This window comes from Notamacropus eugenii, chromosome 2 (genome assembly GCF_028372415.1).
Source record: "Notamacropus eugenii isolate mMacEug1 chromosome 2, mMacEug1.pri_v2, whole genome shotgun sequence".
Taxonomy (NCBI): Eukaryota; Metazoa; Chordata; class Mammalia; order Diprotodontia; family Macropodidae; genus Notamacropus; species Notamacropus eugenii.
The window spans coordinates 507,076,097-507,220,275 of NC_092873.1; the positions used below are offsets into that span (position 1 = coordinate 507,076,097).

General features: G+C 45.0%; 2 protein-coding genes across 3 annotated transcripts; one reads left to right on the forward strand and one right to left on the reverse strand.

Annotated features, from left to right (window-relative positions):
* Positions 1 to 16,463: 16,463 nt before the first annotated feature.
* Positions 16,464 to 73,205, reverse strand: PIK3R3 (phosphoinositide-3-kinase regulatory subunit 3). Of its 2 annotated transcripts, none has more exons than XM_072649296.1 (10): positions 72,920 to 73,205; positions 32,549 to 32,660; positions 31,050 to 31,148; positions 27,056 to 27,236; positions 26,398 to 26,523; positions 21,901 to 22,043; positions 19,689 to 19,865; positions 19,286 to 19,360; positions 18,762 to 18,932; positions 16,464 to 17,461 (listed from the first exon to the last, which is right to left on the reverse strand). In XM_072649296.1, exons 1-10 carry the CDS (start codon positions 73,065 to 73,067, stop codon positions 17,263 to 17,265), a joined length of 1,431 nt encoding a protein of 476 aa, XP_072505397.1. In that variant the 5' UTR covers positions 73,068 to 73,205; the 3' UTR covers positions 16,464 to 17,262. The 2 variants fall into 2 exon arrangements, with proteins under 2 accessions (XP_072505397.1, XP_072505398.1); XM_072649297.1 differs by lacking the exon at positions 72,920 to 73,205 and adding an exon at positions 72,805 to 72,869.
* A 68,565-nt stretch (positions 73,206 to 141,770) lies between these two features.
* LOC140524215 (small ribosomal subunit protein uS2-like) lies at positions 141,771 to 142,590 on the forward strand. The gene has a single exon (XM_072638615.1). The coding sequence runs from the start codon at positions 141,786 to 141,788 to the stop codon at positions 142,368 to 142,370; it is 585 nt and encodes a 194-aa protein (XP_072494716.1). The 5' UTR covers positions 141,771 to 141,785; the 3' UTR covers positions 142,371 to 142,590.
* Positions 142,591 to 144,179: the final 1,589 nt, after the last annotated feature.

Below are 144,179 nucleotides of genomic sequence, written 5' to 3' on the forward strand. Positions count from 1 at the left end.
GACAGTCCTCAATTCTGCCTGATGTAATGGTGCTCAAGGATGCCATTAATACCTATGTACAATCCCTTCTTGGTTAAAGCTTATGGCCAGACCATCAGAAAGAGTCAGGGCTTGAATTCCTGTATCAATCACATTCACAGATCCAAAAGGTTCTGGACAATCTGCGGGGGCTCAGGCCACAGCCCGGGAATCCCAGGGAGGCTCCCTAGTGAAGGGATCAGTTGCTTGCTGACGGGCTCCAGACACTGGTCCGCTCCCCTCCAGTCTTTAGTGTCCCTCCAGTCGCGGGGCAGGCGCCTGCAGATGTTTTTAAACGCCACGCTTTCAAGTGGATGCGCAAATTCTGCCCTCGGTACGGTCAGCTTCACCCAGACCCGACGACGCGGGTGCACCGTCCGGGGGCCAGGGACTCCAGGACTGCACCCCCCTCATCTTCCTCCTTGGCCATCGCTGACAGGCCCCCGAGACCCTCCTCCGGGTCCCTCTGCTGCCGCAGATCTGCACCACTGTCTGGTCATAGACAGAGGCCAGGAGGCGCGCGGTGTTGGCCATGGCTGCTCCCGCTTTTCTCTGCCCTTTTCTTCACGCCAGGTCGGGAATGAGAAGGTGAGGGAGTGATTAAGGTCAACAGGGCTATATCTTCCTCTTTCTTTCCCTCCCCTCACCAAATGTGTTCCTCTTCCCCCAATGTGGGACAAGCCCAGCTCCTCTGGACCTGTAATCCATACACACTGTATGTACCTTACACACGATGTATATTATACACAATGCGGACATTCACACACATACACATACGTGTAAATGTACACACGGGTATATTCAATGTGTACACAGGGCAATGCCATGTGCAAACACAAGGTCTATGTGCATTGTGTATGTGTGTACATACGTATTCAATATGTACATATATTAATGTATGTCTATATACACCCCCACCCCTACCCATAAAATAATGCTAGGTAAGTTATTTTTGGTAGTAAACCTATATGTTTTGCCTTCTGGAATTTGGAATATCAAGCTCTCTACTCCTTTATCGTGTCGGTGGCTATATCATGTGATCCTGACTCTGGCTCCTTGGTCGCTGAATTCTTTCTTTCTGGCTGTTGGCGGTAATTTTTCTTTGACCTGGAAGTTCTGGATTGTGTCTATAAATGTTTCTGGGAATTTTCATTTTGGAGCTTTCTTTCATGAGATGACTGGTTGCTTCTGTTTATATTGTGTTCATTGGTTTGAAGAGATCTTGGCAGTTTCTTTTAAGGTTTCCCGAATTATGGTGTTTAGGTTTCCCTTCCCCCCCACCATGGTCATGGTTTTTAGGTAGCCCAATGATTCTTAAAAATCTGCTTTTCGGGTCAGCTGTTTTTGCTATGAGGTAGCTTACGTGTTCTAGTTTTTCAGCCTTTTAAAAATATATTTCTTTGATATTTCTTATTTCATGGAGTCATTGGTCTCATCCATTTTTCGTCCAATAAAAATATTATGTTGGGGAATTTGTTGCTTGATCAAGGATTTTAAACCTCTTATACCAAATGGTTAATTCTCTTTTCAATTCTTTCTTCCATAACTCTAATTTCTTTTCTATTTTTTCCTCTAGAGTTTTCATTTCATTTATTAAAAAAAGGGAAACTTAAAAAAAACTCTTTAAAAAAACCCAACAAAAATCCTCTTCCTCTACTAGGAATTCTAGTTGAATTTATGCCCAAGAAGTGTTTTTCTTTGAGACTTTGCTTGCAGATGTTTTAGAATCACTCTCTTCCACGGGTTTGTGTCATCAGCATCCCTGTAGGTAATATCTTTCATGGTGGCATTCTTTTTTTGTTTGTTTGATCATTCTTCCAGTCTACTTCCTGACTTCAGAATTGAGGTTAGGGCTGGGCTCTATGTACTTCTGGAGGAAAGGCTTAATTGATACTTTTTTGGAGTCTTAAATATTGTGCTAGTCCAGGATCTCAGAGAAAGCTCAGTCTGAAGACCTACAAACTTTCAGGGCTCCCACAGTAATTTAATCCAGGGTAAAACCTAATCTCTGCCCCTTTGCTTTGAGCTATATAAGTTCCTTACCTGGGTTTGGATCTGAGCAACAGTAGACTGTGGCTGGATTGGTTCCCCTTTGGTCTGGGAGTCCTGTCCCTGGTTATTCCTCTGCAAGTCTTCAGACTAGGCTAGAAGCTGGAAGTGAGAATCCTCTCTGTCCCTGGGATCCAAGCCACACAGCTGCAGCTTGTTTGTGAGTTTGTTCTTCTCTTGGTAAAGAGAGAAGGGTCCTCTATGACTCATCGTCCTGGACTGCCTCCTCTACCCCAGGTACTAACTCTGCATCTGTGACTCAGAATTGGGGAGTGAACACCGAATCTCCCATTGGCACCTGTTCCCATATCCCACACAAGGTCGATGTGCTATAGTATGGGTCCGGAATCTCCTGTCCTATTGCACATATTCTCCATGTGCTGGCTTCTGACCGTACCCCATTCCCTGTGTCCATAGACTTTTGTGTCTCCCTATGCTGACTTAGACTGGTAAAAGATCTTGTGGTTTTCCCTTGGATTTCCTCATTATTATTCAGTCCGGTGGGTTTTCTAGATCAGTTTGGAGATGTTTGAGAGGGGAGAGAGCTCAGCTATAGTCTTTTCTACCTCAGCCATTTTGGCCACTGCCCCCACCCTGAAGTTTACATGAATAGAGAAGATAGCAAAGACGTATATAAAATATGCAGAACAAATATAAAGTGAATAAATAAAAACTAGACATAAGGTGGACAAAGGGCTAGATTTGGTCTTCAGTTATGCCTCAGACATTTACAAGCTGTGTGACCCTGGGCAAGTCACTTAACCTCTGCCTGCCTCAGTTTCCTCATCCATAAAATGGGGATAGTAATAGCACCTACCTCCCAGAATTATCATGAAGATGAAATGAGATATTTGTAGTGTTTTTTAAACCTTTCAAGTGTTAAAGACAGGCTAGCTGTTGTTATTTCAAGGTAGAAAGATCACTAGCATCTGCTGAAAAACTTCATGTAGAAAATGGTTTTTTAGATGCAACTTGAAAAGGGAAGTGCATTCTGTGAGGCAGAGGTGAGGATAAAATGCATGTAAAGTGTGGGGGAGAGCCAGAGCAAAGGTGTGGAGAGAAGAGATGGCATAGCTAGTTTTTTACCATATTTATTATCAGTGGGATTGTTGAGTCCAAGATGGAAGTAACATCCATGAAGGCATTCATGATGCCCAGTGCTTTCTGACGTTCTTGTTAAGAATGCCTTCGTGAGATAGATTTGTGAAGACCTGATGCAATCCTCAAGCTTTGGGTCTTTCATTTCTTAGTCTAGAACCTTATGGTTATAAGAACCTGGAATAACCATGTCAAAAATCATGTGAGGAATGCTCATGCTCCAAATGTCTGGCAAGGAGGAGCTAAGAGCAGCAAAGAAGGAGGATAAGGAGACCTGAGACAGGATTGGGCCTTTGCTCGAGGTGGATGCGATGATGAATGACTGTCAGCAGATTTAGAAGACAGAGCAGCTCAAGTCTTACTTGTTTCTGATTTCTTGGCCAAGAAGAATGAACTCTGCACTGGAAGTGACTAAAAATGGCTAAGAGGGCGTTGATAATTAAGATAAGAAAGGAAAGAGTAAGGCAGCTCCTAGCTGCCTTGGATGGATGAATGCAAAGTCTCCTGGCCCAGGTGAATGACATCCGGGGGTCCTGGATAACCTGAAAGAAGTGATGGTTAAGCCTCTGTCAATGATAGGTGGGTGGTTGTGGAAAGTAGGAAAGAGGAATCTCATGACTAAAGAAATGTAAATGTCCTGATTAAAGAAAAAAAAAGGAAGAAGACAGAGTTTATAAACTACAAGCCAGTGAGCTTAACTTTGATTCCAGTGGGAAACTCTACAGCAGGACATTAAAGAGATGGTTGGTGAACCTCCAGAAAGGGAAGCAGCAATCACAAAAGGCCAACTTGGCTTCCTCAAGGACAGGTCTGGCCAGGCTCAGCTCATTTCCTTTTTTGACAAGATCTATATACTAAGGGATGAAGAGGATGTTGTAGCTACAGTTTACCTGGATTTTAGCAAAGCTCTCATGCTGTTCTTGTGGGAAAAGATAGAGAAATATAGATTAGAGGATAATATAATCCAATGGATTCAGATCTGTTTGCATGACCAGACGTAAGAGAGTAATTGTCAATGGTTCGATGTCAACATGGTAGGAAGTCTTTAGTGGGGTGTCCCAGGGATCTGTGCTTGGCCTTGTGATGGTTAACATTTCTGTGAAAGAATCTGATTTTTATCTTGCCACTGGACTCCAATGACTCTGGAGGACAGAGTGAGGCTGATCACTTCACGCAGCCCTGCCTCACTTAAACTCAGTTCACTCGCAAGTCAAGACATTGCCCTCATGACATCATTGGTCCTCTTCCAGAAAGATGAACAACATTTTCATGACTCGTATAGAGACACATTGTGCTCATCAAATTTATGTAAGATACCAAGTTAGAAGAGATAGCTAACAGTATACGGCAGTAACAAGGTCCAAAAGGGTCTTAACAGTCTAGAGAATTAGGTTCACTCTTATTAATTGGAATTCAGTAAGGCTGACTGTAAAGTCTGGCCAAAAATCCCCACTATTATAAGATGGGGGAAACGTGGATAAACAGATGTTCTGAAAAAGATCTGGAAAAAGTCTTAGTGGACCACTAGCTCACTATGAGTCAACAAGGTACCAACAAAAGCTCATGGGGTATTGGAATTCTTTAAGAGAAATAGGGATGGTCCCTCTGTTCCTTGCCATTCTCAGGAATATTGTGTTTGCTTCTGGACACCACAATTTAGGAAGGACATTGATAAATTGGTGGTCATCGGGAGGAGACAATCTGCATGGTGAAGAGGTTTATGTTCATGTCATATTTGGATCATCTGAAGGAGCTGGACATGGCTGCCCTGGAGAAAAGCAGTCCAAAGGGGACTTGAAAATTGTCTACAAGTATATGAAGGGCTGGATTAGACTTACTCTGTTTGGTTCCAGAAGGAAGAACCAAGAATAATGGGGGGAAGTCGCAAAGAAACCAATTTAGGTTTGATGTCAGGAAAACTTTATAATGCATGAAGTGATTTGGCCAAAGGGTCTGAAGGCAGATTTGAACCTACTGACTACTTCATGACTTAGCTTCCAGTCAGATGAAGGTGGGGGAAAGTAATATAGCAAATACAAAGAAAAGCCTTCATCAACACTGGGAGGACTTATCCCAAGTCCCACCCCTAGTTCTATCTCCCCTCGAGGAGCTGGGGCAAGCCTAAAGGGTGAGGTTGGGTTTTTTTTTTTTCCCCTTAATGCTACCAGTTCAATTTCTCATTCTGGTGTGTTCCTTCCAATGTCCATCACCAACTAAGGCCAGTTAATATCTTCTCTATATTATTGATCAACCCAGTGATTAGCTTCCCAGAATCAATTCAGCCAGTTAATATCAATTAGCTCTTGCAAAGAGATATTTACTGAGCTGTTAACAGCAAGAACAGAAGCACTAATATAGCCCTCAAAAAGGGGCATTCTCTCTCCTCTACCACCCCAGTCCCTGGGGAGAGTGAGCTCCAACTTAAAGTGATTGATACAAAGCATCCACCGTGCCAATTCACTCCTGAGTGCAGCATAGCCTCTTCTTGTAGGTTATGGTGTCTCAACTCCTAGGGTGATCATCTCTGCCCACCTAGAGGCTTACACTATTTCCTCCTCCTCACTTGGACAGAACCAGAAAAAAGCTTGTTTTGGCCAGTTAGTGTCTTTGGAATGCACTCTCGGTCCCAGCTTGGAAGCCAGTCCAAGAGACTTGTCTTGCTCCATTCAGTAAGTGGGCAGCAAACAGTCCCTGAATCTCTGCACACACTCAGAAAGGGAGAGCCAGACTCTTTCATTACATCATCATGCCCTCCCAGAACGTGAGTCCTCCACAAAATATCTAGGACCATGCCCTCATTAGCCAAACTGCCATTGTTCAGTCATTTTCAGTCACGTCTGACTCTTCGTGACCCCATTTGGGGTTTTCTTGGCAAAGACACTGGAGAGGTTTGCCATTTTCTTCTCCAGTTCATTTTACAGATGAGGAAACTGAGGCCAACAGGGTTAAATGATTTGCCCAGGGTTGCAAAGTTAGTGTCTGAAGATGGACTTGAACTCAGGTTGTCCTGACTTCAGACTGGGGCTCTACCCAATGTGCTATCCAACTGCCCCATGACCATGATGACATACAGATAATTTGGGTGGGATGGGGAGAACATTGACAACCATGGTAGGAAGATGTGTGGGAGCTGAATCTTGAAAAGCTCTCCAGATTCCAAGAGACAGAAGTGAGGAGGAAAAGCCTGCTAGGCATGAGGGCCATCCTGGGGGATGGGATGTCCCATACACAGAATGTGTAGGTCAGTTTGACTGGAACATGGAGTCTATGAGGGGAATAATGGGAAATGTCTGCAAAGATACATTGGAGTCCAATTTTAAAGTTTGAAATGCCAGGAGTTTGTCTATCAGTGGCATCAGGGCACTGCTGGATCTTGAGCAGAGCATTGATATGGTCAGACTTGAACTTTGGCAGCTGAGTGGACAATGGATTCCAGTGGGAAGAACCTGGATTTGGGGAGACCAGACAGAAGGTGATTATTGCAACAGTCCAGGCCTGAGGTGACAAGGGTCTGAACCAAGATGCTGGTTGTGTGAGTGAAGAGGAAGGGACATGGAAGACAGATCTTGTGCAGGCAGAAAGGAAAAAGATTTGGCAATAGATGTGCGAAGTGGTGGGAGTATGAATGAACAGAACCAGCCCAAGTGTCCCAAGATTGGGAGCCTGGATATTTGGAACGATGATGGAAGTTTGGAAGGGGGGACAGTTTGTGGGGGGGAAGATGTCTATGTGACATCCAGTCTGAGATGCCCAACAAGGAGATAAAATCAGTCAACAAACATTACTGTAGACCAAGTGGGGAGGTTGGAGCCAGGCTCCAAAGAGCCTTGAATGGCAGAGTCAGGAGATAGCCTTACAGGAAGTCTCATGGGGACAGAGTACTCTCTCAGTGGTAGGTGACAGCTCCCCCTCCGCCCCCCACTTCAGATGAAGAAGAACTTGTGACTACAGCCCAGAGATAAGTGGCTGCACCCTCTCACTCACCTTTAATCCCTGGATCTGAAGACATCTAGAAGGGCAGGTGGGTCCTGTAGCCTTTAGGGCCTTCCCCCCATCCTTCCTGCCACCCCAGGCAGTCTGCCAGGATTAGACATGGTTTCAGGAAAAGAGGCCAAGAGAGAAGCAGGAATTAAACACCCAGGAGCCAGAAATAACCTGGAGGGTCTGACATCATTGACTCCCACAGTTCCTCCAACCTGTGTAGTTGAGAGAGACCACCCTAGAGCCAGGGATGCAGCGGGAGGGGGTCCCAGGTCTCCCAGTCTCAGTCCCAAATATACATGTGAGACATTGTCAGAGGATCCAGGCCCTCCGTAACCTCAACCGTGTGTGTGTGCGTGTGTGTGTGTGTGTGTGTGTGTGTGAGAGAGACAGAGAGAGACAGAGAGAGACATACAGAGAGACACAGAGAGAGAGAGAGGACAGAAGAGACAGAAAGAAGAGAGAGAGAGAGAGACAAAGAAAAAGAGAGAGAGAGGAGACACGGAGAGTGAGAAAGAGACAGAGACAAGACAGAGAAGAGACAAAGACAGAGAAACAGAGAGATAGAAGCAGACACAGGTAGAATCAGAAGATCCAGGCTGCCCGGGTTTCAGCTCCTAGTGTGTGCATGACAGAGAGACAGAGAGGTAGGATCAGCCAGTCAGTAAATAGTAAGCACTTCCTAGGCCTGTGCTAAGCTCATGGGGATTCAAAGAAAGGTAAAAGGTAGCTCCTGCCCTAGAGGTGCTCATAATCTAATAGGGGAGATAACCTGAAAAATACTCTGTACAAACGAGATTTAGACAGGATAAATTGAAGATAATTAATAGAAAGAAGGTACCAGAATTAAGTAAGATTGGTAAAGTCCTCCCATAAAAGGTAGGATTTTAGCTTGGACTTCAAGGAAGCCTGGGAAGCCAGGAGGAGGGAGAGCATTCCAGGTATGGGGAACAATCAGAGAAATGCAGAGGATAGCAGGAAGGCCAGTGTTCTTAGATCTCAGAGTGTATGTGTGAGTGTTGGTGTGAGTGTGTGTATGTGTGTGTATGCGTCTGTGTGTGTGTGTGTGTGTGTGTGTGTGTGTGTGTGTGTGTGTGTGTGTAAAAGAAGACAGGAGAGGTAGAAGGGGGCCAGGTCATGAAGGCCTTTAACATACCAAACAGAAGATTTTATATTTGATCCTGGTGGTAATAGGAAGCCACTGGAGTTCACTAAGTTGGGAGTGAGGGGAAGGACCATGGTCAGACCTGTGCTTTGGTCATGTTGGCAGCTGAGTACAGAACGGATTAGAAAGGAGAGGCTTCAGGTAGAGAGCCCAATTAGGGGACTATTGCAGTCATGCAGGTGCAGGGTAACAAAGTCCTGGCAAGTGATTAGCAAGAAGGGGATGTGTGGGAGAGATTCTGTTGATAATGAAAGGACAAGGTTTGGAGACTTCGATGGGTTATGTGGATTAAGTAAGTGAGAGGAACTGGAGATGACAGAGAGGTGGTGAACAGGTGCCCTCAACAGTGAGAGTAATGGGAAAGGCGGGAAAGAAGGGGGAAAGGTTTGGAGAACGGGTTCAGTTTGGGACATAGTGAGTTAAAGTTGCCTATGCAACATCCAGTTTCAGAGTGGCAGAGGGAAGTTTGTGATTCAAAACTGGAGCTCAGGAAAGACATAGATTTAGGAATCATCTTTATGGAGGTGATGATTGAATCTAGAGAAGCTGATAAGATCATTAACAAGACAGTATGGAGGAAGAGGAGAGGGCCTAGGTCAGAGCCCTGTGACTCACCTACACTTAATGGGCATGATCTGGATGAAGATCGGCAAAGGAGACTGAGGAGGAGTGATCAGATAGGTAGGAGGAGAATCAAGAGAGAGGAGTTGTCCCAAAGATCTCGAGAGAAGAGACCACCCAGGAGGAAAGAGTTGTCAACAGTGTCAGAGGCTGTTTTGAGGTCAAGAAGGATGAGGGTTGAGAAAAGGCCATTGGATTTGGCAACTCAGAGATCATTAGTAATTTTGGAGAGAATGATGTCAGATGAAATTTCAAAGCTGGACTATAGTGGGTTTAGAAGAATGTGAGAGGAGAGAAAGTAGAGACACCATTCTCAAGGAGTGAAGCTAGTCAATAGACAGGGAGAGGCTAAAAATTAGAAAATCACACAGCTAGGAAGTATCTAAAGCTGGATTGGAACTTAGGTCATCCTAACTCCAAGCCCAATGCTCTATCTACTATGCCATTGGAATTCACTAGGCTTGAGTTTCTAGCTTCCAGAACTTTTAGATGCATGGTCTTATCTTGTATTTGAATCTTTGCGGGTCCCTGGGTTCCAGGCAGGATGGGGTTCATGTCCTGTCTCTGTGCACAGGCTATCCTTCATAACTGGAATGCATTCCCTCCTTACCTCCATCTTGTAGAATCCCTAGTTTCCTCCAAAGATCAGCTCAAATGCCACTCTTATAGGAGACTCTCCCTGATATCTCCCAGGTACCAGTCTTTCCCCTTGACCTTTACCCTCCTTCAAATTACCTTTTAGTTATTTTATGGGCAAATTATTTTTCCTAATGGAATGTAAGCTCTCTGGGAACAAGTAACATTTTACTTCTGTCTTTGCATATGCCCAGTGGCTAGGTCAGAGTCTGGGGCACTTAATAAATGCATATTGATGGGTGGATAGATTGACTCCTAAAGCAGCCCAAGACTGCATTAACTTTCAAAGCTGCTGTTATTGCGTGGTTGATGCATGGAGAGCATCTTACCACCCCAAACCCTCCCCTCTTCCTAATTTTCCTTATTGCTAAGGGTACCACCATCTTCTCCGTCCGTTGGGCTCCCTCTCTCAGTCCCATATCCATGCTGTTGCTAAGGCCTTTTGATTCCACCAGTGTATCATTTCTTGTAGATTTCACCTCTCCAGCATCTCTTGTTGATTTCATCTCTGCAGTATCTATTATTGATTTCACCTCTCCGGCATCTCTTGTCGATTTCACCTCTACAGCATCTCTTGTCACTTCTGTAGCGTCTCTTGTCAATTTCACCAGCATCTAGCTTTGATTTCACCTCTGTAACATCTTTCCAGTACCTCACCTCCTTCTCTCCTCTGACACAGCCACCCCCCTAGAACAGGACCTCATCACCTCATGCCTGGACTATTGCAACAATCCTCTAATTGGTGTTTCTGCCTCAAGTCTCTTTTCATCCTAATCCATCCTCTACTTAGCTGCTTCAAGTATAGATCTGACCATGTCACCTACCTCCTCAGTAAACTCCAGTGGCTTCCTATTACACCCAGGATTAAATACAAAATCTTCTGTTTGGCATTTAAATTCCTATAACAACCAAACCCTCTCCTACCTTTCCAGTCTTCTTATACTTTATTCCCCCTAGTGACACTGGCTTCTTTACTGTTCCTTGAACAAGACACTCATCTCCTGACTAGATATTTTCTCTGACTGTTGCTTATCCCTGGAATGCTCTCCCTTCTCATCTCTGTCTCTTGGCTTCCTTCAAGTCCCAGCTAAAATCTCACCTTCCACAGGAAGCCTTTCCCAAATCCCCTTAAATCCAATGCTTTCCCTCTATTGGTTACCTCCAATTCATCTAATCTATAGCTTGTTTGTACACAGTTGTTTGCTTGTTGTCTCCCCAATTAGACTGGGAGCTCTTTGAGGGCAGGGATTGTTTTACTGTCTAACCTTTCTTTGTATTCCCACCACTTAGCACAGTACCTGGCACATAGCAGGCACTTAATTAATATTTTTTGGCTTGATTTGACTTAAAACTCCTCATGTATTTTTCAGGTGAACTGTTGTCAGGACAAGTGCACCCTCTGCATCTTGTGCTTTTGAAATCACCTCTTTTTGAGCTCAGGTGTGAGTCATTGATCCTGGTTGAGTTTCATCTCTTTTGAGTTCAGAGCCAAGTGCTCTGACCTATTGAACAACAGTATTTTTGGATCCTAGTCCTTTCACCTCACCTGTGTCCTCTTCCTCACAGCTTGGTATCTTGTGGGCTTGAGACTGGGACCAGACAAGATATTGTGTGTGGGTGGACACATGTGAGCTATGTATTCCTTGTGCATGCATGTAGATGTGCGGTGGCTTTCCATGGGTGTGTAGGCGCCTTGGAGCTCCCAAATTAGCAAGGCCCCAGATGGGAACAGGAGTTCAGGAGAAGGGGGATTGTCTAGAATTGGGGCCTCTTGGTCCTGAGCTGCTTGGACAGAGTCCAGGGTAGATGCCAAAGGAAAGGTGCCAAGCCATGGCCCCTAACCTTAGAGAACTCCTAGTCTAAAGGGGGGAACCATGGGTAGTTAGATCTCCTTGAAGGTGGCATGATGCAGCTGTATACAAGAAGGAATGGGAAGGGGAGACAAAGCTTGTGTAGGTCTGACTGTTGGTGCCTGATTTTGAGGAGGTCTCTATTTGGACCTTTTGTTGTTCAGTCATTTCAGTTGTGTCTGAATCTTTCACTCCATTTTGGATTTTCTTGGCACAGATACTGGAGTGGTTTGCCATTTCTTTCTCCAGCTCATTTTTACAGATGAGGAAAGTGAAGCAAACAGGGTTAAATGACTTGCCCAGGGTCACATAGCTAGTAAGTGTCTGAGGTAAGATTTGAACGTATATTTTCCGGACTCCAGAGCCAATGCTATATCCACTGAGTCACCTAGCTATTTGGGCCAGGTGGCTGCTAATTGTGTCCTAAAACTCAGCCTCTGGGACTGACTTGTGTTGTTCCTCCATAACTCTCCCAAAGATCCCTCAAGCCTCTCCTATCATTCATTGTTGAGGAGAAAGGATGATGCCTGGCTACGGTCAAAGCCCTTCCCCTCTATGGGTCGGAGTTTCCTCTTCTAGGATAATTATAGAATATTAGTCATAAGTTGCATAATATTAGAATTATAAGGGAAATCTTGCCATATTCTGAAGGTTCCTTCTAGCTCAGACATTCTGGAATCAGAGGTCACTCAATCAAACCCGTAACATTGACAGAAATCTCCCTTATCTCTTCTCCGTACTGAGGTTGGGTTATCCAGGCTCAGTTTGAGAACTTTTAGAAAATGAGAGCTCACTACTTCCTAAAGAATTTGGGATAGCTCTAATTATCAGGAAGTTTTCCCTGAGATCCAGCCTCAATCTGTCTGACAGCTCCCCCCATTGCCTTTGGCCTCCTTTCCTGTTGTGCCCCTTCTCACCCGCTCATCACAAGAATCGACGAAAGATAGCTGAAAGTCTCCGATTGAAGGGGGTGGGGAGTGTGCAGGCAGTTTTCCCCAAAGCCAAGGGTTTTGTCCCCTCCCCCACTCCAAGCCCCATGTCTTATTTTAAGGATTTGGGGCAAATAGTTGTCCCCACTCATGGCCAAACCTCTGCTTTCTCTTGTGGTCAGTAATTGTCCTTGGCTGAGAATCAGTGGACACCTGTGCCTCCCCCTCCACACAGCACCCCACCTCCCACCTGCCCCTGCGATGCCCTAGTTCTTTTCTCCTTTGCTATTGGCCTGACCTATCTGTCCTATCATTTTCCATAGGTAAGAACTGTCTCCTTCTCCACCTCAGCCTCTGAGGAATGGCAGTGCTCTCTACCCCATTCTGGGGCACCCACCATTCAGTCTCAAAGAGTACCTTCACCCACTCCAGAAAGGCTAAAGTCTGAGTCCTGACTCTGTCTTCCTGTTCCCTGAAACAGTCTATGGGAAGGGTTCAAGAGGGGTGGCGGGGGGGTCCTCATCTGAGCCTGCATCCCAGATGCTGTCCCTGTCTGATTGGTGAAGATGCAGGAGGGGAGGCAGCTGTCTGATGTCTCTTCCTAAGGTCCCCCTCATCCTCCCTGGAAAGCCTGAACCACAGCTCCCCTCCAGCCAGATCCCAGTACCTCAGCCCAGCCAACTGTGGGGCAGGAGCTCCCATAAAGAGCCCTTTGCTTTCTCTAGAGACCTCGGTGTCAATGGGGTGGGGTGAGGGGGTAGAAAGGGCAGAGATGGAGCGTTCCACTTTGTCCTTCACCTGAGGGTCCCAGAGGGGAACCTGTCTACACCAACGGGCCCACCACACAACATCACACAGTGAATGTGCTTTATCGCAACTGTTTATTGCATTTTAACCTGGAGCAAATTGGCCCAAAGGCCGAAGGGCACCTCCCCTGGCCATTGCAACACGCACACGTGGGACAAGTACAACTGTAACGACCAGTCTAGCAGCTACGTACGCACAGCAGGAGTTGTCCACGCACACTAACATATGACTGACTGGTTTCCTTGTGAAGCAGTTGGGCTTTTTCCTTTTCACATTTAACTACATGAATTTCTCTTGACTACATCAAAGAAGACAGAAGAGGTTTTACACAAGTAACAACAGGGAGACAGGGCACTGGAGTCACATGCTGGAATTCACCCAGGCAAACGACAGTTCTAGGGGGATCGAGGGAGGGAGGGAGGGAGAGAGGGAGAGGGGAAGGGAGAGAGGGAAAGAGGAAGAGAAGGAAGCCCCTCCCCCTCCTCCCCTCCCTCCTGGGGGCCAGGAGGGCTGGGGCAGGGCAGCCCAGTTCCATCCGTGCACAGCCTACCTGTGGAAACCCCTACCTGGGGTAGGGTCTTTGAGTGGGGAAAGGAGCCAGTGCTGTGGTAGAGAGACTGAGTCTAGCAGTGGGCCAGTCCTGGGCTAACCACCAAGGGCCAAGGGGAGAGAAACAGGATATACTGCTGCCCTGACCCTGACTGGGCTCATCACCAGGGCTGCTGTGGCCCAGTCGAAGCTGCCTTTGCTTGGCTGGCACTGATCTGGGTATATCTGTGTGCCTTCAGCTCTTGGGCCATTGCCACTGTTGGCTGGCCCACCGTGGTCACCAGAAGTTAGAGGTCCATTCGGCTGTATCTAGGCCATCCTCAGCGGCTTGGAGAGCTCGAACCAGGCACCCAGAAGGGCTTCCTACAGCCTGGCCTTCCCACTGATGTCCCAAGGACCTCTCTCCTTCCCTCCCAAGCACTGGGCCCAATACACCCTGGCTCCACAGGGTTAGCAGCAAGGAGCCAAGCTCCCAAACCACCCTATGCCCAGATGAGAACAGCAGCAAGGTCAAAGTAGCTTCCTTTCTGGCCAAGTCCTGTTGAAATGCTTCAATCATGCCAGAGGCAAAGCACTTTCGGGGGCTGATGCGTTATCTGCAGTTGAGCAGAGCCAGGCTGAGCCCCCCTGACTGACCCTGGTCAGCCCAAAGATGGACTTAACCACCGACTTGCTACTGTTTAAGTGACTCCCTGTTTTTATCTCCTCCCTCTGGCTGCCCAGAGTCCTCAGCGGCACAAGACAATGGGCGTCCGCCAACGGTCACTGGTAAAGCTGTGCCTCCAATCTTCCTCCACCCCTGCTGCTGAGGAGTCCTTCCAGATGTTCTCCAGGAGCCAGGGCACAGGGAGATGCTGAGAATCCCCAACCCCATTATCTTAGAGAGGAGTTGGATCGCAGACCTGGCGGGCATAGGCTTGGTGCTTACACTGGGGCCAGTTTCCCCATCTCTCACTTGCTCCCTGAAGGCACAGATGCAGGATGCCAGGCAGGCAGGCTGGTGAGGGCCCTGTGACAAAGAGTCTTCTGGTAGCCCCTTCACCGTCTTGCTGATTGAATGTGGACCTGGAAGCTCAGTGGGCAGCCAGGAGGAGGATGTGTCTCCTGTGAGATCCCCTAGAGAGGGTCCTAACAACATATCTTCGAACATTTCGAAGCTGTGCTCCCTTTGTTCCTGGTCCTTTCTCCTCTCAGTCCCACTGACACAGCAAACTATCATCTATACCTTTTAAAAGCTTCCTTGTCCATAACATGGGCCACTGGTCTTGGCTGAGTTAAGTACAGTCATGAGAAAAGCACAGATAAAACACACAGAAGATTGAAGATTCCTTCCTGCTCCCCCAAAACAGTGTTCTTCTGTGGCACCCATTCACCCCACCCCCATCAGTGTCTGCTGCAGTGTTCACACCCCTGGAGCCACGAACTAGCTTTGGCTAACGGTCCCTCACTTGGCCAGGACATCAAACCACTACTGTCTATGGCTTCTGGGCTGGTCCTAAAGGCAGCAAGTGGTCTATGCTCCTTCCGCTGCCAAACCTGGGAAAACGGGGAGGAATGACAGTGGAGTAACCTCTTTTGCCTCCAGCCTATGAGCTGAAATCTTATGTAAAAGAGGGCTGTGAGAAACCAAATTTACTTGTTTTTTAGGTTTTGGGTTTTTTTTTGCATGTGGTCCCAACCAAAGAAATGAGAAATGAGATTAAAAATTGTACTTCTAAATGCTTTCCAGCTCATCAAATGTTTCCTTCAAAGGAAACAAAGCCAAGGCCTCCCTCCAAACTCCTCAGAAGAGGACACTTCAGGGCCTGCTGAGCAGGTGGGGAATCTAGTGTGTTCTGCTGCCAGGCCTGGGGAAGGTCCCTCCCCAGGACCTCTGCCCTGCTTGGATGCACCAAGGGATAAGGGTCAGAGGATCCCACAACAAAGTAAACTGAGTATGGTAAGGGGATTGGAGGAAGGGAGGTGGCTGGAGGCAAGCAGGGGCTTAGCTGGGCCCAGGAAGGGGGCAAGCACATCGGGACTCCCTGCTGTGCTCAGTAACCAATGTGGGGCTGGCCTGGAAAAAAAAAATCCCTAATGTTCCAGATAGTTTTTGGGCTGAGGACCAAGCCAAAGACAGAGGCTCCCTCCAAAACTGGGCCAGGCCCATGAGATGATAGGCAGGGAAAGGAGGCGATGAGCAAACCAAACAGATCCTCTTTCCCAGTGGCCGTGTCTTCCAAGGAGAGAGACTCTGCCAAGCAGACTGGTCTGGGGGTGTGGACTTAAGTGGGTCTGTTCTGAGGCCTAAGATCTCCATTTGGAAGGGCCAGGTTTTCACTGGGAGTTGCTGCTTCTGCCGAGGTGGCATTTTGGAGGTTCTGGGGAGATGCCATATGGTCAGCCCAGTTGGGCGGCTCTGCAGGTATTTGGTCTTTTTCAGCCACCAGGAAGCAAAACATTGCACTGTCTTTAGACATATAAGAGTTACAGGAATTTCATATGGGGAATTCTTCACGTGCCAAGTCTCCAGGAGATGCTTAGGGGTCCCCAGGGAAGCCTGAAGCTCCCTGGGACCTTGGCAGGTCCAGAAGCTTGATGCCAAAGACCAGGGGTGTCAAATACCCACATACACTTTCCCAATTCCTTTTTTTTCTTTCAAGTTCTGGTGTGGAAAAGAACACTTGCCCAGGCAGGTGCCCTTGGGCCTCTGAATGGGCTCCATTTTGTCCTAGTGATGCAGTCTCCTGGAGGGAGGGTCCATCTGTGGTGCCATGGTCACTGGGGCTTGCTTTACCCTGGGTACAGAAGAATGCCACCATGCTTGGAGGATTCCTTTGTAGGGTTTCTGCTATTTGAAAAAGGAATGAAAGGTTCCCCATTTTCCTTTGGTCAGCTCACTCTCCCAATTCCTTCTGCCAGCAGCAGCAGCAGCAGCAGCGCTTTGTCTGAATAACCAGAGGTGTCTGGCCAAGAGCCCCCACCAGTGGTGGAAGCATCAGCCCTGCCTCTTTCTGGGTTCTGAGGTGGAAGGAGAAGACAGAACTCTCTCTCCTCTCTGGGTAGAGGCTTTGTGCTGGTCAGCCCCCAGCCCATCCCAAACTGAGCACAGTTCTTCGAAGGTGCCTGGCTGAAAGTAAAAAACCAAGGAGACATGGACACGCACACATACCCACACACACCCACATACCCACAAACCCCTACTTCTCCATCCAGTGGTATCTGTCTGCCTCCAGTTTCTTGAGCTCAGTTTATTCCCCGTAGGGAAAGCGCTCATCAGTGTTAACACAAAAACAGCCAGCCAGCCACCCGCCTGGAGCTTTGATCGCATACACAAGCGGATGTTGGTGTCCTGGCGGGAGGTGGCCCTGACCCCCCGGCGGGCCGGCCCCCAGGCCCCTCTGCTTCACATTCACAGAATCACTTCTTGTGCAAAACAAGCAGTCTAAGTAGAAAGAATGCCCTCGCCGCCTCCTCCTCCTCCTCGCTGTCATCGCTGTCATCGTCGTCCACTGATAAAAACCGTAGAAAAGCCCCTGGCTTCCTCGGCTGCGGCCTGGCCGCGATCCCCGGCCCGCGTCTATCTGCAGTGGGAGGGCAGCTGTGCGTAGACCGGGTGGGCCAGCCGGACGTTGAGCGAGTCGTTGTGCTGGACCAGGGACGTGTGCTGGTAGTGCAGGACGAGCTCCTTCAGGCTGCTGTACAGGTTGTAGGGCTCCGCAAAGCCATAGCCGCGGGCTGTGCTGTAGATCACACAGTGCTTCACGTCCCCATCCGCCCTGTGACCCAGACAGGAGAGAGGCAGCCATGAGGGGTGGGGAGAGGAGCAGGACACCTCTCCATCCCAAAGAGCTCCCGGTTAAAGGGTCCCCTCCAAAGGTCACTGGCAGAGAAATGGAACCCCTGAAGGCAAGGAAGGGGTCAGAAGCTCCATTTTATGGATGAGGAAACTGAGGCTCCTAAGACCTTTAACTAAAACTGTATGACCAGGATGCAGAGGCCTGGCAGCTGGGTGGTCTGACTACTGGCTGGCTGCTCAGCTCACTGCATCGCACTGCTAAAAGAGAGGCCATTTCACCACACTGATCATGCTCATTAAAGAGTTTTAATCCACCTGACTGAGGCTCACTGGGAAATAAACTGCAGCAGGAGAGAGGTTTTGGGGAGCCAGTGTGAATGGCCCCTGGAAGCAGCAGCTGTAGAGGGGCCGGGACCACTCAAGGCTAGACTTAAGGGAAGGAAAGGAACCTCTGGATGCTCCCTGCCTGCTGCCCTCCAGGCAGTCTGTGGCAGGAGGACAGAGGCTCCACAGGAGTGGTGAGGACAGCGTGGACCAGCTGTCCATACCGCGCCCCCCCCAACCCTGGCTCACGGCCCCAGTGTCTGGGACAAAGGACACCTCTGGCCTGAACTTCCTAGACAGTTACCAAAATGAGCTACCCCTGGGCCAGGGGTGGCCAGAGGTTGGGCCTCCAAAAGCTTCGCTGACTCTTCCTTAGCACCATCCCTTCCACTATCTCCAGAGATGGGCAAGTGTAGCAAGTGAATGTAATCTAAGTCATGTCCCTGGTGCTGAGTTGGGGGTGGAAGCTGCCCAAGGTTTCTGCATTCTGTGGGAAGGACAACCAAGTCTGACCAGCTCCTGGCCCCTAGACTGGCAAAGGGAGTGGTTTCCCGACCACAGCACAAGAACTTATTTACTGGGTAAGCCCTGGAATTTTCCTCATGGTAGGAACAATTCCATCTACACTAACTAGTCTAAACTTCCCTCTCTGAGCCTCAGTTTCTCCATTTGCAAAATGAGGACTTGGATGAAGTAAGGGGTCTGTAAGGGCCTGTGATCTCTGCTCTTATCTCTCCCACATCTAGAAAGGCAGAGCCGAAGCTCAGCTGGGGCCGTACAAGAATCAAAGGCTCCTGCTCATTCCTGACTGTGACTCCCTAGTCAATGCTGGGGAGGCCAGGGCCCTGGAGGGGAGTGGTTGGAGCAGAGACCCTAAGAGGCCCCCTGCCCCAGTGCCCAGGCTCAGAGCCCTTAGCAGGCTGCCAGCTCAGACAGTGACAGACTAAGAGACTCACACCACAGAGCAGGCGTAGCATCCTTTCTTGCTACTCTCGCGAATTAAAAAGGCTCCATCTGGCTTCCCGTGCAGCAGGTCCTCTGCTTGGAGTCGATTGAGATCCCCAACAAACCATGTTTTCTCATCGTAATGTGGCAGATTTTCATCTTCCTCATTCATAAAATAGGTCCTACAAAGCAGATGTGAGAACATGACCCCATTAAGCAGACAGGGGTCCCCAATGGCTCAGAGGGGAACCCTGCCCAGGCAGCCCTGCTGAGAGGGTGTTGCCCAGGTGGCCCTGCCAAGATGGACGTGCTAGCGGGTCCTACTGAGGGGGCACTGCCCAAGTGGCTCCACTGAGAGGGCACTGCCAAGAGGGCACTGCCAGGGAGCCCCGCTGAGAGGGCACTGCCCAGATGACCCTGCCCAGCCTCCATAGGCACAGCGCAGCGCAGGCAGGGCCACAATCTCCCTTCCCAGGTGGGGCCCCCAGCATCAAGTGCTAGCCTCCCTTCCAGTGAGACCCTGAGAGGCCCTTACTCATCAATGTGGTCGTTTTTGATTCCCAGCCAGTCATTGAGTCGTTTCTGTCTCACTCCTTTGTGACTGAGCCATCTGTAGAAGGGAGAAGAGACAGTGTTTAAATATGGGCTCTGACTTCTGTTTAAACGGTCTCACAGTCCATTTCAGGCCCCTGGGCCCATGCTGTCCACCCTGGACCCTGCCAGGATGGAGTAACCATATGGGCTGGAGAGTGTGGCCGACTAGCCCCACCTTTCCTGACCTTGTGGCTGTCGGTGCCTGCTGCCCAGCATCCCTTTCTTCTGCTTCCAGGATCCACAGAAGCAGCTGAGCCTTGTTTTTCAGCTCCAGTCACACTACTCTGATGTCTAACGAGAGCCCAGGATTGGCTCTCCTACCCAGGGAGGGCCCACCTACTTACACTAGGTACTGGTCGCGAATCTTGCGCAGCTGAATCAGGTCGGGCTTGATACTGTTCATTTTTTTGTCGGTTTCCCGGTTGTCCAAAGCTTGCTTTTTCAAATCCTGCTCCAAGCGCATTTTGCTATCATGGATTTCTCCCAGACGTGATTTCAGTTTCTCGTAATTCATCATTATCCTGAGAAAACAGGACAGGGGAGTGGGTAGGAGAGGTGAGAGAGCCTACTGGGTGGGACCAGGATGTGGGAGGATGTATGAGGGCTGTGTCTTCTACCCGCTGGCCGTGAGCAGCCCATGGGCAACCTGTTAGAGCCTCTGCCCCGATGGTAACCAAGGGAAAGGTTGTAGGGGCCCTGGGAGCTGCCCCTGGTGACCACTCAGAAAGAAGACTCGTCCCACCGCGAGCCCCCATGAGGCCCAGAATGGTACCAAGCCCTCTAGTCTTATCTATTCCAACAAACCCTTATTAAGCACCTGCTGTGTGCAGGCTAGTAGGTGTGAGTATACAAAGAGAGGCACCAACACGGTCCCTGATCCAGTCTTTTGCCCTCTCTCCCCACTGTCACCTTCTCTCCTGCCCCACCTCTCATTGTCTCTGTGTCTCTGGTGCTGGACAAACAGTGGGGCACAAACTGCCTGCCTCCCTTTTCTTACCGAAGGTCTGCAGGTGCCCCTGATGCCCCCTCAAGCTGTCATCACCCCCCCAAGTTTTACTGCTGCCTTTTCACCTTTCATGGTGACAAATTAATTTTAGCACAGCCAGCAGTGACTGATGGCGTGTATGGATGCAGGAGGAGGGGGGAGGGAGGTGAGAGGGAAGGGGAGAGAGGGAACAGGGATTCACAAAGACTTCCAAGCCCAGCTTCTGAGAGCTTCTTGAGCTCTTGATCAGTTCAGACAAGACTTCCCACCATGCTCCACTCAGGGGCCACAAGCCAGGAAGCCACAGCCCTGTGACAGCTTGGCGCCAGCTGTGTACAGTGGATGTGATTTCAAGAGAGCTGTGAGTTGGAATCTGGCCTCTGACACTGACTGAGCTGGGTCCCCTGTAGTCACATCCCTCTCTGAGACTCAGTTTTCTCATCTGTAGAAAGGAGAGGACCATGCAGGACTGTACTCCCAGGCTTCTTGTGAAGCTCCCAGGAGATGATGTCTGAAATGTGCTTTACAGAGCCCTAGAAAGGTCCGTCATCATCATAATTTCTTGGTCTTGCCACCACAGAAAGTGTCAGTGGCCATAAATATTTTGGTGCACACACTAGGTCCTTTCCCTCTGCTCCTGACCTCTGACAGCATCTCTGGCTGATGAAGGGGCCTCTCGCTCAATTCCAGCTGTTTTCCAGAAAGCTCCCACCTCCCCTGTCTCCTTCCTTTCCTGACACATTTCTGGTGGTAGTCCATGCTTATTTTCTATAGCTCAAAGACCCCCACCCCCCACCCCCACCCCCACCCTCTCCTGGCCTCTGATCCAGTGATTCTCCCAAGGTCCTCAGGAATGGCCACAGTCCCCTCCTTTGCTAGGCCTTCCCAGCCTCCTCCAGATTCCTGACCCTCCCTGGCTGACCCCTCTGTCCCTCTCCAACCCTGGCCTCCAGTTTAATTCAAACTTTCTACATGTTGGGTGCTGAAGCCCCTGCTCTCAAGAAGCCAACAGCCTGCTCTGGCCCGAGTTCTAGGCCACTTACTAGACCTCAGAGGACCTACGCCAAGGCCCCAAGCCTGCCCAGCCAAGTTGCATCCCTGCCTCATCTGCTTCCCTGTCTCAGTCACCGACATCACTGTCTAGCCTGGGAGTTATCCCTGACTCGCTGCTCTCTCCCTCCAGTCTGGCAATCATACTGAGGTTTGTTAATACCCTTCTCTCCCTTCCTGGGTCACCTCCAGGTGCCTGGGCCCCCTGGACCTCGGTGACTGTGTGCACTGCTGCCAAGCTCACCTCCTCTGGCATCCGAGCCTCCTGTCTCCTTTGCCCACACACACCCTCTACAGTCCCATCCCACCTTGGTTGGCCGAGCTCTTGCTCCCTCTCCTGAGCCTTCCCTGACTGAGCTCCTCAGACCCATCATGTGCAGCCTCCCTGAGGGAAGCAGCCTCCGGGCAGACCCTGCTAATGCCCCCAGTGGGGAGTTCTTGTTCCATTTGGATGGAGCCAAGGGTGGCACTGGCCGCAGGCCTGAGGACACTTGCTGGGCTTTGGGCCTGGGGGCACTCACCGCTCAATCTCCTTTTCATTCCCTTCTCTCCGAAACCGCTCCATGTAGTCTTTGCTCTGGCGCTCCTGGGTCTGGCACTGCTCCTCAAAGATCTTAATTGTTTCGTTAAAAGCTTCAATTGCTGTCCTCTTCATCTGAATTTCCTGTAAGGGGAAAAGGAAGAAGACGGAACATGTTTGATGGGTAAGACCAGGGACCGGCCTTGCCTTGTGCTAGGGGCTCCTTACACACTAATGCCAAAGGAGAGGGGTGTAAAGGAGGCTGGAGAGAAGTGACTTCAGATAATAACAACCACAAAAAATGCATTTCTATATCTTTTAAAGGTTTACAGATTGCTTTACTTATACGATCTCTTTTGATATTCACAAAAACTGGGAGAGAAGTGCTCTTATTATCCCCATTATACAGATGAGAAAACTGAGGCTCAGAGAGGTCAAAGGTCCCACAGCTATTAAGTGTCTGAGGCTCAATTCAAACCTAGATCCATGTGACTGCCTAAGAGACAATCTGAACTGCGTCTATAGACCGAGCCTGCTCTGTGGTTGGTTGGGATTGTTTATGGTTTTGGAGGGGAAGGATGGAGAACTAATGAAGAGCAAGGGGAAGAAGGTGATGGGGGTTCCCCCAAGGGCCATCGAAACCAGGCCTTAAACACAGGGTTAAGGATAGGGTTCGGCCTGGAGCGTGTATGTGTGTGTGTGTGTGTGTGTGTGTGTGTGTGTGTGTGTGTGTGTGTGTGTGTATGTGTGTGTGTGTGTGTGTGTGTGTGTGTGTGTATTTTATTCCAAACTTAAAACAGCCAATAAAATAGGCACTCCCATATATTGAGCAGAACAGAAAAAGAAGGTGCAGATAAAACCACAAATCTCCATTACAGACAGTTTGCTTTTCCTTCTAAGTACAGGAGAAATTCCACAGAGAGCTTTCAGAGCTGTCCTGTTGGTCTGTGCTCCTCTCTGGCCTTCCTTTTCCCAGTATTTAAGAAGATAGCTCTCGAGAGATTTGGCTCCCGGCTCCCAGTCCCCTCTCCATCCCCACCCCTGCCCTCACAGCCCCTCAGACATGGCCTCTAGACTCCTGGCACCTGCCCTTCACCTCCATGATGGCCCCACATGGGGCTGGGCACACCCCTGCACTCTGGAAGTCACCCACACCTGTTCCGCCTCCCCTGTCTTCCTTTCATCACAAGCTCCAGTCTTCCCACCCCATCCTGCTTCTCAGGCTGAGCTGCTGTGCTCTGGCAGCTTGGTCTTCTCTCTACTCATCCCTCTCTTCATCCTAACACTGGCACTCTCCATGTTTGCTCATCTGATACCAATCAGCATTAGAGGAAATCACAAAACCAAGCCAACAGGTTCACAAACCACTTTACCAGACTATCTCTTTTGATGATCACAACAGCTCTGGGAGGGAAATGCTCTCATTATTCCCATTTTACAGATGAGGTAACTGAGTCCCTTCACCCTTCTCCTCTCAGCAGAGGACCTTTCCTCATATTCTACTGGGGAAAAAATGGAGACTTTCAGTCATGGGCTCCCTGTCTTCCCTAACTTCATGTTTCAACACCACCCCCTAACCCTGTTAAGGACCAAACCCCATTGTTTCCTCCTTTGTCCCAGCCTCAGAGATGAAATGGATCTCTCTCTTCTCACAGGGGCTCTTTCCCTTGCAAATGATGACATCTCCCTGCTCTAACTTTCACCCTCTCCCATCCACTGACCCCTTCCCTGCTTCCTTCAGATTCATTCCAACATCCCCCATCCTTGAAAACCTTTACAGCTCCCTCCAAGTCAGTGTCTGGGTCACTGTCTACACTTGCTTCTGCCCACAGCCTTGCAGCCCAGCTTCCATCCCCATCACTGGTCTGTGACTGGTCTGTGACTGCTCTCCTGAAGGACCCAATCATCCCCTCATTGATGGCTCCAATGGCCTTTTCTCAGTCCCCATGTTTTTGAATTCTCTGCAGTTTTGGACACTGTGAACACCCCTCCCACCTCACTGGGTTTTCAGGACATTGCTTTCTCCTGCTTCTTTTCCTCTAAAGGACTCCATTGGACTCCTGTGGTTGTACCCCATGGTACACTCTTTCCTCTTTGTGATCACATTAACTGCTGTAGGCCTGACCATCACCTCTATGCAGCTGACTCCTGGATGGATGGAGCCAGCTCTCCAGAGGCCCTGCCCCACAACTCTTGCTGGCCTATTATCCTCTTTACCTGGACATCCCCAAGTATTTCCCCCTCTCCTGCAAACAGAGAGGAATGGACCACCACCCTTCTAGTCACCTAGACTGCTGTCCTAAATCCGACCCTCTTCCTCACCCTCCATATCCAGTGAATGGCCATTTCTTGTTTAATTCTTCCTCCTTCACATGGCCCTATCCACTCTACAACCACCCTGCCCTCCACCGGCAGGACCTCCATGCCAGACTACTATAGTCCCCTCCTGACTGGTCCCCTGCCTCCAGCTCCTTCTCTCCAATCCATTTACCTCCCAGCCCCTCCCTTGCTCAAGAAGCTCTGGGGGATCTGTCACCTCTCCCTGGGGCAGATGTCCCAGGTACCCCTTGCTCTTGCCAGGTGATCAGCATCCCCTTCTTTGTCACTGGAGCTCTCATCCCTTCATTGAGGGCACTTGCTCTCATCCATTCTGCACCTGCTGTCTGGCATCCTCATCGTGAGTTCTTGGGCAGCGATATCCCAGCAAGTGTTAGGAATGAAAAGCTAGTTTTACTTTTATGGGAAGCTCATGGTTCCTGATGCTAAAGCCATGCCCGGCCTTTAAGCTCTGGGCTCGGTTCACTGCTCTTTCACACCATCTGTCCCAGAGGAGCTCCACAGGTGTCTGTCGCTCCAGAAGGACGTTGAAATCTGAGCAACACTTTTTTTATCTGCTTGGTCTTTTCTATGTGGATGGACATGCCAAATTCCTGTTGCTCACATGCCTAAATATGGTCTTCCCAGGCCAGAGTCTTCCCAGGATAGACCTCTATCCCAGGGGTCCCAGGCAGACCCCATTGGATAAATGGGATCACATCCATTTTGTGGTTACCCCAAGTATCAGCTTTAATGCTCAGCACCCTAACAGCACCCCCTCACTGCTGCTGAATGTCACACAGACACTGCTGCCTCGGTCCCCAGAAAGGAAGGGCTGGGTGGATGCCTGAAACCTGGTCTAAAGTTTGGGCTCAGATGAAGGGTGTCTGAATACATGACCCACTCATTTTCTGAAGGTTGGCCCCTATAGCAAGGTATGGGGGGGGTGGCAGAAGGGGAGATTGGGGGAGGCAGGGTTTTAAAAAGAATCCTTTTTCCTGGAAATTTAAGGCACAGCCCACTGGAGGGTCCCCCATAGGTGACCCAGGTTGTGGTATAATGAATATCAGTGGCTTATATGTGAGCGTCAGTCACTATCCAAACAAATAAGAAATACATCCAGGGAGTACATTTGAAAGCATTTTCTTGGATCGGTTCTCACCCAGAAGTTTATAAAGCCTGCAAACAGTCCCAGACGTCATAAAAATTCCTAGCATCTTCCACATACCAGACTTCAACATGGGTCAAATGAAACCAGGTTGGCCCTAACTAGGAAAAAATGAAAAGGAACGAGAAAGCAAGAGGGGGAAAGGGCCAGGCCAAAACATTAGCCCTCTCTGCAACAGAGCAACCTGTCACCAAAGACAAACGTATACATTGACAGCTTGGATTCAAATCACCAAATGTTAATTTAGAGGACACGGGGGAGGGTTGAATGTCATTGCCAAGGGCCCATCGGGTAGCTGAAGGCTTTGGCCAGAGCTCTGGGACCTGAGGATTCTCATGATGGCGGGAGTCAGTCTGCTTATCTGTAGAATGGGGAGGACAAGGCCTGTGCTGTCTGTCTCCCATGAATGCTGTACCACATGAGTACATTATTATTGTGTTACTTCCTGAGCCCCTGCCATGAGCCAGGACCTGCACACATCCTTCTCTGAGGCTCTCAGGGACTTGAGCCAGAAAAAGGGTGTGCTTATCTCCGCAGGTTTGTCAAAGGAGGGGGCTGGACTCCCTGCCTCTGAGGTCTCTGCCAGCTTCTGAGCTGGGATCCTCTACTGTGCAACAAGTGGATGTCCAGCCTGCTCAAAGACCTCCTCTCCCCTGCTCTGACAGACTCAAGGGCTACCTCTGCCCATCGTGGCTGTACCCCAGTCCTCCCATCTGCCATGCTGTGATGCTTCACAAATGGAAGGCAGGGACTGCACCACCCCATGTCTCCTTCTCAGGCTTCTACCAACCTCTCTATGACCTAGACTCCAGGTCCTTCTTCCCGGATCTGCTGCCTGTTTGGGGACGTTCTCTGGCTTGTGAATGTCCTTTTAAAAGGATGGCACCCAGAGTCGGGGCTGAGCTTAAAAGGGACTGACAACCCAGGCAGACCCTTAACAAGTGAATCATGTGGGCCTCACAATATGAACCTCTGAGGAGGCCCTGCTGAGGGCTTGGCAGGCTGGTGACCCACCTGCGAGGTCCTGGTGTACTCCTCATACAGCCGGTCGTACTCTTTGCTTTTCTCTTGGTACTGGGAATGATATTCCTGCAGCTTGGTGCCTACGGCATCGATGTTGTCTTCTTTCACCAGCTGATCCTGTGCAGAGGAAGGAGGCGATGCTGATGGCATGACTCGGCATTTCTCCCTGGACCCACGTTGGCACCACTCCCCAATGACTCCCCATTCCCAGCCCTGAATCCTTGCCCTTAATGGGTCCATGTCATAAACCAAACCCATCTGCCAACAGGCCACATGGAAAAGTGTGCGCCCATCCTGCGCTGCCCTGCCCATGCTGGTCCGTACCCTCCCACCCATGCCTATCCTGTGTCCCTTCTGCCCATGCCAGTCCTGCACCCTCCTGCCCATGCCCATCCTGCTTCTCTGAATTCACCCATGATTTGCCTGAGCACTGCAGCTCCCTCATGAGGCTCTGCTTATTTTATGTGGTCATCTCCGGGATCATTTCTCTATATACACAGGTAACCTTCACTTTAATTCCATCTTTACTCAACAAAGATGCTGAGAACTTGCACTTAGCCCTCAGTGCCATCTGTGTGGCCATGCAGGGCTCAGGAATGCCCTTTGTGATGACTCAGAAGTGACTCCAGTCCTGCCTATACAGCCTTACCTGCTGGTACCTGGAGATGGGGTACATCAGCTTCACATCGAGCTTGGGGTTGTACTGGGCCAGAGACTCATGGCGGTAGTGATTGATCAACTCTACCACTGAGCTGAACGTCAGTGGGTCAGAGAAGCCGTATTTGCCATCCCGATGGTAAATCTTAATCAATTTATTATTGCCTCCCTTCCTGTAAAACACAAAGATGCCCCCTTGCATGAGTGGCCACACATGGAGAGTGCTTGGCCTCACACACTGAGTCACTCGGTCAGTTGGCCCCCGGGTGGAGATAGTAGGGATATAGTAGGGATAGTAGAGATAGAGATCAGGAAGGCTAAGCCTCTGATTCCACCCCAGGGAGGTTTGAACAATTGAATATGGAAAGTGGTCCATGGATCTCAGCTCCTGTGGGGTGGTCATGCCGCTTTCCCACTCATCCAGTGGGTCTGTGAAGGTTACAATCCGCCATGCCTTCCCACCTATCCTGTTCTCCCAAGAATTTGCCACAGGACACCCAGCCCCTGTGCTGCTGGCTTCTCCTATTCTCCAGTAGTCAGTCAGGCCACAAGAGTTTATCAGACTCTTACAATGTGCTGGGAACTGTTCTAAGAACTGGAAATGCAAACGTAAGCAAAAAAGACAGTCCCTGCTCTCCAGGAGCTTCTGTTCTGATGGGGGAAGATGAGACAGAAAAGGGATCTGAGGGGAGGGTGCTGGAAGCTGGAACAGAGCCAGGAGAGAGCTGAGCATGGAAGACCCAGGCACAGGAGGTGCGGGAACATTTTGTGTGTCATCCCCAAGGCCTGGCATGTGGTTGGATGAGAATCAACAGGTGAAATGTGCGCTGAAAGGCCCACAGAGGGAAGCTTCTGGGCATGAAGAGCTTTTGGTCATTTCCCCAAAGCAATCTAACTCCTTTTCTTCCTCTATTTTAATTCTAGGGCAGCTGCCTATTTGCAGTATTTGTCCAAGACAGAAGTACCCATGTATGAGCATGAAACGTGGTCCATCCAATAGTACATCACAATCTGGACAATTAGCACTTATCATCCACTTGGTTTTTCCCTTGTGGATGGTCAGGTCAAACTTTGGAGTGATCTGGAAGTTCAGCTAGGAATCCTGCAATCAGCAAAGTATCACTGCAGAGTCCTCCCCCCTCGCCGGGAATCCCTCATCCCTTTGGTCTCTGCCCTGGACAATCTGATGTCAGTAGCAAAGTTCCTGGGTGAGCATTCATTCCTCTCCCTGTTTTGTGCCATAATTGCTATTAATAATCGGAGACTTGTGTTTGGAATCATCTCTCTCATGTTTCATCCTTCAAAGAGTCCTGGGGCAGGGTGGGGACAAGACAAGAAGGGTCCATAGGGTCCTCCAGTGCAGGGGCCACCAGAGAGGACTCAGAATGACCCAAGTTGCCCTTACCAGATGACTGAGGGAAGGAGTGTGGCTTGGGATCTGTTTGTTAATTAAGCTCACAGAATGATGGAGACCAGGGTAATGAATTCTGCTCACTGTCACATTATCTTGTCATTATCAGAGGTGCTGAGTCCCCAGAAATGACCATTTCAGCCACTAACACACAGCAATTCTCCTGTCATTCAACTCTTTCCCCAATTATGGCTTTTGAAGTTTCCTGTACACTTGACTGGCATTAGATCACCTTTATTTAGGAGTCAGATTTAAATTTATGGGATAATGTCTAGCCACAGCTAAATGTGATAATCAGAGACCTGTGAGTTGCTGCTACAGTAGCCTCTACAGTGTCTAAAGACTCAGCCATCTCCACTGGGCTTCATTTTTAATTTTAATTTTTGAAGAAGCAGAGGAAGGATGTCCCAACACAGCTTTTTGAGGGCATGCCCCAATGAATTGAGAGCAGCTGTATGTGCCACTTGTTAACTATGTGACCAAGGACTTTATCCTAAAGGCAGTGGGGAGCCACTGAATCTTCATGAGGGAGTGGTAGTGTAGTCAGACCTGTTCTATTCTGTGACTTGTGTCTGGGTTTTGTTTCCCTCCACAATGGCTGCTGGAGCTCCAGGAGGGCAGGCCTTGGGAAGGAACTTGGGCCACATCAAGAGACTGTCAGATGAGGACAGGATGGACATTAACCAGTTTGAGGCCCTCTTGCATGAGGAAGAGCTGAAGGACCTCAAGAAGATAAGCCTGGCTTGGGTCACAAGAATCGGTGATGCTGTGAGAGTACAGTGAACCCACAGAGAACAGAGCTAAGAACAATGGGCGAGAGTCACAGACAGGCAGGGGAGAAGGCTGCTTCCAGGGCTGGGGAATTACTGCATGGAGGCTGGATGGTGTAGAAAGGCTTCCCATTCAGGGATGGGCCACCTAGGGCCCTTTCACCTCTGAGATTCTGGGAATGTCAGAGATTTCCGCTTTCTCCCCAGCCCCTAGTATAGTACTCTGCACACAGCTAGTGTTTAATAAGTGCTTATGGAACTGAACTAGTTCTTTGAGTCACAACTAGAAAACAGCCTTTTGCCTCTACACAGGTTCCCAGTCCCCAGTCCCCAGTCCCCAAGGTATGGTGAGGGGAACTCCCTGCTCCTACCCCCACTAAAGGCAGACCATCACCACAGGAGGCACCTTCGAGGCAGAGGTGAAGACCACCAGCATACCTTCTGGTGGCCTCATCAGAGAAACCTGCAGTTGACCCAGTTTACTGTCAGGAAAGAGAAAGGTCTATCACAAAGCACCCTCCCCACCTCCCCCCAGCTTCCTTTTGTGCTTCTTAAAGAGCCTAATCCCAAAGCCAGAGGAAGCCCTGCCATTGTCTGGCCCACACAGGGAGAGCACAGGAAGAAGCTAAGGCAGGACCAAGGGAAGGCCACAGTGCTCCTGAGGAACTGGTGGTGTCACACCCACCACTGGCTGGCTTCGGTCCCTGCAGAAGGGCCTGAGGGGGGCTGCAGCCAGAGGCAGACCTTCTGCAGGATGTTTCAGTCCCTAGGCCCCTAACAGATGTCTGTGAGTTGCTTAGTAATTAGAGTGGCCATTTCACTGCTGGGCTGGCCATGCTCTCCCCAGCACCGGTGCTGATCCCAGCTCTGCCTGGGACTGCTTCCCACAGACACAGTGAATCACAGTCTTCAGGCTGGAAGGGGCTTTGGAAGGAGGGCACTCCTCCTCTCTGAAACCTCGGGGATTTCTGTTTCTCATAGCAAGGGGCTGTATGGGGGTGAGCTGCTGGCTCTGTGCTAAGAAGGAGTGATCTAAGCTGTACCTGGAGCTCCAAGATCATCACAATAGTGACCCAGGCAGGCAGTGTGGCCTAGTGAATAGAGAGCTGGCCTCACCTGGGCTCCAGGCCTGCTGCTCAGCCCCTCTGCAGAGGGCTGACCCTACCCAAGAGCCGTTGGGCCTCGCCTGCTGTCCCACAGAGATCACAAACAGTCAGATGGAGCTTCCTGAGAACAGGTAAAGGTTCCACTTTTAATCTGGTTGCAGGTACTTAGCCCAGCGTTTGGCATGTGGTTGGTGCTTAATAAATGCCTTTCCATCCCATCCCATCCTGGCTGGGAGAACCTGACCAAGTCACCTCCCCTTTCCAGTGCCCAGGCAAGTCTTACAGACAGAGCAGTTGCCAGCTTGCACCAGTAGAGGGAGTTTTTCCACGTGGGAGTTCATGAGACTTATCCACACCGTACAAAAGCTCCAGCTAATATTTCCCTGCACACCTTGGTCCTGGGTAAGAGGCACCATGGACACCAACCTCAGCCACATTTTACAGGAGATAAGAGGCATGGAGAAAGAGGCACTCTGGCAGGCTGGGTAAAGGCTGCAGAGACACTCACGGGAAGATGAGGGCAAGGCTTGACTGTGGAGGGGACCAATTAGCACCTATGATCCCACCAGCACAAAGCTCCCACGAATAGCTGGAGGCTGTATGAGGAAACATTGGTGGCCCTGATCTCCTCACCAGAAAGGCAACCATGTAGCCCCCTTCCCACCCAGAGGCAAAGAAACCAGAGTCCCCTCAACTCACCGTAGAGTCAGAGTGTAGTCTCCCTGTACCTTGGTGGATGCATCTCGTACCAGGAAAGTTCCATCGGGCATGTCCCGTAGTTTGTCATTGACCTCTTCCCTGGAGAAAAAGGGCAGCAGAGACAGAGGGAACAGGACAGTCAACCCCAGCCGGTGAGAGGCAGCAGGGGTGGCCAAAGGTGAGAAAACCAGGGCTTGAGGAAGGCACTCTTGGCTTGGTGGCTCCTCATCTCATGGGTATCCTCACTGGCACTCCCTGTTCCTCCCCATCCCCCCATTATCTCTATTTCTTTTTGCTTCATTAATACAATCCAAGGGCAGGCTATATGCCCTTTAAACTGGCTCAGATTTCAGATGCCTGGGAGGTGGGGGGGACTATTGTTTCTTTGCAGCCTTTGGGGCAGGTCCGAACTTGTACAGCCTCCCAAGACCCAGCAGCCACTGGGGAAAGAAGGCTCTATGCAAGCAACAGGAGCAGCTGGGCTGGCAGCATCTTGGAAGCCAAGGAAGACCCAGGGTCCAGAATGGTGGGCAGCCTGGCGCTGAGTGTTGGGTTTGCCTTTTGGATCAGGGGCTTAAAGAGCAGCCTCCTTGCCCCAGACACTGGGCAGGGTAGGACAGGGAGGTATCAGAGTCCCAGCAGAATAATCAGCTGATCTTAGGGAAGCCACCATGTTTGTAACCAAGACCCACCTGTCTTACATGGAGGGCAACACAAGGAAAAGTTCCTTTCATCAGGCTAGGACAATGGACCCAGTTTGAGAAGACGAAGATCAACAGTGAGAAATATAAAGTTTTACTCTTAGGTTTAAAAAAATCAGCCTTCCAAGGACAAGGTGGGAGAGGCACGCTTAGACAGCAGCTTGTCTGAGAAAGGTCTGAAGGTTCGACAGTATGTTTCCTCCCTGGGGGCCTGAAAGCACAGTATGCGCTGGGCTGGATGGCCACATCTGAGATGCTCTGACTCAGTCATGTCTTTCTACAGATGTGAGCATTGTCAAAAGCAAACCAAACCAAAGTCAACCTTACTCCCATCCTGAGATGTACAAGCAAAGCCTTGGAAAGATTTGAGTGTTGGAATTTTGTGTCTGCCACCCCCTGGAAGCATGCAGTCCTCCTTTGATGTGGAAGACATGACAGCAAACAACAAATGACTCTGGGTCACATCACCCCACTCCCCTGACCCCTTCCACTCCACTCGGCTCAAAGACAAGGTCTGGTGGGAGAAGCTGCTGCTAGCTAAGGTGGCCTTGGAGATTTCCTGGTCACTACAGAGAAGCTTCCAGGCCTTCTGAGATGTGAGAAACTCTTATAAGGACAGCTTTGGTCAATGGGAAGAACCCTAAATTCTGAACACGAACACATGGAAGCCTCCATGCCACCTGGTCACTGCCACCACCTGGAGAAGCCAAGAGCACCCTGGGACACCTTGGGATCCAATGCCTGCCTTCCAAAGGGAGAAAAGGTAATATGACTACGGCACCAGGCACTTCTGCTCACCTGGAGATGTCTCCCCAGTACCACTCTGCATCAGGAAGGGAAAAACCCGAACTGTCCTTCATCCCATTGGCACCAGCTTGGGTCAAGGATTTGGGCGGCTTTGGCGGAAGAGCTAGGACAGAAGAAACAGAAAGGATTTAAGGGCCACAAATTCTTTACTGCTGACTCTTGATTTCACTCACCTTGGGTGAGCCCATTAACCAATACACATGAAAAACCAAGTGCTCAACATAGAATCGACAGACGTGAGCATTGCAAAGGCCCAGGGACCCTCTGAGGCCTTCACATCTAAGCAGGGGCTCCCCCCAAGCCCCATGAGAAGGCTTCAGCTCACAGGGACCTCTCTCCCTCCAGGGGAGGCTCACTCTCTTTTTGGACAGTTGTAGTCTTTAGACAGGACCCCTGATATTGAAATGAAATCTGTATCTCTGCACATTCAAATATCATAACCCTTCCCACCTGGACTTTGCCTTCTGGGGCAGAGTAAAATAAGTCTGTCTGTCTTCTACTGTGCACATCAGCCCTTCTCCAAACCCCTGCAGATGGCCACCCCATGGGCCCCTCTTCTTGTGACTGGTAGTCACATGCCATGGCTTTCTACCCACTGTCTGTTCCACAGAACTGGTCACACTCCCTCATCTAGACCACACGTGGCATGGCCTGGCCCATCCTGATCAAAATGACATTGGCATTTAGAGCTGTTTTGTCATGCTGCTGACTTGTGCTGAACTTCCAGGCCGTTAGGATCTCCAGGTCTTTTTCACACAAAGTATTATTCTAAGGACCTTTCCCCCCTTTCTGGACCTGGGGGTATTTTATGCTAAATGGCAAAAAAGAAGCCTCCTAGAATTCTGCTGGGGGATTAGGAGTAATCTGGGAATAATGAATTTTCTTCTCCCTAAAAACAATCTCATTTTAGCTTGACCAGAGCAGAGGTCTTTCAAATGATATTGACCAGCATCCCCCTGAAGCCACAGGTCCCTAAAATGGGCAAGATGGCAAATGTCTCACAGCAACTCAGATGTTCCCACAAACAAAATGCACACTGCCATTGGCAAGACATTTTAAAAAGCAGCAACTTCCTAAAACCTGAATTTTTCAATCTATTCCTGTAAGGGCCTGAGTGCTTTTTTTTCCATCTGAGGTGATAACCAGAGAATTCTTTCAGCCTTTGAGCTGGAAGGGTCCTGTCAAGGACTCACTTGGGCCTACAGAGTCTCTACCTCTGCAGCACACCTGATGAGTGGCCTGAGCTTCTGCCTGCCACCTTCCAGGGCAACCTGTTCCACCGTCAGGGTGAGGAAGAGCTTCCTCTTTCCAAGCTGAATGGTGTCCCTCTGTAGCTTGCACCCATCTCTCCTTGGTCTTCCCTTGGGAGCCAACCACAACACTCAAGGTCTCTCCTGTTCTGATAGACCTACAATACACTGGCCTCTCTTCCAGGCTGAGCTTGCAGATGCCTCCTATGGGAGGGAGGTCTCCTGACTGACTGATCCATTGCCAGGTCTGCCAGCTGTCTCCCCTGGTTAGCTAGCACCTGAGTCCTGCTTTGTTTCTTTGACACCAGGAGGCTGATCAACTGGTGAGAAACATATTTTAGTCATGGAAATCAATGAGAAGAAGACAAAATGGCTCTCATTTCTGTGCATCCATCCCTTTTTGCTTCTGAAAAGGGCAGAGGAGGTTAAAAACAATGCAGCTTTTAGACCATCCACAAACTTAACTCTTGATGAGCTTTCCCAAGCACCAATGAGAGGACCTGAATCCCATCAGTTATGACACTTTTGTTGTAAATAAATCTAGAAAGAGCTCAAGGGAAGGATGCCTCTTAGGTGGATCTTGGAGAGGCAAAGCAAGGAGGTGGAGGTACGAGTCACAAGAAATACTATTTTATGGGCAATTTATGTGTTGTAGTACTAATAGTAAGTATTTGCAAAAAGTCCACCACAAAAAATAACATAACTTATAACCAACGAGGGCAAAATAGTCCATAAATTCTGTGGGAACTTGATGATTTCATGCACATGTGGTAAAAGGTGAAGGATGGGGAGAAACATGGGAAAGTGTCTCAGGAGAAAGAAATGAAGAGAGGCCCCGAACTGGCAGATTCAAAGACTTAATAGGGCCTGGACACTGTAAGCACCAAACACAATGACATGGACTACTTTGTAAAAGACAGGAAAAAATTTACTATGAACATTAATAACATTTCTGTGTTATTAGGAATAACATTAGAGTTGTGTGGACAGTCAGGCTGCTGATTCATCAGAGCTAAGATAAAAAACTTTAAATAAACAAGAATAGTCATGAGAAAAGATAAGAGTGTTCATTTAAGAAGCCTTATTCCTGAATTACCTGAACAAGTGACTGAAAATACAAACTGGGAAATGGACAACAGAGATGACACTGACACCAAGTGTCACGATTTCATCCAGAGCTAAACCCGTGTAAATGAATGACAAGGAAGACAAAAGATCTCAGGAAGTGCCATCTACAGCAAACATACACCTCACTTGCCAAATGGAGAGATGTCTGCCCAAGGCGATGTCAGGTTAGAACAAATCTGTCCGGACGATTATGAGCAGTACTAGTGCATAAAGTAGAGAGGAGAAGTGGAGGGGGTTTAAAGAAGATGGACCTAGAGATGAGCATTTCATCTGAAGAATGAGCATCTCACAGCAGGCAAAGGGGTGTGCATGGGGAGTAGAAGCTGGCTGAAACCCAGAGCCTGGAGGAACTCTGGGAGAAAAGGAGGAGAGGAACAGAAGATGGGCTGGTCGTGGGCAAGAACGAGGGAGGACCTGTGGAAGCAGGACAGCGTGGTACCTACCCTCAGGAAGAGGTTTTGGGAAGACATGGATAAATGCCCAACGGGCACAAACGGACTGAACTGCGCTGTTCAAGGGAATGCACGAGATCACAAACCCACTGGAGTATTTCCAACCAACAGAAACCGACTTTGTTTCTTTGCTAGAACAAACAAGTGTTGCTGTGAATATTTCGGATTTTTTTTCTTTTTAAATTTTGAACTTCACACCAGATAAAACGAGCATTACCATCTACAGAACGGAGAAGAAAGAGACTGTACGTGAAACCACAAATCTCTATTGTGTAAAGCCTACTTTTCCTTTTAAGTATCTAATAAATTTAACACAACTCTTTCAAAGCTGTCCTGCATGTTTCCTCTAGCACTCCTTGTTTTCTAATGTGCATTTAAAATGCTTCAATGAGCATCTTGTCTTGTTTTTATTAGGGGGGAACAACCTTATTGGGAAGTCTCTTCTTTTCCTCAAGCCCCTCCCATTAAAAAAAAAAAGCAGGAGCGGGGAGAGCCCTAGTAGCAAATATGCATCAGAAAGCAAAAACAAATCACTATGTTGGTCATGTTAAAAAAAAAGTCTGCCTTATTCTGCTGCGGGAGTCTTCTGTGAAAGGATATAGATAGTGTCCCTTTATCATCAGGGCTCTGGAGTACTCTGGATATCTTTTTTAAAAATTATATTGCCTAAATTTCTCTTATTTCTCCCCCCCACCAAAGAGCCATTTCTTACAGCAAAGATTGTTTAAGAAGGGGGCGGGGTAGAAGCAGTAAAACCAGTGAGCACGTTAAAAAAAAATCTGATGTTTTATGCCGTGTTCCATATCCATGGAGTCCCATATCTGTAAAGAGGCAGGGTTGGTGTTTTCTTCCATCTCCTCTTTGGGGCCAAATTTATGATAACTGATAATTTCACAACAGTAGCTTTCGGTTATTTTGTATTTTCTGTTCTTCTGTTTGAATTACTGTAGTCATTAAGGATTCTGTTGTCCTGGCTTTGCTCATTGCATCTTGCATCTGTTCCTGTAAATCTCTTCATGCTTTTCTGCATTCCTCATCATATTTGTAATTTCTTACCACACTACAATGTTCAACTTAACTTCATGTGCCACCATCTGTTTCAACACTCCTCAGGTGATGGGCATTCACTTTGTTTCCAGATCGCTGCTATTACGTTAAGTGCTGATGAGAATATTTGAGAGTCTGTGAGATCTTCCTGTCTGTCTCTGACCCCTTGGGACACATGCTTAGTGGAGTCTCTGGGTCAAAGGGGATGGACAGCATATTCATTTTATTTTCATAATTACAAGCTGCTTTTCAGGATGATTGGACCAATTCACAGCTCCACCAAAAATGCATTAGTGTGACTATCTCTCTAGAATTCCCCCACCATTAACTATTTACATCTTTGGTAATTTTTACCAGATTTTACCAATTTGCAGTGTTGTTTGGATTTGCATTTTTCTTGTCATTATTGATTAAGAGCACTCTCTCATGTGCTTGTGTTTGTGAATACTTTGCAATTCTTCCTTTGAGAACTGTTTGTATAATCACTCTCAGTTGGGGAATAGCTTTTACAAGATTGTTGTAATCTCCTCATTCTACATCAGTTCATGCAAATCTTCCCAGGTGTCTGTGAACCTGTCCCTTTTGTCATTTTTTTATGGCACCATAATATTTCATTACATTCATACCCAGTAACTTGGCCAGTCCCTCTAATTGATACACATTCTTTACTTTTTAGTTCTTAGCTTCCACAAATATTTTGGTTCCTATGAGTCTTTGATCTCTTGGGAGTATGGCTCCTCTCAGTTCGGCTTCTGTCTTTCCAGAATTCGTCACTTGCCTCAGTTGCCTCCTGTCCTGGAACATGCCCTGTGTGAGGATCTCCTTTCCATCTTCTGTGTGTTGTCTTCCCTCATTAGGGCATTTTGTTCACATTTATTCGTATCCTCAGCTCTTTGCACAGTTCCTGGCACATATTAAGGGCTTAATACATGCTTGTTGCCTGCCTGCCTGCCTCTAAGCCCAGGTGGAGGCAGCTCTTCGTTTACTGGGGGACACGGTTCCAAATTGCTCCCTGAATGGCTGGTCCAATACACAGCTCCATCAAGAGTGCTGTCTTTACCAGCTGTTTGTAACATTATTTTCCTGACTTTTATTATTTTTGCCAATTTGATAAGAACAAAGTAAAACCTCAGAGTTATTTTAGCTTCTATTTCTTTCGTTATTAGGGATTTGGGGCATTTTTCTTATGGTTGTTGATCGTTTGCATTTATCCTTCTGAAAATTCTGTGTCTCCATGTTGGTCATTTAGCTCCTGAGTAATGGTGCTTAGTCTGTAAGGCCCCAGTCAGATGGAGCAAGGGTAAATACTGTGAACTCCTACCAAGCATCTTGGGAAATGTACTTTCCCCCCTTCGCCTACCTTCCCTTCGCTTGGGTGATGGAAGAATTAATTTCAAGTGGGCACTGACTCTTGAAGCTTTTTTGCCTTACTTTGTACCCATTTCAGTAAAATGTTAAGTCTCTTGAATGTTTTCTGTTTTTGTATTGTCCCCACTCCACCACATGCATCAAGAGGCATTTAACATTTGCTGGGTGAATTGTGCTGAATCTAGGGCTTTCAGAGATATCTGATCTAAGTTTTTCAACTCATTTGGCATTGATACAGTTTCTGCAAAAAATCTTAATTGCATATAATTGAAGTTGCCTATTTTATCTTTCAAAATCACCTCTATCTTTTCTTTGGATAAAACATTTTCTTCCCATAGTTAAGATGTGCTTATTTCCATTCTCTTCTAACTTTAAAAAAAATGATGATATATTCTTTTGTTTGATTTAAGCCCCAGGATACATTCATTTTTTTTTTTTTGCAAAAGATTCTATGAAATGCTGAAAAATATATATTCCTTAATATTGTCATTAAGAAATCACCAACGGTGTTTGCAAAAATAATTTTTCCATTATTTTGTTCATCTCTAGATAGTTTCCTTCTACTTAATTTTCCTAATAGATTGACCCAGTTCCGGGAGAGGAATATCAGTGGTTTTCTGCAATTGTTCTAGAGGCTGCTGGATGGGGACAGAGAGCTGGCTGAAGTTAGGAAGTCCTGAGTCCAAATCCTACCTCAGACGTTGATCAGATATGGAATGCTTCTCTGTAAAGATGGGGATAACGATAGCAACTGGTTCACAGGCTTGCTGTGTTGCTCAAACACGACAATGGGTTTTGCAAACCTGTGAGTGAGTGCTGCATGGACGTTAGCTGTCACTGCTCAGCATCTCTCTTTTGGCAGTTCCCCTTGCTTCTGAAAACAAATCTGGAAGCTGAGTGCACTGATGACTGTGGACTCAGCAGTGGCAGCGCCTCGTTCTCCTAGGGCACCTATAAACAGGATGCCACAATGGCCTTCTCTATTGACATCATCCTCTTGTGCTGTTGCTTGCTTTGCACTCATCGGTGAATACCAACCTCACTTTTTGGATACAGCAGACTTGGGTTCTATCCCCTCACTTTTATTCTGTCTGTTTTAAATATGTTTCTTAGATGCAACTAAGTGATAACTGGTTTTTTTTTTTAATTCATTCTTCCCTTTTTTTTTAAATTGGGGATTGAATGCATCCATATTTAGGTCTATGATATAATGTTTGGTTCCCCCCATTAAATTAGCCCTCTCCACACTCTAAAACCATCTTTGTGGTAGGTTTTCCTCATACTAGTTTGATCTCCATCTTCATGAACACCCATAAGCTCCCCGCTTCTCCCTTCCACCCCACATTCTCATCCCTACTGTCATGAGTTTACTCTCACTGCCCTGAAGAATGGCTCCTCTTTTCTTAGAACCGAGTGAGACTACTTGATCTTCTCCTTTCTCGGGGTTTCTGGGACATTGTGCTCCCTTGCCTCCCTTGCAGCCTCTTCATCAAGGCTGTACTGGCTCACAGCAGGGATCTCCCAAACCTCTGTCCTGGGCCCTCTTCTCTTTGTTCTCTGTACCATTTCAGCTGGTGATCTCATCAGCCCCATGAATTCAATTATCTTTATATAGATAAGTCACAGATCTATGTACCAGACCCTAACCTCTTTGCAGAACTGCAGAATCTTCCATCTTTAACCACCATTGTGTGTATCCATTGAAGTGGATGGAGATCTCTTAAAATTCAACTTGGTCAAAACTAGGCTCATTATCTTTCCGCTTGAACCCTTCTCTCTTCCTAACTTTCCCATTACTCTCAAAGACCACCATCCTTCCAGTCACTCAAGTACCTAGTCACAACCTAGATGTCATCCTCAACTCTTCACTCACTCTACTCCTCTATCCAAACTGATGCCAAGTCCTGTTAATTTTACCCTCCGACATCTCTCCTATATTCCCCCCTTTTTTGCTCTGAGAGTGCCACCTCCTGGACTAGCAGTAGCTGCTAGGGGGCGGCAGTCTGCCTGCCTCCAGTCTCTCCCCACTCCAGGCTACCTTCTACTCAGCTGTCAAATGATCGTCCTAAAAAGCAGATCTGACCATGCCTCCCCATTTAATCTACTCCAGTAGCTTCCTCTTGTCTCTAGGATCCAATAGAAACTCCTGTTTGATGTCAAAGCCCTCCATAACCTGGTCCCTTCTGGCACCTTACTCCCCCACATTTATTCTGAAATCTAGGGACACTGCTAGTGAAAGCTACTTATGGATTTTTCCTGACTTAGGTTGGACCAGATGCCTCTGACGTCCTTAAGAGTCTGTGATTTGGTCACTGATCAAGGATATGTTCAGTTCCTGACCCACAGTAGGAGCTTAGTAAGTGCCTCTGTTGGTCTGTCAGGTTGATGGAAGTGGCAGTCCCCTCCCTCCACCCCAGAACAGGTCCTATGACAAGATCCTCGCTGCATCTCTACTTCTGTGGAAATGTACAGCTCTGGTCTCTGAGCTTGTCCTATCCTTGAATGGGATCCAGTCCCACATCTGTGTCAGGACCTTTCCTTCTCTCTTCCCTTCCTCTCACATTTCCCAAGACTGGACTCAAGACTGCCAAAACCTTATCCTGGCCCCTTCACCCCAAGCCTGGCACTAGTGAGACCAGGAAGAGTTTTCCTCTACAGGATCACACCTTCTAAAATACTGATCTTCTATTGTGGGGACATCAACTCTTTCACAAATCAGATGAAATGTTTTTTATACACAAAAAAATGAACCGTATCTAGTTATAGTTACATACGAGGTTTGGTTTTATTGCTTGGGATTTTCTTGTGAACTTTAATGACATTATGTTTCTATAGTTTAGCTTTGGTTTCTTCTTAAGGAATGGTTTTCATGCTTCTCCATTTAGCTGAAACCCTTCTGACTTTGCTGATAATTGAGCTCACGTCTCCATTATGTGTCATTTTAGGTCACAAATTAATTTTGCTTTTTAGGAAATCATGTCATTTCTTCCTTTAACTTCATGTAATGTAGCAATTCTCTACAATTCAGAGGTCTATTTTTGGTACAAGAAGTATTTCCTTCTGGCAACTGTATTATTTGTTACTGAACAGTATAGTCCTACATTTTGGCCACAACATTTCCTGGTGAGTGAAGCTTTGGGCTTCTTTCTGTGGGTTTTATATCCTTTGCTCTGGGCAATTTCTCTGACTGATATCTTGAAGTATGGTTTTCATACTTTCCCTATCACTAAACTTCTTTGCTAGGTCCTCTCTTCTAATGCAGTTCTCTAGACACCTAGGATGCCCTTCTTTATCTTGCTTTCTGATTGCTCCCCGGGGCAGAGCTTGGGCCCTCAGGTAATTACCAGTCTCTCCAGCTAGGCAGGCTCCACCCAAGAGATGGCCTCCAAGATCTTCAGTTACCTACGGAAGAATAACTGCGAGTCTGATAAAGAAGAGCAACGTGGCTAATGATGCAGCTGTGGGCCTCCACACAGACACAGTGGAGCTTCATGACTACTGTCTCCATGCTAGTGGTCTGCTAAATTCTATGGTATCATTCTAGATGAAAAGTGACCAACTTTTCATGTAAATATCCTGAAAGGATCCAGTTCTCCAACATGCCTGTGATCTGGTTACTGGACTACGCTATAGCCCACCTGGGCAGAGAGAAATCGATGAAGACTTTGGGAAGCTGCTCAGAAGCTGGACATAGGCAGTTAGAACAGGGATGGGAGACTTCAGTTATCCAGATATCTGCAGGCACTCTCCCTGTAAAAGGCAGAAGAGCTAAATACTTTACAACCTGACAATGATAAATTTATCCTTTAAAAGGTAAAACAACCAGCAGGGGAAATCCCATTCTGAATCTGAATCTTACTAGCAAGACCCGTCTGCTGGGGTAGAAATGATAAGAACCTTATGGAGAAAGTGAACCCCTCTACCCCTGAGTGTGTGATAGGAGAGGTAATCTGGGCATAGTTTGACAGGTAACCCAGATCAAGGAGAAGCTGATTTCAAAGAATTTGTGGGAAAGATGGGCAAGATCCCATGGACTAAAGTTCTATAGGGGAAACGAGGGATGGGAGGCACTCAGGCATGAAATTCTAAAGACACAAAGATAAATAATCCCAGTAATATCTGTTGCAAGAAACTGATGTGAATGCACAGCCCGAACCCACTGGAATTTTGACAAGAAATAGATAGAAGACGGAAGTCAGGCCAGATCACAGAGGAGGAATACAACGGTGTGGCACAGTCCTGTAAAAGGAGCTAATAAAAAGGAGGATGGAGGACAGTGACACTTGACAACAAAGAGGAAACAGAGTTGCCCAATTGTAACCTTGCCTCTATTTCCCCTGACAAGGAGAAGGTCCTTTTTTCTGGGCCAGAGCCAAAGTTATTTACTGGGAGTTTATAATAAAATATAAGCCAAAATATAACAAAATATAAAATAAAAATATAATAAAATCTAAGTCAATAAAAATAAAATATAATAAAATATAAGATGGTGCTACTTGCCTTGGATGAACTCAAGGCTCCTGGTTCAAGTGAACCACAGTCTGAAAGGCCTGGCAATTGTGCCTATGAGCTGAGCAAGGAGGCTGCAAACCAGAGGCCAGGGAGCTTGACTGGCTTCTGGGAGAATCCTAGACTAGGTCATGAAAGAGGCAGTAAGGCAGGGACTACTTCAAGCCAAACTGGCTTCATGGAGGACAAATCAGGCTAGACTAATCTCATTTCCTTTCCTTGATGGAGTATGAAACTGGCAGATGAAAGGAATAGGTTGTAGTTGTAATTAACTTAGGCTTTAGGAGAGCATTTAATGAAGTGTCTCAGTCTTCTTGTGGAAAGGATGAAGAGGTGGCTCATTACACAATGAGATGGATTCAGAACTGGCCGAATGGATGTGGCCCTTCATGATTCAATGTCAGTGTGGTGGCTGATCTCCAGGAGAGTGCCTCAAGCATCCATTTTTGGCTCTGGGCTGTTTAATTATTTTTATCAATGACTTTGATAGAGTCATTGACAAATGACTTTGCACATGATAAAATTGACAAGAATAGCTAACCCATGAATGACAGTCAAGATCCAAAAGTTCTTGACCAACTAGAACACTGGCTTAAATCTAAGAAGATGGGGGAGGGCTGGTTAGACAGTGGGTTTGTCCTTCATTGCCAAAGAAGACCATGCCATCAGAGAAATAATGACATGACTTGCACTTGACTTTGTTTTGAGTGCGAGAGGGCTGCGCAGGTCACCAGCCTCACTTCTCCTCCAGAGCCATCTGAATCCAGTGACCAGATATCCTTCAGGAGGGCTGGAGATGACCTAGGATGAGGCAATTGGGGTTAAATGACTTGCCCAAGGTCACACAGCTAAAGAGTGTCAAGTGTCTGAGGTGAGATTTGAACTCAGGTCTTTCTGACTCCTGCACTGGTGCTTTATCCACTGCACCACCTAGTTGCCCTGGTTAGACAGTAGCTCATCTGAAAATGATCTAGAGATTTTAGTGGCGTGCAAGCCCATTGAAGTCACAGTGTAATATGGCCTCCAGAAAAGGGAACAGATGTTGAGGTGTAATAAGAGTCACAAGATGGTAAGTAGCACAGCTCCCAAATTCTTGATGGCACCTGTCCTGCTGTGTCAATGTTCTTATCCAGCTCAAACATTTTCTGTCAGTCTTGCAAGAACTTCAACATTTAGGCCGGCCCATCCAACCTCTTCCCTTCGTCATTATCTCTTAGATGCCACTGACCTTCAAGATCAGTCCATACTGACCTTCAATTAGGATGACCCAGTCTGGGCCTTTATTACACAGCACTGCTCTTCTCTAACCACTACCTCCCTGAAGGAGCCAGAAGACCCAAGTTTGAATCCACTTCTGCCATTCACTAGCTATATGACACTGGACAAGTCTTGGGGGTCCTCATTTGTATAAGTTGGGATAATACTACCTGACTACCCTAATTCTCAGGGTAAGAGCAAGACCCTCCTGCTCCACTCCTAATAACTCTAAAAATAGGGAATGAAGCTAGTCTGGAAGGCCAAGGCCAGTCACTGCTTCCATTTCTAACACATCTGGCCAACACAGGGCAGTTCACTGGTCTGCAGTTTAATGACTACATTCCCTTCACTTTCTTTTTTTGCAATCAGGGCATCTGCCTTTCTCCAATCCTAGGACACCTAAGGGCTTAGCAACCACAACAGCCAGCTCTTTCATTACCCCTGAATATAGTTCACCTGGGCCTGGTCATTTGAGTTCATTAAGTATAGCCAAGTACTGTCTTGATAACTAAGATGTGGAGGAAGGTAGTAACATCCTTCTGGCCATTTTTGCTCTGTACTTTTCCCTGCAAAGGTCATTCTCTATGGTGGAGAAAAGAAAAGACAAACAAAATGAGATTTGAGTAGTTCAATCTTCTCCCTATCTTAGCCACCTACAACAGTAGTACATCCCTCCTCCACCCCCAGTATAGCTTAAAAAATCCTTTTTCCTGTCCTAAGGGACATTCCCAGAGTTCCACAGACAGTATGTATAAGAATCAGGGCTTGAATCTGGTCTCCTTGGCTTCTAGTCACACCACACTGCTTACAACACCTAAAAGACTAAAAAAAAACCTGCAGAAGTGATCCCTCTCTCCTCAAATGCTCAGGCAACATTCCACAACATCTCCAAGACACCTATTTATATCTATAGGTAGGACCCAGAGATCCTCAAGGACATAGTGGCATCTCTGGACCCCTGCAATGTGAGCCAAGAAAGAAGAGAGCCTTGGCCCTGGAAGATACTTAAAGAAACCCTTAAGAAATCTGTCCAGTTACTGAATTTTGAAGGATGGGGCCTTGGGGCAGCCTGCCCACAGAAAAGACAGCCAGGAGGGGAAAGCTCAATGCCTCTGGCTAGCTGAGACAGAGATGCCTGAGCTACACTTATCACCTGCCTGGTACTTAGTGGGCACTTCAGTGTTTGAGGAACTCAGCCATTTGCAAAGGTAAAGAGAGTATGTGACAGTGATGCCAACCCAGGAGGCCAGGAAGGAGTTGGACAAAGCCAGTCAGGTCCATCTGCTTGCCTGCCAGACGGTGTCCACACCACACACTGGCCTCTCTTCACCCCTTCTGTCCCTTTAGCTTTGTCTGCACCCCTCCAAATAACTGTCCCAAAGCAATTTAAAAAGGAAAACGAGAAAAAAACGCCCTCCCCATTAACTGATCATCTGACCTACGGCAATGAGACCTAGGCAGAGGTGGTTTTCATGTTTCATCTTTAGAACACTGGAGCCCAGCTGATCACAAAGCAGGCGTGTAATAGATACTGCTCACTGAATCTGGCATCAGACTCAGCTCTTTACTCTATGAAAGGACAGATGTGACATGGTCAGCCCTGGCTCTTCCTCACAGGGGATCTTTGCTATCCATCTCTTTGTTCCCAAATGAATTGTCTATAATGAAATGTGCTGGACTTGACTCACTCTTTCCTCTCTCATAGCCATGACCCTTTGTCACCTCTCCTGGACTCCTCTTGTATGAGGGGAGTGGTAGGAAATAAGCCTGTCAGAGGACAAACAGGGTTTATGGGTCATAACAGAGGCAATAGGGACCGCTGAAGATTGTTAAGCCATGAAGGGCCATGTGCTCTAAGAAAATCAATTTGGCAGCTGCTGCATGGAGAAGGGAGGGGACCAAAAGCATTGAAGGCCACCATGAGGGTCCACGTGAGGCAATGCAAGGACTTGACCTAGGATGGTTCCAGTGTTAGCAGATAAGATGGATGCAAGAGATGTGGTATATAGATAATTAATTGAATGACTCAACAAGCATTTATTAAACACTTACTGTATGCCAGGTGCTTAGGGGTATATATAGGAAAAAACAGCAGCAGTCCCTCCTCTCTGGAGGAGACAACAAATCCATATGTTGGTATTTACTGAGCAAACATAGCAAGACTTAGACAGTGGTAGGACTTGGGGTGGGGGAAGAAACAATGATATCTCCAAAGCTGAAAACCAGAGGATAGTGATGTACTCAACAGAAATAGGGAAACTGAGGCAAGGAGAATTCTGGGGGAAAGAATATGAGGTGTTTTGGAAATGTTGAATTAGCCATATTACTCCTGGGAAGATAAGCAGCAGACAAATGGTAATACAGCCCTAGATGTCAAGAATGAAAATGGGGCTGGATATGGAGGTTATGGGGTAGCGTGCACAGAGCTGCTCCGGGGACTCATGGGAGCCAATGCATGCTTCACTGCTCCTCTCTCCCTGAAGATTTGTCAGTGAGAAGGGTACACAAGCTATCATCTAAAACAAGAGGCATGCATGGAAGTTATGGCGGCCAAGGCCAGGACAACAAGAGTGAGCTTGCGTTCTTTTCTTCTTTTACAAGTGAGCATCGGCATTCACTGCCTGCTTGAAAAACAAATGTGGTCTTTGTGTTCTAGCTACATTGGGACAAAGAGACTGCCCCATTTGGACAGTGATGGCCTTAGGACGGGGTCTATCAGCCCACAGGGACAAGAGCTCAGTCATGGCATTGACTGTTTGTCTTGTAGGGATTCAAAGGGACTTTCAAAAGCAGTGACAAGTCACAAACCTCAAATCTGGCTACGATGTCTATATGCTAGAATCTCCAAGGTTTCATTCACCAGGGAAGGAATAATACAGTTAAGTAATACTATTTGGACTTCTGGCTTTCTGAGTCTAAAACTTAGCAGCCTGGCAGTGGGGGAAAGGGAGAGGAAGAAGAAGAAAGAGGTTGGACTTTTAAATTTTGTTCAGACCTTGTTAGGCACCCACATGGCAACTCAAAGCTTTAATTAACCTCTTCCTAAAAAGCAAAAAGTGGAAACCATGACGGAATTTGTCAGTGTTTCCTCTGCATCTCTGAAGGGAAGCATTGGAGCCAGGCTCTGTGGCTTAGCTGGGGGTGCATCACTTATTTACAGGAGCGAGAGTCATTTGAGAAAGCCAGCCCAAGGCCTGCAACTTGCTCATTAGTAACTTCAGTTCCTTCCTCAGCCCCAGCAGCCAATCTGCTTTTGGAGCTAAATCCCAACCCCAAATCAAATGTGGTCAGCCTTGCCGGCAAGGCTAGTCTGTGAATGGAAACAGCCAAGCTGGGGGCTCGCAGGCTTCTTCCTGGGACGCTGGATGTAGTGGAGCCGTTTCCAGGGGGTCACTTCAGACGAGCTTTTTGGCTCAGCAAAGCCAAGTCCGAGTTCACTTCCAGAACCTTGGCCACGATGTTTTTTCAGAGTTATCAGGCCAATTCTTTATATCTTTTTTTACTTAGTTGCTCCTCAAAAAGAAAATATCTAAGTCTTAGTGAAAGAAAATGAGGCCTGTGCCTAATAAGCCTAAGGCAGGGATTAATCATAAAGCAAAACCCAGCTTTCATGATTTAAAATACAAATCTGGCGTTAGACTTCACAGGCCAGTTTGCTAATAGTCCCAAATACCTTGAAATCATCGAAGGAAACAATGATCAGACTTCAAAAATGTAGACTGCTAAGTCCAAAAATTGTAATTTAGACAACAGCACAGTCTTATGGCAAGCAGAACCAAAGGGAACCAAGTCCCCTGACCTGGTGGCCATGATGGGGACACCCCACCTCCTCATTTTCTAGGCAGTAAACTCGAAACCTGACTAAATAAAGTGACTTGCCCAAGGCCACACAGGATCATAGATTAGAGATGGAGGGGCCAAGTCCAATCCCATCTTACAGATGAGGAAACTGAAGCCCAGAGAGCAGAACTTTTCCTAGGATGGCTCAGAGGGTAACTGTGTGAGGAAGATTTGAACTCAGGTCTTCCCAACTTGTTGTACTCACTAGCCTCTGGACTCAGACCCAGAGCTTCTGATGCTAAACCCCTGTCTTATCCAAGAAGTAAAGGAGAAAACAGGGATGGAGAAGGGCTCAGAGCTCAGGGAAACCAGCCTCTCTCCTCAGTTGGAGAATGTGAGGCCCTCTGCTCATTGGGAAGAGGAAGAAGTACTGAAGGAGTCCAGAGAAGAGTAAACACCATGCAGAGTATGGGGCCAGGCAGCAGGGAGGGAGGGAAGGCCCAGCCCTGACCACGGGGATGCATGTCCAGTGGACTGAGTGCTCACAGCTGTGCTTTTCCCCAAGAGTGGAGGCAAGAATGGCCAGAGGATGAGGAAGCCAGGAAGCTATGAGTGGAGGCGGTGCCTGAGGCCTAGCAGGACTCAGGGAAGCAAGCAAGGCTGCTGCAGGGGGCAGTGTCCTGGAGGAAGGGGTGCTGAGGTCAGCTGACAGTCACTGTAGGCATGTCATCAAGGGCACTCTTGCTCAGCATGACTGCTGAGTACGTCCCTTATAGTTCTCCCACCAAGAGCCCCAAACTGGAGATGGAGCCATTGTCAAAGGGAGTGAACCTCCCTACACCGAGGTTGGCAAAGACAGAAGTGGGCAGTGCCTACTCCTGTGGGCCCTGCTGGGCTCAGGGAAGAAGAGAGGGGCTCAGAAAGGGAGGGCGCCACTAAGTTATCAAAGGGAGTCGGGGTCCTCAGAAGGCACAATGGAGAGAAGCCAGAAGGGGATTTTAGCCTCCTCAGATAGGGATGCTGAGACTGAGGTGAAGGAGCCTGCCTTCCTCAGGCTGGGAAGGGTCTGTTCGTTAGTGCTGGCCTCGACCCCCCAGACTTCCATGCTGACAGGCAGTTTACAGAGCTGAGCACGGGCTCTGGAAGACCTGACATCACATCTGGCTTCTCCTCCTGGATAAAACTATGGGTAAGACATTTCCCCCGAGGGGCCCATTTCCTCACCCATCAAAGGGAGATAAAACCCATTGTGCCCATCTCACCAGGCTGTTGGGAACATCAAAGAAGAATAACTTCCAAACCCTGAAGCCCTCTATAAAATGTTATTATCACTGACAACATCCCCCTGCACAAATGGGTCAGGTACCAGCTTCCATGGACAGTCACTCCAATAAGAGCGGAGACCAGGCACTGGAGCTCTGCTAGAGCACCTGGGGCTTCAGATAATTAAGTGACTGTAACAATGGACCTTGGCCCCCTCCTTGTGGCAGGTAGAAGGGGGGCCACAGGGCCACGTGTGCTGTCAAATACAGTCACCAGAGCTGTTGGTTCCAGGGGGATGTACAGCGAGGCCCCGTGACTGTGAATACGGAGTCCCCTAAAGTGATCACATTATCAGAGCACTGCATGTTTCCGATCGGCTGGAACTCATGACCACATTTTAATATAATTATAACCTACAAGAGTGTAAATCTGAATACATGCAGCCACTTCCAGGGATTCATTATTGCATTAATTTGGACCTAGCTGTATACAAACAACTATCTTTGACACACATAAATAGGCACCAATAGAACATAATTAAAAAAACAAAACAAAACAAAGTTTTTGTCTTAACCAGGCCAAACTCAAACTCATAATGAACTGTGTGGTTCATCTTGTTCCAAGATGGTGGGAGACAAGGCTTTCCATCTCCAAGTTCCTTGTAATAAGGCCCTTGTAATCTGGTTCCCTGAAGCTTGGGGTCCTGGTGGTTGAGCCCATTGGTGGCAGCTGTTTTTGGCTGGTTCTGGATAGGTCAATGAGCCCCAGGTTCTCCTGAAAATTCCAATTTATTGGAGGGGTTTCTTGTCACTAGCTCAGCCTCCCAGCAACCCTCTGGTCTGGATCTCCTGGCTCAAGAGCTGACCTGTTGTTGGTCCCAGCTCTGATTCTAGGGACGTGGGTTGGGAGTGCCTTAGGATCTGGCACACGCCAGAGAGCTACATAAGCTGTGAGCAAAAAAAGGGTACAGGGTACACTGGCCTTTGCCAGAGAATCCTGGAATGTTGTGGGACTGACCCTCTGTGCCCCTTCCCCTCCCCCTGCACTCAAACATGCTCTCTATTTAAGAAGTCTGGAGAAAGAACAAGTCTGATGTCATTTCAGGCCAAGAATAAGCATGGTAATAGAAGAAGAAAGGTGAGCTGGTCAGGCCTTGAGCCAAATCCTAGGAGCTGACATCTGATTAAAGGCAACCAAAGGTCAGGACAGAATTTTGAGGAAATGACAATTTAAAGTCAGGACTCAAGAAGGATTCTTTGGACAGAAGCACTTCCAGTCTGATGGAGGAGAAAAGAATGGGGAGCAGGGGGACAGTGTAAGGAGCTGAGAGGGATTGGGCTGGTCCAAATGCAGAAAAATGACCAAAGAGGTAAAACAGAGAGGTGTACCCAATGGGTACAAAGGGAAAGGCAGGAGGTCCTGGGCCCCATCTGGTCCAGACTAAGTGTGGTGGCCTCCACCAAGGGCCTGAAGGCACACAAAATGGGACAAGAAAGGCCCAGTAGCCCCAATGTGCTCAGAGTAGCTCCTTTGGGGGTGGCAAGGAACCTGAAACAGAGTGAGTGCCAATCAAGAAGGGATCACTGGGAACAAATGGGATGGAAGGAACAACAATGAAGAAAAAGCCAGAGAAGACTTGGCTGAGCTGCTAGAGATAGGCAATCAACAAACCTCACATCCATGACCAAATCTGGCCTCCATCTCACAGCAGCTCTCCCGGCTGTCCCCTCCTCATTCCCACAGTCCCCTTCACCACCCCAAACCTGATTATTGCAGCAGCTTCCTTATCGGTCTCTCTGTCAGCAGGCTCTCCCTACCACAAGGCTATACCCCCACCCCTTAAACTCTAGTAGCTCCCCAGTGCCTGATATGGAAAGCCCTGGACTCTCTGGCTCCCACTTTCCTGACTCCTGCCTTTCCAAGGTGATAACACATCACTGCCCTTATGCCCTCAGGGACCAGCACCACCAGCCTTCTCACTATATTCGATCATCCATTTCTGTCTTCCTTTAGGCTGCCTGCCCTGCTTTGGAATTCATCCCCTTCTCACCTGGGTCTTCAAATCCTTTAAGTGACACCTTCTATGTCAATCCTTTTCTGACACTCTCCCCTTTATCCTGTCCCCCTCGCTAGTGCTTTCACAAAAAAGAAAACCTACCTTGCAGCATTTTGGTAAATATAATAAATGATATATCTTAGGGTATATGCCCTCCAAGAGCATGGAAGTTCATTGAGGGCAGGGATTATTACATCTTTGAATCCCTAGGGTCTAGCAGGGGGCTTGGCACTAGTAGGCACTTGGTAAGTGTTTTCTGATTAAGAGTACAAACAGAAAAAATAAAATAATTAAAATTAAATGTTATGCAAACCTAAAGTCAAGCTGGACTTGAGGTCTACCCCCTCCCGCCTCAAAGTGAAGAACTGAGAAAATAAATCTTCTCTGCAGAGGTGGGGGACTATGGGTATGTAATATAGCATAGGTTGGTAGGATGTGGCTGAGGTATCAGTGGTTTTGCTGAATGATTTCAACATCCCTTTAAATTTGTTAAAAGGAATGGTTTTGGGGAGTGGAGGAGAGATATTTGTAAAAATATGATATAATTAGCAAAAAATAACAATAAAATGGTATTGTTTAAAGAGATACTCTAAGACTGGGCTAGCCTTATTTTTGAGAAGGGAGTGAGTCAACATCTCTTTTTTAAAATGAGCCATTCTCCCTTTATTCCCCCCACCCCCACCCTGGGCCTGCCAGGTTCCCCTCGGAATAACTCAAACTCTGGCCTGGAGGCAGCAGCAGCAGCAGCGACCACAGCAGCCAACAGGCATTTCCAACCCTCAAGTTCCATGGTGTGGGTGGACTCTAGACTTTAATGCCTAACAGACCCTAGGAAGGTCCTTTCAAGTTTGTATTTGATCCTTACCAGATACGGGTACAACAAGCATTGTTAGCCTCATTTTACAGATGAGGAAACTGAGGCTAAGAGCAGAAAAGGAGCTGCTTGTGGTTACTCATCTAGTCAGTGTCAGAGGTGGAACTGGAACTCAAGACTTTCTAGGCCAGCCCTTCTCTGGAAAGCCACAGAGGGGGAGTGGTGGGTAACTCAAGTCAAGTGAAGGGGGAACCTAATTCCCATAACTGCCTGGTTCCTTCAAGGGCGCTAATGGAGCTGGGAGAACCCTTTTACTGAGCCCACGTAATGCCATCTAAAAAGGCTCTCAATAACATCGGGAGAAGCCCTGTTTCCTCATTCCTCCTGGTCTGTCCACTCTGAGACTGAAAGGAAGAATGAGCATTGTTCACTCACAGGCACCTGGAAGCACAGTCTGAATCACCGCCTGCCCCTTGTTCGCTCTAGTGCAAAGCTGACATTCCCAATGCCAGGGAGTGACCAGCCTGCATCACTGAAAGACGTAGATACAACAGAATGGGTCAGCCTCTTGGGCACTGACCCCCCAGAGGAACCAAGATTCCCTGGTAAATGAGGCCATTGGAGCAGAGGGGATAGTATGTCCCTGGTATGTCTGACAGGAGGTCTCAGGCCATGGCTGACTCAGGAAGGACCTCAGAAGACCTCTAATCTCTGCATTTTCCAGAAGAGAAAACCAAGGCCTAAGGTCCCACAGATGATAAGTGTCAGGGCCCTGACTTTCTGGTCTCCCATGAAGGCTTCCTTGATGCCTCCCACACCTTTGCTGGGTCTCATTAATTCTAACTCTGCCACAGATCATGAGCAGGTTTTCCTCTCTCTGTTCACAACGCCTCCACCCTCAAAAAGGCCATCACTGCTTCTCTTCCAGACTTCCAACAGCTTCCTATGTGACCACTTAGCCTAACCCTTTCATTTGGCAGATAAGGAAACTGAGGCCTAGAGAAGCTGGGAGTCCCCAAGGATTGCCCAGCCTGTTGGCAAAAGACCCCAGACTTGTATGCCATAACTCCCTATGTTCAAGGCATATGCCAATTACAGAAGGGCTTGCCCATGGCCAGAGCCCAATAAATGTCTGTGGGTGTGGGTCCCAGAAGAACACCCAACACCTCTCCTCTCCAAATCAAGACCAGCTCAGACCAATCATATCACTTCCATTTTTGTTAACAAACTAGAGGAGGAGAGAAACACTGTAGATATTGTCTACCTAGATTTTAGAAACAGAAACCACTGGGTCTGGACAATATGAAGACATGTGCTAACTAAGACTACAGTTAAGTAAACGGGAACTGGCTCAACAACCAGACCCAAAGAGTAATTAACAGTCTGGTGTCAATGTGACAGGAGGTCTCCAGTGGAGTAGCCCAGGGATCTGTGCCTGGCCCCAAATCATTTTAGTAATAGTAGACAGTAGAGACAAAACACGTCCTAACACTTGGAGCTAGCCAGAATTGTGTTCGTCCTTCATTGCCAAAGAAGACCACGCCATCAGAGAAATGATGACATGACTTGCACTTGACTTTGTTTTGAGCCTGAAAAGACAGACTGAATGAGCCTCCTGGGAAGGTGGCCGGGCTGGTTGATAGCTAAGATTGGTGCTAATAGGAATCACACTCAGGCAAGGTTGACCTCAGGGGTCCTGCCAACTCAGGGATTCTATAAACTCCATTGTGACCAGTTCTGAGATAACTGTGCTTTGTTCTGAATCAAAGCTTCATTTAAACACCAGGGAAAGGCCATAGGGGCAACCCCTAAACTAACATGGAGCCTAAGCCTGCCCTACCATGGAGGCCTGAAAGGTCCCACTGTCCTAGACCAGAGACTGAGGTGCAGCCAGTCTGGAAACCCCAGAGCTGCTCTCATGCAAAGGGTTTCACGTAGGGCCTTCATGCTGCAGACCTAGAACTGCAAGGACTTTAGCCCCTTTGGTTTACCATTGTGGAAACTGAGGCCTAGGGTAGGGGTGTAACTGGTTCAACCAAGGTGATCCAGGGAGTGAAGAGTCAGAGATGGGACTTGACCCTGAGCTTTCTCCCTTTATTCCAAAGCTCTACCTGAGAGCAATCCTGTGAGGTAGGACTACAGCGCTAAGGCATCCAAGGAGTGGCAAGAAAGCAGCTCTGCCCAAGAACATTCAGATGCATGCAGTGTCCCCAGTGAACCCAGGCTTCTCCGAAGGCAGGTCCTCTGCTCTGCCACACAATGGGGCAGCCTGACTGTACACCACTCATGCTCTGAACCAATCAACCCACAAGCCTTTCCCATTGAGGCCTCTTCCCAAATATCAGGCCCAGTGCTAAGCAAAAATGGGCCCTCTCATGTTCTCACAGGAGAGAGGACATCGGCAGAGGAGATGAGGAAGGCCCTAGGTGACTAGAAAAGGCCTCCCACAGAGGCTGAGGTAAGAAGGGAGCAGGTTCCAGGCTTGGGGACTGAGAGCCTATGTGACTAATAGAGGAAGGTTGATTTGGCTGGACCGCAGAGTAGAGGAGAGGTGTAACCAATGCCAAGTAAGACTGGAAAGGTGGGCTGCATGGGACTCTGGGAGGGGTCCCACAAGGAAGTGAGAGAAGTCACTGGAATCTCTGAGTAAGGCAAGTGGACTTTAGGAAAGTCACTTGAGCAGCTCAGTGAAGATGGACGAAGTGGCCAGGGGCTGTGAGAGGATGGAGGCTGACCCTACCCCTGCCTCTTCCACTCTGCCCCCCTCCCCAGAGGAATCGCTGGTGACAAGAGTGATTGAGTTGAGTGTTCCTCTGCCATTCCTTAGCAGTGTGACTCAAGTCAAGTCTCTGGAGGCCTGTCAGTCTCAGTTTCCTCATGTGTAAAATAAAGAGATGGACAGGTTTTCTCTGATTTTTTCAGCTCTAAAAGGGCAGAATTAGGAATGACAACCACAGCTGATTCTCACATTTATATCACCCTTTCCTTAAGGCTTCCTTTCTTTAAAACAACCCTATAAAGTAAGTAGGGAAAGTATTATCCCCATTTAACAGACAAAGAATCCAAGGTCCAGAGCAATGATGCTACTTTGCCCCAAGGTGGCAAAGCTAGGAACAGCCAGAGAAGAGTGGAAACTGAGCCTGGATCTCAAAAATCACAGAACCAGAGAATCAGAAACTCTCAGGGGCCTTCTGATCCAAAATATCTTCCTGTCTCCTATAGCCCCAACATATGACCATTCAGGCTCTGCCTGAAGACCTCAAGGAAGGGCATTCTGTGAGTCCCTAGCTCAAGGATGGGGAACTTGTGGCCTGGAGGCCCTCTAGATCCTCAAGTGAGGTCCTATGACTGAATCCAAACTGGATCCCCCCTACCCCCTCCCTAGTCCGTGACCTCTTCCACAGCCTATCCTACCTCCCTTGCCTCTGATGGACCTTGGACACTTGTGATGCAGCTGCCTATGTCCCTGGGGGCCAAACAGAACAGGGAGAAACCCTCTTCCCCAATTCCTTCAAACAGTCCTCCCTCACAACAAGAACTTCCTTCCCTTCCCCATCCTGGGTGCCCTTGGCTAACAGATGACCTCCTTAAACTGTGGCCTCCAGGGAGTCCTGCCCAGGCCAGAAGGCAGCAAGACTCTTAGATTTCCAGGCCTCTCTTAACCCAGCCCAAGGTCACCTGCCCTTTGGGAGCAGCTGGGCTGCACTCATGTGGACTAGGATCCCAAATCTTGTAAGATAAGCCTCCAAATAACTATAATCCCCCATCCTGAACTCATTAAATTGATCTCTCTGTGGTATAAGACTGAGCCTTTTTCCTACGTGACTTCATCCGATTAGACTTAGTCCCAGGCTTCAGCACATAGAGGGGCCTGATCTGTTACTTTATTCAAAAGGAGTGGACTATGGCGTGGCTTTCCTGAGACCAGGTCACTCCACACTCTCCTTATTCCCCTTTTCAAGAGCTACTTCACTGGGAGCTGAAGGGAATGAAGTAGATGAGATTTAACAGGATTTTAGTAAGTCCACTGACCAACAAGTAAAGTATTTGGTAAAGTGCCTTGGGCCATTCTTGTGGAAAAGAGGGAGAGAGATGCACATAGTACAGTTAGGGAGAGTTCCCAAAGAGTAGTCATTAATGGTAGCAGGCAGAAGGTCTCCAATGAGGTGCCCCAAGGATCCATGCTGAGCCCCCGTGCTGTTTAGCATTTTTATCAATGCCTTAGATAAAGACCTTTCCCCCTCCCCTTCATTATACTAGGCCCCAGGCCAGCTATGTTTCATTTCACTCCCTAGCCCAGTCCCTTGGTCAATAGGTCAGTGTTGGAGTGGAAAAACAAGCACACCAATACATTGTTGGTGGAGCTGTGAGTAGGTCAAACCAATACAAAAAACAAACTGGGATTATGTGAAGAAAAGGACTGAAACATCCACCTATCGCCTTTGACTCAGGATACACTGGGGCTCGGTGCATGCCTCAAGGAGGTCCAAAAAGAGGTCCCACATGCACACAGAAAGGTATTTAGAGCCACCTTTTTTGTGGTAGCAATGGACTGGAACAAAGGAGATGCCCATCGACTGAGAAATGGCTAAACGAGCTGTGAATCTAATGGAAATTAAAAACATGGTGACTAGAGAAACCTGGGAAACCTGACACGAGCTGTTGCAAAGAGGAGTGAGCAGGGCCTGGGAAACAATGCTCAGAGATGATCAGGTCACTGGGAAGACAGCAGCTGAGGCTGGGCCACACAGGACTTGAGGATTACGCTGGGCCCAGAAAGCCCCTCCTTACATTTCTCTGCCGAGGTAGGGGGCTATGGGTGGGGAATACTGTGTACAATGCCAGATGTTTTTGATGTTTGCTAGTTCTGATGGACCTTTTTTTGTTTTTTTTTCTCCTTCTCTTATCCACAAGGAGAGCAGGTGAGGCCAGCAAAGTGCTTTGTCTGGTTTCCTAGTCCCAGCCATAGCACTTCTCTCCACAGCCTTAATTAGCCCTTTTGTGCTCTGGGTCTCCTGGCCCTCCAGCAGACAATCCAGAAAAGTCTAAGAATGAGGTTTTTAAATAAGAAATGTATGGGATTGCGCAGGAAATCATTATATAGAAATGCAGTTATCAGAATATTTTTTAAAAAATAAGTTCATTAATTCCCGATGGAGAATCATGGGAGAAAGAATACATTCTTTAGGTAATGGAAAATGCAAACCCAATTTCTCATAAGAGACATGAGTGTGCCCCAGGCAATTCCTCCAGCCTTGCTCTTGTCTCTAGGAACTGTAAAAATTCCTCTGGCCAGTCTTGGGAGGTGCCCTAGGCTGGCTCCTGCTGACCTTGCCACACTGACCACACTTAGTTCCATGTCCTGCCCTCCACACTCCACTACTGCTGACCTGCTCCACTTGCCTACCCTCACCTGCCACATTCTATCTCCTGTCCTCACACCTTTGTATAGATTGTCTCCCACACCTGGAATTAATGGGGTACAGAGTCTGGAAAGTGCACTCTTATAGACTCTCTCTCCTCTCCCTCTCTTTCTGTCTCTCTCTGTCTCTCTCTCTCTCCTTCCCTCCTTTTCTGCCTCTCTCTATCTCTCCTTCTCTGTCTCTCCCTCTCTCTCTTTCTCTCCTCTGTTTTTCTCTCTCCCTTCTCCCCCTCAGAATCCCTAGCTATTCAGGTACCCTCCCTCACATCTCCAGTAACCCTGCACTCCCCCCCACTCCAAGCTGCTGTGTTTCCCTTTCCCACCTCAACACCTCATATGTATGTACACACATGTAGGCACACACATGTGTGCACAGGCACACACTATACACATGCACATACAAGATATATACATACACAGTGTACTGCAATGCTACACTCACACAATGCTCACATGTGTATACGTGTGCAAGCATGCATGCACACACACATACACACTCATGCCCACATCTTTTTCCTTACCAACATCACTGCCCTCTGGTAGGGTGGACACTCCTTGAGGCAGAGGCAGGAGCTGGGGCTGTCTGGATGCCCAGCACCGAGGGCAGAGCATGCCCCTCTTGGGGAGTCTGATCAATCCAACTTGTAACTAGGATGTCCTGTGGCCCAGGCCCAGTTTCCCCACTTCTCTGGCAATTATTCCAATGAATGAAAAGAGGCAGCGAGTAATCACTGTCCAGATCAAAAACATGAAGAATGGAGACATTTTCCTGTGTTTGATGTCATACTCCTTCCAAAGAAACAGCAGGCCCTCGATGAAAATTAGGATCTTACCAGAGAAAAAACTTCTCTGATAAAAACCACTTCCCAAGTGCAGATAACAAAGACAACCAAGGAGGAGGGAAGAATTCCCGCCGCGCCCCCCCCCTGCTCCCCACCCCCTCCCCGGGCCTCAGGACAAGGTCCTCTTGAAGGGCCCATGGCGTGCGTCTGCCTCCCCAGAGCAGCTGATCCATCGGCCCACACCCAGCTCCAAAGGGAGAGCACCATGTGGGTGGACTTCATTCCTAAGAGGCCTTTCCTGAAGCATCTCCAAGAGCATCTGTCCATCTGTCCCTTCAGCCCTAACCAACCCTTCCATTTCCTACATTTAATATTATAAAATAGTGTGCTTATAAATTCACTGATGCTATCAAAAACTTTCTTTGCAGAAGGTCAGCTTTCTAATTCATTTCCAGTCACAAATCTTGAAAGAGGATTTTCCCCGAGGGAGAACCCTCCCCTCAAAAAAGACCTGTCAGCAACAAGGTGACTTTTTCATCAAGTGTCCTGAATGGCTTTCCCCTCTCAACCCTGACCCTTTCTCCTAAGGCTCCCCTCTGCAATCTGACATTCTCTCTGCAATGGGATACCTTTTGTCCTCCCAGCCAGGGGCCTCCCAGTGATCTGACCTGAAGCCAATCAGGACACCCCAACATGCTCGGAGAAACCTTTACTCAAAAACAAAATATACCCCAATGGCACAAAGATCCCAATGACCCTCTCAGAGCAGTGACCCAGATTTGGGAGATTTGGTGGCTGGAAGAAAGAGACAAAGACAGAAACACCCACGCTGTATCATCACCAGTAGAAGTGTGGGATGCCAAAGCTTTTTTAGAAATTTTAACATAAAGAACCAGAAATTCTTCTTTCTATACAAAGTACCTATTAAGAGATGATCTCTTAGTTGCTAAATCCAGTGACCTCTCCACCCTTCTTCTCCTTGACCTCTCTGCAGCCCTTGTTACTGAATCACTCTCTCCTCCTTGAGACTTTCTTCTTTCTTGGTTTTCAAGACAGACCTTCTCTCTCCTGGTTCTCCTCTTCCCTCTCTGACTGCTCCTTCCCAGGATCCTCCTCCAGATCACACTCTGTAATGGTAGGTGTCCCTCAGGGTTCTATCCTGGGTCCTCTTCTCTCCTCCCTCTGTACTGCATCACTTGGTGATTCCATAGATTGAATACATTGGATTCAATTACCATCTGTTAATTATCAGATCTACCTATCCTGCCCTAACTTCTCTGCTGACATCTAATCTTGCATCTCCAACTGCCTACTGACCATTTGGAATAGGACGTTCCAGATATCTTAAAGTCCACATGCTCCCAAATGAGTGTAACTTTCCCCTCAAACCTCCTTTCTTCTTAACTTCCCTATTACTATGGAAGGTAACGTAGTCCTCCTAGTCAACAAGGCACAAATCTAGGTTTCATCCTCTTCTCCTGACTCTCACCATCCACCCAATTTGTTCCAGGGCCTGTGGGTCGTACCTTCAGAACATCTCTCACGCGCACTCCCTTTTCTTGTCTGACACTGCCCTTTCACCCTGGGGCAGACCCTCTTCACCTCATGCCTGAATTATTGTACCAGTGTGTGTGTGGGGGTCTCCCTGCCTCAGTCTATCCTCCACTCAGCTACCAAAGGGTGACTATATCACCCTTCTATTAAAAAAACTCCAGTGGCTCCCTGCTTCCTCCATCAAATCTGGGATGAAGTCCTCTCTTCTGTAGGAAGTCATTCCCAATGCCGCTTAATGCTGGTGCTTTTCTGTCCATTTTCCCTTTATCCTCTACATATCTTGCTTGTCCATAATTGTTTGCATGAATTGCCTGTCTTTGAATTCCCAGCACTTGGCACATGGCTAGTCACATCATAGGAGCTTACTAAATGTTTAATCACTGACTGAGTGACTGAACCCCCAAGACAACAGTGGAGCAGGCCCGCAGCCCTGACAAAATCTGGGCTAACTCCCAGCTGAGTCTGGAGAAGGTTCCTGCTCAGGTGAGCAATCACCCTTGTATCCTCCATGTACTAGCCGTCAGGCCTAGTACTGTGTTGGCTCCTTCTCTTAGGAACCACACCACAGCCAGGGAGCTGGGTTTGGGGAAGTTTGATTGTGAGTAGCATGTTAGTCCAAGCAGCCAAGGGCAGCCTGAGGAGGGTACAGCTGAACCAGACAGCAGGACCTAGCAGGTCCGACTTTGGATGCCAGAACCTGGTCATAGGATAGACTCTCCTCAATGATAATAAGAGTGAGGCCCAAATAAACTGGCCCAACAGACCAGACTCACTCAGTCCATGAACCTGGCAACATACCCTCAACAAACAAGCTTCAAGGGGTCACCTGTGGGTGACTTCTCTGGGTATGCTCAGGACCCTCAGAGTCCAAAGATACTGGGTTGGTCTCACCAGCATTCTTGAAGTAGTACTGCACTCCACTGAAAGTCATGTTTGGCCGTATCTATACTGCAAGCTCTGACTCAACTCCATGTGGTCACAAGCCTGGGAATTTTGCCAATATCTACATATTTGAGATTCAAATGTATATTTTCCATGACCTACTTGCTCTGAGAGAACAAATTTTCTCTTTAGTCCAGCAAAGATCATAGCTATTGATAATAAAATGAAACCAACATAACCTAAGTAATAAAGAAATGTTAGCCCAGACAAAGCTAATAGATCACAGTCATGGATTCAGGCCTGGGAGTGAGGGAAGGAAGGAACTGCATTTGAGGTCCTCTATTGATCTGGGTGAGGAAACTGAGGCCCAGAGAGATCAGGGTCACACAAATGGATCTAACTCTGCTGAGGCCAAAGTCAGGGCTCTTTGCCATCATAGCTAGGTCCCCATTAGTGCGAGCAAGGAATCCTGGGAGGGGTCACATGCACTACTCTAAGTTATAATGATATAAAATATGGTCATTGCTTCCAGCCCAATGCAACAAGAGCTCAAGTAACATGGCCACTTCCAGGATTCCTTCTTCACACTAATTGGGACCTGCTCCTGGTCCTCTTAGCAATCTATAAAGACAACAACACATGGAAGACCTAGCCATGATTCACCTGGCACCCAGGAACAGCCAAAGTGCTCAAAAGCTCAGAGGGTTCTTCAGTAGGTGACAAATGGTTTTATGAGAAGCCGTGGTCAAAATCACCAAGGGGATGGCAACCTGTGTCCACATGGATGAAATCACAGGTCCTTCCAAGAGGATAAACAAGAAATGTGAGATATATGACTTAGCATAAAAGGTCACTTCATCCACAAATTAGAGGAACACAGAAGAAATCCCTCATCATATCGAGGGGATGAGGGAAGAGTTCATGACCAAACAAGGGACAAAGAAGAGCACAAAACAGAAAATGGCACTTTTGATGGCCCCAAATTAACAGGTTTTTGCACAAAAGCAATATATTTAAAATGAGAAAAGAAATAGTTAACTGAATTTTTAAAAATCTTCATGTTTCTCTGATAAAGGTCTCATTTGCAAGATATATAAAGAACTGGTTAAAATTTATAAAAAATAAGAGCCATTCTCCATTTGATAAATGATCTAAGGGAATGAAGAGGCAGTTTTCAAAGAAAGAAATCTAAGCTTTCAAGATACCTGAAAAAAAGCTCCAAATTATTAATAGTTAGAGAAATGCTACCTAAAGCAAGTCTGAGGTTCTACCACAGAACCCATTAGATTGGTAAAGAGGTCAAAAAAGAAAATGGAAATGCTGGAGTGACTATGAGAAAATAGTCACACTAATGCATAGTTGGTGGAGTTGTGAACTGATCTAGCTATTCTGGAAAGCCAATTTGTAACTATGCCCCAAAAGTCACCCAACCGTATCTACCCATTAATCTAAAGATGTTCCTCCTAAGCCTAGCCCAGACAGAAATCAAAGAGAAAAATGACCTGCACTTGCCAAAGTATTTATGGTAGCTCTTTAGTGGTGGGAACTAAGAGGTTCCTTGTACTGGGGCCTGACTGAATGAATCTGTGATATATGAACATAATATAATGCTGCTGCTGCATAAGAAATGAGGAAGGGGGATGGTTTCAGAGAAATTTGGGAAGACTTGTGTGAACTGATGCTGATTGAAGTGAGCAGAACAGGAGCAGAATTTATACAATAACAACGTAAAGACAAACAATGTGGGAAGACTTTGGAAGTCTGATCAACGCAATGGTCACAATGGGACCAAGGAGGAAGGGTGCTACTCACCTCCTTTTAGAGAGGTAACAGCCTCATGGTGCTGAGGAAGACAGTGTACTTTTGGCTGTGGCCAGCGGGGGCGTTGGTTTCACTTGACTGCATATTTGTTACAAGAATTTTTTCCTTTTATTTTTTTCAACTTGGAAGGGAGAATAAAATATATTACTAATTTTAAAAAAAAGCCCAAAGTAACAACAAGGAGGGAGTTATGGGAGAGCTACTGCAGGCTCCAGAAAGGAAAAGTTGGCAATCCCCTGGCCATTAAGCTTGATGTCTGCCTGTCCTTCCATCAAGGCAGAATTCTGCATTTACATTCCAGGAATAAAAAAAAAAGGATATTTAGGAAAGAACCCAATGAAAGAGGCTGTGAAGAGGGGACAGACGTTTTCATCCAACACTTGACATTGAGAGTACCAAGGAAATTGACACAAAAATGGACATAAGCCATTCCCCAAAAGTTGGGGGTGGGGGGAGAGAGATAAGAACATTTTAAAAAGATATGCAAAGTATCAATAAATATATGACAGAGTGCTCAAAGTTAATGAAAGGAGAAATGCAAATGAGGCTCCTCTTTAAAGCCAAGAAAAAAATGATAAAGGACAAAAAAAACCCCAAACAAGCTGGAGGGGCTATGGGAAGACAGGCACAAGGAGCCTCACTCTAGCAATCTGAAATTCTGCGTGGGAAGTTAAAGAAACTGAAGGTATCCAAAGAGGTCAGATTAGAAGGTGAATATACAGCAGCCCTTTTGGTGGTAGCAGAAACCTGGTCACCAATTGGGAAATGTTATGGTTCCCTAAGAAGAAGAGACGGAGAATTCAGGGAAATGTTTGAAGTGTACGAGGCTGCCTGTGACTTTGGGAGAAACATCTCCCCACAAAAAGTAACCCTACAGTCAAATAAATAGTGTTATGGGGTGGTATAAAGAGACAAACCCTTTTTTTTAATGGAACAAGATAAACCCTACTGAATCTTTATCTAGAAGGAGGTCTCCACAGTCTTAGAGATTCCCAGACCCACCAGGATATTCTGATAAGACTAACAGCAGAGAAATGCATTATATCCCACCGGAACAAATTTAATTTTTGCAGCTCCTGAGACCCCAAGGTCTCAAAATCTTAGCCCAACATTAACACCTTCTCCTCCAAATCACCTGACACCTGTCCCTACTACTCCAGGTGTCCAAGTTAGGAAAGTGGATGAGATAGGTAGTGCAGTGGATAGAGCAGTGGTCCTGAAGCCAGGAGGACCCGAGTTCAAATCTGGCCTTTGACACTAGCTGTGAGACCCCTGGGCAAGTCACTTAACCCTGATAGAAAGAAAGATGGGTAGCCTCAGTTGACAAGCTCCTTTTGCCTACCACATCAGCCCTAAGTTTATGTAAAACTCTATATGTGTCCTTCCCTTGTTTGGTAGGTTGTGATCCACCTGCCAGACCCATCAATTGATGCTAATGAAGACTTTTATCTTCTATCTTGTCTCAGGATTTACTGACCTCCAGCTACATGAACCAAGGTGGGAGAAAGAACTCTTCAGAAGGATCCTCAGACTCTGGGTTGAGGAATTCGCCTTCAGAAGTGATGCAGGGCAATGAAAGCATGCGAACCTATCTATTGATCACATAACGTAAATGAGGACAAGGCAGTTGGACTAAATGTAGGGGCTAAGTCTGGTACTGGATGAAAACCACCCTTCCCTCTTCTTGCAGAGACCATCTGCTGGGGGTGCTGTGAGGTGGGTTTTTGGATTTGCTTTTCTTTCTTTTGAGGGAGGGTGAAGCATATGACAGAAAATGACTGCGATAGCTTTTAAAAGGCACTAATAAAGCTTCTTTTAAAATGAAAGAAAGCAGTGCCCACCAAGAGCTAGCCCAGCTTCCACAAGAACAGATCATGCCAGACTAACAAACTGGTGGATCGTGAGAACCCTATACATCTAAGTGCTGCCTCGATTTTTAATAAGACCCCTGAGAAGGTTATTTGTGCCAGTCTCTAGCCATGGAGATGGAAGAGGATAATCCAATGAGGTGAATTCAAACAGCTTAGATTGAGGGACCCCGAGGCTGACCCCACCCCACCCAGGGTGACCTCCCACCACTCAAACATGTCAAGTTCTTGATTCTCCTTCTTGTCCTTTCTGACTCCTTCCCCCCTTTCATCTCTGCCTCTGGTAGTCCTACCCATCCTTTGGGCCCAGGTCACCCCTTTTCCATAATGCCCACCCTCTCTGGTCATAGCACAAAGCTCCTGTTCCTCTCCCTGGGCCCAAATCAGAATTAGAAGGCCCTCAAAAGCCATCTGGGGCAACCTGGACCTGATCAATTCTGGCCTTGATGGCATCCCAGATGTTCCAGCCTCCCCTTGGAAAGGCCTCCAGCGAGCAGGTGCCCATCCCCTCCTAAGGAGGTGGCAGTAGCTGCCCTTCAATTTTAGCTAGCTACCACAAAGGGGGGAAGGTTTCCTGAGCACTAACACTCAATGTAGACTTGTCTATGAGTGCTCCAGTGTAACACACGTAGATCAAGGGCCTGTGTAAGACAGCTACCTTCCTAGGCACTGGTGGGAAACAAGGAACAAATAAAAAACAAAGCTTATAAACAGGTGTGTGTGTGTGTGTGTGTGTGTGTGTGTGTGTGTGTGTGTGTGTGTGTGTGTGTGTGTATGATAACCAGAGCAAGAGGGAGAAAGCATCAATGAAGAGGTGGGGGGAAGAGAGGCAGGAAAGAATTCCCACAGAAATCCTAGTAAAAAAGTAGAGATGAAGAAAGGCAGTGGGGAAGCAAGTCATTCCAGGGAAAGGGGGCAGCCCTGGGTGCCTGCTTGGCTCTGGACCATTCTTTACCGTTAATCTATGACTAGGATAAAAGCAGAGATATCAGACTTATACAATTTGAAAAGGACAAAGTTAGAAGGGATAACTGATCAGATGAATGACAGGACACCAAATATCCTGTCAGGTTGTGACACAGGGAAGAATCTGTGGAGAAATTTAATAGGGATAAAGTCTTATATGGGGGTTAAAATTTGAATTCTCAAGTGCAAGTAAGGTGTGACTTGATGGCAATTTATCTAAAAAAGATCAGGGCGTTTTAAGCAGCTGGCAGCCCAATGGGTCAGTGTGACGACACCCAAGAAAGTGAGTGTGATCTTGAGATGCAGACCCCCTGCCCCAGCCAGTCAGCCCACCTCTGGACATAGGGATCAGTTCTCAGCACTCCACACAGTTCTAGGCACTTTAGGACAAGTGGGAGAACAATCAGATGGAGAGGGATAAGAGTTTAAAGTAGAGAACAACCAGATGAAGGAGTCAGGCATGGGGACTCAGGGGGAAACAACAGAGTCTGAAGACAAATGGGGATGGGGGGCATGAGAGCTATCTTCAGGTGTTTGAAGGCTGTTACCCAGAAGAAATTAACTTGCTTGCCCCAGGATTCTTTAGAACTAGGAATGAGATGGATAGAAATGGCAAAGAAGTAGATTTAGGTTGGATGAAGGAAAATCATCAAACAAATGAGAATCGTCCTGGAAGGGCTGGACTACCTGTGGAGGCAGAGACAGAGGCAGAGATAGCCTCTGCTGATGCCCCCCAAGAAAGCTGGATGGATGGCTGCCTGGCACCTGGGTGGTAAGGTCCAGTCTCTGGAGGCCGCTGCCATCATTGTAGGTCTCCAGTGGTGAGAAATGAGGGACAGCAGACAAAAGGCTTCTCTCTGCCATCATTGGGTGGGAAGTAGCTAGGGATGGTGGAGCGATAAAGGAAGGGATGGCAGACAGAGGACCAGAGACTTCTGAAGCCTCAGTGACTGTGAGCAGGCTGGCCAGTTGGTGGCTGCCGGCACAGAAGGGACAAAGGAAAGGGATGAGTTGAAGGGAATGCACTGAAGGAAGGGGGAGACTATTGTAGTGCTGTAGCTTCCCCATGAACCCACAATCCTGGCTCACTTTATCCGTCTGTCTTCCTCCAAGAGGGCTTTGCTTGACATTTTTAGAGGGCTCTTCTGAGAGGCTTTTACCAGCTATGGAGGGGTAAGGACAAGGCTAGGGTGACAATCACTTCCAGGCACCAGCCTGGCCCACCTTGGCTCCTCAGGCCATGGCTTGGGGAGAGCAGATTCTGAGAGCAATGGCTCTTCCATTTTCTTTACTTGAGGATGCTCACTATGGCAGACATATTGTGATACCTCCTGCTGCCCCAGAATTCAACCTCCCACCCTCACAATCTGCAGCCTCCTGAAGAAGGGCTCCCCCTATTTCACATAAAAACAATCCTTCTCTTGAACAGAGGGAGAAACTATACTGGCCCCTCCTCAAGGATCACCAGCTGATTCCTAGCTGCAGGTGGTCCCAGTTCTTCAATGGGAGTCTAGGCAGATAGCAGGACCTGGCCTTCCTGGGGTTCTCTAGGCAGCCTGCCCACCCTCTCGCACCATGTGGGCCCCTGCTATGGAGGGTTCTGGGACAGCTGAGTCAGTGCTCCCTGAAAGCCCTCTGTCTGGCTTTCGAGGTGCTAGGAAGGGAGCCCTTCTCTCTGGCCACTCATTCTGGCTTAAGTCAGGTCAGTTCCCTCTGAAGTCCAAGAGGAAGAAGGAGAGAGTCTCTAAGAAGTTCCCCGGGCTTAGGCCCTGTGTTGTTCAGCAGGGCTTCAGCCAGGACAGAGCCCCAAATTAGAGCAAGGCCCTTGGGAGCCAGTTCTGGCCAGGCCATTTACTAGCCATCTCTCTGGGCTTCCATTTCTTCATTGGGAAACATAGCTAGCATTTCCATATTGGATCAAGGTTCCTAAAACACTTTACATATGTTGCCTCATTTTGATTAAAAATAATGACAGTGTTTGCAGCATCCAAGACAGGGCTGTTCTGAGGAAAGTACTTTGTGAACTAAGACGTCACCAAGCACAGATACAGGCATTCTAGAACCATAATGTATGGCGCGCACATACCCACACGCACCCTTACTTTCAAAATAATCATGAGGTCATGGATCCAAGAAATGAAGTAATTAATAAGCACCTACTATGTGTCAAGCCTGTGCTAATCACTTACAAATATAATTTCATTTGATCTGATCTTCATCATGACCATAGGAGGCTGGTGCCATTATTACCCTCATTTTACCGTCGAGGAAACCGAACCAGGTAGGGGGAAGTGACTTGTTCAGGGTCACACAGCCTGGAAGGATCTGAGGCTGGATTTGAATGCAGGTGTTCATGGCCCCATGGCTCTTAGTAAGGAGTCCAATGCTTTTACTAAGCCATCCCATCGGTGTTGTAACCATCACATAATAAAAGCACTGATACAATTCTGAAACTTAGTTAACAGACTAAACAAAGTGCAACAGTCTGAGGCCATTGAGCAAGGTGGACACAGATTCAGGCCTGGCCCATAAGGAGCTCCCACTCTGATGAAAGACCCTCAGCGGGGCTGGCCCAGGAGGCCTGCAATCACTGCCTCCCCAAACAAGTTACACTGCCTTGAGCAGTGGGGGGCCAGCAAGGGGGGGGGGCCAGCACTGGGGGCCAGCTCTTGGGTTCTCCTCTGACCTGGCCCCATACATCCCAGTGTCTTCAGCTGAGGCCTCCAGGGCCTGGGTTCTTGAGGTCACTAGTTCATGTCCTTCCTCAAATGTCACGCTCCAGATCCATTCTGATTGGGAAGGAGCAGTTTAGGACTTTCACTGCCCAGGTTCTGGACATGAGACCTCTTCTGAATAAGGAAGTCTTAAAAAATAATCACACTGGCTTTCTGGCCTGCCATACTCTGCTTCTGACTCACACTAAGCTCTCAAGTCACCCACCATCCATGCCTGACCGAAGCTCCCAACCCAGCCGGCAGGTGGGAAGTCCATAATCACAGACTTTAGAGCTGTAAGGGACTGGCCTCTGAGGTTGATGCATTCAACTCTCTCATTTGACAAAGAAATGGAGGTCCAGAGATATGAAGGGATCTGTTTGAGATCCCACAGCTGACAAGAAGTAGGGAGTGGGAGCCAGGAAAGGGGAGAGGGTCTGTTAGTCAGTCAACAAGCATTTACTAAGCATCTGCTGTGTGCTAGGCACTGAAGACAGGCAAAAGAGTCCCAGCTCCCAAGGAGCTCCTAATTGAATAAGAGGAGACAACAACATGCCAGCTAGTGTGTACAAACATGATACAGACAGGACAAATCGCAAACAGCCCACAGAGGGAAAGCCCTAAAATGAAATTAGATCCTACCCAAGATGGGTCAGCACACCTATCCTGTGTTACCAACCAGGCAGAGAATCCATTAATTCCCTTTTCAACTCCAGTAGGCTGCCACTTACCTAGCTGCCTTCAAGTCCCATCTAAAGGCCCATCTTCTACAGGTGTGTGAGTGTGTGTGTGTGTATGTGTGTGTGACATAATTGAATCTGTGCTTTAGGAAAATCCCTGAATGGAGGATGGACTGGAGTGGGGAGAGACTTGAGGCAAGCAGATGCCCTAGCAGCCATTGCGACGGTCCAGGCAAGAGGTGATAGAACCCTGTACCAGGGGATGGCAGCATCAGAAAAGAGATGGTGGAAGGGTGAAATCCACAGGCCTTGACAACAAATGGGATATGGGAGGGCTGGAAGGATAGTATTGCCCTCAACAATAAGGGACAGTTTGGAAGGGGGGAGGGCTTGGTCAAATTGAGGATAAGAAAACTACTAGATATCCATTTAAGATGTCTAATAGGAACTTGGAGATGGGAGATGAGGTCAGTAGAGAGCTTAGAGCTGAACAAGATGACTTGAGAATCATGGAAATTACAAGGTTTTCTGCAAATGCATCCAAATCACCAAAGAGCCTGAAGTAGTCATCTGCCTATCTGGAGCCTCGCTCTGCACAGCCATAAATAGCCTGGGGTGATGAAAGCACAGAACAAGTCGTCAGAAGACCTAGGTGGAATCCTGGCTCTACTGCTAACTTGGTGACCTTAGTTCAGTCAATTCCCTCTGGGGTGGAATCGTTCAAAGCTGCTCCTAAACCATCTGGCTCACCTGAAGCAGGGAAGGTGTATGTAGATGAGACAGGCTTAGAAAGAGCAATGGACAATCTAGGCTCTCTCTGCTCCCTTCAAGAGAACCCTGCCAAGTACTCTGGCTATGAGGGGCTCAGTGACTTCCCCAAGGTCACATAGCTAATAAGTACTGGAGATAGGTAGGATCTGAACTGAGGTCTGACTCAAGTCCAGCAGCAGCCACCATTCGTGTGGGGCAGTAGATAGAGCTCTGGAAGACCTGAGGTCAAAGCCCATCTCAGACACTTACAACTGTGTAATCCTGGGCATGTCTACTTCTGTCTGCCTCAGTTTCCTTATTTATAAAATGGGGATCATGAAAGCACCTAGCTCCCAGGGTTTCTGTGAGGACCAAAGGAGATAAATAACATTTTGTAAAGTGCTTTACAAACCTTAAAACTTTACATGAATGCTAGCTGATATTATTATTAGTATTAAAGCCGTAACCTCTGACAACGACCAAGCTAGCCATGAAATTTTTATCTAGTCTCAACCACTGAGTTTCCACCAGTCATACAACCTTGATTGTGGCAAGCTGGCTTCCAAACTCTTCTCAGACCCTGTAACCAAAGCTCCTATTTTCAACAATTCCTGGGGGCACTTTTTGTCTTTTCCCCCCTGCCCCCTCCTCCAGCCGCCTTCTTTGCTAAGTCTATAAAGGACAGCGAGGGAACAATGCAGCTTACGCAGCGTAAAGCTGGAGAGTCCCTAACCTTGCTTTATTAGCTGGGGCACACACCAATGATACGCTCATTTCTCGTCCTATAAACCACAAATACATTTAAAGAGACGAGGGTCTTTTCTGTCGGGAGAAAACAAAGAAGGAAAATACCCACAATGACCAACAGCTCTTGCAAACCTGACTAAACATTCCTGAGCTGTCCCTGCCATCAAGCCACGGTTGGAGATTTAATAAAGGAGAATTCTAGGACTCAAGCAAGAGAAAAGGCAAAATGCCCGACGGGAATGAAACACGGCTGATCAAAGCCTGGGGTATTTATATCGTTCGGAAATACAGATTCCAGACTGACCCATTTTATGACTAGGCAGACAACTAAGCAAACACAAACAAAGCTAGCACAATTCTCCTGTGTCCCGGATGGACAGCAAGGCCAGGAGAAAGGTTCTGGGGTCGCTCCATCCCTTGGACACCCACACCTTTCAGACCTCAGAAAAAACCACACAAGAGCACCTGCTAAGCTACAATATTAGAGTCAATGAAGTTCTTATATCCTGCAGGCTTAGCCTCCAGACACTCACACACACACACACAACTCAGGGGGAACAAAAACTGCGAGTCAGAAGCGCCCCCCAACTCGTCCAAAATCGAAAGAATCAAGTGCCATCGACCCAGGCAGATGAGGTTGAACATCTGAGCCGCTGGTGGATAGGCTGGAAAAAGAAAACTCTCCCCCTCCTTCCCCATCCCCCCTCGCCTGCCACTTTTCTGATTCCCTTTCCTGTCCCCCTCCTAGTGGAGAGATCCATAAAGAAAGAGAAACTGGAAGGGAGGGCCTGGGACAAAGCTTTACAAAGTGCCCGCGGTGACCGGCTGGGCTGGCCACGGGCCGATGCAAAGGTCTCGGTGCGTCTCCCGATCTCTGGGAAAATCAAAGGGGCATGAATGTCAGGTGGGGCCCCAGGCTGAAGTGGGAGCCCGGGATGGCAGGCCGATCCTGGGGAAGACGGCGGAGGGGGAGCAGGGAGGGGGAGGGGAAATGGCAAAGCGAGGAGACCGCCCCGAAGAAAGCCCTTCCACTATCACCAGCTTACTCTCCCTGCACCCCACAAAAAAAGGAAAGAAGTCAGCGCCCCACTGCACGAACGAGCAAGCACTTAAGAAAGCTAAAGAAAGGAGGGGGGTGGGCTGTTGCCACACCCCTGCCTGAAGACATGCCCCGCCCCAGTCCCAGCCCCGCCTTAGCTCCCCCCTACCCCTACCCCTACCCCTCCTTTGGCTGGTGTGAGATTGTCAAATTCAAGGGCTTGGGACAGGTAGTTAAGATCACCTCAAATGGAGTAAGGGGGAGGGGGAGGCCGCGCCCCCCCCCCCAACTTAGCCTTGCCCTGCCCAGCCTGCCGAGTCCCCCTAGCTCAGTCGAAGTCCTAGATCTCCCTTTAAACTTTGGGAGCCCGGCCCCGAGCCGCAGGCTGCTCTCTAACTACCGCCCCTGGGGACACTGGAGAAAGAAAGGAAGGAGGGGCCGGCGCCGTGCACCTGAACAGCCCACCTCTCAGCGGAGGGGGGAGCTCAAAGGAGCTGTGGCACCCTCTCCTCCCTCCCAACCGTCTGTCTCGGTCTGCCCTGGGAGGCTCTATCTGGTCATGAAAGCCCTACGGATGGCCAGAGCAGGGAGGGCATCATCTACTCCCTCCCTGCTAGTCCCCCGGGGCCTTCCTCGAACCTGGAGGGTCCATTTCAGGCGGATGAACGTGGCTTCATCCCCTAACTGGTTTCCACTTCCATCCCCTGGACCTGGAAGGTATATCTCGAGGAAGAAAATGAGCTCGGCCGACCTGGACATCGTCCTCCCGGAGTAGCCCCTATCCCACACCAATCTCGAAGTAGACGAGTTCCAAGGAGCCTGGCTGATATCACCCTCTCCAGCCAGTCCACAATCCCCACCCCCCATGATCCCCCCAAGCCCTTCCCCCCTCTCCGAAGCTGAGGAGGGGCATCTAAAGGAGCCCGGCACCATTCTCCTCCTGTCCCAACCCCCAGGAAAAGGGGGAATGTCCATACTGATGCAAAAAACCAGCTCGGAGGAGCTGGGCATCATATATCCGAGCCCCCTCCCCACTGCACAGTGAGGGGGGGGGAGCATCTCGATGCAGAAGATGAGCTCATCGTAGCAGGGCACTCGCCTCTCTTGTCCCTGCACCTGGGAGTGAGGGAGTCCATCTCAACGTATAAGAAGAACTGGACGAACTCTTAGGAGCAGCGGGGCATACACCCCGCCTCCCCGAAGTCAGTCACCCTCCCCGCAGCAGCCCGCTTCCTCCTCCCCCCTCCCCCCCAGTTCATCTCAACGTAAAAGATGAGCTCAGGGAAGCAGGGTATCCTTCCCCCTCCCCCTCTGCAGCCCGCTCCCCCTGCACCTGGGTGGGGGGGCTCCGTCTCGGAGTAGATGAGCTCATCGGAGTACAGCATCCTTCTTCCCTCCCCTTCCAGCCAGTTCCCCACCCCCCCCAGCAGCCCCCTCCTCGAACTTGAGGGGGTTCATCTGTCTAGAACTGCAGATTGTGAATCGTTGTCGTCCCCCCCCCCCCAGCCTTCGTCTCCGTCCCAATCTCTCCCCCGCTCCCTGCACCTGGGGGGGGGGGTCCCTTTCTATGAAGAAGATGAGCTCAGCGGAGCACTGCACCCTCCTCTCCACCCCCCACTACCCCCCCACCCGCTTCCAGCCAGTTCCTCCTTCCAGCAGCCCCCTCCCCGCACCTGGGGGAGGGAGGTCCATCTCGACCTAGAAGATGAGCTGGGCAGAGCAAGACATCGTCGTCCTCACCCCCCCTCCCCGCACCTGAAAAGGGGGGGTCCATCTCGATGTCGAAGATGAGATCAGCGGAGTAGGACATTGTCCCCTCCCCCTCCAGCTGGTCCCCATCCCCCATCCTCTTCCCTCACCTGAGGGGGGGTCCACTTCGCTGTATCAGATGAATCCGGCGCAGCAGGACCTTGTCCTCCCCACAACAGCCTCCCGTCCCCCTCCCCCCGCACGGCACCCCGTCCCCCTCCCTCCTCTCCTCTGCACCTGGGCGGGGGGGTTCCATCTCGATTTCTTAGCAGAGCTCGGCGGGGCAGGACCTCGTCCCTTTTTTCCCTTCCGCTGTCCCCCTCCCCTGCCAGCCCCCCCTCCCCAGCACCTGGGGGGTCCATCTCGCAGCACCCGAGGAGCTCGGTGGGGCAAGACGACGTCCCCCCTCGCCCTGCAGGCAGCCCCTGGCCCTCCTCCCTCCGCACGGTCCCCCTCCCCCGCACCTGGGGGGTCCATCTCGATGTAGAAGATGAGCTCAGTGGAGTAGGGCATGGTCACGTCCCTCCAGTCTTCGCCTTCGCCGCCCTCGCCGCCTTCGCCTTCGCCTTCGCCGCCGTCCTCGCGCTCCATGCCCCACGGCGGCGTGTACATCGCTGTCCCGCGGGGGCTGGCCGCGCTGCTCTGCTCCCTACACGTACGCCACCCCGGGCTCGCCGCCCGCTCTCGGCCCCGGCCCGGCTGCAGTCCCAGCTCCGGCTCAGACTCCGGCCACTAGAGTTTCATTTTAACGGCGCGGAGGGAGGGGAGGGAGGGGAGTGGACAGCCCGCCCGCCCTCCCCCCGGCCCTGCCCCGCCTCCCGCCTGGGAAAGACCAATGACTAACTAGCCGGGGGGAGAGGGGGGAGGGGAGCACAGGCTGTCCCAGTCTACAACTGCAGGAGTCCCTCGATAAGAGCCACACTAGAAGTTTAAATTGAGAGATATATACGGAAATGGACGTCAAAGGGGACTGTCCAGGCTGACCTTGCCTATCAGTCACCTCCTCCAGCGGCTCCCCCCCATAATGGAGTAAGATGGTACAGCCCAAGAACTGGCTAGGCGCCGGGCGCTGGGGCCGGGAGACTGTGAGCCGCGGGGGGAGGGCGGGGGCAGAGCGGAGCGCTGTGATTGGTAGAGGCTGGTTGCCGGAGCCGGGAGCTTGCGTCTTTTGTCTGCCTTGCTCCAGGAGAGGCCGCGCGAGGCGGCTGCGCGCCCGGCAGCAGACCAATCAGAAGGCGGCCGGCGCCGGCCGGTGTGTCGCTGATTGGTAGGGATCCCAGTTACCAAGCGGGACAAAGGCAGAAGGGGCGGGCCCTGGGAGGGGGCGGGGGAGGCGGCCGAGCCCAGAGCGCGCGGCTCAGCTCGGCTGGCTCAGCCCGACGCGCGGGGGGCTCCGGCTGCCCGGAGACAGCGAGCAGCAGAGGGGGCGGGGCCGGCCCGAGCCGGGCCTGACGGGGCGGGGCGGGGCGGGGCGGAGCCAGCGGAGGAGCAGAGCTCGTGCTAGTGCTGCCTGGCGACAGGCTGAGGGGCGAGAGCTGGAGAGCCAGCCCCCCACTCCAGCACACAGACTTGTACGTACATGTACATCCCTGTGCACTGCACACACATGACACACACATGTGCGCGTCCGCAGAACACCATGATGAGACATTGTGCATTGTCCAGGCACCCTTCTAAATTGCACACGCATGACCCAAGTACGTGGGCTCCCGAACACCCCCCCACAGTGCCCAGACGTTGTACATGGTCCAGAGGTGTTCCCTCCATCTACGTACTGAAACATGTGCACGGACATGCACCCCCGGGGTGCGCTGTCCAGACACCCCTCCCCCCGCTGTGCCCAGGCACCTGCACACTGTGCCCTGTCCAGGTACATGACGCACACCCAACACATGCAGGCATGTATAGGGACACACGAACAGAATCCAGGCCGGAGAGACTACACTGCTGGCACCAAGAGCACATACACGGTACATACGTAACAACAGACACACGCCAGCACACAGGGTCTCTTGCCTCTGGTGCCCTGGGACCCTTCCTGGACCCAGGTGTCTGAATTGCGTGGACCAGCCCGCCTTCCTTCTGGAGAAGGCCCTGAATGAGAAGCGGGCTCTTGAGGATCCCAGCTCAGCTCTGGACAGAAGTTCTGAACTGGTTCGGTGTTCCGAAACGCTTCCCAACTGGAGCTGTCCACTAACTAGGGAAGAGAGTGGTCTGAACCGAGAGCCCCTATCACTTTTTCTAACCTCTGGGCTCTCTCGGAGGGTTCCCGAAACCAGAAAAAGTCTTGGAAGAGAAACAGACAGAGACAGAGAGAGACGGACAGACAGACAGTCACACACACACACACACACACACACACACACACACACACACACACACACACACACACAGCCTGACCCTGTCTGGCCAGGCCCAGCACAGGGGAACACAAGCATGGCATGGACCTTGGGAGCTAAACCTCTGGCAGGCGCACCTCGGGCCCTCCCTCCCCCCGATTCGGGGGTCTCCAGTTAATACTCTAGGCACGCCCAACTGACCCAGTCTCAATGGATCAGGGGCGGCCCAGAGGCAGGAACATAACGGCTAGCAGGGCAAGGCACCCGCGTACAGCATGTGCATCGTGTCCGGAACTACGACTGGGGCCCCGGGACAATGCCGTGCGAGGAGGCGAGAACGACTATATTTCCTCTTTCCCCAGGAGTAACAAAGCCCATTGTGCTACTGTTGGCAGCCGCCGGCGGCCTGGAGGCAGCCGGGCCTCCTGTCCCTCCTACCCTGGGCTGCTGGACAGTGTTGAGGTGGGGGTTGGGGGGTGGCGCGCGACTGCTCCCCCATTCTTCCCCATTTTGCCTTCAGTCCTGACCAGCCAGTGAGTTTCCACTACTGGGGGGGGGGGCACTCAGGGATGAGGGGGAATGGGGGAGGTAAGACACGGCGGACCCAAGTAGCAGGGCTCTGAGATCCGGACGGGAGCCGCGGGCTCTCGGCTTTGGCGGTGTCCCTGGCAGAGGTCCTAGCCTGGCCTGATGACCGCGTGCCTCCTCTCCAGCCCCCAGAACCAGGCTTGAGCAGCGCACCAGGCACAGGGTGCGGACCCACCAAGCCAGTGGGGTTATTTTCTCCCGGCTAGGTCCCTGTTCATTCCGGAAAAATAAGGGAGAAAGAAGAAAGCAGGCAAAAGAGGAGACTCTCCAGGCAGCTGCTGGCCCCTTGGACGCCCATCCCCATCCCGCTAAACAAAGGCTCTCCCTGAGAACCTAGTCCTTTCAAAGTTGGGGAATCCCGAAGGCTCGGGTTCAAATCTTAGCTCTGCCTCCCGGTCCCCAGTTGACCTTGGACAAGTTCCCTCCTCTCTGAGGGTCTCAGGTGCCACCTCCTTAAAGTGAGGGGGCGGGACTTTGGCTTCAATGCTTTCCCAGGGCTCTTTTGACCCTCCTTCCTTTGACCCAGAGAACAGAAGGCACTTGGGCTGATACTTCAGCTAACGGAGAAGCCCTTCGGGAGCGATTGCCCGCGCTTGCCTCCCCTCTAGAAAGGCTTTCTCAGGTAGAGGGCTGGGACTGCTGTCAAGAAGACCGGAGTTCAGATTCTGCCATAGACACCAGTTATGTGATCCTGGCCAAGTAATTTAACCGCGGTCTGCCTCAATTTCTGCATCTGTAAAATAGGCATGACAGTAATAGTACCTACTTCACAAGATAACAGTCTTGTAAATAAAAATGTGAGTATCAAAGACAATAATTATGAAGCATTTGACACAGTCCCTGGCACATAAGAGCTCCTTAATAAATATTTATTCCCCTGTCCTCCCTCCCACTTCTGACCCTAAGTCCTTGTCCAGGAGACCTCTGGAGAACACAAAGGGGATGGTATCAGTTGGGGAAATATTGTTCATGAATGTCATGGAACACTTTTTCTCCATAAGAAAAGATGAAGGGGATGGTTTTAGAAAAACAGGGGAAGACTTGTATGAACTGACGCAAAGGGAAGTGAGGAGAACCAGAACGATGCATAAAATGATGACCACAAACGAAGCCTTGGAAAGACTTTAGAAATTCTGATCAGTGCAGTGACCAATCATGATTCCAGAGAACCAGTGAAACAGGTTATCCACTCCCACCCCTGAAGATGCTAGACTCAGGGGGCAGAATGAGACATACATTTTTGAATAGGGTTAATGCTGGAATTTATTTTGCTTGACAAGGTATATTTGTTACAAAGTTTTTCTCCTTTTGGGGGTGGGGGTTGGGAAAGACCTTCCTTCTGGGACAGGACTGAATGAGTGCCCTAGCCTGGTGACCAGTCACAGCCCCTGGAAGAGACTACCTCCTTGCCTTGGGTTGAGAGATAAAAGTGAGGTTCTCACTGCTTGTTCCTAAGCAGCCCCAGGCACTTTTGGCAAAGGTAGGGACTGTTAGCTCTGGTGTTCTGGCTCCCCTCCATGCTAGGGAATTATATTTGGCCTGGGCGTGGAGCAAATTCAGTTCCCGGAGTGCCAAGTCCTGGGTCACAAGGCTGGTAATTTGGGAGCTGCCTTTCCCTCCCTTCCCCTCTTTTGCTCTCTCCTCGTCTCCCTCTTTCTCTCTTTTCCTCCTTCCCTCCCTCCTCTCCCTCTCCCTTTTTCCTTCTTTCTCTCTCTCCTTTCCTTCCCTCTTTACCCTCCTTCCCCCCTCCTGCCTTGATTCACCTATTTGTACCATAAGATGATATTGCTGTTGACCAGGCAGTCCTTGGAAAGTTAAAAAATGTAAGACTTGAGTCCAGAGAATGAATAATATCATCTTCCTGTAATTCCACAGGGATAAACTGCCCTTTACTGGCCTGGTCTATTGTCTGGGCTCTCTGTGAAAAGTTAAGCAATTGCAACATGTTCCTGCCCCTTCTTACTCTCCTCCATCCCTCCCCCAGTGGCTTGCTTAAGAGGTGGTTGGGATGTGCCATGCTCTCTGGACTCCCCCCAGATCAGCCAGAAGAGTCTGATGAATAAAGGGTGCCATTTTAAATAGTTTATTTGTAAGATTTGCCAGATAGAAACATACATCATACCACTGATTTTGGTCTACAACTGGAAGGAATTTCATTGGGCATCTAGTTCAAACCTCTTATTTTAAAGAGGGAGAAACTGAAGCCTGGAGATGTTAAAGCTCAGACTCCCCCAGGCAATCGAGCCACAGAGGCAAGATTCAAGCTCAGGTCTGTGAATCTCCGACTCAGGGCTTTTTCCACTCCATCTCCACCGTCTCTCCTTTTGTTTGGGGCTTCCCCATGCTTTTGAAGATCACAGCTGGTTCCAGAGCCCTGTGTTCCTCCCCTCCGCCCCACTCCAAAGCCTTTTCTCTTCTACTCTTCCCAGGCACCTACCCCAGCTCCTCTTGGGCAGGCTGAGTCTGTGGGCCACAATGAGCCCACTGGATCTGGGGAAGGCCCAGCAGTGTTCTCCAAGTGAGAAGGATCTGTGGATGAAGCTCCTCCAAGATCATCTAAGGCTTTCAGAGTCATAAAGATGCCAACAGAGAATGGCTAAAGATCCCCTTTCCAGGGCCAGACAAGGGATTGGGATACTCTGAGTCAACCAATCAATCCATTAGCAAGCATTCACCAGTACTTACTGTGGGTTAGGCATACAAGGCAGAGTAAAACAATCCCTCTACTCAAAAGGAGCTGATATACTAATAAGAGAGTCAGAAAGGACATATAAAATGCTATATAAAGCATAAAAGGAAATTAATAAACAATCACCACTAAAGGTGGGTAGTAACCACTCCATTTGGCTCTGATGCTCTGAATGGGTGAGAAACATGTTTGGATTAGCTCAATCAGAACTGGATAAGAACAGGACCCGTACACCTCCTCAGATCAATCACAGCCCCTGTGTGGGAGACTGGGTGACCCTCTAAGCAATTTGTATAAAAGGGAGAAGCTATCTCAGGATGGGGAGAGAAGGAAAAAAAGAGGAAGGAGAGATGCTGAGTGTGTCCATTCCAAAAGTTGGAGAAAGCATGCATGGAGCAAAGGGAGAACTGAGCTGTGACAGAGAAGGGGGATACCAAGGACAGTCATTAGCTCTATAGATACCTCAGAGAGGGGGACCCAGGCTGAGGGAAGCCATAAGAAAAAGTCTCCTTCCAATCAATGTCTTTCTAGCCACAGACACTATAATACAATCTGCTGTTTCATTACTTAAATGTTTCCAGTAAACTGAGTTTTGCCTCAATTACTGAGAGGCCAAGGCTAACTAGAGGTAGATATAAATGTGAAGGTAGAGAGCCCAACCTTGCCTGGATATTAGGAATTTTCCTAACTGTGGACTCAGAGCGATTGTGACTAAACTCAGAATTTTTTATCTAAAATGAACTCCCTAAAGTTGAAGGAAGCCCCTACCCCTATACTTAAAACAAGCTAATTATTCTAAGAGGGTGTTAAGCATAATACACACACACTAGTTAAATACTAGTAAATTTGGAGGGGAGGAGACTGCTCTTAACAGGATCTGGAAATGTTTCATGAAGTTAATGCTTAAGCTTCATCTTGAAAGAAGAGAGAGATCCAGGTAAGAAGGGAGGGCATTCCAAGCATGGGGAAAGGCCAATACAAAGGTGTGGAGGTGGGAAATGTCATGTTCTGTGTGAGGAAGAGGGAGAAGGCCATTTTGCTGAATGGCAGTGTGAGGCTGCCCCAGTGTCTTCCAGCTCCCTTATCATATAAGAAAGGTTTTATCTAGCCTCATTGGGCTTCACCTCAGAGTGGAATAGAGAGAACAGCAGACTTGGAGTCAGGAAGACCTGAGTTTATTTACTGTCTCAGATGCTAGCATCATGATTGTGGGCAAGTTACTTCCCAGCCTCAATTTTTTCATCTGAAAAATGGGAATTATATCACCTACTTCAAAGGGGATCAGATGAGATAACATATAAAGTACTTTGCAAACCTTAAAGCACTATAGAAAGGTAGTAGTAGTAGTAATAGTAATAGTAGTGGTAGTAGTAGTAGTAGTGGTGGTATTTTTGTTGTTGTTACAATGGGTCCTAACATTAATAACACTAGCTCCCATTTTTTCGACCTTACATAACCTGCAAAGCTCTTTCCTCAAAAGAATTTGGTAAGAGAAAGAGAAGGGCAGATTCTCTGGACTATATTTCCAAAAAGGTTGTGTGCAGGTCTAACATGGTGGCATCACTAAGTTCCATTCAAGGAGCAGTCCAGTACAGTTGGTTTAAAATCATAGAAAAGAAGCCCCAAGAGTGTCTCAGGAAAGCCAGTAGCAGCAGAGGGGGCAGCAGGGAGAGACCCAGCAGGATGTGACATGGGAAGCATAGATTTGGAAATGGCATCTGGAAACCCCACAAGTCACTGCTCTCTAGACTGCCACTCTTAGGGAAGTTATGGCTTTCTAGACTGCTATATCATATTTGAAAGAGAATGATTAAACAAAGTGGCTTTGGAATCTAATCTTCAATTCTATTGCTATAAGCGATCTGTCCATGTTCCCTCCCTCCTTAAGCTGAGGAGACAGAGGAATGTATTGGAGAGTTGACTAGAGTTCTCCTGTAGACCTGGGAGATGGCAGGTACAGAGAATGTTTATTCTGAGATTAAATTCCTTCGTATTGACTTTGCTGTTTTATTTCATTAAATGCCTTTTGCTCTGAATTCATGTGTCATCTAGTCTAGTCTAGAATAGGGATACATTGGTGGGAGCTATGCACATTTAAAGAGATGATGTCCCAACCAATAGTCTGAAATTGAATGGCTGTGGCAGGCTATGTAATTCAATAATGGCCTCTTGATTTCATAGGTGTGGGTACTCCCTCCACTGTTACATATCTTGTCCCATCCATACTTTATCCTGTGCCATTATTGTCCACAGCCTTCCATGAACCCTCCATAAATGATCTATCGGGGGAGGGGTGATGCCTTTCTGGAGGGTTTTTAGAATTTTATGGATACCAGTGAAACACTAAATGGGTACTTCTGTTTTCTGTTCCTATCACACAGTCACCTTACCTCCCTTAATGACCACAGTCAAGAGGTCTTTCCCACCCCTTCCTCCATGTGAGTCATCATAGGAAATGTGGCGCCCTCTGCTGACACCTGTAGAGTTTCCCCATTGCCCTGGATGTTGCATCATTCCAGACTGGGCTGGCCTTATTGGGAGAATACTGAGGTTAAGAGGATGGGCTTTTGTAGCAGGAAGCCGTGTAGGATCACTGAAAACAATGCAATTTCCATATTTGACACACCCTGACCTCCTCCTCCTCCTCCTCTGGTTCAGTTAGGAGCACAACTCATTCATTTTCCATTGCAGAGCCTTGCCTTGCTATGGACTCAGATGAGCGTGCTGTGACCTGGGGAACACATATTCTCTATCCATTTAGCTTTTCTTGCCTGGTTTGCTGGACCGATATCTTTAGAATGACCCTGGCTCTTATTGAAACCACTTGGCTTCTTGATAATGACAAGATTAGCGTATCTCTCCATAGAGGGACTCCCCTCCCTTCCCGGTCTGGGCTTCACCGCCTATTTCCCAGAAACTCAAGGACTACTTGAGCAGTAGATGTGCTTAGAATCTACTTTTCTCCAACCTTCCAGGTTATTCTGTTTGGTCTATTCAAACCTGGTCCCCTCTTACCTTTCCAGTCTTCTTACACCTTACTCCAGTGACACTGGCCTCCTGAATATTCCATGAACAGGACACTTCATCTCTCAGTTCTAGGCATTTTCTCTGGCTGTTCTCCATACCTGAAACACTCTCCCTTCTCAGTCTCTACTACTGATCTCCCTGACATCCATTGAATCCCACATTTTATAGACAGCCTTTCCCAACCCCTCTTAAGTCTAAGGTTAATTATTGGGATAAATCAGCAACTCCCAATTGGTCCTCAATGACTAGGGACTGTCTTGAAGACAAATGGACCCTTCCCTCTGTTAATTATTTCCTATTTAACCTATAGATAACTTGTTTTGTATATCTTTGTTTCCATGTTGTCTCCCCCATTAGATTACGAGCTCCTTGAGGTTAGGGACTGAGTAGGCACTTAAAAAATATTGATTGACCTCAATTTTTCTCTCTCTCACCTCTCCTTCCCTCTCTCTGTGTCTCTGTGCCCCCTCCTTCTCTGTCTCTGTCTCTCTTCCAACCTCTCCTTGTTCACTGGCTTGTTCCCTGCTGCCCAGATCTTTCCTATCCTTAAAAAAATTTTCACTTGACCCTACCATCCCCTCAAGTTCTCTTCTTCTATCTTTCCTCCCTTTTATAGCCAGACTTCTACAATATGCACCCTATATCTTGTGGTGCCCCCAACAAGGTGAGTGAGACTCTGGGTTCACAAAGACACAGGTTCATGCTGGGGAGAGCTTCAAAAGGTTTTTCTTACCCCAAACCCAGAGTAAAATTCTGAGGAAATCTCTAAAAGAAAAGGTAGGTGTAGCTCATGCCTAGAGGGTCTCCTCCAATGTGGATCAGAAAGTCTCTTCTAGGAAATATACTCAATGTATAATAGAGGAATTTGACATTTGTGTGTTTCCTCTCCCTGTCCCTCCTCCCACCAAAGATCCCAAGGAGCTCAAAGGTATGTTTGAAACAAAACAGAAGCAAAACATTTCAGCTGGCCTTTCCACTTATCCTCCCCAGACTGTGAAGGCCCTCTGTGGACCTGCATCACAGCTCTTTCACATTTACTTCAGGACTGGACTGGTTGAGCAACTGTCTAGGTCCTCATCAACCTGGCTTTCTTTCATCTGTTGCAACTGATTTCTCTTGTTGGTGGTCCCCTTTTCTCCAAAAAGCATTGTGCCTTTGAAGAAATCTTTCTTCTCTCCCTAGCAGCTAGCTCCCGGCCTAGGAATTCAGTATCTCTACACACATGAGGTTCATGCCAAAGCTGGAAGTGTTCATTCCTCAAGACTACCAGTCAATGACATTTTCTTGGAGAAGGGAACAGAAAGCCAAAAAGGAGAGCCAGGGACTCAAGGTCCCATCTTGGGCCTGCCTAGGCAAGGACAAGCTGATTTCCAACAGTATGTGCTTCTCAAGTATGTCACCATTACCAATGGGGTAATGTCTCCTACCTGCCCCCTCCATTGCTAGAAGCCCAAGAGACGGAAAGTACTAGAAAAGCATCCCCAAAGGGGCCCCAAAAGAGAGCAGACAGCCATTTCAACAATTCTTGGAGCCCATGATGGGGAGGGGCTTCTCCACAAAAGTCTATCTTCTTGTTTAGGCTCCATTTGTCTTCAAAACAGTTCCTAGTCATTGAGGACCCATCCAGAATTGTGATTTATCCCAATAAGATGCATGTCCTTCAAAAAGGGGCAGAACTTGTATCCAACTCCATGGGAAGGAAGCACCCAGGATTCCCCTGATCATCCTGTTCCACCTAGAAAGAGCCATCTATACTGACTATCTCCACTCTTAACCTTCCAGTCACTTCTCATCCCCTTGCAATCTGGCTTCCAGTTGGAAGTGTCATTCAAATGACACTGATGTCACACTATCTCTTAAGAGCCCAATGTAATGGTCTTTTCTCCCTCCTCCTTCTTCTTGGCCTCTCTGCAGCCCCTGATGCTGCTGATCACCTATTCCTCTCCTCCCTGAGTTTTCATGACATTACTGTCTCCTGATTTTCCTCCTGCCCATGGGATGACTCCTTCTCTGTCTCCTTGACAGAATCTTCATTCACATCATGTCTCCACTGTGGGTACGCCCTCAGGCTGTCCTTGTTTCTCTTCTTTCTCTACACTCTTTCAGTAAGGGATCTCTTGGGCTCACTTATCACCTGTGGGCAGATGACTCCCAGACCCTTATACCCAGTCTCAGTCTCTTTTCTGTGTTCCAGTCCTCATTTTCCCATGTCTGCTGGAATCTCCATCTGCATATCCCATTGGCATCACAAACTCAATATGTCCCAAATGGTACTTGTTATCTTTCTGCTGCTCCTCTTCAAACAATTGAAAGCATTTATTAAGTGCCTACTATGTACCAGGCATTGTGTCAGGTGTTGCAGGCAAGCCATGTTCACTCCTTCATTCCTCTCTTGTCTCTGCTTCTGACTCTCCAGACTTCACCCATGCTGGAGTCTTCCCTTTCTCTTCTTTCAGCTCCCTTTTATAGGTGGTCTTTCCCTATTTGAATAAAACTCCTTGAGGGCAAGGACTACCTTTTTTTGTTGCTGTTTACTATATTCCCAAAGCTTAACACATTGGATAAATATTTGTTTATTTGACTTGACCAGGAATACAAAAGCTCTTAAGAATGAGATTGCCCTCCAGGAGGATACAACATGTATGTTGTATGGGGCAGCTAAACGGTACAATGGATAGAACATTGGGCTTCAGGGAGATTCATCTTCCTGAGTTCAAATCCTGCTTCAGACACTTACTAACTGTGTGACCCTGGGCAGGTCATTTAACTCTGCTTGCCTCAGTCTCCTCATCTGTAAAATGATTTGAAGAAGGAAATGGCAGACCACTCCAGCATCTTTTCCAAGAAATCCTCCAAAAAGTCACAAAGAATCAGACACGACTGAAAATGACCAAACAATAACAAAACAACATATCTACAGGTGAGTAAATTCTCTTAATTTCCTTGTTTCTTTCCAGGGTGCCATTATTCTTCTGTTTTTGAACCCTAACCAAAAGCCTTTCTTGATTCCCCTTAATGACAGTGTTTTCCCTCTGGTGATTATTTCTAATCTATCCTGTCTATAATTCATTTATGCCTGGGTTTGTATGTCTCCCCTATAAGCTCCTTGAGAGCAGGGACTGTCTTTTGCCTTTGTTTCTATCCTTGGTGCTTAGCCCAGAGCTGGGCACAATCACAGACTTATTTTGGTGCTTGTTGACTCTCTAACCTGGGTATAAAACCCAGAAATGGTCCTCAGCGCAGTACTTCCTCTTCTTTCTCCCCTGCTCCACAACCAATCAGATGTCAAGTCTTGTGATTCTTTCTCCTTGCTGTCTCTAGCATCTGTCCCTTTCTTGTCCCATTCACTGTAGTTCAGACCCTTATGACCTCTTGCCTTTAGACTATTGACTGGTCTCTTTGTCTCTAGTCATTTACCTCTTCAATCCATCCATGTTGCTGCCAAATTGATATTCCTAAAATGCAGGACTGACCATGTCCCCCCTTTCCCAAAAACCCCCAGTGGCTCCCTACTGTCTCCAGGATCCAATAAAAGCTCCTCCATTTGATACTTAAAGTTCTTTACAATTGACTCCAGCCTCTCTTTCTGGGCTGATTACACAGTAGGCTTCAGCCATGATTGTTTTTTCCCCTTTCACAATATGCCATCTCCTGGCCTCTGTATCTTTGCATAAGTTCCCAAAGTGGGTGAGACTGCCTCTGAGGGGGTGCTGGAATATCAAGGAGGGGGTGGTAATAGCCTCAGGTGCAATTGTGGGGCAATGAATATAAAATAAGGGAGCAGTGAAAGTATAAAGAAGAGAAGACAAGAATATTTTTAAAAAAGATCCCTACGTGTTTTATCTGCTGCGTAACAGAGTTGAAGTTGAAGTGATTACATTATTTTTTAAGTAAACACACAAAATGCAAGTTAGAATCTATCAGTGGTCAAGTCTGCTGATAGGTCTTAACAAGTAAGTGTTGGCAGGCATTGTTGGATAGTCCAGTATTCCTTGACAGGAATATGTGTGTGTAATGGCTTGTTTACAACACGATACTATATGGGTTACATGAAAAAACCCACAAATTTACGATAACTTTTTAAATTTAAGATGCATCATTTAAAAAAAAATTCCCGTCTTTTGAAATGATGCAAATTTCAAAAAACTGTTAAAGGGTTAAAGAAAGTAGGTTTCCAGGAGGGTGCTGAGTAATTTATTTTGAAAATGGTGCCACATGCCAAATAAGTTTGGGAACCTGTAGCTTAGATTATCCCTTGTACCTGGAATACTCTCCTCATAGCTGTCTGGACCCCTTAGCTTCCTTCAAGGCTCAGTTCAAGGACCACTTTTTCAAGAAGCCTTTCCTGATTCCTTTCCTGTCACTGAATCATTGAAGAAAATTGTCTCTGGGATTGCATCTCTCTAAGAATCTGGTCTGATTTTCACAAAGGCACATGACCTCTGTCGTTACAGCTTTCAAGGCATCTTCTGTCATTTTGGCAGATGTAGGGTAGAGATGAACAGGCTACAACCTATGACTAATAGCCAACTATGAAGAAGAACTGGAGTAAAGGACACAATTAGAGAAGGGTGTAGATGAAAATGAAGTGGGTCACTTGGTCAGATGGAGGAAAAACCAATGGACAGACTTTCTGGTCTCCTCAGAGAAGGCAAGCAAGACCTCTCCCCCTCTCAGCTTACTGGGTAGACCCTCAATGGGGAGTTTGTAGGAGTTCATTGATAATCAAGGCCCAGATTAGGCAGACAGGGATGAACTGCAATTGACATCAGTTGATGGGCTACATCCAGATGGAAGAGCTCATAGATCTTTGAGTGTAGGAAACACCTGAAGAGATATGTTTTGTTCAACAAAATCAAATGCTTCTACATAATTAACAGTCAACAAACAGTGGGATCACATTTATATTTTGCCGACCTTTTAGTCAATTGTGTGGCTAAAAATGTGAGCTACTGAAAATTGTTTACAAAAGCTTGTCTGTTCCTTCCTCATCCTTTCTTCAGGGATACCCTTGACACATGTTGAGCTCATTCTCATAAAGATTTTACAGAACTGAGAAATCCGGCAAAGGTTAGTAAATATTGTTATCTTCTCTATTGCTTTTGTGTGTGTATGTGTGTGTGTGGCAGGACTATGGCTCTTGAGTTTTTCAAGGCATTCCATAGCTTCCCTCCTTCTGATACTTTAAGAATCAATCTATCAGTGCCCTCAAAACTTCCAGTTCCAGCCAGATTCCTTCCTGCTTGTTCAGATCCAGCTACTCTTGCCATCTCCTCTCCAACATACTCTCCATCACTGGGCACCAAGGGGTTAAGACTTTAAATGTGGACTATGAGACTAGGTTGCCATAGAAACACTGGCAGATCTGTTCCATTTTCCTTCTCTTTGATGTCCCCCCTTTTCTGTTTTGTCAGCAAATGTTCTTTAGGTGAGCTGGCTTAGGGAGTCTAATGCCAACCTTTCTCCAGGTCCATTTCCCCCTCTGCTGGTCTTTGCTATTTTGTGAAGTAATATTTCTGGTATCCTTCTGCCATCTTTTCCCATAATGTTTATAAAAGAGTTTCATATTCTAGAGTTGTGCTGCCTTTGACTGTATGGTTCCTAGGCTCCTTTGGTCTTCCCATTGTGGTGATCACTACATTTCCATTAGAATTTCTATTTCTATTAGAACTCAATGTCTGTTTTAAATTTTTTTTCATTTTCAGTTGCTTATTTGAAAGGCTAATAATGATAATAATCTATTAAAGTGCTATTTTAATGCCTGACATGTAGTAAGCCCTTAATAAATGCTTTTTGACTGACTAACACCCTTCCTTGAAGAGCGGAGGTGACCTTTGCAAACTTTATGTAGATGACACAAAGCTAGGTATGATTGGGTGAATGAATGAATGAGTGAGTGAATGCTTCAAAATTCATCTAGCTGTTTACCCAGGGCCATCTTGCCAGCTGCCCTGCTGCCACATATGCGCTTCAGAACCCCTGCCTCCACCTACTGCTCTGGGCACAGTCACCAAATAAATACTACCCTTGCTTTTGTGTCAATTGGCTGCCCTATTACTCAATCACCATCTCTGGGACTACCCAGACTCTCTAGCCACCTCTCCCCATATGTTGTTTTCCCTTATTTTAGGAAAATAAAGTCCTTGCCTTCTTGAGGGCAGGGACTGTCTCATTTTTGTATTTATATCTCCAGCACTGATGTCATTAATAAATGGCATTAACAAATATTAATAAATTTTCATTCATTCTTCATTCATTCTTTTATTCTAGTAAGCCTAAAAAGAATCTAAGGGTCTTAGCTATCTGTGAGTAACGTAACATAGAAATCAAGAAAATTATTGTGATCGTAGGTTATGTTAAGACCATTAGGGGACTAGAGGAGGAACCACTGGGGTTTGGAAAAGTTGGAAAAGACTACCTAGAGGAAGTGAGGTTTGAGATGGGCCTTGGAGAATGGACCTTGGAGAATGGGCAGGAGATGGGTGGGCAGGAGCAAAGGCATAGGTATGAATGAATTAAGGATGGATGACGGGGGAGGCCAGAGCCCAGAGGGCCTCTCCACCTGGGCAGGGGATCTTCAACATGATACCCAAAGCCTGGAGTAGTAAGTGATCTAAAAGGCAGAACTCTGGATTCTAGTCCCTATTCTATCACTTATTAGTGGTACAACTGCCTCAGAGAGGATTAATCACTAAACCAGAAACAGCTGCCCACTCAGTAGACTTTAAAGGGAGTGGACCCACCCTCTAGACCTTATCCCAACCCCATATCTGTCTTTTTTTCTCTGTTTCTCTATCTCTGGGTCTCTCATTTGAGCCTCTTCCTGAATTTTCCATGAAGGGTCAGGGTAGGGAGGGCCCTTTCCAATCTGACAGTAAAACCTTTGTGCATGGAAGCAGGCCTAGGTAAGCTTAAGACCCTATCTCAAAGCCCTAGCTGCTTCCTGAGCCCAGATGGCTTCATGACATGGATGTTTTCATCTGAGAAGGCAACCTTGAGAGTTCAACAGGTTGGGGAACTCTTAGGTTCCTCAGATGATGCCAATCACACTAAGGGAAGTGCTCCCTACATCCATTTCTTTGAGGAAAAGATGGCCATGGAGAGGCTGCTGAGCCCAAGGTCTATCCTGGCTTTCCAGGAGACTATAGATCTTCAAGGATTTGTTTGAACAGTGCAGCGTCGAGGTGAGGTAGAAAAGCCAATTCAGCTGTCTCACAAAACACCTCTTGTTTTAGTGTTTTCAGTCTCAATCTCCAGGGACAGGGTAACAGTAGTTAAAAGTTCTTCCTGCTGCTTTTTGAAATCTTTATTAGTGTTGAGTTGTGAGTGTTTTGAGTTTAGCATTTCCTGTGGGTGGAGGAAATAGATAGCTAATACCAAATTCATGCTCCCCACTTTTTGGGAATACCTACCAAACCCAGGCTTTAAGCGATTTCCTTTAGGCTCTGGTCCTGAGGATGTAAAAAACCAGAGAGTATGAGAAAGCAAGAGACCTTGAGCATACCCCCTTTAGTCACCAGGCTCCCCCAGGATTGAACTTGAGGCCAGATATGCGCTCAGGTCTTCCTGACTCCAGGCCCGGTGCTCTGTGCACTGTGCCACCTAGCTACTCAATCTAGATTATAGTAAGTACTTAATAAGGAAATAGGAAACCACTCCAGTATCTTTGCCAAGAAAACCCCTAATGGATCACCAAGAGTTAGACATGACTCAAACAACCAAACAACAATAACAGGTGATTAATAAATGCTTATTGAATGAACAGATGAATCCAGTTCCTCCTCACCCGTGCCTTAAAGGTTCATTAAAACTCAAATCAAGTGACATTTCCTATATTAGGCCTTCCCTGATCCCCCTAAGACTTTACTGTTCAGACTTTTCTTTCTCTATCACCGCCATTCAGGAATAATTCCCTCCACCTTCCCTGCACAGTAAGCCATTCTAGATAACAAAAGAAATGAAAAAATGAGAGAAAAAAGTTCAAAAAAAGAATGAACTCAGGGACCGACTACCTGTGTAATGCTCCACCCCACACCCCTCTAATGAACAGAAGAAATAGACAACTTTGCTGAGCCTTCCTTTTGGAGAAGGATTGAGCCATAGGAAATGCCTTCAAAGCTTTGGATTCAAGTCCAGTGGATGGTCAGAGGCTTCAGATCCAGTTCCCCACTCTGGTCACTCTTTGACTTCTCCCCATCAGGACCAGACCCAGAGTGAATCTGCTCTGCTTTGGAACTTCTGACCTACCCAGAGGACAAACTACCTGCAGAGGCCAAAGAGTGGCTCATTCCTAACTCTACCAGCCCACGCAATCTGTCCTACCCTTGGGTACAGACTAGACTTGGAAACAAGAGAGTCAAAGAATTTGCAAGGTGGGAGAGAAGGACCTCCACCTTGAACCAAACCTCTCCACAACATTCCCAAGCTTTCCTGGATGGGTCCAGGGAGGAACTTTCCTTCAAAAATAGTCCTTCAGGTAGTGAAGAAAACCCCCATGACCTCTTTCATATCCAATTGTCTATTAACTCCCCTCATTAGCCATCCCACCCCCATCCCTAATCTTGTCAACACTGTAATCCCATCAGCACCACCATGGTTCCTGGTAAGCTTCTATCAGTTGACCCACTAATGGCTTATCTTACCATCCCCAGAGCTCATCAGATCCTCTCCCTTCCATGGTCTCCACTCTGGTGTGGGTGTCCTTAGAATGTGAACTTCCCAAGAGTTGTCTCACTTTTAGATAAATACCTGCAGTGCTAAGCACAGCTCTGAGCATGTAGTAAGGACTTAATAAAGGCTTTCCTTCCTTCCTCCCTCCCTCCCTCCTCTCTTTCTTTTTCTTTCTTTCTTTCTTTCTTTTCTTTCTTTCTTTCTTTCTTTCTTTCTTTCTTTCTTTCTTTCTTTCTTTCTTTCTTTCTTACTTTCTTTCTCTTTCTTTCTCCCTTTTTCCTTTTTTCCTTTCTTCCTTCCCTCTTTCCTCCCTCCCTCCCTTCCCTTTTTCCTTCTTCCTTCCTCTCTTCTTCCTTTCTCCTTTTCTCCCTCATTCCTTCCTTTCTTCCTTCTTCCTTTTGCCTGCTGCCAAGGTCCCTTCTCTTGCTGCCACAGTGGCCTCCATTTACCTGGTCACTAGGCTCTGATCAGAGCTTTCCATTTTGACAGGGACACATTAATTGTCTGAAGAATTCCATGAGGTCTGTGGGAAATCCAGAAAAACTCTGCAACCAGGAAAGGAGCTGGGCTGGGCTTTCTGAAAGGACCTCATTTCTGCGACTTCACACCCACCCATACTGGGTTTTCCAGCCCTCTGGCTTCCTGCAGACCTGATTTCAATTCTTTGTGACAATCTGTGGCTGGAACGGGGCCTCCTTCCTGGAATGCACAATAACTGTGCAGCCCAGGCTGGCCCCTGGATGCTGGCATCCCCAAGTGGCTTTTGTGTATTTGCTTGTGACACAGAGGCTTCCTCTCCTGCCCTGGATGGACAGTTCTGCGAGGCTTTCTGTGACTTCACCATGTCAGGCAGACCAATAGATATCCAAATCATAGGAGCCTAGAGCCTAGTCTTCCTACAGAGGAGGAAACAGGTCTAGAGAGGTCAATGATTTGTTCAATGCAAACAGTGGACCCAGGACCCCCAAGGGCTTTGGGATAATAATTGCAACAACCCAAATGCCTATAGGCATACAGAACACTTTCCTTGCATTAACCTAATGGAGAAAACCCCTATTTTAGAAGTGAGTTTCATAGGCTCTGAGAATGTTGGGTGGAAAAGGACCTAAAAGGTTGTTGAATTCCTCTCCCTACCCTGTAGAGGTAAATGAGGCGCAGAGAAAAGGGACTTGTCCAGGGTCCCTCAGGGAGCTCATCAGTTCAGCAAGGACTCTGACCACTGGCTCTGGGTCCCCAGCCCAGAATTCATTCCACTAAGGGTAGGGGTGGGGGTGAAGGATGAGGAGTGGGGGTATGACCAAGTCAACTAAAATTTCCTCTATGAAGTGCTTGTCATAGACAGGCATTGTGCTACGTGCTAGAGAAACAAATATGATCAAAAGGAGAGATGGGCCTTGCCCTAAGAGAGCTTCTGTTCCGATAGCAGTGGTTCCCAGGAGGTCCAGGCTTCATTCCCCTCCCAGTTGTGCTTCTGACTGTCCATGATTTTGCCATCAGGTCTCAGTCATGTTTCTTTTTGCTTGTATTCATATCCCCAGTGCTTAGCATGGTACCCAACATACAGTGGTTATTGCCTTGACTTGCCAATGAGAGAAGGGGGTTACAGGGGCAGAGGGATATTCTAATGTGAGAAGGCAGTGGGACAGTAGGGAACTCCAGAAAGTCAGAAGCAGAGCTGGGAGAGGAATCTCCCTTGAAGGTTGTAAAGCTAGATCCATCCATCCATTGCAAAGGGTAATGACACTCAGGGGAACAAGATGAATCAGACTACAGCTGGGCTCGTGTGCAGCACTTAGAGAACATCCATCCTCTCCTACAGATGAGCAAACAGAAAGGGAGCTTCTCCAAGAGTGGACAGAGTCATGCAGCAACTTCATGTCTGCTAAGGAATGATGAGGTCCACCATCTGTGGAGGAGACAGAGGAAGAAGGAAGTGAGGACACCTGCTGAGGGGCCCTTTGGCTGACCGGATTTTGACAACCTGTGTCCCATACAGCACTCAGGATGTGTCAGAGAATCACCCAAACCAGATTTGACAAACCAGAAGAAGTCAGCTCATTTCTTGGGATTCCCCTAGACACAAATGAAACCATCAGAAGGAAACAAGAGAACATTTCCAATTATTATGGAGTCTTGGGCAAGAAGAATTTGTAGGCACATGGAGGTATTTTCTTTGATACAACTGATCTAACTGATCTCGAGACAGTCTGAAGGACTGGGAAAGACCTTAATTTAGTCAGGCTAAGGTCAGATTGTTGTCTTGACTTTTGTCCAGCCACTGGACTAAAATTCTCCTGGAGGAGAGAGTGAGGCTGATGACTTGGCACAACTCTGCTTCACTCAAATTCAATTTATGCAGAAGTCAAGACATCACCCTTGCGATGTCATAGGTCCTTTTTGAAAATGAAAGACCACCACCAACGCTACCACCACCAACAACAATGACTGATCTAAAGCAGTTCTGAAGAGGAAGGCAGATCTGAGAAATAATCATTTGGTTAAAAAGACAGTGTCTAAAAACAAGTTTGTATTTATGTACCCTGTTTTAAAACATAAGAACAGCCAGGAAAGTAGTAGACCTAACAAAAGTCATTGAAAATTCATTTGCATGACACTAATACATTGTTGATGGAGCTGTGAACTAGTCATCATTCTGTAAATTAATTTGGAACTATGCGAAGAAAGTGACTAAAATGTCCATACCCTCTGATCCAGCGATCTCACTGATAGGCATTCACACCAAGAAGCTTAAAGACAGAAATGGAAAAAAAAGCCCTATATAACCCAAAATATTTCTAGCAGCACCTTCTGTGGTAGCAAAAAACTGGAAACAAACTAAATGCCCTTCATTTGGGGAATGGCTAAACAAATTGAGGAATATGAAGGTAATGAATTATTAGCATGCCATCAGAAATGACAACTATGAAGACTATGGAGGCAGCTAGATGGAGTGCTGAACTGGAGTTAGGAAGGATTGAATTTGAAGCCTACCTCAGATACTTATTGGCTGTGTGATCCTAGGCAAGTCACTTAAGGGATGGGGAATGGAATAAACATATTTATAGTGCCTACTATGTGTCAGGCGCTGTGTTAAGAGCTTTACAAATACCTCATTTTATCCTCATAACAACCCTATGAAGTAGGTGCTAGTATTATTCAATCCAACTCAACAAACATTTGTAGAGTGCCTATTATGTGTCAGGCACTATGCTAAGCAATGGGAATACAATTAATAAAAAGAAACACAGTCTCTGCTTTCAAGGAGCTTACAGTCTAATGGAAGAGACAGCACACAAAAGGAAAAAGGAAATCAGGTTGGAAGTTGGGGTTGGGGGGATGGAGACTAGGGAGTATCTCGTTCCTCCAAAGGACACTGAGGTAGACAGAAGTTAAGTGACTTGCCGAGGGTCAGAGATTGACAGACCTAACCTCTCTCTGTCTCAGGTTCCTCATCTATAAATGAGGATAAGAATAATATCTGCTTCCCGGGGTCCTTGTGAGGAGAAAAAGAGATAATATTTGTGAAGTGCTTTTCAGACCTTAAAGTGCTATATAAATGATGGACATCATTGATTCAGAGAAGCATGGAAAGATTTATATGGCCTTTTGCAGAATAAAGTAAGCAGAACTAGGAAAATAATATGCACAAATACTACAATAATGTACATTTTATTTTTAAAAAATTTTAAATTGAATTATTTTATTTGTTTTCAGTGTTCGACAATCACTTCCACATCTTAGATTTTTTTTCCAATCCCTCACCCTCATTCCCCCCTCCCCACTCCCTCCCTGAGATGCCATACAATCTTATATAGGTTTGACACGTACATTCCTATTAAATGTATGTTGCATAGAAGAATTAAAATGAATGAGAGAAACCATAAAACAAAACATAATACAAAAGGAAATGGTCTGTTTCTATGTGCGATCCAATTCCACAGTTCTTTCTCTGTGGATGGTGTTTTGCCTCAAAAGTCAATTGGAAATTTTTTAAGTCCATGCATTTCAATGAAGTACTAAGTCTACCAGAAAAATTCCTCACACACTGTGGTTGTTGCTGTGTACAGAGTTCTCCTGGTTCTGCTGCTTTCACTCAGCATCAGTTCATATAAGTTTTTCCAGGTCTCTCTGAAGTCTTCCTGTTCATCATTTCTTATAGCACAATAGTATTCCATTACATTCATGTATCATAATTTATTCAGCCATTCCCCAATGGATGGGCATCCCCTTGATTTCCAGTTTTTGACCACCACAAAGAGAACTGCTATCAATATTTTTGTACATGTGGGACCCTTTCGCATTTTTATGATCTCCTTGGGATAGAGTCCCAGAAGTGATATCGCTGGGTCAAAAAGTATGCACATTTTTGTAGCCCTTTGGGCATAGTTCCAAATTGCTCTCCAGAATGGTTGGATCAGCTCACAGCTCCACCAACAATGAATTAGTGTTCCAACTCTCCCACATCTTCTCCAACATTTATTATCTTTCTGTTTTGTCGTTAGCCAATCTGATAGGTGTGATGTGGTACCTCAGAGTTGTTTTGATTTGCTTCTCTCTAATCAATGGTGATTTAGAGCATTTTTTGATGTGACTATAGATAGCTTTAATTTCTTCCTCTGAAAATTCCCTGTTCATATCCTTTGGACCATTTACCAATTGGGGAATGACTTGTATTGTTGTACATTTGACTCAGTTCTCTATATATTTTAGAAATGAAGCCTTTATCACAGACACTACTTGCAAAAATTCTTTCCCAGTTTTCTGCTTCCCTCTTAATCTTGGTTGCATTGGGTTTGCTTGTGCAAAAGCTTTTCAATTTAATGTAATCAAAATGATTTATTTTGCACTTCATAATGTTCTCTATCTCTTGTTGGGTCATAAATTTCTCCATTCTCCATAAATCTGACAAACACACTATTCTTTGCTCCCCTAATTTGTTTATAGTATCAGTCTTTATACCTAGATAATGTATCCATTTGGATTTTATTCTTGTGTAGGGTGTCAGGTTCAGAAGAGACACATATATCATTTTTCCATATTGGAATGTAAACAGTTAATTTTTATCAACTATTTCTATTTCTCTTGACTTCTATGTTGGTATTTCAAAATTTTATTCATCTCTAGTCTTTTTAAAAAAAATCAAGAATGCTTGCAAGACCTCTATTTTATTAGAGGTCCACAGAATTATATTCTGAATATAATTATTATTAATTATTATTATAATAATTATTAAGCTTATATCTTTTGTCTTTTGTCTTATTCCAAGTTCTTTGCTCCTTTAAGCAATGGTGGCTGTTAAGTGTTTTGTGATCAAGACTGTGGACCCCCAGTACCTGAGTTCTTTCTTTTTTGGCTTCTTGTAGTACTTTTCTTTGACCTAGAAGCCCTGGATTTTGTCTATAATATTCCTGGGAGTTTAAATCCTTTTAAGTTACTTCCTTCAGGAAGTAATTAGTAGGTTCTTTCTATTTCTACTTTGCTTTCTGGTTGGAAGATATCTTATAATTTCTTTTTTTTGCTTTTATTTTTTTTAGTCATGGATTTCTGGTTCAGTAACTCAAATCATCTCTCTTCAATCTGTTTTCCAAGTCAGGTCATGATTTTGCCATGAAATACCTCATTTTCTTTTGTTTTTTTCAGTCTGTTGATTTTATTTTTAAATATTTTTTTATTGTCTCATGGAATCATTGACTTCTAATCAGTCACTTTTAATTTTCAGGGAGTGTTTTTCTTGTTCCATGCTGGTAATTCTCTTCTCAAATCTTTCTTTCACACTCATTTCTTTCCTCATTTTTTTCCTCTGGCAGTCTTATTAATTAAAAAAAATATATATTCTTAGCTCTTAAAAAAAATCTTTGTTTCATCTCTCCTAGGAATTCTAGCTGAACTTGTGCCCAAGCTGTGTTTTTCTTTGTGACTTTTCTTATAGATGTTTTGGAGACATTTTTTTCTTCTGAAATGGTGTCTTGACTGTCCCTGTCACTGTAACACCTCTTTATGATGGAGTTCTTTTTTTTTTCCTCATTATGTCAACCTACTTCCTGTCTTTTGACTTTATTTTAGTACTGGGCTTTGTGCACTTCGAGGGGAATTCTGAGCTGAATTTTTCTTTTTATGTCTGTTGCTTTCTTCAAAAACTGAATATTGTCTTATTTCAGAATTACAGGGACAGCTAAAGCTAAGGACCTACAAATTTTCTTGGTTGTAAGACCCCATATAGTTCTGATCCAGGGCAAAGTTTGATCACTGCCCTCCTGGTCTAAGCTCTGCAAGTTCCTGACTTGGATTTGGGTCTACACAACACTCCTCTTGACTTGTCTCTGATTGAAAGTTCCAGGAGACAGCTGCTGGACAGTAACTATTAGCTGGCTAAAAAACTCTGGAGATCCATAGTGACAGAACTGCTGATTCCCCTTTTGGTCTGGTGTTCTTGCTCTGGTTATTCCATAGCTGGTTTTAGATTAAGCTGGAGCCTGGAACTGAGGTCCTGCTCTGCTTCTGGAGTCTGAGCCATACAGCTACTGTTTCTTCCCTGCTAGCTGACACAGTGGAGAGTCTGCAACCACTTCTCACCATGGAATACCACCCCCTCCTCATTCTGCCCTAGATCTGTGACCCAGAACTAGATAGTGAGTGACAGCTGCCAGCTGGCACGTATTCCAGCACCTTGCACAAGGTTGGAGTTCCCCAGTCTAGATCTGATACATTCTTTTGCCCTAGGGTATAGCCTAGCTCTTCTTTCACATCCTGACCAGTGGAACACTGTGAAGTGAACCTCCAGGACAGATCCCATCCCCAATGTTCATGAACTTCTCTGTTTATCTCATGTTGATCTGAGCGGGAAAGGTGATTCACTGTGATTTTCTTCTTGGTTTTCCTGATCAGGACCCAGTTTGATGCATTTTCTAGATTTCTATGGAGTTGTGTTGGGTGGAGCTCAGCTGTGTTCCTTCCTACTCTTTCACCATCTTGGCTGTATTTTTTTCCCCTGTTAAAAAAAAAAAAGGCAACTACATGACCACAGAAAATTGATTGCCTATGTAATATGACTATGGAGTCAGTACTGGATTAGAAAATTTCTTAGCATGGGATAGAGGCTCTAAAGCAAGAAAGACTCCTATTTTGGTCATCTCAAATAATATCAGGCTTCTATAACAGAATACAGTCAGAGAGGGTTCATTCCTTGAGAGCCTTTGAAACTGCACAGCTTAACAAGGTTAAAGGATCAAGCTCACACATGGGAGGGGAAGATAGATTGAAACAGCATTTATTTAGCACCTACTGCATTCCAGGAATGTGCTAAATGTTTTACAAATATTGTCTCTTTTGATACTGATAATCATCCTGCAAAGTATGTACTATTATGATCCCCATTTTGCAGTTGAGGAAACTGAGGCAAACAGGGGTTAAGTGACTTGTCTAGGGTCACACAGTCAGTGTCTGAGGTTGGATTTTAACTCATATCTTCCTGACTTCAGGCCAGTTGCTTTATCCACTGCACCATTTAGCTGCCTGCGTTACCCACTTATTACTCACCCAGCCTACACCAAGGTCACAGAACTAAGAGCAATCACCATTGGCAATATTCGAGCAAGGGAAGGACATGGGCAGGCCTGCCTATGCTTTAGGAAGATTATTTTTGCAGCTTGAACATTTTTGTTGCATACTCCAGAACACATGGAGCACCCTGAGGCTGGAGCGAAAGGCTCAATAGTCACACTGTTCTATTTCTAGTACATGCATATAATGCCACCAGGAATGATGCCATGGCTTCATCTCATATCTGCTGATGTTTAGGCAAAAGCCATATCTGCCTACTGATTTGTGCTTTGGAGAAGTGGAAAATGAGTTATAGGGACATGTTATCCTACCCCATAGATATGACTTCAATTCAATAGAACTTGGCTAGGAAGTAGAAATGGGTATGATTTTTAAGTTTACTGTCAAGAAATTCAGACAGGGGACAGAGTTCTGCTAAAAAAAAAACTCTTGGTGTCTAGGGAAAACATAAGAAAATGGCCAATAGAGAGTCTCTGTGACACCTGCTTGGAGGACCATCTCTACTCCAAGAATTGTAGCAATATCTTCTACTGCTCTCCAGGAGTGAGTGGTCTCTTCTCTTAGCATTGGGAAAGAGGGGTTAAAACAATGACAGCAAAACTAGTGTCCATTGCTTTGAAGTAGCCTGGAAAAGTGAGGGGTCAGCTTGTAGCTGGGGGTGGGGGTGGAATAGGCCCTTTGGTCATTGATGTGAGAGTGATGGCCATGAGGGGAGTATGGAATAGTTTACCTGTCAGATTTATGGAGAACGGAAAAATTTATGACCTGGTAAGAAATAGAGAGTGTTACAAGATATAAAATGGATAATCTTATTATATTAAATTAAAAAGGGTTTGCACAAGCAAAATCAATGCAACCAAGATTAGAAGGAAAGGAGAAAGCTAGGAAAACAATTTTTACAGCCAGTGTATCTGTTAAAGGCCTCATTTCTCAAATATATAGAGAACTGAATCAAATTTATAAAATTACAAGTTATTTTCCAATTGATAAATGGATAAAGGATATGAACAGGTAGTATTCAAATGAAGAAACCAAAGCTATCTATAAGTATATTAAAATGCTCTAAATCACTTGATTAGAGAAATGCAAATTAAAACAACTATAAGGTATCACCTCATACCTATTAGAGTAACTAATATGACAGAAAAGGGAAATGATAAATGTTGGAGGGATGTGGGAAAATTGGGACACTAATGCACTGTTGGTGGAGTTGTAAACTGATCCAACCATTCTGGAGATCATTTTGGAACTATTTCCAAAGGCTATAAAATGTTGTGCATACCCTTCTATCCAGCAATAGCAATACTAGGTCTGTATCTCAAAGAAAATTTTTTTAAAAAGTGAAGAGGACCCATTTGTACAAAAATATTTGTAGCAACTTTGTGTGTGTGTGTGTGAGTGTGTGTGTGTATGTGTGGTGACAAAGAATTAGAAATTGAGAGGATGCCCATCAATTGGAGGATGGCTGAACAAGTTGTGGTATATGATTGTAATGGAATACTATTGTGCTATAAGAAAAGGTGAGCAGGATGATTTCAGAAAGACCTACAAAGACTTACATGAACAGATGAAAAACGAAGTAAGTAGAACCAGGAAAACATTGTACACAGAAACAGCAATATTGTACAAGGATAAACTATGAATATTCTCAACAAACAATGATCCAAGATAATTCCAAAGGATTCATGATGAAAAATATCCACCTCCAAAGAAAGAACTGATGGAGTCTGAATGCCAATCAAAACATGCTATTTTTTACTTTATTTTTCGTGGTGTTTTGTCTGTGTTTTCTTTCACACCATGACTATGGAAATATGTTTTGCCTGATTTTACACATATAACCTATATCAAATTGATTATTATCTCAGGGAAGGGAAAGGAGAGGGAGGGAGAGAATTTGAAACCCCAAATTTTTAAAAAATGAATGTAAAAATTGTTTTTACATGTAATTGCGAAAAATAAGTATTATTCAAAGGGAAAAAAAAGAAAGTGATTACCATGTTGATGGTATCTGCTGCTTGAAGTTTCTTGATATTAAAATGTTTTCTACTTTTAAAAAGTTGTTTTTTATGTCAAGCCTTCTAATAACTGACTAAAAAAGGGAAGTTTTGTGAGTGGGGCTTCTGCAAGCTTTATTGTAGGTAGTTTTGATCCCAAAGTCAGGTTCATTCTTGGGGTGATAATTTGGGGCAAAGTTCACAAATATTTGAAGAGCTCTTATATGGATGAAGAATTAGGCTTATCTGTATAAGAGATATTTGAGATGCTTTAGTCCAAGTTTCTCTTTTTATAGATGAGGAAACTGAGGTTCAGAGAGGTCCCACCTGACAAGTAGAAGAACTCAGATTCTACCCAAGTGTGCTTTCTTCTCCCATCAGTCAGTAAGTATTAATTAAGCACTTGCTCTGAGCCTGAGCTAGACAAGAGCTGGGGATATGACATTAGACCCCGTTGTCTTGTCCTCTTTGGCTGAAGAGAACAGAAGCTAGAATTCAGTGTTAACAGACTATAAAGTCAGTGAGGGCACAGGCCCCTTGCTCTGGTACAAGAAGCTTGGAAGTTGAGTGATGTCTCTTCTAGTTCCGAGATCCCAGGTACATGTAATTCTTTGTATGGTATTGAGACTGCTTTTGAGCTTGGTTTGCTCTTTTAGGTGAGTTTCTATACTTACAAACTGAATAGTGGTGATGGGTTAGTTTCCACACACCTGGACACCCTCCTTGGTTTTCCTGGCAGGGATTATCTGGGGCTGGTCCATTAGACTGAGGGTACTCACAGGGAACGCACAGCCAAGGGAGTGTCTATATAAAGATGTCCCTAGACACAATACCTATGTCCCATTTCTGACCATGGTCAGTTTCATCCCAGCCTCAGGGTTTGAACTGAGATGCTGCCTAGGGCATGAAATCTGTTGGTGGCATGACATGATGTCCACGTGTTTGTCATCCCCACACTGCTGGGAAGCTCTATAACCCACTCTCAGGGAGGCTACTCTCTCCTCACGTTGAATAGGGTGTTTGTCAGACGGTTACTCACACATCAGCTGACCTGTGGGCCTGCCAGCCAGCTGGGCAGCATCTGTGAGATTGGCTGTCCCTTCAGCCCTGCGCAAGCCCCTGCTGACCCTTGCTGACAAACCGTCAGGACCCCAAAGAGCCTCTGATGTCTGATCTGTCATGAGCCTCCAGCTACCTCCAGTCACCTCCAGTCCTCAGCACCACCAGGATAAGCACTTAAATCATTAGCTAATGTGTATAAGGATGGCAGAAAATGAAAACCGACAGTGCTGTGTTATTATGATAATTGTTTGCTAAGGTCTCTGGGTCTCTTCTTTTTCCCAACCCCCCCCCCCCGTCTGCTCATGAGCTATGGTGTCACCGGGGCAGGTCCAATCTTTGGCCAGAAGAATGCAAGGCTGGGGAACGGCTCGACTCTCTGTCTCCAGTCCACCTTGAGGTTTCTGGGACTTCTCTCACCGCAGCCCACGAGGCAGCTGGGGAGGGTAATGGAAAGTGTTCTGAAGCTGGGGAGTCAGAAGAGCTGGGTCTGGATCTCACCTCTAATGCTTACCTTGGGTCACCTCAGACAAGTCGCTGGGCTCTGTAAAGCTCAGCCAAGGGACACAGTGGATAGAATGCCGGACTCAAAGTCAGGAAAACTTGAGTTCGAATCCCACCTCAGACACTTACTACCTGTATGGCCCAGGGCAAATCCCTTGAGATCTCCACCGGTCGTAGCCTCAGTTTCCTCATCCATAAAATGAAGCTAATAATAGCACCTACCTCCCAGGGTCATTGTGAGGATCAAAAAAGATAACCTGTTTAAAGAGCTTTGGATACCTTAAAGCATTATAATCATTATTGTCATCCTCCGCCTCACTACTAAGGTCATTATTACTCAAGAAAATCAGAGGCCTGGACCAGACGATCACTAAGTTTGCTTCCTCTCAATCCGATGGTTCTAGGAAGCTATTAGCCCCTATTTTGTTGTTCTTTTTCAGTTGTTTCAGTCATTTTCTTCAAAGATACTAGAATGGTTTGCCATTTCCTTCTCCAGCTCATTTTACAGATGAGGAGATTGAGGCAAACAGGGTAAGTGACTTGCCTAGGGTCATACAGGTAGTAAGTGTCTGAGGCCAGATTTGCATTCAGATCTTCCTGATTTCAGGCCTGGCACTCTATCTACTGGTCCTCCCAGCTGTTCTTAGCTCCATTTTATGGAGGAGGAAACTGAACCCAAGTTAAGTGACTCGCCCAAGGATACATAGCTGGACCAAGATGGGAATTCAAGACACTTGCCTCCAGTCCAGGCCTTTTTCCACTCCAGCCCAAGTCCAGGGTGTGACAAACCCTCTCTCCAGGACTTTCATGGGAGCACAGGATTTTCTGTCTCAGTTCATGCTGTTTTTAATGCTATTTGGCCATCAACCCTGTCCCAAAGTCCTCCTGTGGCATATAAACACACAGAGACATACACTTGTGCTCATGCACGTGGACACACACATGACTACACACATGTACATACACATGGGAGCCCCAGTGGATCTCTTTCACAGCACTCGCCTGAGGCTGGGCCTGGCTGGGTTGTTGATGGAACTTGGAGGTACGGTCCCAGAAGGCTGGATCCCAGAGCCAGAGGTGACCTCAGAAACTCCAAGTGTCCCTGACAATTAGTGGTCATCCAGTGAAGCAGTGAAGGCCTCCTACCACCTGGACCAGTCATTCCCCTTTGGGGCAGCCCTTACTTTACGACCACACAGCTACTTTTTGGTTTTCGTTACATTCAAATGCTCTTATTGATATCAAGGCTAAATTTTCCTTTCAGTAACTTCCCACCACTGCATGTAATCCTACCTTCTGGGGCCCGAAGCAAGGGCCTTGGGATCCTTGGAGAGAACTCTAATGTCCCTCCTGAGTTTTCTCTTCTCCTTCAGTGGACCCCCATGTGCGGAGGAGAGAAGGGAAAAGGAGACAAGGGAGTTCCCTGATTGTCTAGACAAGGTGACAGGGCTTTTGTTGAGGACTTGGTCTGTTTCTCTCTAGGAAACTGTTGTAGGACACTCAACATGCTGAGACCCTGGGGCATGATGATGATGAGGAGGAGGAGGATGATAAGAAGGAGGAGGAGGAGAAAAAGATGGAAAAGGAGAAGATGAAGAGCTTTACAAGTACTGTCTTATTTTTTCCTCACAACAACCCTAGGAAGTAGGTACTAATATTATTCCCATTTTACAGTCAAGAAAATTGAATCAGACAGAGGCTAAGTGACTTGCCCCAGGTCCCTCAGCTAGTGAGGCCTGAGGTTATATTTGAACGCAGGTCTACCTGACTCATCGCCTAATGCTACAAATGCTAAGCCACCTAGCTGCCTCAAAATCCTGCCTGAGTACCCTGGTATCTTCCTCATATTCAGTCTTCTCCAAATCTGTCTGAAAAGGAGAAGGGATCAGAAGGGCCAATCTCCTTTCTCATCAGGCTAGTGCCATGCTCTGCACTGACCTACAGCCACTCCCACCAGCCAAGTCATACCCAAGCCATCCACAACAACTTTCATGGGGAGATGCCATCAGTTCCCAACAAGGGCTCACTTCTCTGTGACTTCATCAAGATGATCAACCCCCTTCTCACAGGAGAATTAGTTGAAGGAACTGGGAGTGTTTAAGCTGGAGAAAAGAAGACTGGGAAAAGGGGAGGGATGGGAGAGACATGAGGGCTGTCTAGGCTTGAAGCAAGAAAAATTAAACAACTTTCCTGAAAGCTGAGAGAAAAATAAAACAGCTGTCCCAAGGTAGTATGAACTACCTGGGGGTGGGGTGTGTGATAGTGAGCTCCCCATCACCAGAGGTCTTCAAGTGGGGGCTAGACAACTTTTTGTTGAGGTTGTCAAAGAGATGCTGGATGTCCTTGTGGGATGTTAGAAAGGGTACTGAGTTTGTATTCAGGATCCCCAGGTGGAACCTTGTGTCTGCTGCTTATTACCTATGTGAACTTAAATGAGTATCTTTGGAAGGAAATTCAGAAGGAAATCTCAGATGGAAGCTCAGAGGTTGAGTGACTTGGGCAGGGTCACACAGCTAGTAAGTATCTGAGGCAGGATTAGGATTTAGATCTTCCCCCTGGTCCAGCGTGCCATCCATGCACTCTACTGCCAATCACCATCCCTATAACATCATAATGTTCTCTTCCACAGTTGTTCTATGAGTCCAGGGGATATCTACAAATAATTAGTCTTGAAACTCAGATGCCACAGATGGAGAGCATGAGCTCCTTTTCTTCAAGGACCACAAAGACCAAGATTTTAAACAGTTCAATGGACTGTTTTGCATTAAGGACAGTAATACACTCCTATCCCTGGTGACTTAATGGCACCTGGTGCCAAGGGATCTTTATTACCCTGGGTAGACCTGGGGTCCTAGCCACAGATGCACTCACTGCAGGGGCCCCAGACCACAGGTAGCTGGAGAGAAGACAGACTTATTGAGTCAGAATTACAGGTGGGATGTTAAAAGAAAAAAAGATAATTATAAGGTAGGCCATAATTGGCAGCCATACATAAGTACCTCATAAGTGGTTTTAGACAGTGACGAATCATAGACTAGGAATCCCAGAATCCCCAGTCTTTGGAGCTAGAATAGACCTCAGAGGCCATCTAATCCAACCCACATTTGAATGTAGCCCTGAGGCACCTCCTCTTACATGTGGGTTCCCACAAAAGCCAGGTTCAAGTAACTCACTGGGACAGATCACGTAGCTCATGAGCCCCTAACGATGATTATTTTTACCAACCAGCCAGAGGATCCATTAGGTCTCTCCTCAATTCTACCTGTTGACTTCCTTGGCTTCCTTGAAGTTCCCTCTAAAATCCCCTCTTTCACAAGAAGCCTTTCCCAACTCCTCTTAATTCCAGTCCCTTCCCTCTGCTAATTATTTCTCATTAATCCTGTATATAACTTGCTTTGTATATATTTGTTCGCATATTGCCTTCTCCATTAGATTATAAGCTCCTCGAGGGTAGGGAATGTCTTTGGCCTCTTTTTGTATCCCCAGCATTTAGCCTAGTGCCTGGCAGACAATAGGCATTTAATAAATGCTTATTGATTGATTGATAGTTCAAATCAAGACATTTAATCAAACAGCAAATTGACAAGATACTTTTCCCTTCTCTTCCTCCATTCTCCCAAATTCCCATGCACACAGGTCACCACATTGAGGGAAGGCACACAGCCAAAGAAGCTACATCATGAGCAAATGCACGTAGAAGCCCTACATGTTAAAAACATTTATGACCAGAAGCCATGCAGGTAAGGAGCAGAATACATACAGGTACAGAATACATGTGACCTGTAACATATATGAAGTCATACCCTAGGAATCCATAGAGCCAGGGCACATACAGGTAGTTGATACACACAGAAATATTTCTGGTCAAGGTACATAGTAGGCACTTCATGAATATTGATTGATTGATGAGTATAAGGAAATATTAGAAATTGTGAACATGAAAAATTCGGAGGAACATGAGAATATTTATATGAACTGGTGTGCAAAGAGATAAGCGGAAAATGAAAATACTAAAAATGTAATTAAATGTTGAGTATTGATCACAAGTAAGCTGGCCCCTAGAGAAGAATCGAGAAAATGTACCTCTTTTGTCTCTTTAGCAGAGGTGGGGGACAGGGAGTATATTGGGTAGACTATCGGATATGTCAGTGTGTTGGTTGGTTTGGCAGAACTGTTTTTTTCTCTTAAAAAAATAAAAAGCAAACAAACAGATAAACAATAAAACTAGTGTTCAATCAAGAAGCATTTATAGTGGGCCTATGTGCTCGGCACTGTCCTAGGTGCTGAGGGTACCAAAAAAGTATATTTTAAGGGATGAATCACTGGGTCAAGGAGGAATGAATGTATTTGGGAATAAAGCTGATATAAAAAATGAACAATATTAATAAAATTAAAATAAATAACTAAATAAGATTCATTTGAGCAAGTAAAAAAAAAAGACCTCTGTGGTTTCCCAAAGTCAATCAAACGTACTTTCCCTCTTCCTGTTCAATTTTAGGCCCAAATAATCGCCCTTTTTCAATGTTTTCCAAGGTATTCATACTGATGGACCAGTTCTATCCATTTTCATTGTAAGAGGAGCTGATCAATGGGATGAGGTCTCCATTTATATTTTTAGGGCATGGACTATTGCCTGGAGAGATATGAGGATCATCTCTCATGGTGCAGCCCTGCTACCTTATTGAAAGAACTCAGGTTGCTCTTCTGATTGGTCCTTAGTGACTGAGGCTAACTACAAGATGATGGACCACTGAAGTCCTGGGAGTTAGGGGTGTGACTTTCCATTAGGAGATCCATCCTTTTTCTATTTCCTGTAAAGGGGATTCATTATATTTTTTTCTCTGTTCCTTGGACTTTCAGGCCAGAATAAGGTAGCTCTTTGTCCTGGCAATGGGGTTTCGGGGTGGAGGCGAGGTGAAAAGGAGAATTTCTTACAGAAGCACGTGGCAAACTGTATGTGTTTGCTCAGGTGGTCTCTGTTCCTGGACCTTAAGCTACTGCTGCCTACTGCCTTTCTGTTTCCTTTCCTGAGACTCCAGTTCTAGAGAATGGACTTTCCCTTCTGAAACAGCAAGGGCATTGAACAGAGTTTCTGCAGAAGCACATGAGAGAGGGCTGGAGTGAAGAGATTTTGAGAAGGAACTTTCTCAGCCTGAGGGCTACATTGGTCATCTAGATACTGCATACTGGCTAGCTACAGGGAGGACATTTCCTCAATAGTATGTTTCTTGGTGAAGAAAGATCTTGGTGGAATTGTGGATTGGTCCAGTCAGTCTGGAAAGCACTTTAGAACTGTGTCCTCCACATCATCAAACTGCATGTCATTTCACTTGGTAATACCTCATTAGGCAAACACCCCAATGAGTTTAAAATAGAGGGAAAGGGTCCATATGCACAAAATAATTGTAGCAGCTTCTTTTGTTGCATCAAAGAACTGGAAACAAAGTAGGTGCCCATCAGGAGAATCACTGAATCGGTGGAATATTATAACACTGTAAGAAATGATACAGAGGATGATTTCAAAGGAAGCTGGGAAGATTTGTGTGAACTGATACAGTGTGAAATGAGCAGAAGCAAGAGAATGATTTACATAATGACTAAGATAATGACTAAGATAATTAAGAAACTTTAAACTCTGGTCAATGCAATAACCGATCAGAAAATAGACGGATAGAGACAGAAAGATTAATAGGACATTTAATAAGCATTTTCTTTGTGCCAGGCACTTCGCTAGGTGCTAGGCACTGTGCTGAGAGTAGGAACAGTTTCATTCTTTCTGTCTGTACCTCCAATGCCTCAAAGAGTGCCTGGTATATAGTAGGCACTTAATAAATGCCCTCTAGTCACATCCTTGCCAATTCCCCTGCCATCTTCCAGTCAGACCAGAGACTAAGCTCTAGAGTGGAAGTATCAAATACTCTCCAGAAATATTCTAGGATGCTCCAATCAGATCAGAGTGTAATTGAGAAATATGTAACAGAATAAATAAAAATACAATAGAATATAGATAATTTTAATATGTAGTTTTCTACGTCAGTATGGGACTCACAGGGATCCTTATGCATGTTTAATGGCTCCCATTTTTATTTGAGTTTGACACCACTGCTCTGGGGTATTTAACACTTTCATCTTCAGAACTCCTGCCCTGGAGACCCATTGCCCTGATAAGTGGATATTTCCTGTGGCCCATTATATCAGACTAGGTTGGCTCTAATCATACTTCACTTTACTGTCCACCAATCTCCTTGACAGCTACTTTACCACTGTATATACCTCCTGTGCTGCTCTTCTCTCTCTCCCTCCCAATTCTGTAACCATGATCAAATCAATTCTGCCACTGCTGCTGGGAAGAGTGAATCCTTCTATTTCCTTATGGGCTCCAGTCACTAGCCCTGTAATACTCTCAAACTAAATATCTCACAGAAGCCACCATTTCCCTCTATATGGTGTCTCCCTTTGTTAGAATATAAGATCCTGGAGGGCAGGGATTGTAAAGAGACTTGGGCTGAAAGTGATAAGATAAAATTTATAAGGATAAGATTGAAGTCATACACTTGATTACAAAAAAGTTAATTTGACAAAAACAAGATAGGGAAATATGAACAGAGGACTTATTTTGAAAAAGATCTTGGGGTTTTAGTGGACTGCATGTGAGTCAGTAGGGTGATATGACAGCCAAAAAAAAGCTAATATCATCTTGGGCTGTATTAAAAGGAGCTGATGGACTCATTGTTCTCTGCCTTCATCAAACTTCATGTGAAGCATTGTGTTGGGTTCCGGGCACTATATAGGGTTTAGGTAGGATATGTTAGAGTCCAGAGAAGGGCAGACAGGATGGTGGAGTGCCTTGGGTCTGTGTCATACGAAGATTATTTGACAAACCTGGGCATGCTTGGTCTGGAGAAGAGAAAACTCAGGGTGGGTGACATAACAGCTATCTTCAAGTATTTAAGGGCTGTTGTGTGAAGACCCCAGAGGGCAGAACCAGAAGCAATTGACAAAAATTCCAAAGAAGTCAAGTGAGGCTTAGTTTTGGAAAACCTTCTTGGTAGCCTCAAGATGTGGTGAGTTCTTCCTCCTCATAAGTCTTCAAGCAGAGGTTAGGGGACCACTTGTCAGATCTATCAAAATGGCATTCCTTTCAGGTTGGGCTAGATGTCACTGAGGTCCCTGCCCACTCCCAAATTTTATGATTCTGAATGAATAAAAAGTATTTTTCTTATAAGCACTTACTATGTGCCATTTATCACTTTTGCCAGTGGGGACACAAATACAAAAGGCAAGGTAGTCTTTGCATTCAAGATGTTCATATTCTTTTCAAAACATTATCTAAAAATTTTTACATGCATTGATAATCTGTTCCTCCCAGTGCCCTTGTCAATAACAACAAAAATGATCGAAATCTTGTCATAAACATGTAACGTTCATTTAAATAAATTCCCACATTGGTTAAGTCAGAAAACATGGGTCTCTTTCTGCATTTTTAAATTTATTATCTGTTTGGCAGAAGATTCATGCTATATTTTGCCCTTAGTTCTTGATGGTACACTGGATAGAATACCTAACCTGGAGTCAGAAAGATCTGAGTTCAAATCTAGCTTCAGATCCTTACGAGTTGTGTGACTCTGGCCAAATCACTTAACCTCTGCTTCAATTTCCTCATCCGTAAAATGGAGACAGTAATAGCACCTACCTCCCAGGGTTATGGTGAGGATCAAACAAGATAATAAATGTAAAGAGCTTAGCACTGTGCCTGACACACAGTAAATGCCATATAAATATAAGCTTTTATCATTGCATTGATCAGAATTCTTAAGTCATTCAAAGTTGTTCTTCTCTCTCTGCTGTTATCATTGTATAAATTGTTCTCCTAGTTTTGGTCCCTTATTTCTGCAGAAGCTCATAGAGGTCTTCTGTTTCCTCCAACATGGTCCATTTTGTCATTTCTTGTGGCACAATGATATTCCATTACATTCATGGATCACATTTTGTTCAGCCAAGTCTCAATAGGGAAACATCCCTGAGTTAGCAATTTTTATCTCAAGAGTGTAGAGAGTTTGTTATAAATATCTTTGCAGATCTTTTCCTAACTTTCATCTGTTTGTTGTCTTTTTTCCAATCTCATCTTTAAATACTTTTAGGGCAACTTTGCTTAGCTGGGGGTTTCCCCAAACTCTCTTTAAATTTGTTTTTCTCCCTGCCCCCCATCTTATGAAGTGATAATGTTCATCCTCTTTCATGTTCTTCTTTGTAAGGTTTTACCCCAAGTCTATATTCTAAACTGGGCAACGAGGTGGTGCAGTGGATAGAATGCTGGGCTTGAAGTCAGAAAGACTCATCTTCCTGAGGTCAACATCTAGTTTCTTACACTTGTTAGCTGTATGACCCCAGGCAAGTCACTTAACTCTGCCTCTGTTTCCTCATTTGTAAAATGAACTGGAGAAGGAAATGGCAAACCACTCTAGTGTCTTTGTCAAGAAAACCCCAAATGAGGTCATGAAGAGTCAGACATGACAGAAAAATAACAATAACAACAAATACTCTAAAGTAGTAGTAATCGTGGCTGCCATAAATCTGTACTTGGCAAATAGGTTGAGTGTTTTTTGACAAAAATTATTTTTTTAGTTTTTAAAAAATTTAATCATGATAGCAATTGCTTTACATCAAGTAAACTTCTGTATGAAATTATAATACTCAGCATTCATATCCTTTCCTCTAATTCCCATTTATTTGCATTCAATAGCTTGTGTAAATATGGTGAATAAGAATTGTTTTAATTGTATGCCATATCTATTTCTCATTTCTATTCATTCTTTTAGCTTTGTATTACTTTTAATCTCAAAATAATAGAATTTTTAACCTATGTCCCCAAAATAATCTCCATAACATAACCAATGTAGTCATTCAACCTTCGAAGGCATCCAGTGAGGGATATAATTTGTTACCTCTCAAGACAAACCATTCCACTTTAGGACAACTCTAATTTTTAGGAAATTTTTCCTGACAGCAAATCTCTATTTTCCACCTTGCAATTTTTATCCATTGCTCCTAGTTCTGCTCTCTAAAGTCAAGCAGAATATGTCAAATTCCTTTTCCATGTGACAGTCCTTCAAATACTTGAAAAAGTCCAATCTCTTTATTTTACAGATGAAGAAACTGAGGCCAGGAAGATTAAATGCCCAAGGACACAGAGAAAGGCCAAGCCAGAATTTGAACTGGGTCTTTCATTCTGAAATCTGGAAATTTTTCCATTACACTATATGGCTACCCCAAAACTTTCTCAATGAATTCAGTGCAAGACTCACAGTCTTGTCACCACCACAACATTTGCCCTCTTCATCATGTAGACCGATGCTCTCTCCAGCACCCAAACCTCCCAGGTCCTCAATCTATGTGATCCTCATGACCTATTTCTCCATCCTACCTCAAATCTACACAGAGATGTCACACAGGTGATAGCCTGATGACTTGCCATCACCTGTAAGTGTTCCACTTCCATGTTCGTGACTTCTGAAAATACTTTATATGGTCACATTCTTTGATCTTCTATCTTTCTCTGTCTTACAGTCCCTAAACCTGTTCTTTGTCTTCACTGTGACATCCATTCCTTTTACCCCTCAGTTATTTTCTAGGTCATCACTCTGTTACTGGCTATACTCTCCTCTACTCCCTATAGCGATCCCTTGTTTAACTCTACACTGTCTTCTTCTCTGGAGCATTTTGCCCCTCCTCTTCCTTCTCTTTTTTTTTCTTTCTTTTCACAAAGCTGATGAATGGAGCTGTAGGAAATCACAAAACCATACTTCTAATGTATGTTACCTAATCTCACCTGGGCCCTCACACACAGCAAGAAATCCTTTTATTCCTCCCTCATGGGTTCATTGTTCAACTCTCTGAGGAGCCTGTTCCAAACTTTCCAGTTTCTCCTCACACCTCCCCAAAGGCTTCCTGGGACTACCTCTTGAGGAGGATCTTGCCTCATTCTTCACAGAAAAAAAATTATACCATTCATATTCCTTCTTTTCCCTTCCTCCTAATTTTACATTATTCATATATCTTTTCCCACTATCTCCTTCACTCGTTTTCTCCTGGTCTCCTCAACCCTCAGTAATCAGGCTTCTGACCTCATCATTCCACTGAAACTGCTTTCTCCAGAGTAACCAAATGTCTCTTAATAGCCTTTTCACTATTCTCACCCATTTTAGCCTGTCTGCAGCCTTAGATTCTGTTAATAAGGGTCTTTCTAGATGCTCTCTCCCATTTAGGTTTTGGTGACTGCTGTCTCCCGGTTCTCCTACCTGACTCCTCCTTCTTCATCCAGGTGAAGTCCACTAAATGTGCATGTCTCCAAGGATCTGTCCTGGACTGTCTTCTCTTTTTTCTCTATGCTACATCACTTGACTATCTTATTGACTCCCAAGAGTTTACTATCATCATAGAGATGCATAGAGCATCATAAAGGGCAGCTAGGTGGCCTAGTAGATGGAACACTGGGCCTGGAATCAGGGGGATCTGAGGTCAAGTTCAGTTTCTAACATTTACTAGCTGTGTGACCCTGAGCAAGTCACTTAACCCTGTTTGCCTCAGTTTCCTCATCTGTAAAATGAGCTGGAGAAGGAAATGGCAAACCACTCCAAAATCTTTGTCAAGAAAATCCCAAATGAGGTCATGAAGAGTTGACCATAACTGAAAAATGACTGAGCAAAAGGGCATCATAAACTTAAGGTATCCAAAATTGAACTCTTTATGTTCTCCCCAAACTCTTCTCATTCCCCATGTGAAGGACACCACCATTCTCCTGATCACCCTGACTCTACACCTTGGTGTCTTTCCATACTCCTCACTCTTTTACTGCATATGTAATTTGTTGCCAAGTCTTGTCACTTCTGTCTCTACAATGTCTCTCATCTATGTCCCCTTCTCTTCGCTCAGTCACCACCCTAGTTCAGGCTCTCATAACCTCTCACTTCTCTGTTTGGCTTCTAAAATTAATTATAACTTGTGCCTTTTCTATCCTTCCAGATTCCTTACATTTGACTCCCTTCCATGCACACTCCAGTCTAGTTATATCTAGACCACTCCTTGCTGTTCCTTGAAAATAGCACTCCATTTCCTTTCTCCATACTTTTGCCCTGGCTCATGCTTAAAATATTCTTCTTCCTCATCTCTGCCTCTTATTTTAGGAGTTTGGGGAGAAAGAGTTCAGTTTTGGACACCCTAAGTTTATGATGTATTTTTGTTTGGTCATCTTTTTTAGTCATGACTCTTTACGACCCCATCTGGGATTTTCTTGGCAAAGATACTGGAGTGGCTTGCCATTTCCTGGTATCCTTCAAAAGGCAACTCAGCTTTCACCTTCTACATCAACCCTTTCACTGAACCTCATCATCATCATCACCATCATCATCATTGTCAACTAATATTTATTAAACACCCACTATGTGCCAAGTAGTTCACTAAGTGCTAGAAATATAAAGAAAGGCAAAAACTCTCAAGGAGGTCACCTTCTAATGAGGGAGATTACACTCAAAGAACTATGTATATTCAAGATAGGGGGTAAATAAGAAGGAAGGCTCTGGGGGTGGGAGGTGGGAGGATGAGGTCACTTCTGGGCTGTGTTTTGAAGGAAGCCAGGAAACCGAGACAAGGAGGAAAAACATTCAAAGCATAGGGGACAGTCTATGGAAAAGGGGAGTACATGTGGAGGGGAGTAAAGAGTGAGAAGGCTGGAAGGAACAGTAGGAAGGGGCTGGGTGGTAAACAGCCAAACTGAGGAATTTTTATTTGACCCTGGGGGTAAAGTGAAGTCATTGCAGTTTATTGGGTAGGGGAGTGATGGAGTCAGACCTGGGCTTTAGGGAGATCATTTTGACACGTAAAGGCAAGATGGACTGAAGCAGGGAGAGATTTCTGCAATGAGATCAGGCTTTTATCTTCCCCTTTGGGATTCTCTCTCTTCTCTCTTATTTCTTCTCCCTCTGTCTTTTTCTCTCTCTAATATTTGTATTTACATAAAATTCACATTTACACATATACATACTTCTACATATATATTTACAATACCAGAGACAAGGATCCTGATCTTCTGGCTCCCTCTTTCTTTAGACCATATTCCCACCTGGTTCCTTTCACTGTCTCTTAAGTAATAAAGGGCTATAGCATGTTACCCCCCTTGAGTTTCTTCATGATAATCACGAGGAGCTCATGGTGGTGATGGTGGTGGGTGTGATGGGGTGATGGGACTTGAACCCCTGAAAATGAAAAAACCCTTATCTTCGAAAGCATCCCAATCTCTGAACTTTCCTACACCTCAGGCTATTTACCACTCCTTAATCCCATTCAGATCCTCTCACACTCCTTTTTTTGGTCTATAAATTTCAATCTCACCCCCATCAAGCTGCAGATTCATTAGGGATCTAGCCCACACTATTAGCGTTACACTTTGACTGAAGGAAGGCTTGAGTGTTTGAGTTCTTTCTAGGCAGACTCACCCTATACCCTGATATTCTGGGGTTACCCGCAGCCCCAAACCTTATCAGGAGGTCTAAGATGAAAAAACCAGTGAAGTCCTTGTTGAAGTCATTTATTTTAGTGAGTTCGGTGAGAAGAGCTCTGGGTCAGAGGTTCTGAGTTCAAATCTTCTCTCAGCTATTTAGTACAGTACTTGTGGCTTTGGGCAAATAGTTTCATCGTCTCTTTAGACCACAGTTTCTTCACCGATAGGTTGAAAAGTTGAATGAAATGTCTGTTACAGTCCCTTTCAGCTCAAAATTTAAGCTTCAATAATCTTGGAGGGAGAGTCCTTGGTGGAGAAGAGTGACCTCCTGTGTTATAGGGGAGAGAGGATAAGGTGGATTGAGGAGGGTCATGGAAGCTGGGGAACTTAATGAACCAAGAGGCCAAACCATGGGAACAGTTATTTGTGAGAACAGAAAAGTCCCCAGGGATGATGGCAGGGTTACCATGAATAAGAAGGCTGCAAATCTTGCTGAATGATGGGTCTGGAAGCAGGTAGGTGTGGAGGTCCAGTTTGGTTACACTGTTGAGTTCAGGAAAGGGAGTAAATGTCCAACGAGGGTGGGGAGATTAGTGGAGACCAGATTGTGAAGGATTTTAAAAGCCAAAGAGAGGAGTTCATATTTTGTATAAAACCATTGGAGTTTATTCTGTAGGGGAGTAACATAGACAAAGGACACAGATCGCTGGCAGAAAGAAAAAAAAACACATTTTGATCTCTGAGATGTAGTGGTTAAATTTTAAAATTTCAAAGGCAAATAACAAATTTTTATAAGTGACCAGGAGAAAGACCTTGAAATATGAAGAGAAGGTAATTTGAATAGCAACGTTCTTCCTCCCTCCCAAGGAATTGCCAGAGGGAACCGAATATTCTACTGTACTCTGAAAAGCTAAGGACTTCTAGCTGTCAGCTCCAAATGATTTATTTGAAAACCTGAGCCCAATCCTCCTTGAGAAAAGATGGATGTTCAACAAAAGACAGGCATTTGAGGCATTCCCACAAAGAACAAAAGGATAGATTTTTAATTTGGCGAATTCCTTAAACCACAGAAGCACATGAAATGTAAGTATGATTATTAAGAAAACACTAAATAATAAAACCAGTTATGTCATGCTTATACAATAGATTATGATTTTTTTTTAAAAAAAGGACAATAGAAAGAACAAAGAGGGACCACCAAGGCATAAAAAGGACCTAAGAGCTAAAGATTTAAGGAAAATATAAAAAAATCAGATGAACTATTGAACTGTTTACCCCTTGAACTAAATCTCCTGACCCTCTTTGGAGAATCAATGTCTTTTGTGGAAGGAAGAAGGGGAAAGAAGATTCTGGACTACCCTCCGGCAGGGCCAGAGAGGAGACCAAGGTAATTATTTAAATGAAAGAAAAATGAATTAGCAATTTAAGTAAACTCAAAGAATCTGATTAGATAAGCAGAGAAAGTGGGGGAGAAGTACAGAACCTGTGGGCATAGATTAGCATGAAATGAGTACAAGCGAAACTAAACACTGGGATTATCTTGTCCTGTCTCGTGGACAAGAGAGAGAAAGAGAGAGAGGTGGGCTCTAACTCAATGAAATTAATACAAAACCAGGTGAATTGCCAGACCCAGAGTAGGAGTCCTTAATGTTTCATTGGCAGTTTAGGAGAGAGTTTCCAATGAAGTGCAGCTAGGTGGCTCAGTAATTAGAGTGCTAACTGGCAAATCAGCAAAACCTGCATTCAGATCCTGCCTCAGACTCTTAGACCCTGAGCAAGTTACTTCACTTCCCTCTGCCTCAATTGCCTCATCTGTGAAATGGGACTAATACTAGCACTTACCCCCTAGGGATGCTGTATTGAAATTTGTAAAATATTTTGCATACTTTAGAGTGCTAGATTAATTCAGGCTGTTACAATTATGTTTTTTTATTACTAAATGTCCTAGGAATCTACGTTTGGTCCTGTGGTATTTAACATTGCTTATCAATAACTTGGGTGACAAATTGGCATACCTATCAAAGTTTCAGATAGCACAGAGCTAGGGAGTGGGTAGCTAAAATGTTGGCTAATAGAGTCAGAATTCAATGCAGAATTGAATCTGATAAGGTGACTTTAAACAGGGATAAATATTATAATACAAAATATTCCAATACAAAAATACGGAATCCCTTGTTTGGCATTCTAAGCCCTTTCTAACCTACCTCTCCCAATCTTTCTGCTCTTTTTACACCATACACTCCACCTCTCTGCGTACTCTTCGATGACGCTGGCTCTCCTTGCTGTTTATGAAGAAGCCTTCCCTCTATTGATTATTTCTGATTTATCTTGCATATAGTTTGTTTGTACACATTTGCTTGTATTTTCCCCAATGAGATTGTAAGTTCCTTGAGGCAGGGACAGTCTTTTGCTCTCTTTGTATCCCCAGTGCTAAGCAAGTGCCAGGCACATAGTAAGTGCTTAATAATTATTAATGACATAACATTATTATAATTAATTTTATATTTTATAATTTATTGTATTATATAATTTATATGATTTATTAATGAGTTAATTAGCATTACTATAATTAATAAGTTAATAAGCATTTGCTTATTGACTAACTGTCCGGCTTTTTCAGCTCCTAAAGTGTAAGATATGGAAGGCACGGTCAGTTTGTAACAGAAAAAGATCTGATGGTTTTAGTGAACCAACAGCTCAATCTGAGTCAACAAGGTAACGTGGCCCCTTTTCCCTTGTGCCTCTTTCAGATCACAATAAAGGGACCAAAGGAATTTCCCTCTCTGTCTTATGCACCTCCTTCTCCCCAACAATGAGGTCTTGCAGCAGAAGCACATGGCTGTAGAACATGCAATGGAGTCCATTGGATTGGGGAGAGGAGTCTAGAGTGTGGCCTCTGGAGCTAGAATCCTACCCAGCAGAGACTCCTTCTTGTTCTGGGGCGTGGAAGCCTGTTCTTTCTGCAAACGTGTAGCAATACATTAGGCAAGGGTATCAGCTGAGCACAGCAGGAAGTTGGAGCCAGGGATAGCTCAGACTGAACACTGAAAGCACATCCAATAGAGACTGCAATGCCTAGCTGCAGCATTAAAGGCACGAGATGGAGTGCAGACCCAGAGGGTACCTGAACCTGGGGGAGTTGTCCCCAGGGGACCCAACCTACAGATGCAAGCTGGAGGTGAGAAGGCTAGCTTGAGGGGGTGCTACATAAGGATCCATTAGAAGGACCTGGGAACATTTCACTTGGAGAAAGAGAAGACAGGAGGGACATCTGATGAGCTGCCATGTTGAAGACAGATTGGACTTAAGTCTGCTTGACCCAAGAAGGCAAAATCCTCTGTTAGTTATTTCCTATTTATCCTGCTTATAGCTTGTTAGATCATAATTGTTTTCATGTTGTCTGCTTCCCCCAGTAGATGATAAGCTTCTTGAGGACAGGGATTGTCTTGTGCCTCTTTTTGTATCACCAGTATCTTGCACAGTGCCTGGCACATAGTAGGTGCTTCATAAATGTTTATTGATTGAAAGTAAGGGAGAGGGGAAGATTTAGGTTCAAGGTAAGGAAAAACTTCTTGAAAATAATTGCAGAAAATAATTGGAGGTCTGAAATTGGAGGTCTCAAGCAAAATCTGAATGACTATTTGTCAGATCTGCCCTAAAGAGCACTCATTACCTTTTCTCCCCGAGACACAATCCTCTTTCTTCTCCCTCTGATGGCCACCGTTTTATCTTTCCTTTAACCAGCCTGGCAATGTCAGAATCATCCTTGGTTCTTCCCACTCACTTAACGGATCAAGTGCTGAATCTCATCCATTTCACCTCCATGTGTTCCATGGGTCTCTTTCTTTCCATCCACGAAGCCATCACCCTCCTCCAGGGTCTTATCACTTTTCTTGCCCTAATTGGTCTCCTAGCCTCAAGTCTCTGTCTTCTCCAATCCAACCTCCACCCAGCTGCCAAGGAAAGCACAAGGCAGAGCCTGGCACTGCCTAGCTTCAGTGCCCTCCATTTGCTTTTAGGTTAAAGTGCCAAAGCCTCTCAATCTAACTCCAGGTTGTCTTTTTAGGCTGATGGACAATTTTTTCTCCTAATATACTCTCGAGACTCCAGCAAATTTCCTTGATGTTCTCTGTCCATGACATTCTACCCCCAACCTCTGTGTTTTTTTGCATAAACTGCTGCCCATTCGAAGATTGTTCCTTCTCCCTGGACACCTTTCAAGGGTCAGGTTACATGCTACTGTCTGACTTTCCCAGCTGTTTGTTCACAATTCTCATCCCCCAAATCACTGGGCATTTTGTGTTTATAACCTGGATGTATTTTTCTGTGAACATGTTGCACCTCCTAGCAGGATGTTAGCACCTCACGGGCACTGACTGCAGCACCACCCAGCAGTGTCCGGCAAGTAAAGTCGACAAGCATTTGACCATGTGCCAGGTACTGGCCAAGGGCTGGGGATACAAATACGACGAGAAAGAGAATCTCTACCCTCAAGAAGCTTGTATTCTAACAGGGTAAGACATTACATAAAAGGAAGCTGAATAAGGATTGGGGAGAGGGACACAGGGAGTATGGTATGAAGAAAAATTGGAGGCTACTTGGAAGGGAACGAGCCATAGCTGACTGGAGTGTTCTCTATAAAACTAGAGATTCTGGGAGGAGCCATCCAAGGAAAGATGGGAGGATATTTTCAATGTGTGAATTTCATTAACAAATGCATGTTAATTGGTTGATTTTTAAGGATAGTTAACCATTTTTATTTTTCAAGCAACAAATTTTTTTAAAAGTTAATTTGTCCCACACCCTACTTCCTTACTGAGAAAATTAAAATCTCTTTCTCTCACCCTCCCTCTCTCTTCCTCCCTCCTTCTCTCTCTCTCTCTCTCTCTCTCTCTCTCTCTCTCTCTCTCTCTCTCTCTCTCTCTCTCTCACTCACACACACACACACACGCACACACGCACACACCCATACAGCCCTCCATACATAACTGCATAGTCCAGCAAAACAAACTTCCACTTTAGCAATATCCAAAAATTTATTTTAAATCCATCTTTCCTCTGTCAAGAGGTAAGTGGCAAGTTTCCCCTTCAGTCGTCTGGGCTCCTGGTTTATCATTTCACAGTCCTGAAGTCTTTCAAAGCTGTTTCTCTTTATAATATTTTTTTATCGCTTTATAATTTATTTTCCTGGTTTTGCTCTCTGAAATTGCCCATTCCATCATTTTCTTTATGACACAAAACCGTTCTATTACACACTAGAATTTGTTTAGCCATTCCCCAATAGTACACCCCATTTTTTGCCACGAAAGGAGATGCTATTAATATTTTTCTATATACGGTCTTTTTCCTCTTTCTTTGATGTTTTTTGGGGTAGAGGCCTAGTAAGGGGCAGTGCTTGGTCAAAGGTAGGGGCAGTTTAGTAATTTTGGGGGCATCATTCCAAACTAGGTTCATTACTCTGCCAGCAATGCATTATTGTGACTGTTTTCCCACATCCCCTCCAGCATTTGTCATTTTCCTCCTTAATCAACTTTGCCAGTCTGAAGGGTATGAAATATAACCTTAAAATTGCTTCAACTTTCATTTTTCTAATTATTGATGTCTTACAGATATTTTCATAAGATTGTTGATAGCCTGGATTTCTTCCTCTCTTGTTTATATCTTTTTGTTCATATCTTTTGACTATGATTTTAAGGCAGCTAGGTGGCACAGTAAGTAAGAGTGCTAGACTTGGAATCAGAATGGACATGAATTCAAATCCTTCCTAACATATTTAACAGTTGTATGACCTTGGTCATACAGCCTCAGTTTCCTCATCTATAAAATAGGGATGATAATAATAGCACCTCCCTCCTGGAATTATTGTGAAGTCAAAATGAAATAATGTGTACAAAAGACTTTGGAACCCTTGAAGTACTATATGAATTTTAGTTATTAAGAATATGTATCTACTGGAGGATGGCTCTTTATTTTATAAATTTGAATCATCTCCTTTTATGTTTTGGATACTAGACTATTACCAGAGAAACTTGGTTTGTTACCAATTACCCTCCTAATTTTTGCAAAATTAGATTTGTCTGGGCAAAAACTTTTAAATTTTATGTAATCAAAATCATCCATTTTATCTTTTGTAATCTGTTCTTCCACTAGTCATGGACTCCTTCCCTATCTATACATCTGAAAGATAATTTCTTTCTTGCTCCTACAGTGTTTATGATGTGAACTTTTAGACTGAGATCACATCGTTTGGAGTTTATCTGGGTGTGTGACGTGAGGTGTTGCTATAAATCTAGTTTCTGCTGAAATTCTTGGTCTATTTTTCTTCACATGAATTTTGTTAGTATTTTTTTCTAGGTCTCTAAAATATTCTTATGGGAGTTTGATTGGAGCAGCATTGAACAAGTAAATTTAGTTAGCATTGTTATTTTTATTTTACTGGCTTTATGTATCCACAAGCAATTAATGTTTTGCCCTTTGTGTAGGTATGTCTTTATTTCTGTCAAGAATTTTTTATAATTAGATTCATGTTTTTATAGATATGAACCCATTATTTTTAATGGAATTTCTTTTTCTAGCTCTTCCTAATGGGATCTGTTGGTCATATATTGTAATAATAATGATTTATGTGGATTTATCTGGTATACTCCAAACTTTGCTGAAACCATTATTTCAGTTTATTTTTAGTTGATTCTAGCATTGGCTAAATACGCTTTCATATCATTTACAAAAAGTAATAATTTGGTTTCCCTTTGGCCTATGCTTATTTCCTCAATTTCCTTTTCCTGTCTTCTTGCTACAGCAAACATCTCTAGGACTGTGTTAAACAATAGTGCCAATAATGGGAATCCTTAGTTTACCTCTGATCTGGCTGGAAAGGCCTTTAACTTTCTCCTTTACAGGTAACGCTTGCTGTTAGATTTAGATAAGTATTATTTTCCATATTAAGAAAAAGTTCGTTTATCCTTATGATTTCTTAATTTTTAATAAAAATAAGTGTTGGATATCATCAAAAGCCTTTTCAGCATCTACCGATGTCATCCTATTTTTATTATTTATAACATTTAATTGGTTTGTTATATTTACAATGTTCCTTTTGTGCATCTAGCCCTGCCTTCCCAGGAAAAACTCAAACTGATCATAGTATATAATCTTCCTAATATGTTGTTGTTGTAGCGCACTTGTTAACATTTTATGTAAAATTGTTAGTCTCTAGTTATTTTTTTCTTTCTCTGTTTTGTTTTTTTCCCTGGCTTGGGTATCAAGGTAATACTTGTATCATAGAAAGAGATTGGAAGGGTACCTTCTTTTCTTAATATTTTATGAGGTTTATTTATGAGGTATTTAAATTAATTTTTAAAAAATTAAATTTAGATTTAAATTAAATTTTTAAATGTTTGATATAATTCGTTTAGCCTGATGATTTTTCTTTGTAAGTTCATCTGTGGCTTGTTCAATTTCTTTTTCTGATAATGAATTATTTAAATAGTCTATTTCTTCTTTTGTTATTCTGGATATTTTGTATTTGTATTAGCATATTTTTTCCTCTAAATTATCAATTTTCTTAGCATGTAGTTGGAAAAAATAGTTTCTGATGATTTATTTTCTCAATTGTTGTAAATTCTTTTTTAATTTTTGATACAAATGATGTTTCCCTCTCTTTTATCAATTATCAACTTTATTAGTTTTTCTTAAAAAATAGCTCTGAGTTTTATTTTAGTAATGCAATGGTCTTTTACTTTCAATTACATTAATCTCATCAATTTCCATAATTTATACTTTGCTGTTTTTAAAGTGTTTTTATTTGTTATTGGTGAAGTCTTTTTAAAAAAATTGATTGCTCAATTCATTGATTTCATCTTTATTGTGGTGATAAAACTATTTAAATTTCCCCCTTAGAACTACTTTAGTTGCATTTCATAAATTTTTATATGTTGCCTTATTATTTTCATTTTTATGAGATTTTCTATTGTTTCTGTAAATTTATTTTTTAAATCTCTAGTTCTTTAGAATTGTTATCTAGCTTCTAGTTACTTTAAAACTCTTTCCTAGAGGGCCCATTATTGAATATAATTTTAATTGCATTAAGATCAATAAATGATATGTTTAGTGTTTCTGCTTTTCACCATTTTTTTGGTGAGGACTTCATGCCCCATTACCTGGTCAACTTTCATATAGGTGTCAGGGACAGCTTAGAAGTGTTTAGGGGTGGACTAGCACCCTGATGCTCAGAGAGGACCTAGCAGCTCTGGTGTGAGGGAAGGTTGAACTGTTTTCAGGATTTCTCATCCACTTTTGATGTCCATCTGTCACCTGTGGCTCCAAGAAACTACAGCATAGTCAGTGGCCAAACCCAGGCAAAAGTGTCTCTGGAAGACAGGCTAAATGAGGTAGAGGGTAACTGACAGGCCTGAAATCATCAGTGAGTTAGGGGGATGTCTACCCCAAGCAAGTGAAGACTTCCTCCCAGGCAGAGTATTCAGAGGAGAATAATTTGTTCCAATGACCGCGAAGGCAGCTGAAGAAGGCCTGTAGAGCTTTAGAGCTTGGTCTGACCTCAAAAATGCCAGATCATCCATGTCTTACCAGGCTATCACCAGTCATCTTGACTTTTGTCTTTCCACTGGGCTTTGCTGACTTAGAGAGTGAGGCTGATGACTTTGTGTAATTCTGTCTCACTTAAATCTAGTTCACTCAAAAGTCAAGATATCACTCATCGCATCACAGTGTCATTGGTTCTCTAGGAAAAGGAAAGATGAGCAACACAAATATGGAAATTATTTTCTATTCCCATTCATAAATCACCAGAAATCTATTATTACTAATTTTTCTAAAGTTTTATTCATGTCCTTAACTTCATTTTTGTTGATATTTTGAATAAATTTGTCTAGATCTGAAAGAAGTACATTAAGATCTCCCAGTACTATAGTTTTACTATCAATTATTCCTTCCAATTCAGTTAACTTTTCCTTTAAGCATTTAGATGCTATATTATTGAATGTATAGTGACTACCCTTGCCTATTTAACTCAGATGAAGCACAATAGATTTTTCCTCCAATTCTTCATTTAAACCCTATGTGCATCTTTTGTATTTCAAGTGTGTTTTATGTAAACAACATAGTGTCATATTCTGCTTTTTAATCCATTTTGCTATTTTCCTCCATTTTATAGATGAGTTCATTTCATTCACATTCACAGGGATAATTATTATATCCAACATGGTCAAGTCATTTACTCCTTTTGCCTCAGTTTCCTCATCTTTAAAATGAGCTGGAGAAGGAAATGGCAAACTACTGTATTATCTTTTCCAAGAAAAAACCAAATGGGATTACAAAGAGTCAGATACAACTGAAAATTACTCAACAAAAACAACAAATGATGTCACTGAAGTCTCTTCCATCTTTGAGATTCCGCGATTCTAGGGCCAACAGGAAATGTTGTATTTGATCTGCAAGGACCAGTCCAACCAAATTCAAGGAGACTTAGTCCTCGAGAGCTGGATAAAGGATTTCATCCTGAGCAAGTCCAGACATTGTCTCTGGAGTCACTGCTAACTGGAAAGAGTGTGTTAGTTTCTCTTATGGCTCCATTTGCTATCTTTCTGACTTTTTAAACTAAAACACTCTTTCCTGGCCTCCTCTCTTCTATACTTGTAGTCTCCCCTTTCTAAGACGTATGTTCCTTCATGGCAGGGACTGTCTTGTTTGCTATGTTTGCATCCCTAATGCTTAATACAGTCCTTGGCACACAGTCAACATTTAAGAAATGTCTTTCATTCACTCATGGAAATGTTGGTGTCTATCTCTTAGAGGGTATATCCTATGCAGTAGAATTTCTGGATCTTGTTAGCACCAGATGTTCACAGGTTCCTTTGACTTGTTGATAGAAAAAAAAAGTTTGAAGAAAGAGAGAAAAAAAGCCACCATTCTCAAAGAAAACCCAAAACCAAACCCCAGAACAACAAACCAACAAACCAGCCCTTCATATGTGTGAAGATAACTATGCTATCTCCCCTAAATCTTCTCTATTCCAGGCTAAACATTCCTAGTTTCTTTGTTGGATTCTCATCTTATCTGGCTTCCAGTTCCCTCACCACATTAGGGTGAAGCTAGAGTCAGAAAAAACCTAAGAGATAGCTAATTCTAACCCCTCATTTTGCTGATGGTGAAAGGGAGACCTAGAATAGAAAGCAGACTGGCCCAAGGTCATACTGGTAGGAAGCAGCTGAGACAGGATTCCGACTGAGGTCCTCTGAGTCTCTACTCTCAGTCTCAATATCTCCCCAGACCCAAGGATTCCAAGTGCTCCTAGGCAGTGTCCTCACTGAGGGGTCCTGCCATGGACAAGCAGGGGCACAGGGGGAGCTGCTGTTGTTGCTGTCTGAGGTGCTGGAAATCCTGACAAGCTCAGTCCTGGGCCTCTGTGTCCAGCAGCAGTTTTGACTGAAGCAGGATTACCTTGTAGGACCTCTTAAACACTGACTGCTGCAATTCATTTCAGAGGGTCTGGTTTGCGGTTTCCATGACCCTTCTAATGATGTGCATAAGGACACATTGGTTTCTTAGAATTCTGTGCCTTCAGGGGCCATCCTTCCTCTGGGGAACGCAAATGAACTGGTACAGCTTGCTAGAGAATGTATACATGCGTTCACATGTTTATACAGAGCAATTTTCATAACTGAAGCCTTTTTATTTTCCATGTTAGGATCTCAGTGCATTAGAGAAGACTCTCCCTTCCTCAGTAATCTGAGTTAGCATTCATATGTAGAATCCCTAAAATGCAAGTGATAACCCTTTCACTGGGGAGCCCTTTAATCCTCACTTAAGAAAATAACTCCAGGCCATGCTCACAGTACTGGCCAGGCAACTAAGACACAGAAAAGACTCTTATAACTCCATAAATAAGGGTCCACCTTGTCCCAAACAGCCCGAAAGCACGTGGGATCAACAGTGACCATGTATTCAACTATCATGTCTATGCAAATAACTCTTAATATCTACTTATCCAGCCCGACCCTCTTTCCTAACCTTGATTTTCACATTTCCCACTGCCTTTTTGATATCTTAAACTAGACATGTCCAAAACAGTACTCTTTCATTTTCTTTCACCAAAATCTTCCTCTCTTCCTAACTTTACTATTACTGTTGAGGGCACCATCCTCTCAGTCACCCATTCTTGTAACAGAGATGTTATCCTTTATTCTTCATATCTTTTCTGCATGGACGTGGCTTTTTTTTTTTTTTTTTTTTTTTTTTTAGCATTTTTCATCATCAGTCTTTTGGAATTGTAATGGATCATTGTGTTGATCAATGTCCCTAGGTCTTTCAAAGTTGATTATTGTTATTATTGTATAAACTATTTTCCTGGTTCCACTCACTTCATTTTACATCAGTTCATACAAGTCTTCTCAGGTTTTTCTTAAACCATCCTCTTCATAATTTCTTACAGCACAATAGTATTCCATTCCATTTGTATGCCATGACTTGTTCAACCATTTCTCAGATAGGATCCCCTGGTTTCCAACTCTTTGCCACTATGAAAACACCTATTATAAATATTTTTGAACATATGAGTCCTTTCCCTCCTTATTTGTTCTCTTTGGAGCATAGACCTAGTATTAGTATCACTAAGTCAAAGAATATGCACAGTTTAATAGCTTTTTGAGTATACTTCCATATTACTTTCCAGATCAGAGATCCACCACCAATGCGTCAGTATACTTATTTTCTCACATGTCCTCTAACATTTGTCATTTTTCTTTTTTATCATCTTAGCCAATCTGATGGGTGTAAAGTGGTACCTCAGAGTTCTTTTAATTTGTGATTCTTCAGTTATTAGTGGTTTAGAGTACTGTTTTTATGTGGCTACTGATAGCTTTGATTTCTTCCTTTGAAAATCACCTATTTATATCCTTTGACCACTTATCAATTGGGGAATGGCTCTTATTCTTACAAATTTGGCTCAGTTCTCTTTATATTCTAGAAATGAGACCTTTATCAGAGAAACTTAATGCAGAGATTTACCACTCCCATGCTCAGTTTCCTACTTCTAATTTTTGCTGCATTGGTTTTATATGTGTAAAAACTTATGAATTTTATATAGGCAAAATTATCCATTTTAGCTCCCATGAACTTCCTTATCTCTTATTTGGTCATGAATTCTTCCTTTATCCACAGATCTGATGTGTCATTTTTTTCATCCTCCATTAATTTCCTTAAAATATCACCCTTAAATGTCTAAATCATGTACCCATTTTGAGTTAGGTTGGCATATGGTATGAGACATTAGTCTAACCATAGTTTCTCTCATACTAATTTCCAGTTTTCCCCAAAATTTTGTAGAATAGTGAGTTCTTGCCCCAATAGTTTGGATCTTTGGGTTTATTAAACAGTATGTTAATGGACTCATTTGCTTCTGTATATCATATATCTAATCTGTACCACTGATCAGTCTCTCTATGTTTAACCCAGTATCAAATTGTTTTGATGATTACAGCTTTGTACTATAGTTTGACTTCTGCTATTGCTAGATTCCCTTACTTCACATGTTTTTCGTTATTTTTTGGGGGGGGGGTATTAATTTTGTTATCTTTCTAGCTCTGTAAAGTAATTCTTTGGTAGTTTGATTAGCATGTCACTGGATAAATAGATTAATTTAAGTAGTATTGTCATTTTTATTACATTGGCCTGACCCACCCATGAGCAGTTAATATTTCTCCAATTATTTAGATCTGTCTTTATTTGTATGAAGAATGTTTTGTAATTGAGTTTATATAGTTTCATTTTGTGTGTTGGTAGGTTGACTCTCAAATATTGAATACTTTCCATGGTTATTTAAAATAGAATTTCTCTTCCTGATGCGTTTTGTTGGCAATACACAGACATGATGATGATTTTTGTTTATCTTGTATCCTGCAATTTTGCTGAATTGTTTTAATTAGTGTTTTAGTTGAATCTCTAGAATTCTCTCAGTAAACTACCTCATCATTTGCAAAAAGTGATAGCTTTGTTTCCTCTTTGCCTATACTTACTCTTTCATTTTGAATTCTTGTCTTACTGTTATAGGTAGTATTTCTAGTATAATACTGAATAGTAATAGTGATAGTGGACATCTTTGCTTCACCCTGTTCTTACTGGGAAGGATTCTAACTTATCTCCATTAAAGATAATGTTTGTTCTTGATTTCAGACAGAAACATCATTTTAAGAAAAGCTCTGTTTATTCATATAGCTTCTAGTATTTTGTTTTTTAGAGAAATGGTGTATTATTTTGTCAAAAGCTTTTTCTGCATCTATTAAAATAATCATATAATTATTGTTGTTTTCATTATTAAGATATTGAAATATACTTATAGTTTTCCTAATATCAAATAGCTCCTGAATTCCTTATACAAATGTAGCCTGGTTTCAGTGTATGATCGTTGTGATGTATTGCTGTAATCTTCTTGTTTGTACTTTATTAAACATTTTTTTTGGTGTTAGTATTAACTAGGGAAATTGGTTTTTAGTCTTCTTTCTCTGTTTTTACTCTACCTGGTTTATGTATCAAGACCATATTTTTGTCATAAAAGGAATTTGGTAGAATCTCTTCTTTGTTTATTTTTTCAAATAGTTTATGTAGGATTGGAATTAATTGTTCTTTAAATGTTTGATAAGATTCACTTGTAAATCCCTCTGGTCCACCACTTTCCCTCATACTTTGCTGTTGGATAAGATGAATTTCTATGCACAACTTTGTGTATATAGAATTCTTTAACTGTGTCTTTAGCCAATTTAGATAAGAATGAGGTTTAAGTACAGCTCACAGTCCCCAGTATACCTGTCATTGTATAAACTATCCTTTATTATTTAATGTGTGCCTCATTTGTATGAGAGAACTTCCCCTATTCTTTCCCTTCCTCTCTCTTCTTCACTCTTCTGTTCTTCTTTTGAGAGCATTCAGATATAATAGAATTTCTATCTAATTAGACCCTCTATCTAATTAGACTTCCTCTAAGACACCTGGTGATGATTTTGAGGCATTATATGTGTCATCTTCCTATAGAAGAATATAAACAGTTTAAACTTTTTCTCCCCTGTATGATTTTTCACTCATGTTTACCTTCCTATACTTCCCTTGAGTCCTGTGTTTGAATGTCAAATTTTCTGCTCAATTTTGGTCTTTTCATCAGACATACTTGAAAGTCCTCTATTCCATTAAAGGTTTATTTTTTTCCTTCTGTAGGATTATACTTAGTTTTGCTGGGTACTTTATTCTTGGTTGTAATCTTAGATTCCTAGGCAGTTTTATGATTTTTTTTTTTTTGGAAATATATTTAGGTTTTTTCTTTTTGCTCATGGCTTTCAGGTGGTATAATATTAATTGGATTTAAGATCTTCCCTGCCCATTAATAGGTCTCAGGTGGAGCCCATTAAGGGAAACTTGCTTAGGAGAGGCTTGCTTGTAGGAAGGCTTCCACACCTTTTGCTAATTTCTAATTAGGCACTGAATCATGAAGGTTTTGATGCCTTCTGGCTCTGAGAAGTGTATATGTAGTCTGAATATTTTGCTCTGGAGCTCTCTTATGAGAAGGATCTTGAGATTCCCTGGTCCAGACTCTGAGTAGCCATATGTTCAAACCCTCAAATGCTTAGATGTGAAGGTTCTCTTGATCCAGTGGTGTATATGAAGTGTATAGCAATATTGCTTTGATTCAGGTAGTCAGAGCCCTGTTGATCTTTTTTTCTCTGCTTATATTTTCTCTGTAGTTTCTCTGAAGTTCAGGGTGCTGACTTTTCCTGAACTAGTGAATGTAATTTAAAAAGATTGTTGACCCCTTAAATAGCTATCTTTCCTAGCAAAGCAGATCTAAGAACCTGCGCTAGCAGCCATCCCGTGTATGCCTGTGTGGTTGTTGTTACAGGTGGTCCAGTGATTCTTAAAAGTATCTCTCCTCATTTTTATTCCAAGTCAGTTTTTCCCTCTATGAGATATTTCACATTTTTTTTCCTATTTTTTCTGTGTTTTGACTTTGTCTTGTTATTTCTTGATGTCTCAGGGAGTTAGTATCCATTCAGTCAATTTTATTTTTCAAGGAGTTATTTCTTCAGTAGGATTTTATATATTTTTTAATAAGTTATTAATTCTCTTTTCAAATTTTTCTTTTATATCTCTCATTTCTTTTCCCCCCATTTTTCCTTCTATTGTTCTCATTTGCCTTTTAAAATATTTTTATTCTTTTAAAAGAATTCTTTCTTTAACTCTTCTTGGAATTTTTGGGGGCTTAGGTCCAATCTGCATTTTCCTTTGAGGTTTTGCTTGTAGATATTTTCAAGTAATGCTCTTCTTCTGTTTTTGTGTCTTGAGCTTCCCTATCACCATAGTCGTTTTTTATGGTCAAATTATTTTTTTAATTTGCTCAGTCTTCCAGCCTACTTCCTGACTTTGGTCTTTGTTATTGTTGGGCTCTATGTATTTCTGCGGAGGGTGGGGGGTATCAGGTTTGAGCTTGTGTCTTTTTGTGTCCTTCTGATGTTTTCATAGCTTAGTCTGGGGGCCAACAAGTCTTCTATGCTCAGCATGGTGTAATCTGGGGAGAGGCCTCTTCATTGCCTTCTTAGATTGAGTTCTATAAATTATTGACCCAGGCGTGGATCTATTGGCTTATGTGTTGTTGAATTTCGGTAAACTGCTGCTGGACTCAGTCACTCTTAGCCTTCTGCAAAGTTCTACAGATTTGGAGCAACTGAACTTCTGGATTGCCTTTGGACTGGGACTACTCTCCTAGTTATTATACTGCAGGCTTATGTGCTAGACTAGAGACTAGAACTTTGTCCCAACTCTGCTCCTAGGTTTAGAGTCACACTATTATGTTTTACAATGTGTTCTTTGCTCACAATTCAGCTAGAGCCCTTCTCACTTACAACTGTTCCTCTTTATCCCAGATCTGTGATCCAGAACTGAGTAATGGTTGACAAAGCTGCTAGATGGCAATGATTCCTGCACCCAGTGCTGCTCCAGGGATCCCTTGGGATCTCTTTCTGCCCCAGTGTTTCCTTCCCTGGCATTCAGTCTTGGCCCAGTTTCTTGCTCTGGGCACTGAAATGCTTCCTGTTCCTATTTGAGTGTACCTGACCATCTCCCACCTCTGTGTCTACAGATCTCTGTTTCTGTCTTTTCAAGTTGCCCTGGACGAGAGACTCACTGTGACATTTTGCTGGTTTTTTCAATCAAAGTTCAATCTGGTACATTTTCTAGATTGTTGTGGAGGAGGTATGCTGGGTGAGTTAGGCAAAAATGCTTCCTCTGACTCTGCCATCTTAATTTTCCCATTCCTAATGAACTCTTCAATCCAATGACACTAACTTCCTTGCTTTTCCTAGAAGAAGACATCTATCTCCCAACTCTGAACATTTTGACTCCTGCCTGGAATCTTTTCCCTCCTGATTTCCACCTCCAGGTTTCCTTAGATTCCTTCATGTCTCAGCTAAAGGCCCATATTCTGCAAGAAGTTATTCCTTAATTTTATTGCTCTCCTTCTGAGGTTATCCTCAATCTATCCTGTTTATATTTTATTTGTACTTAGTGTTTGTGCATTGTCTTACCCATTAAACTGTGAATTCCTTGAGAGAAGAGACCATATTTGCATTTCTTTTTATCCTCAGAATTTAGCATAGTACCTGGAACATAGTAGGCTCTTAACAAATTTAGTTGACTGGCTCTAAACTGGATGTGGATTTGGATTAAGACCTCATCTTGTCTCCCATCCAGCTGTGGCCTTGGTTGTCTGTACAGAATGTACTTCAATGAATCATTTGAACATGTTATATTGTATAAACTTTCTCCTTTTCTTTTCACTAGCATGATGCTGAGTTAGTATGCAATCTTTTATTTGGGGAGGCTTTTACTTCTTTTTTCTAGTTTTTTAGTTGCATGACTAATTCTTGTTCTGCTTTTGCTCTCTTTTAGTGATATAAAATTTCCCCCTAAATACTACTTTTGTCGCAACCCGCAAATTTGGTATGTTGTCTCATTGTTGTCATCTTTAATTAAATTATTGATTATTTCTATGATTTATTCTTTGGCTTATTCATTCTTTAGGATTAGATTACTTAGTTTCCAATTAATTTTAATCTATGCTTCAAAGGCCCTTTATTGAATGGTTTTTTTTTTTTGGTTGTTGCACTGTGGTACAAAAAAGGGCACACTTTTCTGCATTTGTTTGTGAGGTTTTTGTGCCCTGATACATTGTCAATTTTTGTGAACATGCCATATACATTTGAGAAAAACATATACTCCTTTCTATTCCCATTCAATATTCTCCAGAGGTCTACCATATCTAGCTTTTCTAAAATTCTGCTCATTGCCTTAACTTCCTTCCTATTTATTTTATAGTTAGATTTATTTAGGCCTGATAGAGATAAATTCAGTTCTTCCATTAGTATAGTTTTGCTATTTCCTCTTAGAATTCATTTAACTTTTCCTTCAAAAATTTGGATAATATGCCATTTGGTGAATATGTGTTCGGTTGATATTAATTCATTGTTGATGACACTTTTTAACAGAATGTAGTTTCTCTGATTATCTCTTTTAATTAGGTCTGTTTTTGCTTTTGCTTTTTCTGAGATTCTGAGATCGTGATTGTTACACTTGCCTTTTTTAAAAATTGCAGATGGAAAAGCTAAACAGGAAAGAGAAATCATAAAAGACTTTCTAAAGCTGAACTGTTTACATTCCTACATGGAAAGATAATATTTGTAATTCTTGAGACTTTTCTAAGTATTTGGGTAGGTAGAAAGATTATACACATATACACGTGCTCACACACACACACACACACACACACACACGTAGAGAGAGAACAGGTTGAGTTGAATCAGAAGAGATGATATCCATAAAAAAGTAAATAAAATAAAATAAAAATTAAGGGGTGAGGGAGGAAAATACTGGGAGGAGAAAAGAAGAAATAGAATGGGGCAGGCTATAACTCATAAAAGAGATAATAAAAATCTTGTTCAATGGAAGAGAAAAGGGAGAAGGTGAGAGGGGAAAAGTGAAGCTTACTCTCTTCACATATGGCTTAAGGAGGGAAATAACATACTCACTAAATTTGGTATGAAAATCTGTCTTACACTACAGGAAAGTAGGGGAGGAGGGGACAAGTGGGGTGAGGGGGATGATAGAAGGGAGGGAAAATGAGAGAACACTTTTGAGAAGGGACAAGGTCAAATGAGAGAATAAAAAATGGGGGGGACAGAATAGGATAGAGGGCAATATAGTTAGTATTAGACAACATGATTATTATGGAAGTCTTTTGCAAAATGACACATATATAGCCTGTATTGAATTGCTTGCCTTCTCTGTGGGGATGGGTAGGGAGGGAAGGAGGGAGAGAGAGAGAGAAGTTGGAATTCAGAGTATTAGAAATGAATATTGAGAATTATTATTGCATATAACTGGGAAATAAGAAACACAGGTAATGGGGTATAGAAATTTATCTTGCCCTACAAGAAAAGAGAGAAGATGGGGATAAGAGAATGGTGGGGTGTGATAGAAGGGGGAGGCTACATTGAGGGAAGGGGTAATCAGAATGCAAGGCATTATGGGGTGGAGGGAGGGGAAGAATGGGGAGAAAAATTGGAATTCAAAATTTTGTGGAAATGAATATCGAAATCTAAAAATAAATAAATGCAATAAAAAAAATAAAAACTGCAGATGGAGCATGATAGATTCCTCTCTGCCATTTATTTGAGCTCTATCTGTGTCTTTGTGTTTTAAGTGTGTCTCTGTGGACAATATATTGTGGGATTCTGGTTTCTAATTCATTCTGCTATCCTCTTCCAATTTTGGGGTAAGTTCATTTCATTCACATTCATAATTATGATTGCTGTGTATTTCCCTCCATCATATTCTGTTCTATTTATCTTTTTTTTTTTATTTTGTCCCTCTTCAGAGGTCTATTTTGATTCTGACCACTGCCTCCCTTAGTCTACCCTCTGTCTTATCACTCCCCCTACCCTTTTCCTAGTCTTTTCCCTCCTGTTACTCTGTTGGGTAAGATGAATTTAAATACAAACTGTATGATTTCTTAGTCATGTTTACCTTTTTATGTTTCTCTTGAGTCTTGTGTCTCAATGTCAGATATGGTTTTTATGTCTGCTCAGCTCTACTCTTTAAATCAGGAATGGTTGAAAGTCTTCCATTTCATTAAAGGATTTTTTCCCCTTTAGGATTAAACTCAGTTTTGATGAGTGGATTATTGTTGGTTAAGAAGTCTAGATCCTTTGCCTTCTGTAATTTTATTCCGAGTTCTCTATTTCTTTATTATAATGACTGCTAAGTCTAGTGTGATCTTGATTTGGGGAGCAGGTGGGTAACACAGAGGACAGGGTTCCATGTATTTGAAATCTTTCTTTCTGTCTGCTTCCAATATTTTTTCCTTGACCTTAGAGTTCTGGACTTTGGTTATAATATTACTGGGAATTTTCATATGGGGATTTCTTTCAGGAGGTGATAGATGTATTCTTTCCATTTCTACTTTGTCCTCTGATTCTAATATATCTAGGCAGTTTTCCTTTACAATTTCTTGAAATATGTCCAGGTTATTTTTTTTATCATGGCTTTCAAGTAGTCCAATAATTTTCAAATTATCTCTTCTTGATCTATTTTCTAGGTCAGTTTATTTTCCTATGAGACAGGAAAAACATTTTCTTTTTTTTTTCAGTCTTTTTGTCTTTGTTTTATTGTTTCTTGATGTCTTATGGAGTCGTTAGCTTCCACTCTAGCAACTATAATTTTTAAGGAGTTTTTTTTTCCAGTGAGGTTATGCACCTCTTTTTACCATTTGACCAATTCTGATTTTTAAGGAATTATTTCTTTGAGTATCTTCCATACTTCTTTTACCAACCTATTAATTCTTTTTTTCTTGTAATTTTCTTGCATAGTTATAATTTCATTTGCCAATTATTCTGCTATTACTGTTATTTTATCTTTTAATCTTTTTTTTCTTTTTTAAAAAAGTTTTCTTTAACTCTTCTAGGAATTCTTGTTGGGCTTGTGTCCAATCTGCATTTTTCTTTGAGGCTTTGTTTATAGATGTTTTTACATCATTGTCCCTGCGTTTGTGTCTTGAGCTTCCCTGTCATCATAAACCCCTTTAATAATCAGGTTCCCTTTTTCTAGACAATTTCTTGACTTTGGACTTTATGTTAGAATTGAACTCTGTTTACTACTGAGGGTGGGGAGCATGTCTGGCCTGAGCTTCTGCTTTTATGAGTTTGTGCTTGGGGAGAGATCTGGTCACTATTCCCATAGTTTTCACTCTAGTCAGTACTCATGTAGGACCTCTGCTCCCTCATGGCTGTGAACCCTCCTCTCCATCCTGGAACTGTGACATGAAACTGGGTAATGGGTCACATAGTTGCACCAATCTGGTGCTCAGTGATAATGTAGAGGTCCCTTGGGTTTTCTTTCTGCTCAGGTGTTTAGTCCCTTTGTCTGGGGGTAGAACTTTCACTCAGGACTGGATTGATCCCAGTGTCTCTGCTGCTGCTACCACCCTTGGGGCCACTTCTTCCAGGCTACCCCATGCTCCTGACTAGTTGCTCATCTAGTGTCTGTAGGCCTTTCTTTTTCCCTTCCTAAGGCATCTCTGGGCAGGAAAATTGACTCACTATGACTTTGTGTTGATTTTTCCCACTCATAATTCGATTTGAAACTTTTAAAAAACTGTTGTAGAGGTATGTTTCAGGAGAGCTCAGCAAAGATGCTGACTTCACTATACCATCTTGGCCCTTCGGCAGGCCTTTTTCTCCTAGCATGATTGAAATGGGGATGAGAAATGGATTACCTTAACTTCTCATTTGAAAACTAGAGCTCACCCAGAGAGACATTATTTCAATTGCTGCAGGGAGTGACCCTAATTGAAGACCTGACTCACAAAGAGGTGACCAGACCCTGGGCACCAACCACAACAGGAGTCCCCAGTTGTAGCGGGTGGATTTCCCCTATGTCCTTGTCTGCTACGATTTCTAAGTTTTTAGGATGACTTGATTAAATGTTATGGGCCATTTGAAAACTCTTCACTGTGCTATACAAGGCTGAACTCTTCACATTCTTTTATTAATTAATTAATTATTCTTTTCATTGAGCAATAGCTGCATCCCCTGGTTTCCTGGAAGGGAGAGGCTGAAAGGAAAACATAATTTTCATCTGTTGGGAAATAGCATTTCCTGGTGAATTCTAATTGTAACAATTCATTGAATCAAAGGCTGAGAGCACCAAGTGATGGAAGGGACCTTGTTGGTCATCCAGTCCAAGCCATAATACATCTAATCCAATTCAGCCAGTCTAACTGGGTCATTTTCCCTCATTTAGAGGAAAGTGAGTCCACAAGGAAGAAGAGACTTGCCCAAGGTCAGACAGATAGTGAGTGTCAGGGTTGAGATTTGAACCTGGGCCCCCTGACTTCAAGCCCAGGGCTCTTTTGATTGCAATATACTATATTACCTCAACCCTATGTTGCCCCATAGTTCTATAAGGTCACTCAGTTAACTGGTGATCTCTCTTCCTCTAACCCAGAGAATCAATAAAGTACAACCCACACAGAGAGGGTTCTCACCCCCTATATAATCATAACAGTTCAGTCTAATATGGAAACCACCCCAAATTCCCCCAAATGCAAGTGATCCTCTTATATCCCCAAACAAAACTTTGACCGGAAAATGAGATCAGTGGTACCAGAAGACATGGGAAACTACCTTTGACCAGGCTTTCTCTTGACCTAGATGCTGTCTCTGAGGAGACCCATATTTGTTTCCTGGCAGCAACAAATGAACTCGGATTAAGCAGTTGCTGTGTATCTTGGCATAGAGATGACACTGGGTGCCCCAAGCATATGCCAGTTAAGCATGGACTCTGGCAAGTCTGACCAAGCTGGAAAAGCTTCCAGTAAGATCCTGGCAACAGATTGTGTCTGCCTAACTTGACTAAGTACAGAAAATCTCACCACCAATAGGCTGACCCCTTGGTGAAGAATTCTTTGGTTACAGCAACCCATGAAACAAATCAAAGTACAAAGTTGGTCCTTGGTCCTGGGTGGCCCCTTTCTGCTTCTGTGGTGATGTCAGCAGAGTAGCAGGACAGGGGTCAGCAGATCCTCAGACAGATTGAAGACCATCTATAAACTTTAACCTAGCAATCCCATCTCTAAGTGTGAGGTACTGACCTAATGACCAATGAGTGGACATTCCTGGAGAAGTTGGAATGTAACAAGTGAGATCTACATTATAAATGTAGCCAGAAGAGAGAAGAAGTTGCAGCTCAATAGGATAGCACACAGTTTTTCCTTGGAGGGAAAATAAAGGAGGTGGCAAAGTTGACTTTATCACAAGGTCAAAGATAATGAGAAACATAATTTCATGGGACTCTTGGTCTTCTCAAACTGCAGTTCTCATAATAAGTATGTGCACAAAAAGGCCACCAGGAAAATAATTGTATTTTATACATAAGCATTTGTTGCAGAGGAGAAGTAGAAAAGTTCTACCAACAACTTGATAAGAACTTTTAAATAAAAATAACATACACTTTAAAACTCAGTGAGTTCAGAGAAAATGTGGGTGGGCATAGGAGAGGGCAGCAAAAATTAAGTTGGAAAATATGATTCAGGAGTAAAACCACAGGCTTGTATATAATGGAAAAACTTCATTAAGACTATTTTCTTTCAAAAAGAGAGTTGGGTGGCATGAGGAGAAGCAAATGACATGATCAAAAATGATATCAACTGTTATTTAACAATGTGTGAGTCCCTTCCAAATCAACTTTCTATGGAAAGGCAGATCCACCAATTTTTTTAAGGTAAAAATCAGTAGCAAATTAGAAAAAAACTGTGTAAATAAAAAGATTAGGTATGTAATCAAGGTATTTCCAACCATACCTCTTTGAACAAGTTGTTGGTGTGGAAAAATGAGAAATAGATAAGAGAATGGACATCAGCATTGACTCAGCATTTTCCAAGGAAACTTACCAGAAATGCATAAATTACCACAACAAGGAGAGCAAAAAAATCCTAAAAACCATTTTAGTCAGCAAATGCCTGATCTTTTTGCTTAGAGGAGTGTGATTGCATTTAATAGCAGCACAAGTTTAATGTATAAACTTGTGTTAAATCTTACAGAGAAAGATGGTGGAAAAAGGCTTAGGAGAGATCCCCAAAAGCCACACCATCCTAACTTAGGGTGAAACTAGAGAGAAGAAAACAGACAAAAATAGGAAAGCCCTATAAAGTTGTTTTAAAAAAGAAAATAGGACAAACTCTTCTCTCACTTAATGTCAGAGGAGACACCACGATTGAACTCTAACGTCATTGTCTTTGCTACGTGAGGAAGTAAAAGTGGTAGAAAAATCAACCAAACAAACAAACACAAAAACCACACACACCAAGATGGGAAGAAGCTGGGCTGAGGGTTCCTTATTAAAGAAGACACAATTTTGCAGGCTTTTGATGTATTGAATCTCAATGTTTAAAAAACAGAAAAAGTATCAAGGGCAGCTAGGTGGCACAGTGGCTAGAGCACTGGATCTGGAGTCAGGAAGATCTGAGTTCAAATCTAGGCTCAGACACTTTCTATTTGTGTGACCCTGAGCAAGTCATTTAACCCTGTTGGCCTCTATTCCCTCATCTGTAAAATGAACTGAAGAAGGAAATGACAAAGTACTTCAGTATCTTTGCCAAGAAAATCTCAAATGGGATCACAAAGAGTTGAAAATGACTCTACAATAAAAATATCAAAGGTTTGGAAAAAGTTAGGGACCTTATTATTACCACAGAAAGAATAAAAAAATAACAAGAACTCCAAATACATACATATATATATATATATATAATTAGCCATCCCCACACACAGGTTCCGTATGAGATAGGTTTTCTATAGCATTGATTCATTCAACAAGCCTTTCTAAACCATGTACATATGTTACTACAGAATTTACACTGGCTCAGGGTGGCCGGGGTCTCCCAGGAGTCCACAGCTCTGAGCTCACATTTAGACCAAGCTCAGCCCTGCGGGAGCTTACCCTCTAAAGAGTCAAATGGGGCTTTTTTTCCCCTTTCTATTACTCTTTAAAACAGCAGCCCAGAAACCTGAGGAAAATAACTTAGGCTAAATAAATAAAAGCTTTATTTTGGCTTAGTTCTAGAGGCAGCTAGGTGGAGGATGGAGAGAGGACTGAGAGACTGGAGTCAGGAAGACCTCAGTTCAAATGTAGACTCAGATACTAGTTATGTGACCCTGAGCAAGTCACTTAAACTACTGACTGCCTCAGTTTCCCCATCTGTAAAATGGGGCTAATAATAGCACCTCAATTGAGATGATCATTGTAAAGTGCTAAGTACAATGCCTGACACATAGTAAGCTTGATATAAATATTAGCTATCGTCATCATTATTCCTAAATGAAGGGGTAGGAGAAAGGAAGTAGAAAGATACTCAATGTACAAATTAAGTAGAACACAGCTATTTATTTCCTCTGCTTATTAGAAATGCTTAAAACACAAAAGGTCTCAGAGGACGCCTTACAAAGACAGGAAGCTTCAGTGACTACAGGCTGCGTTCCATGCAGGAATCAGAGTTAGATATGGATGCACATGTCACATACGCTGTGCATACATTCCCATATCCCACAAGCAAAATCCGCACAACAGCAGACAAAATGACAGCAGTAATAACAGCCCTCCACCAATAAAATAACCCAACGGCATGTGTGCAAGTAACAGTATAATTACGCATATTTAGCTGGCTAATGTAGCTCTAACACAGGCAAGATACTAAGACAAGAGTAAATACACAGAAATAAGAAAAGAAGAAAATGGAAACATACTGAGCACATGCGGTAATTAATACAAGCCTCTGTGAACGCGTGCAATTGTTGCAAGGCACATGGGACCTGGGGAAACAGTAGCATCATTGTCTGCCTACGTGTTGTGGTAACCATTGCTCAAGTTTCCTCTGGGACATTAAAACTTAGTCTGGTCGACAAGTCCCAGCTCTCCTGAGACCTGTTTTACGTGTCTGTCCCTCTGTCTGAGCTAGCTGGTGATGTGACCCTCATTGAGGCTATAATGCTGCCAACCTAGACCCAAGCTGGCAAAATTCTTTATTTTTCTCCACTTTTTCCCCTTTAGTTATTTGTTTTGTCCCAATTTTTTTCTTTCTTTTTCTTCCTTCCTTCCTTCCTTCTTTATGTCTTTCTTTCTTTCCTTATTTCTTTCCTTTCCTCCCTTTCCCCTTCCCCTCCCTTCCCTTCTCTCTTTCTTTCTTTTTTTCATTTCTCTTTTTGCAAGGATTGGGATAAGCCCTCACAGACAGCATAGCCTCAGAGAAGCTGTGTAAAATGTTTGTTGATTTTGCATCTGGGGGGTGCTTGTGCTGCAAGTCCACCAATTGTTTTAGGACAGAACCCTCCCTAAAAACTGGTAAAGAACTGTGTGCTACATGGACTATTTAAAATAAGGCTCTGGGGGAGACATTTGAAAGAGCAATGTTTGAGCCACTTTGGGACCCCAGGATTCAGGATATAGAAAAATGTGCAGGATTCAGGATATAGAAAAATGTGCCCAGTGCCCAGCCAGTTAGCTAAGGACAGCAGCTATTTGCCTGGAAGAGTACAGTTATCCCTTCCACATTGTGATTTTGCCCATTGTGGTTTCAATATATCACAGTTAGGCATAAGAAATAAATGGGAATTTTGGGGAGAGTTTTATGGGAGGCACAGCTGACACATAAAGGTCAGCAGACAACTCAAAAAAGTTTAGAAATTCAGAAAAACATAAAAATATGTGTATAGTATTGTAGAATATGAACATATTTTATCTTTTAATACCATAATAATTCAGACTTCTCTGGTATGAAGGGAAAGCCAAAATTTTTGGGGGGATTTTCCAGATCATGGGGGCACCATGCCCCTAATCCCTACAATGTGTAAGGGATAACTATAGAGGAAGTATAGATGGCCTAGAGGTGCCATCAAGGGAGTGTGTACCTGCAGCACCCCTGGAAACCTCTGGGGATTCCAGGAAGATAATGACTCTGTATTGGATGGACTCCCCATCTACTAGCCCAGAACTGAAAAGACTTGTCACTTTAGTAAAATACAGAAAACCCTGAGTGGTCCCTTGTTCCATCTTCACTCCATGACAGCAACAGTGGGGTAAAGGGCTGTGTCAGTTAAAGGGAGAGACATTTTTCAGCTTAATTGCTCCAAGTGGCATCACGCAACTCTGAGACTTCCAGCAAGGGGTGGAGAAGGGTTAGCCTCTCTCTACCTCAGCATCATGGTGACCTTATCCACATGGCAGCTAGTGCAGAGGAAACAACCAGGTGGGGCCCTGGCTGCCTTTTCTGATTTTACTTTTGTTGTTGCCTTACCTTAGTGGAATAAGCATCTAAACTTGAGATGCACATGTCCAGGCTTGGAGGTGACCTTGTGAGCTTGAGAGTTCTAAAGTCCGCCGAGAGAGGGGGCAAAGCCAAGATGACAGAGTAGAAAGATAGACTTGTAGAAGCTCTGCCCCCACAGCCTATAAAATACCTATAAAAAAATGACTCTAAACAAATTCTAGAGCAGCAGAAGCCACAAAACAACAGAGTGAAAGAGATATTCAGCTCAAGACAGCCTGGAAGGCCGACAGGAAAGGTCCATTGCACCAGGCTCAGAGTGGAGCACAGGCCAGCCTTGACCACAGTGGGCACAGTGGGGGCGGGACTGGAGCAGGAGGAATCCTGGGCAGCAGCTATGGTTCCAAGACTTCTCACCCTGTTGGGGGTGTAAGCTCAGTTCCATGTGGACAGTCTCGGGCGGGTAAAGGTGAGAACTTCTAAACCTTAGAGTTCTCATGAGGCCCCCCAGGGAACAGCAGGGAATTGAGGTGTGAGACCGAGCTATCTCGTGCATTTCCGCCTCTTCCCGTGAGAAAAGTGCTGGGAGAGAGCATCCCCGCCCTCGAGATTGGCCCAGATCTGGGCACACCTATTGTTATCTAACAGGCACGGTATTGAGGTGCAAACGATGCAGCAGGAGAGCTTAAGTAGGGTCAGGAAAGCCTGAAGGCGCTCTTAGCGCTGAGGGGCCCTTACAGGACAGAAGGCCCCTCTTCCCTCTCTCCTTCCTTCTCTCTTCCCTCTCCCCTCTTTCCCCACTTCCACTTCTGCTTTCATTCTCTTACTGTAAGATCTTTGCCTCCTTGGGAGATTTCTCTCTCTCCTAAGGAAGAGTTCCCCCTGCACATGTAACCAAGACCCTGAATAAAGCCTAACCCTTGTTCGACTCTGGAAAGTCTCTTCTCTCATATGTTTATCCGGTTTGGCCAGCTGAAGACCTGCGATAGGTAAGGTAAGACTCAGGTAGCCCTCAGGCCTCTAGGCCTGGCATCACCCCACAAACGCCAAAGACAACTTCAAAGGTCAGTGAGCAAGCTCTTTCACCTGGGGGAGAAAGGAATGTGGTCTGGCCCCAGCCACAGGTGGTGGCAGTGCCCATTTTTGGAGCTCTCGGCCTAAAGACCTTGGGGGAATTGAGCCGCTGATCTGAATCTCAGCTCTGAGTGGTGGTTCTGGGGTGAGGAGGAGTACTGGCTTGTGGAGTTGATGGAGGCTCCTATGAGGGAGTTCTATTCACAGATCCTGGGCAGAAAAGCTTGTGGTTGCTTCCAGACCAGAGTGCAGGCCAGGAAAGGAATGAACTCCTCTCCCTAGACTACATCACCTTGGAGGGACTGAGAACTTGCAGATCCCCAGAGAATACCCTCCATTTGACAAAGGACTCAAAAGTCAAGTAACTGACTGGGAAAATGCCCAAAAAAGGGGAAAAAATAAGACTATAGAAGATTACTTTCTTGGTGAACAGGTATTTCCTTCCATACTTTTGGATGAGCGAGAACAATGTATACCATCAGAGGAAGACATAAAAGTCAAGGCTTCTGCATCCAAAACCTCCAAAATAAATATGCAATAGTCTCAGTCCATGGAGGAACTCAAAAATAATTTTGAAAATCAAGTAAAAGAGGTGAAGGAAAAATTGAGAAGAGAAATGAGAGCAATGAGAGAGTTCTAAAGTCCAAGGTCCTTTTGGCTGGAGCTGAATAGAAAGGTAAGGGAGGGATAACTATCCCAGTGTCCCTAGAGAGGACATCCACTAACAAGAGGATTGACCCAAGTCTGGCCCATTTTACTAAAAGAAGACATGTCTGAGGAGTTGTTTGGACAATGCAGAGCTGAGGTGAAATGTAAACACCTAATCAGTAATCCCACAAGCTCCTTTATGTTTAGGTAGCCTTAAGAATCAACCTCCCACCTTTCCGGGCTACCCCAAGCAAGGCTCCATACGGTGTTGTTCTTGGTTTCCATTGTAACTTCAAAGGGAAACTGTCACTATGTCCGGAGCCCTAGATGTCTTGCAGATGAAGGAGGAGGATGTCCTCAAATTCTTTGCTGCAGGAACCCATTTGGGTGGCAACAACTTGGACTTCCAGATGGAACAGTACATATACAAAAGGAAGAGCTGTGGCATCTACATCATTAACTTGAAGAGAACTTGGGAAAAGCTTCTGCTGGCAGCTCGTGCCATTGTTGCCATTGAAAACCCAGCTGATGTTAGTGTCATCTCATCCAGGAACACTGGCCACGGGGCTGTTCTGAAATTTGCTGCTGCCACTGGCACTACACCTATTGCTGGATGTTTCACACTGGGCACCTTCACTAACCAGATCCAGGCAGCTTTCAGGGAGCCCCGCCTCTTGGTGGTCACTGATCCTCGGGAAGATCATCAGCCTCTGACTGAAGCATCATGTGTTAACCTTCCAACCATTGCATTGTGCAACACAGACTCCCCACTGCGCTATGTGGACATTGCCATTCCATGTAACAACAAGGGAGCTCACTCAGTGGGTCTAATGTGCTGGATGCTGGCCCGTGAAGTTCTACATATGCATGGCACCATCTCCCATGAACACCCATGAGAGGTTATGCCTGATCTTTACTTCTACAGGGATCCAGAGGAGATTGAAAAGGAAGAGCAGGCTGCAGCTGAGAAGGCAGTGACAAAGGAGGAGTTTCAGGGTAAATGGACTGCACCTGCCCCAGAGTTCACTGCTACTCAGCCTGAAGTGGCTGATTGGTCTGAGGGAGTACAGGTGCCTTCTGTACCCATTCAGCAGTTCCCTACTGAAGATTGGAGTGCTCAGGTTCAGATGGTCAGGTCGGGGCAGGGCCGCCTCTCAGGCTCAGTTCCCTCAGGGGGTTTATGTACAGACCTTCCACAATGGATCCAGGCTCCCGCCCGCTTGGGGAGGCCCTGTCTGCAACCGCCTCTCAGCTTCTATCTCCCGGGGGGGCCCGAGCCATGGGGGCACCCCACTCCCCTCTCAACCCGCCAAAGAGACTCTCTCACCGACCCCCGTCACCTGTGGGTGGAGGGGCTTGTGCCGCCGCTGGAGATCCCGTCCCTGAAGCCTGCTCGGATCTGTGCCTCTCGGAGCCACGGCCACCACAGGTCTGGGCTGGGCTCTGCGTCTGCAGCGCGACGGACCTTTTGCGAGAGGTTTGCAGGTCCCTCTGTGGGTGGAGGGACCCGCGTGGCCGCTGGAGATCCCGTCCCCATAGCCCGCTCGGATCTTTTCCTCACGGTGTCGCGGCCGCTGCAGGGCTGCACTCAGCTCCCAGTCCTGGCGCCCAGTCCGCAGCGCGAAGGACCCCCCGCGAAAGGTTTGCAGGTCTCTCCAGAACAGAAATCTCCCTCGCTCCAATATTCCGTGGCCTCTGGGTGCAGAATTCACCGTGAGTTGGTCCCCTCTAGCCATTCTGTGGGTTGTGGGTTGGGAGCTATGTGTATGTGCATCTTTCTACTCCGCCATCTTGGCTCCGCCCCCCGGACCTTTCTCTTTTTTAGAACAGTTGTCTAACCTTACTCCTCAAACTGATGTTTTGTGAAAAATGATCTTTGGAACCTGTGTAAAACTTTACATTTATCTTTCATTATATTAAATTTGGCTCAATGTCCTACCCTATTAAAAAAAAACAATTGAATATTGACTTCTTGTGCATTTCATCCACTATATTGGCTACCTTTCCTATCTCTACGTCGTTGGCAAATCTGATGAGCATGCCATCTATGTCTTTATTCAAGTCCTGGATAAAAAATATTAGATAGCACAGAGCCAAGCAAGTATCCCTGGGGCACTCCACTGGCGACTACTTTGGGAGCCGACACTGAGCCATTAATGACTACTCTTTGGACCTGGCCATCTAATTAGTTTTGAATACACTAGATTGCATTTATCCCTCTAGCCCATATTTCTCCATTTTTCCCCACAAGAATGGCATGACTTTGTGAATTGCTTTCCCCAAATCTAATTTACTTGTATCTATAGTGTTTCCTGACCTACCTGTGTAGGAACCCTGTGGGGAAAAAATGAGGCTAAGTTGGCATGACCCAAACTTAATAGTTCTCTGCTTGCCATTTTAAATTCTCACAAACTTTCCCTTTTAAAAAATATATTCTAGAATTTACTCACAAGTCTTCAAGAATCCACATGGAATCACAAAAACTCGGAACTTAGAGGTGAACAATCATTACTTAAGTAGTTAAATATATCTGGGACGTCATCTATTTGGAAATTCCCCCCAATCCCTCTGTGCTGCCCCTTCAGGGGACTCCTGGCAGAATCTTCCAGTAGGTTCGGCACATGAGAGGGCCTTCCTTACTTCCTCCTCTCATGTCAAGGGAACACTGCCTGTCCATCTGTCATCCCTTATCCTCATCATGTGAC

Bases quoted from the DNA above. Each gene is read 5' to 3' on its own strand.
- PIK3R3 (XM_072649296.1), bottom strand. From the start codon at position 73,067: ATGTACACGCCGCCGTGGGGCATGGAGCGCGAGGACGGCGGCGAAGGC. The intron at 26,524-27,055 runs GTAAGGCTGTAT...TCCTCTGCACAG, and splicing joins CCATCTCCAGGTACCAGCAG to GATCAGCTGGTGAAAGAAGA. The intron at 17,462-18,761 runs GTGAGTCTCTTA...TCTGGGTCACAG, and splicing joins TGCTACGCCTGCTCTGTGGT to GGCGGATGGGGACGTGAAGC.
- LOC140524215 (XM_072638615.1), top strand. From the start codon at position 141,786: ATGTCCGGAGCCCTAGATGTCTTGCAGATGAAGGAGGAGGATGTCCTC.